This window comes from Bubalus kerabau, chromosome 4, assembly GCF_029407905.1.
Source record: "Bubalus kerabau isolate K-KA32 ecotype Philippines breed swamp buffalo chromosome 4, PCC_UOA_SB_1v2, whole genome shotgun sequence".
Taxonomy (NCBI): domain Eukaryota; kingdom Metazoa; phylum Chordata; class Mammalia; order Artiodactyla; family Bovidae; genus Bubalus; species Bubalus kerabau.
The window spans coordinates 28,080,555-28,198,715 of NC_073627.1; the positions used below are offsets into that span (position 1 = coordinate 28,080,555).

A 118,161-nucleotide genomic window follows, 5' to 3' on the forward strand; every position below is an offset into this window, starting at 1 on the left:
CACAGTTTGTTGTGATCCACACAGTCAAAGGCTTTGGCATAGTCAATAAAGCAGAAATAGATGTTTTTCTGGAACTCTCTTGCTTTTTCCATGATCCAGTGGATGTTGGCAATTTGATCTCTGGTTCCTCTGCCTTTTCTAAAACCAGCTTGAACATCTGGAAGTTCACGGTTCATGTATTGCTGAAGCCTGACTTGGAGAATTTTGAGCATTACTTTACTAGCGTGTGAGATGAGTGCAATTGTGCGGTAGTTTGAGCATTCTTTGGGATTGGAATGAAAACTGACCTTTTCCAGTCCTGTGACCAGACCTTGATTTAAGAACATGCATTAAGGTGAGGAAAGAAAAAAAGCATGTAAGGCAACTTTTTCCTTCTAAATACCTGAGGGAAAGCCTCTAATGTAGTTGGGCCATACTCCCTCCTACCCCTTCCAATATAATAAAGTTAATCACCAACTGCAATCTTTGGTTATGTTTCCCCACAATCTCTGAATTATAGCAAAAAGGCAAGCAAAACCTGTTTAGGGACCTGAGCCCTTTTGACTTCTAGGTTTCTCCTTGCTCTTGTTGCTAAGAAACTGGGAAATCTCCCAGACTCCCAGATGCCTCTCCACCATCAATTAAAGCTCAGCCTAGTATGGACAGCCCCTCCCTTGGTTTCTCCAGTGCAACTGTGAGGTCAGAATTTCCCAAAGACCTGAATCAACACTAATACAGAATAGCATTTAGATGAAACAGGAAGCAGAAAAACTGAGAGTCCAGGTTTCTTTTCCCTCCATAGCTCCCTCCTTCCTCTCCCAGCCTTGTACCTCCTACCCACCTGAGAACCTTGCTTCCCTCTGCCTGGGCTAGCTCCAGCTGAGGAGGTGTCACCTGACTTCCCTGTACAAGGGGGCTGGTCTCTAACCCTCTCACAGCTATCAGGACACGGGTGAAGTGCCAGCTGTGTGTTTTATCAGAAGCCCCCAATCAGCTTGGGTTTCTGGACCAAAGAACTGGAAATAGCTGGGCCTCCACAGGTTCAGTAGGAGACATACTTCAACCCCGTGGAAACCTCATTTCAGGTCCTGACATGACCCGCACAGGACTGTCCTTCCTGCGTGGTCTCCGCACCTTGTCTCTGCGTCTCCTGTCTTCCTGGCTAACCCTCACCGAATGAGTCTCTGAAGTGCTGCTCTCAGCAACTTGCTCTTCTGAACCAAACCTCCTCCTTGCTGACAGAGAACGGTCAGATGCTTCAGACTTAGTTTACAGAGGCGTGCTGCCCTGGTGTCCCTTTTATCCCCAATGTCACCCGCACCCCATCCCCAGGCCTTCTATGTCACCATGCCTCACATATGCCACCCTCAGCCCCCCCCTCCACCTTTGCTCTTAAGCAGAAATAGCTCTGCTGCTCTGCCTCTGCAAAGACTTCTGATCCTTCAAGGTCTAACTTCACCTGTGAAGCTGCCTCTGACCCCTGTAGCTGCTCTTCTGAAACTTTCCTTAGAGTCCTAACTTTACCCTCTACATCCACCTGTTCCTTCTTGGCTGCGTAACCAAAGCTATTGTTTGTCTCACCAATTTAGGCTCTTAATGTTGTGATTGGTGTGTGTTATTGTCTGCTGCTGCTTCCAGTTTCTCAAGAGAAGGAGCCATATCGTGACCATTTAATACCATCTTCTTTGTAATTTAGAGTACATAGAAGGTACTTGGTATATATGCATATTCTCTAGGGTGAATTGAAGTTTAAAATGTATACATGTAAATGTATATTTCTATGAATATTAACTAGAACACACCATTCCCTGACTGCAGTAGTGCAGCATATACTGTACTTCAAAAATCTTTAGCAATGTTGAAAGTTTATAAATTGGTACATGGTAGTTATAAACCCATCAGTAAAAAAAAGACACTTACTCCTTGGAAGGAAAGTTACGACCAACCTAGACAGCATATTAAAAAGCAGAGACATTACTTTGTCAACAAGGTCCGTCTAGTCAAGGCCATGGTTTTTCCAGTGTATGGATGTGAGAGTTGGACTATAAAGAAAGCTGAGCGCCAAAGAGCTGATGCTTTTGAACTGTGGTGTTGGAGAAGATTCTTGAGAGTCCCTTGGACTGCAAGGAGATCCAACCAGTCCATCCTAAAGGAAATTAGTCCTGAGTGTTCATTGGAAGGACTGATGTTGAAGCTGAAACTTCAATACTTTGGCCACCTGATGCGAAGAGTTGACTCATTGGAAAAGACCCTGATGCTGGGAAAGATTGAGGGCAGGAGGAGAAGGGGATGACAGAGGATGAGATGGCTGGATGGCATCACCGATTCAATGGAGATGGGTTTGGGTGGACTCTGGGAGTTGGTGATGGACAGGGAGGCCTGGCATGCTGTGGTTCATGGGGTTGCAAAGAGTTTGACACGACTGAGAAACTGAACTGAACTGAACAATAAGAAAAACACCTGTCTGGAGATGCTTAATCTCTTGAGAAGATGTAGAACTAGCCAGAGTGATAGAGGAAGCAAATTTTCTGGAGAATATAAATAATACCAAAATATCTATAAAAGCAGATCTTGAGCTGGTACCAATTCTCTTGGGCTATCACCAGTGCTTTGTGCAGAAGGGAGAGGTGAAGGAGAGATGGCACACTCCAGGCCTTCCTTCCACAGAGGTGGAAGGAGCTCCACATCTGCTGGGGGCGGGACCAGAACCCGCGGCCAAGCCGCTCAGCCCCTTGTGTGTCTGTGTGTGCAGGTCCATGTGGCTTGGCTGGTGGGTGCTCCTGAGTTTCTACTGACCCCATTGCTGCAGAGATGGACTCTGGCCAATATGCAAAGTTCAGAGTTATTAATATATTTCAATTGATTCTGGCTTGGGTTTTTATGGCCGCTGAGTATGTGGGCATTTTCTAAAAACTAGTTTGATTCTGGTAACCAAAACACCTACCTTGATGTTTTAATGACACTGCTTCTTAAAAATTAGAATACTATGAGAAACAGTGGACAAAACCAAGTTGTGTTTTAAAGTCCTTAAAGGCAGTGCTTTAGGTTTTTCTCTTGATTGTAGGGCCTTATTTCAAAACTTTCTGAACCAGATGGCAGCACACAAGAGGATACCAGCCAGAAAAAAGAGATGCATTTGAAACTGTTAAGCCACCTCTGTAGAAGGAAGGCAGGGAGTGTGTCCTCACTGAGGAGTAACTTGCTTCTGTGCCACGCATTCTCAGTCCTGTGCTCTGGCGCATGAGAGATACAGGCTCAGATCACTCCACTTTCTTCCTGGGCCATGAACTGTATCCTAATCACTTCACCTCTGCAGTAGACTCCTAAGTGATCTTGTGCTCATTCTTGTACCCACTAATCCATTCCTTGCCATCCTGTGGCCCACAAGGTACAAGCTGAAGCCCTTTACGTGGCTCACTAAGTTCTTCATGATATGGCTCCTACTTTTCTGTCCCAGTACTGCTTCCTACTTCCCACCTCACTGCATCTAGCTATTTAAAAACACATGCTTTGCATTTCAGACATGTGCTCTATCCTTTCTTGCCTCTAGGCCTCTAGGAGGAATTCCTATCCTCCACTTCCTTTCCCTTATCTCTCATCATCCTTCAGCTCCCAGTTAATTACCTCCTTAGGAAGCCCTCCATGACCACTCCACACACTGGATTGAGGCCCCCAGATGCTCCCACAGTCACCCTAGTTGAGTCTGTTTGACAGACATGCCTCCCATAGGCATGTGCTCTTTGAAGCTTAAGACTTTGCCTTATATCCCCAAAGCCTAGCACAGTGGCGGGCATATCAGTTCAGTTCAGTCGCTCAATCATGTCCTACTCTTTGTGACCCCATGGACTATAGTACGCCAGGCCTCCCTGTCCATCACCAGCTCCCAGAGCCTACTCAAACTCATGTCCATCGCGTCGGTGATGCCATGCAACCATCTCATCCTCTGTTGTCCCCTTTTCCTCCCGCCTTCAATCTTTCCTAGCATCAGGGTCTTTTCAAATAAGTCGGTTCTTCACATCAGGTGGCCAAAATATTGGAGCTTTAGTTTCAGCATCAGTCCTTCCAGTAAATATTCAGGACTGATTTCCTTTAGGATTGACTGGTTGGATCTCCTCACAGTCCAAGGGACTCTCAAAAGTCTCTCCAACACCACAGTTCAAAAGCATCACTTCTTCGGCACTCAGCTTTCTTTATAGTCCAACTCTCACATCCATACATGACTACTGGAAAAACCATAGCTTTGATGGATCTTTGTTGGTAAAGCAATGTCTCTGCTTTTTAATATGCTGTCTAGGTTGGTCATAGCTTTTCTTCCAAGGAGCAAGTGTCTTTTAATCACTCAGATGCAGTCAACATCTGCAGTGATTTTGGAGCCCCCAAAAATAAAGCCTCTGTTTCCATTGTTTCCCCATCTATTTGCCATGAAGTGATGGGACTGGATGCATGATCTTAGATTTCTGAATGTTGAATTTTAAGCCAACTTTTTCACTCTCCTCTTTCACTTTCATCAAGAAGCTCTTCAGTTCTTCTTCGCTTTCTGCCATAAGGGTGGTGTCATCTGCATATCTGAGGTTATTGATATTTCTCCCAGCAATCTTGATTCCAGCTTGTGCTTCAGCCTGGCATTTCACATGATGTACTCTGCATATAAGTTAAATAAGTAGGGTGACAATATACAGCCTTGACGTACTCCTTTCCCAATTTGGAACCAGTCTGTTGTTCCATGTCCAGTTCTAACTTGCTTCTTGACCTACCTACAGATTTCTCAGAAGGCAGGTCAGGTGCTCTGGTATTCCCATCTCTTTAAGAATTTTCCACAGTTTGTTGTGATCCACATAGTCAAAGGCTTTGGCGTAGTCAATAAAGCAAAAGTAGATTTTTTTCTGGAACTCTCTTGCATATAGAAGATGTTTAAACAGTATTTATTACATGGAAGAATGTGACATGAATGGCCAGTGGTGAATGTTCTGCTTTTCCCAGAGCATCCAAATTTTTATCAGTGTCTTAGGAAAGCTAGTGCCTTCACCCAGAAGAATGGACAGTACCATCACTGGAGGGAGGAGACTGAGAAAGTGTCTAGTTGTCCCAAAGCACTGCATCAGAGTCACCTAGGGAGTCAGGAGCCAGGAAGCTGTATTTGTAAAACTTCCCAAGAGATTCTGAGGTAGACATTTAACTAACATTTGGGAACCACTTATTTAGTTCAAGTTTCCTCTTTTTACAAAAGAAAACTGAGACCAAATGATGTACCCCAGGTTGTCCAGCTATAAGTAGCACAGCTTGATCTCAGTTTCAGCTACAAAGCCTCAGCCACTGTTTGGGGGGTGGGCATGCACCTACAAGAGAGAACTCCTGTCACCCCAGCAAAGTGCTGCCCAGGCCACCTTGGCAGCCTCTGCTGTCCATCCAGGTGTCCAGCTTTGCCCCCCCACCACCATGGAATATAAAAATATCTATTTTTAAACACTTGAACTATCTGCTCCTCTTCAGAAAAGAAGCGGGCAAAGGTACCTGAACAGCCCACACCCCCAATTCAGGAAGAACCTGAACCTGTTAGCAATGTGCTACAAGGAGATGACATTCTTGCCTTAGCCATTAAGAAGGAAGACTTGAGGAAGGTAAGGATAAAGTCCAGGGATCCTTTGCTACAGGAACCTCTCCTTGCCACCTGGGTGGTCTAGAACTTCAACCATGTGCATTGCCTGTCCCCTGCCTCCCTACTTAGAGGGAGTGCCTGATTCCATGGAAGAATCCATCAAACACGAATCTGTTCACTTTTGCATCCAATGGAATTTGCTATGTCCTATTAACATTTCTAAGATTCGTATAGAACCGCAGAGAAATGAAAGAATGAAGTCATGTGCTTCCCATAGAGGCGAGTGATACCATCCCCATTTCACAGAAGGGAAAATGAGTTACAGATATGGGTAACCCCCTCCTTTTCCTGGGAAAATGAGCCACTTCTCACCTGAACTATCTGGAGGCATGAGATGTTTTTATTTTTTCCCAGGATGTTAATAAGTCTCATAGCTGTTACAAAGGCATTTCCTCAACAGAACATATGGACAGATCTAGAGAAACAGATCTGTCTGCCTTCAGGAATTCCACCAAGAATTAGGATAGAGAAGGGTGGCTTTTTCCCTCCTTTTGATCTCATGTGAAATCTCTGTCTTATTTCTTTTTAGCAACATCTTCCTCGCCTTATTGAAACAGAAGATAAACATGTAATTACCCAGAGATTTATCATCCGTAAACCCAAACCCAAGGATCATAGGAAGGTCTCACACTTAGTAGCACATCCTGCTACTCCAGATGCAGCCACAAAGCCCCTGGACTACTCTGGTGTGCACTGGCATCAAAGTTCATGAGTCATCCTGGAGAGAATGTGGGGCCCTGTCAGAGTACCAGCTGGCTATAGCTTGCCTTCCTGCCTCTTCTTTTTGCTTCCAGGACCAGGTGACATCTTCCATGGCAGTGACCAGATCCTGCCCCACCACATCCTGGGGAGTCTCCAGGACTTTAAGAGAATTGCAGTTGCTCGAGGGAACACCCAGGTTCGTTTGTACAGAGCTGCCTGAAGGAGAGAAGTCACTGAGGTCATTGCAGTCTTACCACCTGGCAGAGTCCAGAGGACTGAGGTTACAGAATTTGAGGTGATAAGTGACCCTTCCCCCCAAATAGTGAAGCCTACGTAAGCTAGCTTCAGCAGAAGTCAGGAATTCACTCTAAGGAGACAAGAGCCTGGAGGACTCCAAAGGCAAGAGTGTGTCTGCCTCTCGTCAGACTGAGCCCACTCCCTCCGCCACTGCTGTCTGCACCCCAGCTTTATTTCCCCTCCTCCATCCACATGGTGGAGGAAGGTGGCTCCCCATAGCTCCCAGGGCCACATGGAGAGACTGTCTGTCTTCCCAACTTTCTCGTCATGCAGCGCTTCTGTCAGTTCCCTCAGTTTCCTGGGTCCAGGCAGAGGATCTCTCAGGTGTTAAAAGGCCTGGGGTCCAATAAAAATGGCGCCGTTATGCAGCAGGTGAGGGTGTCAACAGCAGCTGGGAGGAGGACAGACGCAGTGAAGGACGTTGGCCAGTCTTCCCATTCTGGGGGAGAGGGGACTGCCAGCGCCCCTGGTTCTGTGCTTTGCTTTCTGTCACTTGCTACCTTGTGGTCCTGGAGAGGAGGGACTCGGCAGAAAGGGAGGACAGCAGGGATTTAGGCCTGGAGAAGTCTGCTCAGCCCCACTGCCAGACCTTCCCTGGCCCTCCACACTCACATTGCTCTTTTCAGCTGGCTGAGCTGATACACACCCCACCCTGTCTGATGACTCTCATCTCAACTAAAGAAGAGCCAAAGCAGGAAGCCCCAAAAGAAGAGAAGGCACATCCTCCCTGGGTCCCGCCTCTGCAGCACAACTTTCTGAAAAACTGGCAGCGCAACATAGCCCTTCGGAAGAAGCAGCAGGAAGCTCTCAGTGGTGAGCAGAGCGGACAGGACGCCTGCTTGGCCTCGGCACTGAGGCTCTGCTGCTGTGTTTTTTCTCCCCCTTCACCTGCAGAGCCTGGATTCAGGCTGGTCGCTTTTGTGCTGAGTGCTCCCAAGTGCTTCTTGTACTTACTGGGTCATGAAGTCAGCCCAGTGACTGGAGCTGATCAGAGAGCTCGGGCCCCTACTTGTTCGGATTTGGTGGTGGGATTGCATTCTTGGTTCTCTTTAGAACGGCTGAAGAAGCCAGTCAGCGAGCTGCTGATGCACACAGGGGAGACCTACAGACAGATCCAGGAGGAGCGGGAGCTCCTTGACCGAATGCTGTCAACGCGGTCTGATGGGAAGGTAAGGACAGTACACCCTGTGGGAGGGGTCTGGACAGCTGGGGACAAAAAAATATCTATCTAGTACAAAGCTTTGTTAAACCCTCAAGGTCTTTACTAAATTCTATTACTGGTTCTATTACTTGTCATTCAGGGACTGGCCAGATAAATAATTTGGCCTGTGGTGGTCCCTGTTAGTTTGAGGAGAAAGATATCACAGGTACTACGTTATTAGAATAGTCTTTGTCTTGGTTCTGTCTCCTAAAACCTGAGGCTCCAGTTTTCAGTTGCCCCAGGGCACCATGATGTGCTCTGGTATCTCAGTGCCTGGAAGAACTTGCCCTCTCTGGGGCCAGGTAAACATATAATGTGGCAGCCTGCAAATAAGAGAGTTGTGCTTCTCCCCTGTTCTCAGGGCAGCATGGATCCCACAGAGGCATCTGTGGTCTGTAGAGCTCTTGTCTCCCAGGCCTCCCACCCGCCTCTCTCAAAGGTGCTCAGGTAGTCTGACACATCTATCCTCCATTGACAGGGCTGCGAGTTGACCAGTGGGTTCTGGAGTCGACTGGAATACGTGGGAGATGAAATGACGGGTCTGGTAATGACAAAGACAAAAACTCAGCATGGCCTCATGGAGCCAATCACTCAGATCAAGAAGCCCTGGTCCATCCAGGCAGAGATGGGTGAGGAGTGGGATGTAAAGGAGACTGGCCTTGGGGGTAAGAGATCAGGGTTCTGGTGTGGTGGTCCAGTCCCCTCCAGTAAGACCACGGAAGCAGTGGTGGGAGGGGCCCAGCTCTAGGGCGTCGCTGTCCGTAACTGCGCTGAGCCTCCTCCGCTGAGCGCCCGGGGTGCGGCTGGGCCTCCTCCGCTGAGCGCCCGGGGTGCGGCTGGGCCTCCTCCGCTGAGCGCCCGGGGTGCGGCTGGGCCTCCTCCGCTGAGCGCCCGGGGTGCGGCTGGGCCTCCTCCGCTGAGCGCCCGGGGTGCGGCTGGGCCTCCTCTGCTGAGCGCCCGGGATGCGGCTGAGCTGAGGTGTGCTGTAAGTGTGAACTACACACTGGGTTTTGAAGATCAGCTTGAAAAAATAGATTTTATTAATAATTTTCATATTGATTACATGTTCATATTGATTACATGTTGAAATGATAATATTTTTAATATACTGGGTTAAATATATTACTGTTTCTTTTTACCTGTTTAAATGTGGCATCTGGAAACTTTTGATTACATATTCATGGCTTGCATTTGTTGTTTGCATCATATTTTTAATGGGCAGCACTGCTTTAAAGGCTGCCAGACCGCCTGGGTTCAGGTCCCAGCTGTGCTGACTTTGTGAACACCAGTGAGTTATTTAACCTCTCTGGTCCTCAGCTTCCCATCTGTAATACTCATGGGGTTGTGAGACGGTTAAATGAGACATGGTGTGTTTTAAGAGGTTCTGACTCATTGTTAAACACAATAAAAGGTAGCTGCTATTGTTATTTTTATTATAATCCAAAAATTTGACAGTCTAGAAGCTGGTTTTGCCGGAGTCCTGTGAAGGGCTGCTGAGGCAGTAGGTGTGGGGCCTGGAGGAGGAAGCTGTGTTTTCAGCTCTCCCAGCAATGGTGCCGGAATGGGTACTCTGAGAGCCCTTGAACATGGGTAGGGAGGGGACATGGCAGCAGCCTGTGCTTAGGGTTCTTGGACCCTGCTCTAGGGTTGCCAGCCCAGAAGGACGCGTGGTACCGCTACACCTGGGATCGGAGTCTGTTTCTGACCTGCCGGCGCAAGGAGCTGCAGAGCATCATGGCAGAGCTGAATTTTAGCCAGCAGGTTGGTAAGGCCTCTGTGCCTAGTCTGAAGCCCCTAGGGTGGGGCCTGTCTTCAGTCAAATAACCTTTGCTTTCTCTGTCTCTCTGAGGACATTGATGGCCTGGAGGTGGTGGGCAAAGGGCGGCCTTTCTCCAGTGTTACGGTGGAAGACTATTCAGTGTTTGAAAGGAGCTTGGAAAGCTCCTCTGAGGACACAGTGCACTTGTGAGTTGGGCCCTGGGCCTGAGGGAGAGCGGTTGGAGAGTGTGGCTTCCCCAGCGCCTGCAAGTATCCTAGGGCAGGCTTCCCTCCCTGGACTCCAAGTGCCTCCACCCCAGCCTCTTGCTCGTGGCTGTCGCCCCCTCCTCTGCCCATTCGAAGGGGCGCCTGTGCTCACTGTGCCACTGCCATCTCTTCTCTTCCAGCAGCCAGCTCCCGAGGGGGTTTCCTGGACATCCCTTTGCTCATAAGTGGGGCCCCTCCAGACTCCCCTAATGCTGTGTGCCTCTGCATGAAGAGTCTCTTTTTATGTCCAAGAACCTCCCATTGCAGGAATGGAGCAGGATGGAGCTGATGATGCTCCACTGGAGGGCAGAGCCGGGCACATTGCCACATTTTCTGGCAGCCATCTCCATGGGCTCCATGTGGCAAGATTGGCAGGCTTAGGAAATATACATCACTGGATTGTCTTACAGAGACTTATTGGCCAATTACCCTGATGTGGTTCCTATGCCTGTTCTTGGCCCTTCTCTGCTGTTCTGTGGGAAGCCAGCCTGCTGGATCCGAGGCAGTAATTCAGAGGACAAGGTAAAACCGCCTCCACCCTCACCCACCTGCTGGAAGGCCTTCCTCGTGAGGCGGTCTCAGGGTGGCTGTGGCAGTCACAAGGAGCCTGAACATTCTCCTATTTGCGTTTTTATCTGATCTCACCTTCCGCATGTTTGAAAATGTTAACAGCAACATGAACTTGAGCCAGAATAAGGTCACAAGTCTGAAAAGAGAATGTCACAAGCCACCCAGTTTGTACCTAGTCCCCAAACATGTAAATAAGCAAACCTCCTCAGACAGGAATGGCTTTGTTATTACTAGTTGTTCAGTCACTAAGTTGTGTGCGACCCCATGGACTGCGGCACTCCAGGCTTCCCTGCCTGTCACTATCTCCTGGAGTTTGCTCAGGTTCATGTCCATTGAGTCGGTGATGCCATCCAACCATCTCATCCTCTGTCATCCCCTTCTCCTCCTGCCTTCAATATTTCCCAGCATCAGGGTCTTTTCCAATGAGTCAGCTCTTTGCATCAGGTGGCCAAAGTATTGGAGCTTCAGCTTCAACATCAGTCCTTCTAATGAATTTCAGGGTTGATTTCCTTTAGGATTGACTGGCTGGATGTCCTTGTAGTCCAAGGGACTCTCAAGAATCTTCTCCGGCACCACAGTTCGAAAGCATCAATTCTTTGATGCTCAGCCTTCTTTATGGTCCAACTCTCACATCCATACATGACTACTGTAAAAACAATACTATAAAAACCATAGATTTGACTAGACAGACCTTTGTCAGCAAAGTGATGTCTCTGCTTTTTAATACACTGTCTAGTTTTATCATAGCTTTTCTTCCCAGGAGCAAGTGTCTTAATTTCATGGCTGCAGTCACTGTCCACAGTGATTTTGGAGCCCAAGAAAATAAAATCTGTCACTGTTTCCACTTTTCCCCCTTCTATTTGCCATGAAGTGATGGAAACAGATGCCATGATCTCAGTTTTTTGAATGCTGAGTTTTGAGCCAGCTTTTTCACTCTCCTCTTTCACCCTCATCAAGAGACTCTTTAGTTCCTCTTCTGTTTCTGCCATTACAGTGGTATCTGCATATCTGAGGTTGTTGATATTTCTCCCAGGAATCTTGATTCCAGCTTGTGAGTCATCCAGCCCAGCATTTCACATGGTGTACTCTGCATAGAAGTCAAATAAGCAGGGTGACCATATATAGCCTTACCATACTCTTCACAATTTGGAACCAGTCTGGACTTCCCAGGTGGCACTAGTGTTAAAGAACCCACCTGCCAATGCAGGAGACATAAAAGACATGGGTTCAACCCCTGGGTTGGGAAGATCCTCTGGAGAAGGAAATGGCAACCCACTCCAGTATTCTTGCCCGGAAAATCCAGGGACAGAGGAATGTAGCAAACTACAGTCCATCGTGGTGTCCCACAGAGTTGTACACAACTCAAGTGACTTAACATCCACTATTGTTCCAGGTTCATTTCTAAATGTTGCTTCTTCACCTGCACACAGGTTTCTCAGGAGACAGGTAAGGTGGTCTGGTATTCCCATCTCTTTAAGAATTTTCCATAGTTTGTTGTGATCCACACAAAGGCTTTTGCGTAGTCAATGAGGCAGAAGTAGATGTTTTTCTGGAATTCCCTTACTTTCTCTGTGATCCAAAGAATGTTAGCAATTTGATCTGTGGTTCCTCTGCCTTTTCTAAACCCAACTTCTACATCTGAAAATTCTCATACTACTGAAGCCTAGCTTGAAGGATTTTGAGCATTACCTTGCTAGCATGTGAAATGAATGCAGTTGTACACTAGTTTGAACATTCTTTGGCATCGCCCTTCTTTGGGATTGGAATGAAAACACATATTCCAGTCCCATGGCCACTGCTGAGTTTTCCGAATTTGTTGGCATATCAAGTACAGCATTTAAGCAGCAGCATCTTTTAGGATTTGAAATAGCTCGGCTGGAATTCCATCACCTCCACTAGTGTAGTTCATAGCAATGTTTCCTAAGGCCCACTCAAACTATTCTTCAGATGTTAAGGAGTAGAGATGTTCATCAGATATAAAATCTGTTTTATCTCCTCTTCTTACTGTTGATGGCAGAGACAGCCGCTTTTGGTGTATGATGCCTATGTGTTTGAGAGTGGCCAGGCCCTGGAAGCCCAGGGCAGGAGACTTCAGTGCCAAACCCAGGAGAGTCCTGACAAACCAGGCTGAGTTGTTCACCCTAGGCCAGGATATCTCTCAGACCTCCTCTCTCCCCAGAGGCATGTTGGAATTGCTGTCCGCTTGACCTTTGAAACTCTAGAAGGGGAGAAAACATCTTCAGAACTGACCGTGGTCAATAATGGCACAGTGGCCATTTGGTACAACTGGCGGCGGCGGTCACAGTGGGACTCTTTCCAAGACCTGAAGAGGAATAGGATGCAGAGGTTCTACTTCAACAATCGGGAAGGTACCTGGGGGAAGCTGCCCACTCACCCCTCCTACAGCCCAAGTCTCGCTCATGCCCAGGCCCTGCAAGCATGAGCCCCTCTTCCCACCTGTCCACCCCATGTCTTCCATGAAGTGTGCCATCTCCTGTTCCCATCAGCTGGGGGAATGGCAGAACGCAGGAGTGAGCCACCAGGGGCAGAAACAGTTGCCCATATACCTGGGCCTGAGGCTAGAGTCCCTCATCCCAAGAACGCCCTCAGTTCTTCACAAGCCAGGACAGTTGGTCACCCTAACCAAGGCTTAGTTAACTTTCTACACACAGGCTTGGGGCTCAGCAGCTCCCACCTGGTGAAAAACCTCTGTCTCTGTCCCTCTCAGGTGTAATTCTGCCTGGAAAAACTAAAAACTTTACCTTTTTCTTCAAATCTTTGAATGCTGGGATCTTCAGGGAGTGTTGGAAATTTGGAACCCACCCTATCCTATTAGGAGGTGCTCTCCTGCAGGTCAACCTCCATGCAGTCTCCTTGGCCCAGGACATTTTTCGGGATGAGAGGAAGTTATTGGAGGTAAGGGACGCCAGATCTTAGCCCCTGTGGACACTCCGTAGGTTAACATAGTGTTCTTCCTGACACTGCCTGCAGGGATCTTGTTACTTCCAGCCCTAGAGGGGAACTTTTAAAAAACAGATACTCCTAAAAGACAAAACCACTCCTCGGGGGTTTGTGATGTAAAAGATAGGTGAGCAGGCAAGAGAAGAGGCAGCTTTGAGCTCCATCATGCCTGGCCCTCGGAGAAGGTAATGGCACCCCACTCCAGTACTCTTGCCTGGAAAACCCCATGGACGGAGGAGCCTGGTGGGCTGTAGTCCATGGGGTCGCTAAGAGTCAGACATGACTGAGCGACTTCACTTTCACTTTTCACTTTCATGCATTGGAGAAGGAAATGGCAACCCACTCCAGTGTTCTTGCCTGGAGAATCCCAGGGACGGGGGAGCCTGGTGGGCTGCCGTCTATGGGGTCGCACAGAGTCAGACACGACTGAATCGACTTAGCAGCAGCAGCAGCAGCAGCATGCATGACCCTACTTCATTAGAAAGAAATGAGACTGGCCCTTAAAATGCAGACTGAATGGAAGTACTTGCTTAAGTGTAAACACTTGTCTGGTACTACCCAGTGGAGGTGCATTTAACTGGCAAGACTTCAAAACCAGACAAAACCAGAGAGAACACTAATTAGTGGGCCAGGCACCAGGAGGGAGTGTGAGGTGGGAAGTGGGAATGTGCTGGTCCATCAGGCTTGCGGCCTGGCCATCTGGTGCTGTGCTCTGTGGGATTCTACAGAAAAGATGTGCTTTTTTAATTCATTTGTGGCCCCCAAACACAAGCCAGCTACTTCAGCTGGGCTCAACCCCTGGTGAACAAAGGTGATTTTTACAAATGTAATATCTGCTTCACTGCTGACTATAGGACCAGCCTCTCTCACGAGATGCCCCTCCACCATTTTCTGTAACAGTGACCATGTGGCTAAGTCATGCTCTCAACAAGGCGGTCCCTGAGCCTTGCCCTTCCTCCTTATCGGGGGAAATGCTGACTGTGTGGCCTCTTGGCCCTGTGAAGGAACAACTTCTCTGGGTCTGACCCTTCCTCCTTTCAGCCTCTTTCAGGAAACAAGGATCTTTGGGGAGAACCGAGGGGTTTGAGTCTGGTAACAGGAGAGTACGTGTGTGTGTGTGTGTGTGTGTCTGTGTGAGAGAGAGAGACAGACAGACAGACAATGGCAAGAATTCTGTCGACAGGAAGGCAGACAGTTCTGGGGCTCTGCCTCCCCTTGAGGATGCAACATGGGTTTTGAAAGCCTGAGCTGCTGCTTATGCCATGTTCCTTTCCCCAGAGCAAGCTGGCTGCCCATGAAGCAGTCACCATTGTGGAGAACGTGCTGCAGGAGCTCCTGAGGGGGATCCTGACGCCCGAGCGCACACAGTCACCTGTGGACGCCTCTGTCACTGAGGAGGACTTGTTCCACCATAGGAATCCTCAGGTACAGGCCCAGCGCTGGCCCCTGCCCATTTTTGTGCTTGCCCCGGGAGAAAGTAATAGCAAACCCTTTGTGTGCCAGGATCTGTTCCGAGAAACTTGAGTCACTCTGTTTCTCCACAGCAGTCCTATGAGATGGGTACTTTTTCTATCTTCATTTTACATGGAAGAAACTGAGGCCCAGGGAGGTTAAGTAATTTGCCCAAGAAAACTTAGCTACTGTAAGTGAATGCTAGGTGATAACAGAGCTTCAAAAACTTCTTATTTAAACTCAATCTTCCTCGGAATCCCAAATGCATAAGTCTTAAGTTGGAGGTGCTCAGGCTGAAAGGGGAGCGGGGAGCCCTGTGAGCCTAGCAGCTCCTGCCGGCTTCCTCCTACCTCCTCCATCAGCGCTCCTCGAGGGAACCAGAAGCTAGAGCAGGCTGGCACAGGCTCTGGGTGCCTCATGTCGCAGCCCCCCCCCACCCCAACACGCCTCCCCTTGCCTCCGCTGCAGCTGCATTACCAGCACCAGGTGGTGCAACATCTGCATAGTCTGTGGTGCCAGTACATGATCCTGCCCCTCAAGGCTGAGGAGGCCAGGCCCAGCGAGGAGGGGCACCTCAGCCCCAGGGCGCAGGCTGCTGCAACCCCGTCAGCCTACTCGGAGGAGACCTCAATGAAGATCGAGTCTTCTGCACACCTTAAGAGCCCAACGTTAGACCCTCAACTGCCCCGGCAGGAGAGCGAGGCCATCAAGGACTCCCAGGATCATGTTGGGTCCCAGAAGACCGGGCTAGGGGTCAGGCATTCTCAGCGGAAGAGCATCATGGAGGAGATCCTGGTGGAGGGGAGCCCAGATCTGGAGAGCATCAGGAGCCCCTGGGAACTGGATGGCCTTCCTCTGCCAGAGTGGAATCTCTGCCTGGAAGACTTCAGAAAGGTGCCTCCCAGCCCTGGCATAGCCAGGTGCCCATGCTTCTGCAGCCCCTTCCATCCCCATGGGCAGAGAAACAATCTTCTGAGGACCCAAATAAAGCAATATCTCGGTCATCTCTTTATCTTGGGTGCCTTGGCCACTGTGGTGCAGGAGGAGCTCCTTCTCTGACTCTTGGAAAGGGGTTCATGGGGTACAGATTTCCAAGGGAGGGCACAGGCTCCCACAGAAGGCACTCAGGCAGACTCTCCGTGGCTGCATCCCCTCCTGGCCCCCTGCCCTCACTATCCCACACCTGTTAGTAGAAGATGCGGGAACCCTTGGTATCCCAGGCAGAACGGTTGCCCATGGTACCTCTGACCTGCCAGGCAGTGATGGCACTCCCTGAGGAGAACCAGAGAGAAGACGCCCTAATCAGGCTCAACAAAGCGGCCCTGGAGCTGTGCCAGGAACCGCGGCCATTGCACCCTGACTTCCTGTACCAGATGTGGTAGGTACCCCCACCAGGAAAACTGCTTCCATCTCTTCCCCTTGCGGCATCTGGCCAGGGGTTCTGGGCAGGCAGTCCCAGGACTTAAGGGGGCTGAGCTCTCTTTGAGGTCAGGTTGCTGAAAAATTCTACAGACCCTTTATGCTCTGGCAGCTGCCACAGCATCCCTTAAGCTGCTCTCCCTATGCCAGCCACCCTCTGGGAAGGAGTCATATCAGAGTAAGCACCTTGATGTTTTTCCCCCTTCTTTTCTTGTTTCTTCTCGATGAGCAGATAAGTGACCAGATGAAATAGCTGAGGACAGTGAGAAGAGGGGCCTGTTCCATAAAAAGCCTTAGTTGGTTGCCAGCCTTCTCATCGCCTGTTTAGAACTTGCTTGGATAGGCTTGGGGGCCTTCTGCAAGGCCCTCAGAACACAGTTCCAGGAGCTTCATCCTGCAAATCTTATGCAGGTCTAGCCCCTCCAGTGGGAATGGATCCAAGCTGGAGTGGGAGTGGTTTCAAGCTGGAGTTAAGACTGACCTAACCTTATCCCCAGGCCACCTTTTCTTGGCTGCCACCAAGGAAAGCCCGATCCCTATCCCAGCACTTGCACAGGTGCCAGTGAAGATGCTGGCTGGACAGAGGCATGATATTTCCATAGCAGTTCCTGGTACCAGTGTCTTAGACGAAAAGGACCAAGCCTCTCAGATTCAAGAGCAAATGAGCGGTGATGGCTTTTTTCCAATATGTCTTGCTGTCTAGTTTGCAGCTTTGGCGAGATCTGATTGACAGCCTGGTAAGCCATTCCCTGTGGCTGAGGGCTCTGCTGGGCCTGCCTGAGAAGGAGACCATCTACCTGGACATGCCAGAAGAGCAAGGTCAGACACTGTGCACCTCTGCGTAGTCTTTCCCATCCCTCTGCCCAGGCGGCAGTGGTGCTTTCGCCATTTGTGTGCTTCTGGTGGAACCTCTGTGAGGTTGGTCCGTGGGGTAGGCCTCTTGCTTTTTATCTGCTGCCAGCAGTTGGGACCTAGAAGCAACATTAACAATCACCTTAGTTCAGCCCCCATGTTTTACAGGTGGAGTCCCAGAGAGGCGAGATGACTTGCCATCCTGTACATGGTGGAATGATGGAGCTGGGACTAGAGCCCGGGCCCCTCCCCCATGCCCTACAGTCATGAACTTGACCCAGAGCCTTGCTCCCGTTGGTGGGGATTCTCTCAAACAGCTTGAACATGGCTGCCCCAGGGCCCTTTGTTCTCCCAGCTCCTGCCTGTGGGGTCAGCTAGGCCACAGGCTATTTGTCTTCCATTCACTTCCCTTAGATCAAAAATCACCTCCTGTCACAGAAGTGAAGGTAACTTCTGGGAAAGTGGGAAAGGAGGACCGAAAAGGGGCATCCCAGGAAAAGAAACAGTTTGGAATCAGAGACAAAGAAGATAAAAAAGGACCCAGGCTGTCACCTGGGAAAGAGGCATGTAGCACGTTTTCTGGGCCTGGGGTTGGGGCTGGGGAAGGGATAGGAGGGGCTGCAGAAAGTGGGCAGTCACTCCAGCATGATGCCCCTGCTCCCCTCAGAGCTGCTCTTGAAAAGGTCCTGGACCTCCCTCGGGAGCTACTGAAGGCTGGGCATCTCTGTGTCTCTCCAAGCAGGACCGTTTAAATAGCAAGAAGCACAAAACAAAGGATGACAAGAAGCCTGTGAAATCTTTAAGTCGGGACGGGCTTTCCTTGGACGAGCCTGCCCCTGACAGCATCATCCCGTCTCAGGAACCCATAGATCCCCTGGTCATGGAGAAATACACCCACAGGCTGCACACTGAGGTGAGGGCAGGAACCTGGCACTCAGCCCTCCCGTCACTCATACCTGCCCTGCATACCGACCTCTGCTCCCTCACTCCCTGGCTCACTCTGTTTATCCCACAAACAGTAAGTGCCTACTGCATCTGTGATGGAAGCAAAGCTGCCCTTGTGAAGGGCATTCTAGTATTCAAGACAGACCTCATGAATAAGTAACAAATGTGGCATGTTAGGTGATGAGCACTATGGGGAAAAGAGAGCAACCAGGGCTAGGGGATAGGGAAAGCCCAGGTGGGGGCAGGTGGGCCTCACTGGAAGGTGACATTGAACAAAGACTTGAAGAGAAGTGAGGAGTGGCCATGTGGACATCTAGGAGAATGCCGTGGGTAGAAGAGGGAGTGGGCCAAGAAGAGGCAGAGAGGGCAGAGAGTCCACCAAGAGAGACTCCTGGGTCACTTGGGGCTTTGTAGGCCATTGTGAGGATACACTGTTTTGAATAGAGGAATATGGTCCGATTCATGCTTTAGATCATTCTGGCTGCTCTTTGGAAATAGATGCTGGGGGCGCAGAGCAAAAGCCTTTCCCTTCTGTTGCTCCCTCTTCTTCTCCATCTTTGGTGTGTCTTGAGAGATCTCTTCCTTGGGTGAGCACCACATAGAGGGAATTCCCAGCAGCTGTAAGGGTTTTGAAACACTGGAGAGAATTTATCATATAAAATATGTTCTTAAGCAGTAGGTCCTTAGGGATTCACCTAGATGTTGTGTTCCATTCTTTTTGTCACTGTTGTTGGTTTTGGAAGGGAGATCCACAAAGCCACGTTAGATATGTCAAGGAGTCTAATGGCAATGCTTTGTCTTCTTCTGGGGTGGACAGCTGAGTAACTGGGATTGCATTGTGCATTTGATCATATTTAATCAGAAGCTCCATTTGCTTCTGGCAACATCACTGAGATTTGTGAGGGTCCATGGGGTCTAGAAAGAAATCATAGGGCTCTGAGGACCCATGGAGTAGACTCTTACTTAGCTCTTTGGAATTAAGAATCAACTTGCTGAGGCTTGTATGGTACAGCCTCACTAGAGGGTACAGACTTGGAGACATTTCAGTACATGGATCTGTGATCTTACTGGAAGGAAGGTTGGTCTCCAGGCGGCCAGGGTAGAACTGGGCCACCCGGAGGGACTAAATGGGCACTGCTCCCTGGGCCTCCCTGGAGTCGCCCCTTTAACCTTATGTCCCCATATGTCCAAGGGGCAATACAGGATTCCACCCCAGGCTGTTTAAAAAAACAAAACTATTTGCAAAAACAAAAGTTGTACCGAAACTTTAGTTTTATCTCTACCATTTTAGTTCTCTCCCCTCTTCAGCTGCCCCTCGGGGTGGGGTGCTCCCCTGTGCAGGTGCTTTCCATAGAGCAAACCTTTGCCTACGATGTTCGGCCCATCATTCCAGGTCTATGGGCTGCTGGATGCCCTGGTGACCGACCTGCTGGCCCTGGCTGACGAACTCAACCCCCAAAAGAATGCTGAGGAGCCTTTGCGTCTCTGCCCCGACCCATGTGCCTGAGTTGCCTCCTGGGAAACTGCTTAACAAACAAATCAATAAAGAACCTTTATGTTCCTACCACTTCCCATATGCCTCTGTGTCTTGAATGTAAGATCTTGATGAAGTCAGCTTATGGTCCTCCTGTGTCCCACCTGCCCTCAGATCCCCCTCCTCAGTTCCTGGAGCCATCCAGCAGGAGGTGGGAAGGGGAGGTATGGGAGGAGCAGTGGAAGAGCAAGTTGGCAGCAGGACAAGGAATGAATCGAGGTGACAGGACAGAGAGCATCACCACTTGTGGCCCCTGCCTCCAGCCTTCGTTGGCTCACACTTCCGGGAGTGTGCTTCCTGGAGCCAGGTCTTCCCAAAATGTCATCACCATGTGTGACACAATGTGCAACTAGGAGGAGAATCAGACCCCACGGGACCTGGGTCCCTGAGGTCCTCACCTTTCTGCTGGGTCCAAAGGCCTCATCCCAAGCCCCGAGGATTGTGAGGATCATGCTGCACTCTTAAACCCTAAAAGCCAGATCCCTTTGTCATCAGCCAGAGGTTATTCTGGATTCTAGCCTGTTTATCCCCTCTTCATGTCAAACCACCTGGCCTCTTTGAGCTTTTTTCTTTTTTTCTGCTTTAAAAACAGTCTCTTAACTTTCTGCTCCCTCCCTTGCTCAGAGAAATATGAAGTGGATGAGAGATGACTCTTGCTAAGAAGCATGTTGTCAGCTCCAGCTCAGACTCAGCACCACAAATTCTTCTCTGTCAATAATAATCAATCTGAGCCAGGCTTCCTGTGCAGAGTGGGCTCCAGGCTCCCAGAGTTTGAAGAACAATTTTGCTAATGGTGGCCTCATGGACTTAAATGCTGATGCAGCACAGGGGACGGGGAGACACGAAGAGTGGCTACCGTCTCCTACCCACCTGGTTTTGCATTTGATGCTTCTGATGAGGACCTCATGGGCCTCAGGCGTCCTCCAGTCAAGATATGGCAGGTTTGGAGAGAGCAGGGCACTCTGAGCCTGATCCCATGTCAGAGATGCAGACAGGGCGCTGTGCCTAAAGTCCTGATGCCTCCTTCAGGGTGGCCGCAAGGACCAGACGGAAAACCAAACAAAGCAGTAGTCCACCAAAGGGCCAGCCCCAGGGGATGGTGGTCCTGGCCCAGAGGAGGAAGAGTGGGGGGCAGGGGGTGTTGGAGCCTCCCCTCCCCACCCCTAGTTTCCCCTGAGGAGGCAGAAGAAGGGTTAACTCACTGCAGAGTGGGGGTGAGTCCCCAGCATTGGCCCGGGATCTGTCCCTGGCAGGCAGTCTTCCCACCTCCGAAGGTGCTGCCTGCCTGGTCAGCAGGAAGGGGTTAACACGCCCTGCGCTTCCTCCTGTGTCCTGTTACTGCTGAGGCAGACCTGCCTGGCCAGCTGAGCAACTTTCCTCCTGAGTGCTGCCTGCCGGTTAGGCGTCCGGAAACAAGTAGGCGGGAGGCAGGGCAGTAGCCCCATCTGTGGACCCTGAGCCACCCGTCCGAGGGGTCTGCACCTCCTGGGAGACAGTTGGTCTTCAGGACGAGGGTCCGTGGTGGATGGCTCTGGGGATACTCCCAAGGCTGTGCCGTCCCTCTGCTGCGCAGGCTTGGAGGGTCACTGCAGAGAGTGCCTGTGGCCCAGGGGCTGGGGCCAAAGGAAGCTGCATTGGAGGTAAGCTCTGGTGGTGCCTGGTATGGAAAGCTGGGGGCTTAATCTCCCTTCCAGGTCTGAGGGAGAAGGATGAGGAGGGCAGGGTCACATTGGAATCTGGAGGCATTGCCCCCCACTCCCACCCCTTCCCAGGAAGGGGGCCTCCCAGGGCTGGCTCCCCATCCTGGGACCAGCATCTTTGGTGGCATTCCCCACAGACTCCTTCCACGCCTTCTTCTCAGCCTCTGTTGCAGCTCTAGCCTCAGGACCTCCCCCCAACCCCAACTCCAGTGCCCCCAAGACACATCTACCTTTGGGCTGACTTAAGCTTAGAGCTAGCACTCACCCGACTCACTGCAGCAAGGGTTAGGGCACTGCCACTCCCCGCCCTACTCAAGCGGGACCTGGTGGGAAGGGGCTGCCTCAGCAGAGGACGGGAGCGGGTGCTGGCCCATGGGGACACACACAGTCTTTGACAAACTCATGCACATGACTCAACATATCTGGGTTCTTTCCATCTCTCTGGATCCACTCTCTGGGAATGCCATCTGCTTCCTTAGTCCTGACAGATCCCCCACTGCTGTGGGGCCTGAGAAGAGCAGGCTCCTGTCTGCCTGTAAAGTTCTTGGTACCCCAGACACGGGAGAGAGCAGATGCTCTAGCCCCCGTGGCCTGCCCCGCCCCCTGCTGGCTCTTCTGTACCCTCCTGCCTCCCCCACCCTCCCCCATCTCTGAATTGGCCGCTCCTCTGGGCTTCTCAGTGCCCTTCCTTCCACCTGACAGGGTCTGGCTCAAGGTCACTGCGGTAATTCCATACTAGGCTGCCTGGCTGCTGCCGCTGCTACTGCCACCGCCTTATCAGCTGCTGGGTTTCTGTTTCACTCCCTTTTATTTCTGGGCATATTATGTTCGATAAAACCCTTTGCTTGTAACACTGCTGGCAGCCCTCCCAGCCACCCCCTCCTGAGGTCCTTCCTCTCCTTCTCCCTCCCCTTCTTGCTCCCTGGGCCTCACCCTGCCTTCTCTTCCTCCCTACCGCTTCCCCTCAAACTTCAGTGGGGGTGGAGCCTCCTGGTATTTCTGATTCCTCCCTTAGCCCCACTTGGGCAGAGATGTGCAGAGAAGGCTCCTCCATTCCCACCTCCTAGGAGGAAAGTTCAAGCAGACCCGCAGGGCCTACACAGAGGGTCCCCTCCCACTACCCCAGGCCAAACAGGAGGGCCAGGGCTCCTGGTGGAGTCAGGATGCCCGACTGGTTCTCCTGGTTTCAGTGGCCAGCCCTGGGAGAGGCTTGTACTCAGGCGGGCTCTAGGGCACAATTATTTCTCATCTTGACTCTTGCCACCTGTCAGCCCACAGGTTGGGGATGTAAAGATAGGTCTGAGTCACTAGTGACGGAGAGGGCAGGCATTAAACGAGCACTGGCCAGGGTATCCTCAAAGAAGGCCCGTCACTGGGACAGAAAGACAGCAGACTGAAGGTAAGCCCATCCTCAGCCAGTGCTCTCTGTCCTGCCTGTGCTTTGGGTCCTATGCTTTGGGCCCAGGCTCTCCTGAGCACAACTGGTCCTGATAAAAACTCCAAAGACTTTGAACGCTGCCCAGGTTGGCAAGGCTGGCTGGAGAGTTGAGGTTGGTTGGGGGGGGTGGTTTGAGGCTGGCTGGAGGGAGAGTTGTTTGTTGGGGGGTGGGGGTGGGTGTGGGGAGCAGGGGTTGAGAAGCTCCTTCCAACTCCTGCTGAGTCCCAGGGTAGAGTTGAGAAGCACAGTCTCCATGGGTGGTGCTGGAGGGTTTGGGTGGAGGCCAGGTCCAGCCATTGTGATTGTGTGTGTGTGTGCTCATTCCAGAGGAACAGTGGTGGCAAGGGGAGGGGATTTGGGTTTTGGTTTCTGGTAGGGTCCTAGAAGAAATTTTCTCTGTCTTGGGCCTGGTTCTGAGGTTGTGGGGAGTGCAGTGGGCTGGCCCTAATCTTTCCTCAGCTGGGAGATCAGAGGTCTGTCATGGGCCCAGGGCCTTGGGGGTTTGGAAAACCCAGACTGACCTTGCCCTCAGGTCATTTCATTTTGGCTGAGAAGGCAGGACTGAGACAATAAAGCAACCAGGTGAATTAATTACAAAACTGGTGATGCTGACAATAAGTAGTGCATTTGTCTTCTGATACGTACGTGTTAGCCAGCTAAGCCAGCCATGGTGACTGTGGGCATGCCATACCCCTCCCTGGCTTCAGTGTGTGCAGTGGGTCCTCTTTGGAGGCAGCCTCCCCCAGATGCGTCTTCCTTGCCTTGCTGCCTCATTCCTCCTCACTCTTCCCTTTGAATCTCAGATCTCAGCTCAGTCATCACCTTCTCTGGGAAAGCTCTCTTGGTTTTCCTAGCTTGAGTATCCCTGTGCTCCTCTGCACTCCCATGTTGGACTGTGATTGCCTGTACCCTCTCAACAGGACATGGGTGGGCCAAGACTTGTACTCTATGCTTGCCATAGTGCCTGGCTCAGAGAAGTCCCCAGGAAATGGGTGTTGAATGAATCAAGCTACAAAAATAAATGATATAAAAAGAGCAAAGTGAGGATGGAGAAGCTGGAAGGATCGGTCTTAAGCCCAATCCCAGCAGAAACAGGAGAGTCAGCGAGGTACAAGCAAAGCAAGCAGGCGTTCCTTGGGGCTTACTTTTGTGTCCCTGACTAAGGGCAAAGGCTGTGGAACATATCTGCCTGGGTTAATCCTGGCTCTGCATTCCCCAGCTCTGTGATCTTAGACAAGTCATTTAATTCTTCTCTGACTTGTTCCCCATCTTTGAATGAAAACAATAATATCTTTGTAGGTGTGATTGTGAAGATTAATGAGCACACAAAGATAAAAGTACTTCCTGAATAATAAGTAAAATAAGAAAAATAAGTGCCTGCCAAAGGCTGTTCCTGGCAGCAGGGACACCCAGGCCAGGCCTTTAGTCGTTGGCTGAGTGGGGCCAGTGAGGTGGGCCATTATCCCTGAGCTCCAGACCCTCTCTTCCTCAGACCCATGTGGAAGCCAAGGACACAGCTGCCCTGCTGAGAGCACAGTGGCGCACCCTTGGAGACCGTGACCTCACGACAGTGGCCCTTGGCCCTCCACCTCTGGCTGGGGCGGGGGCCGCCCATCTCCAAGCCCTCGGCCATGACGACGTCAGCGCTGCGGCGCCAGGTGAAGAACATTGTGCACAACTACTCAGAGGCAGAGATCAAGGTGCGTGAGGCCACCAGCAATGACCCCTGGGGTCCACCTAGCTCGCTCATGTCCGAGATTGCCGACCTGACCTTCAACACGGTGGCCTTTGCCGAGGTCATGGGCATGCTGTGGCGGCGGCTCAATGACAGTGGCAAAAACTGGCGGCACGTGTACAAGGCACTGACGCTGCTGGACTACCTGCTCAAGACAGGCTCTGAGCGGGTGGCCCAGCAGTGCCGGGAGAGCCTCTACACCATCCAGACACTCAAGGACTTCCAGTACGTCGACCGCGATGGCAAAGACCAGGGCGTGAACGTGCGTGAGAAGGTCAAGCAGGTGATGGCCCTGCTCAAGGACGAAGAGCGCCTTCGGCAGGAGCGCACCCACGCCCTCAAGACCAAGGAGCGCATGGCACTGGAGGGCACGGGCATCAGCAGCGGGCAACTTGGCCTCAGCCGCGCACGTGGTTCCCCATCCTCCTACAACTGTGAGTCCAGGGCATGGCTGGGGACAGGGAGGCCTCCCGAGTTCTGACTCTGGCTCTGTGACCCCCAGCTGTAGATAAGAATCCCCCACTTAGAGGTATGTCTGAAGATTCCCTGAGATAAAGAGGGTAACACGCCCCCACACAGTAGGTGCCCAACAAGTCAATGTGAACAATGATGTTATTTATTATAGGTTTGTTATTGTTAACTCCTGCCTGGTAGGGCGGTGGAGGCAGAAGCACAGGCTCAGTCCTTATTCTGCCCCTTCCAAGCCATGAGATCTCTGCCAACCAGCTCTCTGAACCTCAGTTTCCTCATCCTTAAAGTAGGGATAAACTAATCTGTCTCCATTGTCCAATTTGAGGATTAAATGAAACCAAGCCCAGGACTGCCCTCGACCCTGTGCTCAGATAGGCAGCACATGGTGCTGCAGAGCAGCATTCCTCTTGAACCCCCAGCTCAAGGGCACTGCTCTTGAAAATTGGGGCAACTGCATACGCCACTCTCCTCCCCGAGAAGAGGGGCACTTCCCTGATCTGAGGGCACTCAGAATGGCCTTCCTTAACAATGTGCTGAGGGCTTGGAGAGCTGTGACCTTGACTGAGTGCAACCTCTTGCCCTCCCACCACACTTGACCCTGAGCTGGATGGGGCACAGCTGGAAGAGTCCAGGAACTTGAATCAGGGGACCTGGGTTCAACTTGCTGCAGGACCTTGGCCAGGTACCCCTCGGAGCTATTGCATCTCTGTAAAGGAAGGATTGGAATCTTTTACTGGGGTGAAATGGAAGCCCTGCAGAAAGTGCCAAGCATAGTGCTTGACCCCTTGGGGCCCGAGACTGCCAGTTGCTCCTCTCCCCTTCAGTTTCCCTGTCTGAGCTTTAGCTTCCTGGTGAGGGGGGCGGCAGGGGAGCCCATGAGGACCTGCATGGTTACGGAAGCCATGATGGGTGGCTGGTCATTGCAGCCTCCTCCTCATCCCCCCGCTACACCTCAGACCTGGAGCAGGCCCGGCCCCAGACATCGGGAGAAGAGGAGCTGCAGCTACAGCTAGCCTTGGCCATGAGCCGAGAGGAGGCTGAGAAGGTGAGGCCCCTCCTGGGGCACCTGGGGGATGGGGCGAAGGGGACTGGAGGAGGGATGGGTGCCTGGATGCCTCACACCTTTGATTCTTGGGCTTCCCTACTCTGGCCCCCAAAGCCCTAGTCCTGCTCCCAAGGACAGCACAGGGCCTGTGTCCCTTGGGTTGGGTTACTGGGATTGGGGTCTGACTCCTCACCCTGGGAGTGGGGCCCTCTCTGACTGGGCCTGGTAGGGGTAGTGTGTGTGTGGTGGGTTGGGAGTACCTGTGTGTCACATGGGCTTGGTGTCACCTCATGGAGGGGAAGGGGTGAGTGTGATGGCAGACACCTTCCTAGGAGACACAGAAATATGCTGCCCCCATCAGCTATTCTTGTGGGGGTCCAGGGACAGCCTGCCTGACAGCCTCCTCTCTGCCATCGCCTCTGTGGATCCAGGCAGATCTGGCAGGGCTCACACAGCAGGGCCTGGGGAGCACTCAGGGTCCCAGAAGAGGATGATTCTTCTTTTTAAACTGCATCTCAGATCCAGATCCAGGCAGGGAGCAGACTACGCTCACACTGCTGTCTGGGGGCAGGCTGCCCACAGCCACTCAGGGTGGGCGTTTCTCTCACCTGCACAGGGTGATGTTGCCTTTTGGCCCAGATAGGAGCGCTGGGCCAAGTTCACCCCTCTCTTCCTCCCTCGCAGCCGGTTCCCCCAACCTCCCACAGGGACGAGGACTTGCAACTGCAGCTGGCTCTGCACCTGAGCCGGCAGGAGCAGGAGAAGGTAGTGGGCTAAGCCGCCCATGCCAGCGCTGGTGAGGTGCTGGTGGAGGTGCTGGCGGAGGTGCTGGTGAGGTGCTGGCGGAGGTGCTGGTGAGGTGCTGGCGGAGGTGCTGGTGAGGTGCTGGCGGAGGTGCTGGTGAGGTGCTATGCGGGTACTAACCAGGCTCTTCCATCTCCCTGCGGTGGACCAGGCTCTTCTACCTCCCTGCAGTGGTCCTGCTGCCCCTGACCTCAGGGCGCCTCCCAGCCTGCACTCTTCTCGACTCTAGCTCAGGTCCCCTCAAGTCTAGCACGGGCAGCTCATGCTTTCCTCACTCTGGTGCCTTCTGCAGGAGGTGAGGTCCTGGCAGGGAGATGACTCACCTGTGGCCAATGGTGCTGGAGCTGGAGCCCATCGTCGTTGGGACAGAGAGCCTGAAAGAGGAGAGAGAGAGGAGGAGGAGAAGCTGAAAACCAGCCAGGTAGAGTAGTCTTGGGGCCATGGGTTGGCAGAGCCTGGGAGATGAATTGGGTTAAATATTTATAAAGAGTGTAGAATAGTGCTTGGTATATAGTAAGCACCACTTAATGTTTATTCAGTGAAAATAAGGGTAGAGGGGATGTAGCAGACTGAGGTCCCATCCCGCATGGGCTGGTGACTGAGCTGGTGGCAAAGTGGGATGCAAAACATCCTGATGTGAGATGCCGGGTTTGGATTCTGTATTTGCTGCCATTTACTTTACAACTCAGGGCATGTCATTGTCTTAGCCTCAGTTTCCTCCATTCAAGTGTGCCGGTTGGACAGTTCCAACTCTGACATTCTAGGAGCATGTGATACGTGGATCAAGACTGAGAGTAGCCTCAGGTATATGGTACGGAAAACATCTTGGGCTCATGCACATAGTGTCCATGGTGGAAGAATGTATAGCTGCTGGTAGCAAGGCTACCCTCCAAAACTGCTCATGCTACCCTTGGGATGTCTCTGTACTCTTTCAGCCAATGTTTACGGTGGCAAATTTCTTTGGGACATGGACTAAGGGAAGTAGGCTTATCATAAAATGTGTCTTACCACTGACGGGCTGAGGGGCAGGACAGCCAAGGAAGGGGTCAGGCAGGCTTGCCTTCCATCCCAGCTCTCCCTCTCCCTGGCTGTGTGACTTTAGGCAATTGCCCTCTTAGCCCAAGCTAGCACATCTGTAAAATGGGCACCCCAACAACCTTCCCTAATCACAGCGCAGGTTGTTAGGAAAATCAGACACTAAACGGATGAGGAAACATTTTATAAACGGGAAAGCACTCTGCAGAGGCAAGGGATCATTAATAGATGTTTGTGGAGTGAGTAAAGGAGAATGAGCTGGAGTGAGGATGACAGGTCAGGGCCCGCCCTTCCTCTGGGCCCCGCCTTCTCTTGAGCATGGCTGCCTCTCCCCCCAACAGTCCTCCAGCCTCGACTTGGTGGACATCTTCGCATCAGCTTCAACCCTGCCCTCCACACACTGCTCTGCTGACCCATGGGACATCCCAGGTGGGCATGCAGGGCTGCAAAGGGCTCCCAGGCTGGCCCCCGAGAGCCCCTTCCCTCCCAGACACTTGCTGGCATTCCTTCCCACAGCTGAGGGCCACTAGGCACATCATTCACCTCTCTGAGCCTCGGCTTCTTCTGTGCCTTGCAGTTGGAGTGAGGGAGGGGACACCTCTAAGGAACTCAGATTTTGGGAAACTCAGAAATGTTCTCTTGTTGCTTCTGGTCACCCTGAGTTTCCTGGCCCAGCCTGTCCCTGACTGGGAACGCGGCCTGAGCTGCCCATGCCTGGAGGTCCAGAATCCTAGGATGAACTTGCTGAATATGGGCTTCAGCTAACTGGGTGGTCCTGAGTCTGCATCCCATGTGTGAAATGGGCCCTTGTCCTCCCAAATTGGTCTAGGTAACTGGGAAGGCCCTGGCCTGGGGGTCTGAGTGGCCTGGGGTCACATCTGTGCTATCCCCATTTCAGGTCTCAGGCCTAACACAGAGCCCAGTGGCTCATCATGGGGGCCTTCGGCAGACCCCTGGTCTCCAGTTCCCTCAGGAAGTATCATGTCCCAGAGCCAGCCCTGGGACTTGCCTCCTGTGCTCTCCTCCTCTGAGCCCTGGGGCCGGACCCCAGTGCTGCCTGCTGGACCACCCACCACAGACTTCTGGGCACAGAACTCCCCCCACCACAAACTCCCCAACAATGGAGCCAAACCCTGGGGGAACCTGGTAGAGACCTTCAACACACCTGGTAAGTAGAGGGTCAAAGGGTGTGGGTGAGGGGCTGGAGGACTTCTGGGCCCCCCTCCCTCCAGTGCCAAAGGGCAAGAGATCCTGTGCTAAGAGGGCAACTTGCCTGGAAAGGGGCCAGCCCAGTGCTTGCCCTTTCTGCCAGCCCATCTTATCTTCCTTTTTCTCCTTGGCTAGCGTTAGATGATTCTTCGACCTTTGACCCATTGGCCAAGCCTCCAGTATCCACAGAGACCAAGGAAGGGCTAGAATGCACCCAGGCTCTGCCCTCTGGGAAGCCCAGCAGTCCTGTGGGTAAGCAGGAGGCAGGGAATGACTGCAACCGTAGGGAAAGATGGGCCCCCAGCACTGGCCTCAGCCTTCTTCCTCTCACAGTGACCACTCACTCTCCCTACCAACAAGCCCTATCATTTCTATTCCAGAGCTGGACCTGTTTGGAGACCACACCCCCAGTGTAAAGCAAAATGGCACAAAGGAGCCAGATGCCTTTGACCTGGATGTACTAGGGGAAGCACTAGCCCAGTCCAGCAGGGACACCCCAGCACGCCGGACTCCTGAGTCCTTCCTGGGCCCCTCAGCCTCCTCCTTGGTCAACCTTGACTCATTAGTCAAGGTGCCCCAGGCTGTAAAGACCCGGAACCCCTTTCTAACAGGTAGGACACTCCCTTGTCCCTGCTGGGTCTCCACACTGGGGTCCCCTACTTTCTCTGTTTTCCCCTTCAGAACCCAACCCCTGCTTTAAAATCTTATTTTTTTTTTTTTTCCTATTTCTAAGACCCGAGATCTTGCTACCTTGCCCCCCTAGCCCCCTCCCCACTTAGGGCTATGTCCCCTTGGCCCGCTCCAAGTCCCCCAACCCACCCTCGTTCCGCAGGTCTCAGCACTCCATCCCCCACCAACCCGTTCGGCGGGGGCGAGCAAAGCAGGCAGACTCTGAACCAGATGCGCACAGGATCGCCAGCGTTGAGCCTGACGGCCGGTGGGCCGATCGGGGCGCCCTTTGGCTCCATGACCTACAGTGCCTCCCTGCCCCTCCCGCTCAGCAGCGTGCCGGCCGGCGTGTCCCTCCCTGCCTCGGTCAGCGTCTTCCCCCACGCCCGCGCCTTCACGCCGCCGCCCTCCGGGAGCCTGCCGCAACCTCTGCTGCCCACCTCGGGCTCCGCCGGACCGCTCAACCAGACCCCTCTGACGGATACCAACCCTTTCCTTTGAGCAACGGCCCCGCCCCCGGCCGCCGGCGCGTGCGCGCGATGCCCCGCCCCCGCCCTGCGCTGAAAACACTGGGCCCCGCCCCCTGGCGCGGGGCGGGGCGGAGCTTCCATGCCAGGACCCGCCCCGGGAAGGAAGAAGGAAGGCTGAGACTCCGCCCAGAGGCCGGTCTGGACTCTGCCCCCAGCTTCCGCAGACGCTTTGCAGCTCCCGGAGCTGTAGACTTCCCTGGGGTGGAGAGTACGCCCGGTAATAAAGACTGGAATCCATGTCCTCAGCTCTCACCAAGTGGACTTTTTGCCGGGCGTGGCGGCCAGGTCTGGACCACAGCTTGAATCACTGGCTACCCTGGAAACGACTGCTCCACAATGTGGGGCACAAAAATGCTCCCACTTCCCATACAGCCCCCTCAGCCTACCACCTTCGCTTGTCCATGCTCCTGAGACTCTCTCTCAGCCATTCGATCATTTCATCCATTTATCACACAGCGGCGCAGGGAATAATCTAAAAGTAAAGGACAATAGGCAATTGTTCCCTTGCACAATCATTATGTGCTAAGCACCTTAGACCGATTATTTCATTTACTCCTTGCATCAGTATTCTGAGGTAGATAATATTACTCCCATTCAGGACCAGCTACATAATTAGTGCAAAGTAAAAATGTGGGGCCCCTTGTTCAAAATTGAGTTAAGAATATCAAAATGGGAGCAGGAGAGCATTAGACCAAGGGCAAAGCCCTTGGCCCTGCTCCTTCTTCATAGGTGAGGTTCAGAGAGGTTAAGCAGCGTGCTTAAAGTCACAAAGCTGGCAGAGTAGGGCTGGGATTCCAAGTCAGGGGACCTGGCTCCTCTGCTCTGAGCTCCCATGCTGGGCCCCAGTATTCACAAATATTGACTGGCTGCTGTGGACAAAGCACTGGGCTCATCTCGGGAGGGACTCAAGATTTACTAAGTGCACAGTCTCCAGGAGCTCAGAACCCACACGGGCAAGCCTGGTCCAGGAGCCCCCAAATCCTTTGCTTTACTGACTTACCTTAAATCTGGTTCTTCTCTCCTCTCTTCACCAGGACTGGCAAAAAACTCAATTTCAAGCATGACCCCTCCTAGGGGGCTGGTGTAGATCAGAAACCTGGGGAGGAGCAGAGCCTATTCCCTCGTCCTGAGGGCCACCATAGTCACCCTTATTCCTTTTCTACTCAATGCTCCCCCCAACCACGGGCACTGGTGTGGTCTTCAGTGCTCAGGGGCTGGCCCTGCAGGACGCAGGCCTTTTGGGAGCCTGAGGTAAAATGTCCTTCCACAGGCCAGAAACAGCAAAGTTGAGGGGAGGACACAGTGCTGGTCTTCTTCCTAAGGTAGGGGTGGGGAGAGGAACTGCTTTGCTTTTCAGAGGGAGGCAGTCCCACCGTAGCTGTTACAGACAGGGTGGACGAGAGCATCTACTTAGGAGTAGGACTGACCGTTCAAAACTGCTCTAAGGTTTCCATTTAATCACTTATAAGTGGTTATGCTCTTTGACCTTGAGTAAATAACTTAACCTCTCTATGACTGTGCCTCCATTTCCTTATTTGTCAGATGAGGACAAGAGTTCCTTACTTATGAAGTGGTAGTGTGGTTCCTCCCAGGCCAGTGTCCAATTCAGCCCAGGGTCCACCCTGTTCAGAGACTAACCTTGAAGAATGAATCTGCTACACCCCTCATTCCTGGTTTTGCCAGGCAGTACCCAGACCCATCTGACTTCTGCACAAATCTGGGAGATCTCCATCCTTCATGGTCACTGACCCACCTTTCACCTTTCCTCAACCTGGGTCTCCTCTTGTTAACTGGCTCTCCCTGTGGACACCACTTACATGAGGACTCCCAAGGGGTGCTATTTTGCCTCCCACCATGAGGAAGTTGGTAATCTGGCTCCTTATCTTGCTCTGGACCATCTACTGCCTGGCAGACCCCTCCCCCCTTGAAGGTTAGAACCCCTGGGCATCCTGCCTCCTCCCACATGGGGCTGTGCTCCACCTCATTCTTGCCATGCTCCAGCCTTGGCTCATGGTCTTCTCACCCAAATCTTGCTCAATCTTGTATGACTCCACTATCCAAGACAATGACCTCACCTCACCACCCCTTGACCTCTCAGCTGCTCTCACATCTGGTCACATTTTGGGGCTTGTCATCATCCCAGATTCCTCCACATTAAAGGCAGACTTCCTGTTCTCTGATCTTAACCTCATTCCTTCCAGGAAGCATGCACACCAGGGTCTCCCACCTGCTGACACTTCCATCACCTCACTATCCCAGTTTCTCAGAGATCTCTCTCCTCCACATCATCAAATGCTTTCTCTCAACTGAATCCTTCTCCATGATAGTTGTCATAATTAATCCCATCCATCTTGAGAGTGTCTTTCCATCTTTCCCCTCACATCAAGTGCCCATCATCTCTATGTCCTCTTTCCCCTCCCTCCTCAGCCTGCTCCAATCAGCTTCTACTGTTTGCCTCACCTCCTGGAGCACATCTGCTATGTCCACCAATGGCCTCCACGTTGCCGAAGCTACTGGACCTTTTTTGGTCCTGTCCCAGTCGGCTTCTCTGAAGTCTGACTGTCCCTCCCTGCGACTCTGGCCCTTTTCCTTTAAGACAACATCCTCTCCTGGTTTTCCCATGATCCTCTGTGTCTTTCACTGGCACACTTCTGAGTTCGTCAAGGCCAAGTATGAGCCCGAGCCTCTTCCTGCAGTCACCCTAGGTGATCTCTTCTGTGCCCACACCGTCTCTGCACTGAACACCCACTCTGCTTCCTCTCTCCCACCAACCCCTCCTCTGCATTCCTGAGCCTGTCATCTTCACACATACATCTCAAGGTCATCTCAAACCAACACATCCAAACGGGACCTCTTGAGCCCCCAACCTGAGCCTCTCCCTGTGCCCCACTTCCTTCTCAGTACCAGCCCCTTTCTGCACTTCACTCTTGACACACCCTCCCCCTTATAGACAATCCTGATGATGTTTCCTTTTCTTCTGACCTCAAGTCCACCACCTTCTCTCCATCTCCACCTCTGCCTAGTGAAGGCCTCCCAGAGCTCTCCCCTGGGTCCTGCTATGGCCTTTGAACCCTTCTGCTTCCACTCTTGCCTCTTTACAGTCCATTCACCACCAGAAAGCTGGAGGGACCTTTCCAAAATGCAAGTTCACTCCCTCGCCTAAAGCTCTTCCACAGCTTTCTTCTGCTCTCATCAGTAACCAAACTCCTGCTCACAGTTCAAACCCCGGCCCCTGCCCTCATCCTCCTCCATGTCACCACCGTATCGCGCCTCTCTTCCTTGGGCTGTCTGCCCTACATCTGTGCTGGCTTCTGCAGCACCTCAGCCCTGACTCCCTGCTGTGCCGCAGGGCCTTTGCACATCTGTTCCTCCGGCTTCCCCAGCACTTCCCCCAAGCCCTTTCCAGATTGCATCCTCTTGTTCTTGGAAGGCTGCTACACAAATGTGATTTCCTTAGGAAGGCCTTCGCCCTCCTCTCTCCCACCAGACCAGTTTCCCTGTGATACCTAGTCACGGCATGTCTCGCAGTGGGTGGTTGTACATTAATTTGTATGGCTGTTGGATTAGTTTTTGCCTTGCTCATCAGACTGTGAGTAACACAAGGATGGGCTGGCCTGGTCATTCTGTGCCCACCGTCGTGCCTAGCAGAGTGTCTCATGGGCACTCAGTAAATGTTGACTAAGGGTAGCAAATGAGACTCATAGAATACCTAATAGCACCTGAAAGTTGGTTCATTGTTATTGTTCAGGGAAGGCTTCCCGAGGGGGTGGGGTTTGAGCATGACCTTCAGGTGAAGGGGCAGAGCAAAGGGGAAGCTCCCAGTTTGGATGGCCTGGAAAAGCCACGCCTTTGCCTCTCACCTCATTTCCCATTTGTAAAACGGGCAAAGTTGGACAAAATGACCGGAGGCTCTGGCTTTCCTCCATATTCTCCGTAAAAGTGTTACCTCCCCGCAGGCCCTGATTTACGTCCTATTAAGTCCACCCAGTTTTTTGCACAGACCTGTGTCCTCCTAAGCCCCGAGTATACGGTCTGCAGTCCCGTGGTCGGCCACCGAGCGGCGCTCAGAGACCAGCCTGCTTCCGGGATTATCGGCAAAGACACTCCTGCGGCCGGTTCGGTGCCTGGGCCTTCCCTCCCGCCCTCCCTTCCCGTCCGCAGCGTCCGGGCCGACCGCCACCAGCAGCCATGCTGGGCGCGCGGCCCTTACGGTGCCGCGGCTTCCTGCTGCCCGGGGCCGGGCAAGTCCTCGCCTTGAGCTACAGGTACGGGTGGGCGAGGGGCACGCTTCAGCACCCGGTGCCTGCGGAGCCCTGGGGTCATTTGTCCTGGCGCTGGGTCCCCTGTGCCTGCCCGGTCACCTCCCCATCCCATGCCTGCCTTCCCCCCAGACTAGGGCCAGCACCTCTGGCCGGGCTCAGACAGTAATCCTCTCCTCCCTCCCTCCCCTCCAGCTGCAGGGCTCGCTTGCTCCAGGAACTCTGTTCCAACACCATCTCCAGGAAGCCTTCCTTGAACCCCAATGCTGGGCCAAGGGTCCTTGTCCAACAGCACCCTGGGCTGGCCTGTTACAGCCCTTGATGCTGCAAGGGCTTGTCACTGCTGAGGCCTGCCCCACCCATGCTGCCCTCCCAGGCTGAGCTCCCTGAGATCAGAGCCAGTTACTGATTCTTTGAGGGTAATGGGGACCTGGCCCCCCAGAAGTGCCCAGTGGATGGATGTTGAGTGAGGGAGTCCCTGATGCCAAATGATCTCCTCGCCCCTCAGCTGGCCCAGTCCTACACACAGCTGCCAGCAGCCCTCCTGCCCGGATCATATACCCAGGCAGGCACGCCAGAGATAACGGCCAGCACAGTCAGCCTGGGTGGGGCCCGGTGAGGGGAGAGAATGGAGCCTGAGGGACCATTCCACCCCTTGTGACTCGCCCTGACTTCACAGTCATCATCGTTCCCAGCACCGGGTCGGAGAGGTTGGGGGAGACTAACCTGGCAGGGAGCCCCCAATGAGCCACCTTTCTTCACCCCCCCAAAAACACAAGGGGGAGCACAAAGCCCACAGTCTCCCCCGTGGTTCAGAAAGGTGGGTTGGGCTGGGAGCAGGGGGTTCCGGGAGAGGTACCACGGGGCATGGGGGGTAGCGGGGGTGGTCAGGTGGACCTCTGGGCTGGGTGTAGGTGGAAGCAGTGGAGACTCCTGGTCTGACCTGCCTCACCCACCTGCCCACGCCAGGGGTAGCTCCTCCCGGGACAAGGACCGAAGTGTGACGGTCAGTAGTTCAGTGTCCATGCCTGCTGGAGGGAAGGGGAGCCGGACTAACTGCTCTCAGTCCGCGCCCCAGAAGGTCCCCAACCGCCTGATCAATGAGAAGTCACCGTACCTCCTGCAACATGCCTACAACCCTGTGGACTGGTGAGTCCTCTCCTGATGCCCTTCTGGGGCAGCTAGATCCTCAATCTTCCTACTGCTCCCCTCCTGAGCTAGTGAGTGATGCCCCTACTCGGCTGGCCTTAGGTACCCCTGGGGACAGGAAGCCTTCGACAAGGCCAAGAAAGAAAACAAGCCAATTTTTCTTTCAGGTACTGCATCCACCATCCCTGGGATGGGCGCAGGGGAGTGCTGGTAGATAGGGGATGGGTCCTTTGGGCCTGGGGCCTTCCAGGAAGCTAGATGCTAGGGCATCAGAGGCCCAGCCGGAGTCCCTTGGCTGCCCCTCTCTGACCAGTCACGGGTCCTCCCTGGCCCCGTGGCCCTATTCCAGTGGGGTACTCCACCTGCCACTGGTGCCACATGATGGAGGAGGAGTCCTTCCAGAATGAGGAGATCGGCCGCCTGCTCAGCGAGGACTTTGTCAGCGTGAAGGTGGACCGGGAGGAGCGGCCTGACGTGGACAAGGTGTATATGACTTTTGTGCAGGTGAGTGGTCTTCCCTTGGATGGGTGGTTGCCCGTGGACATGGGGCTGCTCCCCTCACCCTTGCCCTCTCTCTGGCAGGCTACCAGCAGTGGTGGGGGCTGGCCCATGAGTGTGTGGCTGACTCCCGACCTACAGCCCTTTGTGGGCGGCACCTATTTTCCCCCTGAGGATGGCTTGACCCGAGTTGGCTTCCGCACGGTGTTGATGAGGATACGGGACCAGGTGGGTATGCACTGGGGGATAGAGGGCGCTGGGGGTCAAGGGTGAGGGAAGTGAGGGGCCCTCACCCCATGCTGACCTCCCGGTCTGCCCCTGCCTCCCACAGTGGAAACAGAACAAGAGTACCCTGCTAGAAAACAGTCAGCGGGTCACCACGGCTCTGCTGGCTCGGTCGGTGATCAGTATGGGTGACCGCCAGCTGCCACCTTCTGCTGCCACCATGAACAGCCGCTGCTTCCAGCAGCTGGATGAGGGCTATGATGAGGAGTATGGTGGCTTCGCCGAGGCCCCCAAGTTCCCCACACCAGGTCGATGCCCCCTGCCCCATGCCCACTGCAGCCCTGGCCTGGCCTTCCGAAGCCTACCCTAGTCAGTGATGTCTTCTGACTCCTGTCTTGGTTATTAACTTCCCACTCTCCTGTCTGGCTAGTGACCGCCTAACCCCATCCTGCCTGTCAGTAGCCATCTAGTGAAGCTCTGACTTTTGGTCTTAGCAGGGGCTCTCTCTGATGCTGACCTTGGTGATTATCACCTGTCCTCTGGGTTGACCTAGCCTATCCAGAGAGACTGCCTGTTGAGTAAACCCCTAACCCTGGCCACCCAGATCTCGGCCCCCTGCCCTTCCTGTTCTCTAACCTGTGTATTCTTGGTGTCCGCAGTGATCCTGAGTTTCCTGTTCTCCTACTGGCTCAGCCACCGGCTAACCCAGGATGGCTCTCGGGCCCAGCAGATGGCCTTGCATACCCTGAAGATGATGGCCAACGGGGGTATCCGAGACCACGTGGGGCAGGTGAGGGGGGCAGGCATTCCTTGGAGAGGGCAGCAGGCGGCAGCGGGGTGGGGGCAGTGGCTGGGGTCAGCCTCCAGCCCCATGTTCGTCCTGGCTCAGGGCTTCCACCGCTACTCCACGGACCGCCAGTGGCACGTTCCCCACTTTGAGAAGATGCTGTATGACCAGGCACAGCTCACAGTGGCCTATTCACAAGCTTTCCAGGTGACCCCTGACCCCAACCCTGAGCGGAGACCCAGCCTGTCCACCTACCCTTGGCTGCCCCTTCCAGGGCCTGCCTGGTGACCTATGGCTCCCCCTTAACTTCACCCCTAATTCAGTCTCACGTTCACTATCCAGCCTCCCTCCCTGCCCCCGTGGGAGAACGCTTGCTGCCCACCTCGTACCTAGAGACCTCTGCTTACAGCGTCCTCCCTCCCTACTCAGATCTCTGGTGACGAGTTCTACTCCGAAGTTGCCAAAGGTATCCTGCAGTACGTCGTTCGGAACCTGAGTCACCGGGTGTGTGTCCACTGAGGCAGGCGGGCCTGGCTGTGGGAGGGCTCAGGGCCTCCACTGTCCTGAAGGGAGGGGCCAGCAACTCTCCCCTCCCTATAGTCTGGAGGCTTCTATAGTGCAGAGGACGCGGACTCCCCACCGGAGCGGGGCATGCGGCCCAAAGAGGGCGCCTTCTACGTGTGGACTGTCAAGGAGGTCCAGCATCTCCTCCCTGAGCCTGTGCTGGGCGCCACCGAGCCTCTGACCTCAGGCCAGCTCCTCATGAAGCACTATGGGCTCACGGAGGCTGGCAACATCAGCCCCAGTCAGGTGAGGACTGCTGAGATCACAGGAGAGTCCACACAGGCCAGTGGACTCACTTGGACAAGAGCTGTCTTTCTCAGGACCCCAAGGGGGAGCTGCAGGGCCAGAATGTGCTGACCGTCCGATATTCGCTGGAGCTGACTGCCGCCCGCTTTGGCCTGGACGTGGAGGCCGTACGAACCTTACTCAATTCAGGTCTCGAGAAGCTCTTCCAGGCCCGGAAACATCGGCCGAAGCCGCACTTGGACAGCAAGATGCTGGCTGCCTGGAATGGTGAGGTGGTGTGTCTGAGGCCTGATCTGTATATTGAATTCCCCTTCGCAAGGGCCCTTATGTATGTCAGGTACCTGGTGAATATTAATTTTTTCTTTGTCAGGTTTACTCTCCTAAATTTACAAATGAGCCAATTGAAGCCTACAGTAATCCACCCAAGATCTCACAGAGACAGGAGCCCAGCCCTGCCTGGCTCTGGAGCTTAAACTCTTATACACTTGCCCTGTTGCTCCAGGGAGATGTCAGAGCTTGGGGGGGTTGAGATAGACATACTGGGAGGGCCCTGGCCGGGGTCACAACCACCTGTGTCTCCTACCTCCAGGACTGATGGTGTCTGGCTTTGCTGTGACTGGGGCTGTTCTGGGCCAAGAGAGGGTGATCAACTATGCCATCAATGGTGCCAAGTTCCTGAAGCGGCACATGTTTGACGTGGCCAGTGGCCGCCTGATGCGGACCTGCTATGCAGGCTCTGGTGGGGCTGTGGAACACAGGTAGGGTACCGGGCAGCCTGGGAAGGCTTGCCTCCCTAGGCATCCCAGGCTTCTCCCTGCCCCTCTCCTCCCCTCTGGGTAGGTGCTAGTCCTGGTTCTGCTTGCTGCCCACTGTGAGCTCTTACCCACCTTGAGACCATTTGCTCATCTGAGAAATGGGCTAACAGGACCTACCCAAGAGCTAGGTTTTGAGGGTTAGATAAAAGCATGTGAAAAGGGCCTCTTCTGTGAAAGTACCTTTCTTCCTGGCCTGTCCCCTCCCCAATGCCTGTCCCCCTAGCAACCCGCCCTGCTGGGGCTTCCTGGAGGACTATGCCTTCGTGGTGAGGGGCCTGCTGGACTTGTACGAGGCCTCACAGGAGAGTGCGTGGCTCGAGTGGGCTCTGCGGCTGCAGGACACACAGGACAGGCTCTTCTGGGACTCCCGGGGCGGCGGCTACTTCTGCAGTGAGGCCGAGCTGGGGGCTGGCCTGCCGCTGCGTCTGAAGGACGGTCAGTGAGGGTGTGGAGCTGGCCTGGGGTACTGGACCCCACCGGGCTTGGTTTTTCCTGGGGGAGGAGTAAGTGCGGTGTGGTGGTGAAGAGCTGGCAAGGGCAGGGCCCAGGCCCTCTTGGGCTTACATCTTTAGCACTGAGTGACTTTAAACTGGTCTCTTTACATTTCAAAGCCTCAGATTCTTAATATGCAAAATGGTGCTAATGGTGGCATTTCCTTACATGGTTGACATGAAGATTAATGTAGCTATTCTGTGAGCATGCTTAGTGACAGTAACTGACTTGCTTAGATAGACTAAACAAGGCCAACTTCATCCTAATTGTCATAAGGCGTCCTAGGTAGTAAGGGAGCCAATGCACAGACAGTACTATTTAAAGCAAAATTGCACACACAGATGCATAGTTAAAATCGTGGGTGCCATGGAGAAGTAGGAGCTGCCCACTGTGTACCCCGTTCCTGACTTTTCTCAGTGGCATTAGCAGCACCCGATGCATCTAGTCTGTTAACAGCACCCAGACTTAAGTGTCTTGGGGTCAGGATGTTGTCACTGCTGTATCCCCAGGATCTCCTGCACATCTGGTATGTAATTAGGTGCTCAATAAATGTTAACTGAATGACTGAAAGGTCCCTGACAAAACAATGGTAGGGCCCAACTCAGCGGGGAAGTCAAATTAAACCTGTACAGGTGTCATTTAACCAAGGACTGGAGGGCAAGACAGAGCCGTGTGGTCCTGCAGGAGCAGGAGAGGGATTTCAGGTGGAGGGAACAGCCCCTGAGAGGCTCTGAATGGGCAGCTTGTGTCCGGGAGGACAGAGGGGCAGAGGCCAGCATGAGGGGAGGATGCCCGGGGAGCTAGATCCCTGCAGGGTCTTACAAATGTGGCAAGGAGGAGAAGGCTCTGGTGAGTTTCAAGTTGGTTGTGATCTGCTCTGGTTTAGATCTCAGAGTGTCACTCTGACCGACGGTGGAGAAGGGGTGGGGAAACAAGGATGCTAGGTAGGAACCCGTTAGTGGTGCTCAGTCCAGGCAAGTGATGGCGAAGGTCCAGACAAGGCAGCAGTACAAGATGGGAGAAGTGGTCAGGTTGGATCCATTCTGGTCACAGACCCTGCAGATTCACAGTGGATTAGAAGTGGGAGGTGAAGAAGTCAGAAGGAAGGGCAGTTGGTGGCTGGGTGGAGGTTTCAGTTGGGAGATGCAGGACTCTGGGGAGCAACAGCTCAGTCTGGGCAGGTGCATGTGAGGGTGCCAGTTACTGCTGGGCCTGGCATTCACTCTCAGACCTGGGGCAGGAGCCGGTGGGCAGGGACTCCTCCACCCCAGCCCCCTGCCATCCTGGCAACAATCCTGGACTAGGGTCCTGGGACCCAGTGACCCTCCCTCCCTGTCCCCTGCAGACCAGGATGGCGCAGAGCCCAGTGCCAACTCCGTGTCGGCCCACAACCTGCTTCGGCTGCACGGTTTCACGGGCCACAAGGACTGGATGGACAAGTGTGTGTGCCTGTTGACCGCCTTCTCTGAGCGCATGCGCCGTGTGCCCGTGGCACTGCCTGAGATGGTCCGCGCCCTCTCAGCCCACCAGCAGACCCTCAAGCAGGTGGGGCCCTTGGGCTGAGACCCAGGGTGGAAGGGAAGCTGGGGTTGCAGTGGAGGCATGGAGTGCAGTTCCTGGGGCAGTCCCCAGAGCTCAGGTCCCTGAGTGTGTAGCCCTGTGTGAGTGTGTGTCTCCAAGGGAAGGTCTGTAAGGTTGCTTTTTCCAGGCAGAAGAGTCTGTACATGTCTGAGGCAGGTCTCCATCACGAGCAGGTGCCTTTGTGAGTTCCTATGCGTAGGGTTCTCAGAGGAGAGGGTTAAACATGGATCCCTGTGGTTGCTGAAATGTGTGTGTGTGTGCCTGTGTGTGTCGGTATAGTTGGGTCAGCGGTGTAGTGTGTGCAGGTATGTGCCTCTGGGTGTATGTCCCTGTGTGTGTTACTGCTGTGTGTGTGCATCTGGATTTGTATAACTCTGGAGGTGTGTGACTGCGTGCCTGCCTTTCAGTGTCTGCTGGGGTGAGTGTTCACCAGTACATGATCGCCCGGTTGTATGTGTGTGGCCCATGTCTAGGTTTGCCTGCTTACATTTGTATGTTGGCCTGTGTGTGTGTGTGTGTGTGTGTGTCTGGTGTCTGCCTCGCTGTGGGCATCTGCTCTGTGTGTATGTGATGACTCTGTCTCCCTGTGTGTGGCTCTCTGTGTGTTTGTGTGTCTTCCAGTGTATCAAGTCTTATGTGTGTGTGCTGATGTCTCTGCCCATGTGTGTATCTGCCCTGTGTGTCTCTATCGCTACAGATGACCCTGCCACCTAGTGTATTCTCATTTGTGTGTGTGTGTGTGTGTGTGTGTGTGTGTCTGTGCTCTCCCCTGCTGAGCAGTGAATCTGATGCAGCCTCCTGGCCGCTGATCTGGGGGATGCTGAGTCCCCATTTCTTCTTAGGCGTATAGGATGGGTGGCAGGAGGATGGGGAGGGCGTGTTAGGTCTGGATCCAGCCTCTTGGCATCAGTCACTGGAGTTAACCTTTCTGTTCTGGCTAGATTGTGATCTGTGGGGACCCCCAGGCCAAGGATACCAAGGCTCTGTTGCAGTGTGTCCACTCCATCTACATCCCTAACAAGGTTTGGTCTCTGAGCCCAGTCCCACTCTCAGCCTCCCCTGCCCGGGACCCCTCACTTCCTCAGCTCCCCAGTATCTCTGGCTCCACTGAAGGCTTGGAGAAGAAACCCACCAGTGGGTCCTGCTGGTGTCTGGGTGGCCCTGGGTGACTCTCTCTGTTGCTTTCCCAGGTGCTGATTCTGGCTGATGGGGACCCCTCGAGCTTCCTGTCCCGCCAGCTGCCCTTCCTGAATACCCTTCGGCGGCTAGAAGACCGGGCCACTGCCTATGTGTGCGAGAATCAGGCCTGCTCGATGCCCATCACCGAGCCCTGCGAACTACGGAAAGTGCTCCATCAGTGACTGCCTCCCCTACCTTGGGCTGGGGCAGAAGGTGGAGCTTCCCAACCAACCAGAGACTCAGGCCCTGCAGGGCCCTGCAGAACCTTTGGCCACCGCTGGGCACCGTGTCAACAGGTGGCCTCGGCCATCCCTGCTGCTCCCCCCTGAGCACCCACTCACCCTGGAATAAACCTAACAGCGTCCCGTGGTAACCTCTGGGCCTCAGCCTTGCTTGTGAAGGCGGGGCCTCAGCCTCCAGCATGGGAACCAGCAGCCCAGGGTCCCTTTTTCTGGGAGCCCCTAGATGATCCCCCTGTATCCTTGGATTCCTCTTTTACCTTCAAAGGACACCAAGCTGACTCTGCCCCTCTCCATGGTCATTACAACCTGAGTGAAGCTGAGGTCAGGGGACTGGTAATGGTCACCAGGGATGGGGGTGGGGTATGGACTTGCACAAGAGGAGAAAGGCCAGTCCTTGCCCTCAGACAGGGTTAAGAAAGGTCGCTGCTTCTGTTCGCATTGTTTCCTCCAGTTTTAAGCTGGGATGCTTCATACGAGCTTTTATTTTTCATGGAATTTGCATATTTTCTGGTCCTTCCCATTGTCTCCTCCAATTTTAAGCTGGGGAAGTGGGATGCTTCATATGAGCTTTCATTTTTCGTGGAATTTGTATATTTTCTGGTCCATTATAAGAGCTGCTCTTATCAGGACCAAGGACGTTTCTTTTGGGGTATCTATCCAGCTCCCAGCCTTCCCACAGGAAGTCATATTGTCCATCCCCCTGATTTCATATATGTCAGTCCAGGGAAAGAGTTGGGTTGGAAGTCCTTCTCCAAACCTGAGCGCTTCCTGTTGCAGGGACAATCTCTGCCTGCCTGTGATCTCCTTCTGTTCCCTCAGTGTTGGGAGATGCTCACAAGATTCATCCTTGGCACCCACATCTTCACAGGCCCTGGAAGCCCCATCTAGTTTTCCTCCAGGAAGAGGGGACTAGAAGCATTCTTTGGGAAGGGCAAGTACAGAGTAATGGGGCTGCACCTCAACCCTGAGCCCTTTGGGGGTCTGATGAGCCTAGGTACCCTTGTAGCCCCAGAGCCAAGGAGTAGAGAGCCGGGAGAGGCTGCTAGAGATAAGCTCTGAATGGGGCCACTGCTTGTGGGGATGTCAGCAGAGCGGAGGAGTGGAGCTGGAAGGGGCTGGGAGAATGAAGTAAACCACTTCGAGTTCTGCTGAGGACCATCGCCACCCCTTGCACACTGTTAATCACAGCCACCAATGGTCACTGGGACCTGGGTATGGGCAGATGGGCCGGTGGCTTGCCACCGGCCGATCTGGAGAGGATTAGGGCTCCAGCCAACAAGGTCAGCTAGCCCTTTCTGGCTGAAGCCTGTTTACCCTGGCCAGGAAGTCTGGATAAGCAGAACCTGATCTGGGGTGCAATGAGGAGGGAGGATGGTGGTTGGTGGTTTAGTTGCTAAGTCATGACTGACTCTTGCGACCCCATGGACAGAGGAGCCTGGCAGGCTACAGTCCATGGGATTCTTCAGGCAAGAATACTGGAGTGGGTTGCCATTTCCTTCTCCAGGGGATCTTCCTAACCCAGAAATCAAACCCGGGTCTCCTGTTTATAGGCGGATTCTTTACCAACTGAGTTACAAAGGAAGCTCGAGGAGGGAGGGTGGAGCATGGGAAAGCACAGGTGGCCTTTTTTTTCAGCCCCAGCCATGGCTTTGAAAATGTCCAGGCAGTTTGCAAAGCCCTCTTAACTCAGTTGTCCCACTGACCCTCATGAATGAGATGGCAAAGTAGGTACCTTCTGCTTCATACGAATAGATGTTCAAGACCCAGAGAGGGTAAGAAAACTGGTCTGAAAGCATCTGACACAACACATTCTTTCTGGGGTCTTTGGCATACAATAAAGACTACTAAGGCTTCCTCTTCCCCCAGGAAGTTCAGCTATGAAGGAAAATCATTTGGTGTTTTCTGCCCCTCCATCCAAACTTCTATAGTGGATAGGCAGTAGAGAATCCACCTGCAATGCAGGAGACTCAGGTTCGATCCCTGGGTTGGGAATATCCCCTGGAGAAGGAAATGGCAACCCATTCCAATATTCTTGCCTGGGAAATCCCGTGGACAGAGAAGCCTGGCTGGCTACAGTCCATAGGGTCCCTAAAGAGTTGAACACACCTGAGCAACTCGCTGCCGACATCAGTGCCGCCTCAGCCAGTCTTCTGTCTCCGTCTCACCTCTTTTCCTTGCCCTGGTATCAGGCATGCTGACAATGAAAGTGAATGTGAAAGCCGCTCAGTTCTGTTTGACTCTTTGTGACCCCATGCGTGGAATTCTCCAGGCCAGAATACTGGACTGGGTAGCCTTTCCCTTCTCCAGGGGATCTTCCCAAACCAGGGATCAAACCCAGGTCTCCTGCATTGCAGGTGGATTCTTTACCAGCTGAGCCACAAGGGAAGCCCAAGAATCCTGCAGTGGGTAGCCTATCCCTTCTCCAGCGGATCTTCCTGACCCAGGAATTGAACCAGGGTCTCCTGGGTTGCAGGCGGATTCTTTACCAACTGAGCCATCAGGGAATCCCACACCTGACAATGGGAGTTGGTAAATGAGTTCTGAGGAGAGTAAGGGCCTTAAAGGGTTAGTTCTCTTAGAAGTGCTTGCATTTCCTAAAGAGGGCACAGCTGAGCATAAGTCTTGCTCAAATGTGGGGTTTTAAGTCTTCAGCCTCTCTTTCCCTTTTCTGGTCCCTCTTGAGTATGCTCCTTGTTCTGCCAGTAGGACTATCCTAGAGGAGCTGTGGGCAAGGGCCGTTGGAGACAGGGCCTCGTAGTTTGGGCAGTCACTTAAGTAATTTCATCATTTCCTGGAGCCTCAGTTTCCTTATCTAAAAAATACCACCCAGCTCCCAGCACCCACCCAGTCACCAACTCCCAAGGCTGTGAGGTGACTAAACGGGACAGTGTATCATTGCTAAGCAGAGAACATCACCAATGGGAGGATTCTCTCAGTTCCTGAGGGAGCCATCCAGACTTAAGGGAGGTGTAAATGGGAGTGGACTGACAGGGCTGGTGGAGCAGGGTCTGTACGGGGCTTCTCCTCTAAAATCAGAGGAGGTTTTAGACACAGACCAGTTGAGACCCAGAGAAAGGAATTTCTTACCCCTCCCATTCCCCTTGTCTACCTGAGGTTACTTATTCATCTAACAGATTTATTAAGCACCTACTTCAGTTCAGTTCAGTTGCTCAGTCGTGTCTGACTCTGCGACCCCATGAATTGCAGCACGCCAGGCCTCCCTGTCCATCACCAACTCCCGGAGTTCACTCAAACTCACGTCCATCGAGTCGGTGATGCCATCCAGCTATCTCATCCTATGTCGTCCCCTTTTCCTACTGCCCCCAATCCCTCCCAGCATCAGAGTCTTTTCCAATGAGTCAACGCTTCGAATGAGGTGGCCAAAGGACTGGAGTTTCAACTTTAGCATCATTCCTTCCAAAGAACACCCAGGGCTGATCTCCTTTAGAATGGACTGGTTGGATCTCCTTGCAGTTCAAGGGACTCTCAAGAGTCTTCTCCAACACCACAGTTCAAAAGCATCAATTTTTTGGCACTCAGCTTTCTTCACAGTTCAACTCTTGCATCCATACATGACCACTGGAAAAACCATAGCCTTGACTAGACGGACCTTTGTTGGCAAAGTAATGTCTCTGCTTTTCAATATGCTATCTAGGTTGGTCATAGCTTTTCTTCCAAGGAGTAAGTGTCTTTTAATTTCATGGCTGCAATCACCATCTGCAGTGATTTTGGAGCCCCCCAAAATAAAGTCTGACACTGTTTCCACTGTTTCCCCATCTATTTCCCATGAAGTGATGGGACCAGGTGCCATGATATTAGTTTTCTGAATGTTGAGCTTTAAGCCACCTTTTTCACTCTCCACTTTTGCTTTCATCAAGAGGCTTTGTAGTTCCTCTTCACTTTCTGCCATACTTACTATGTGCCAAACTGATGAGCAAAATAGACATAGCCCCTGTCTTCAAGGAACATAGAGCCTAGAGGGGAATACAGCCATTTCATTGCCATAAATAGAAACATAAACCCAGGCTGGGCCAAGTCCTCTGAGATTACAGACTCTGGAGTGACCCAGTATGGTGTCCTCAGCACTTTGGCACTTAGTAGGTACTGTAATACTTACTAAATACTTGCTGAAAGAAGGCCACCCTGAGGAGGTAATGTCAGAGCTGAGGCTTGGAGTTAAAGATGATTTCATGGCTTCCTTTGCCTTCTTTGTGGGTCCTGCCTCCCTCTTTACCTCCTGCACTCAGACCAACAGTGAGCGTCTCTGATAGGGATGTCAGAGTCCCCTGGTGTCCTGCAGAGGAGTCTGGATGCCTTAGGTGGCCCCAAGTTCAGGGATGCTTTGCCCTGATGGTGCATATTATCTGCCCCCCCTTTATGGGTATGTTCTAGAACAAAGTTCAACTCAGAGATGGGGGTTAGAGGATGGTGCTGGATAAAGGTGTACGGTCTGCTGACCCTCAGGAAACCTGACCATTGGACAGGGCAAGCCTCTCTGGCTTCATTTTCTTTGTTAAGGGCGGGGCATGATTAGAGTGGGGCCTCTTTCCCTGATCTTGTCTGGGAAGGGCAAGCCAACTAGGCAAACTGCCGACTGCCCAGAGGGAAAAAGGTGTCAGACTCTGAGGGCTACTGTAATAAACAGTCCCCTCTCCCAGAAGACCACTGAGAGTTCAAGACTGGTGCTGGCGCAAGCCGGAATGAGAGCAGGACTCCCGCCAGGAGAGAAAGGCACTTCTTCAGGGATCTGCTCATTAGCATGAAATGCAAAAAGCCCGGCCTCATTTGCACAACTAGGAGCCAGATTCGGCGAAAGGGCAACCTAGGAGGTAGCAACTGCTCTGCCCTCTCCACTGCATTCCCTGAAACCCGCCCTGGAGGGAGCTGAGACACCCATCCAACTCGGCAGGAGGCGTGGGTGACGCAGCCTTGGGAGAGCGAAAAACGCCAGGGAGTCGGGGTGATGGCGGGTGTAGGAAGGTCATCCAGTCCATTCCTCTGCCTCTAGGCGTTGGCGCGTAAGCGGCCCTGAAGTCTCCAGAGAACTAACTGATCTGCTTGGTTGCGCAGTATCTACCTCCAGCAGAGGTGGGAAAGCGCTTCCCGACGTCTTAATCTTGGATGCCCTCTCTGCCCCACTTCACCCCAGAACCCCGATCCAGGGTACACACCACCTTTAGGGGTAGCGCTGCGGGCGAGAGGGACCTGAGGCCGACAGAGCCGGAGGATTCAGGAGGGAGAGGCGGGGTGAGGGCCGGGGTCTGCGCCCGTGTGCGCGAGCGTGGGTAGCAGCAAACCCTCGAGGACCTGCTCGGGGTAAGATGTAAATGTGCGAGGAGAGTAGCCCTGCCAACCTGCTTTCCTGCAGACAGGCATATTGGAACTCGGGAAGGAGAAACTGAGGCACTGAATGGGTGCTTAGTGAAACTGCAGGTTAAGAGTCGGCAAAGCCCAGTTCTATGCTTTCACCGCCTCCCACACACTGGAGACCCCTGCAATTCCCTTGGCAGGAACATCCCCTTTCTCTGCAGTTGCTCTTAGAGATCTGGGCTGAGTCCATTGTGACCTGTCTGGGGCCATGTGTTCAAGCACGAAGCCCTCTCCGGAAGCTTAGGAGTGTCAACATGAGATCAAGGTCAGCAGGTTAGTTAGGAGATTAGGGTCAAAGTAGCAAAAGTGGACCTGGGAGGACAAACAAGCCCAAGAAGTTGGTAGAGACCACGCCCAGACCTTGCCTGCTCCAACCTTTCCTTGGCTCCGCCCGTTTCCCTAAGACTAGCGCCCCCCAGCCTGAAGTGCTATCCCCCGGACTTCCCGCTCCGCTCGCCCCTCCTCAGTCCTGGTCCCAGGCTCAACTCCAGGATGAAAGATTAACCAAGGTTTTGCTCTAGGACCCTGGTCACACCCCTCACTCCGGGCCGTCTGCTTCCTTCTGCACCAGGCTCTCCCAGAGCTGAGCCCCGCCCCCCATTTGCGGCCCAATTCTGGGGTCTTGGACAAAGGATGCCCCGGGGCCCGCAACGATATCCCAGGACCCCACTCCAAATACTTTTGAGTCCCTGCTGCTCCCTCCAGAAGAGTCCCAGAGCCCTTAGCGGCCAATAGGAAAGTGGGTTCGGTCTGGGTAGCTGTCTAATTGGCTCCGGTCTTCTGGAGCTGACACCAGGGGCAAGAGGAGGGGAGAGAGGCGGTCCCGGGCTTTGGGGTGGGAACCGGATTCCAGCTGTGGCTCTCTCCCCGGCACCCCCGCCCTCACTGCCACGCCGACCAGCCAATGGACGTGCGGCTCGGGGCCGGCGGCGCGCGGTCATTGGCTGCGAGGCTGGCTGGGGAGAGGCGGGGCCGAGGCTTGAAGTTGGAGTGAGGGATCCAGCTGTGGTGTGCGCCCGGCTCCTCGCCGCCGCTTTCGCTTGCTCTCTCCGCGTCTCGGCCGGAGGAGGAGGCAGTGGCGCCGGCGACAGCTACGGCAGCAGCAGCCACCGCGGCGGCTGCGGCGGCGGCATCTCCGCCTCCACCCCCGCCTGGGACGGCCCCTCGTCACCTCCCCGCCCCTCCTGGACCGGGAGCCGGCGGCCGGGAGGAGGAAGGAGCCGCCCCCCACCCCCTCCAAACCCACCCCCAAAGAGATTCCTCCTCCCCTCCCCCGCCGCCGCTGGCGCGGAGCCGGGACGATGCTGACCCCTTAGATCCTGCTCCAGCTGCGCCGCGGGAAGAGGGGGCGCCCCTCCTCGGACCCCACCTCCAGCCCTCTTCTCTCTCTCCCTCTTGGGGCCGCTTCGCCGAAGGTAGCGCCGAATCTGGCGACCGGAGCCTGGGCACGAAGCGAAGAAGCCAGAACAAAGTGAGGGGGAGCCGGCCGGCTGGCCCGGGGGGCCCTAAAAGCACTGGGGAAGCGGGACTCGCGCCAGGCGGGGCTTCCCTTCGACCCGGCGCCCGGCGGGCAGCATGCCCCTGCGGGCAGGGGGATCTGGGCTGAACTGGCCCTCCCGGGGGCTCAGCCTGCGCCCTAGAGCCCCCCAGATGCGCCCCCGCCGGGGCCCCCCGCTTGCGTGAGGACACCTTTTCTGAGGGGCGCCGCTAGCCCCTCTCGAAACCTCCCGGGCCCCGGCTGGCCAGAGGATGGACGAGGAGGAGGATGGAGCGGGCGCCGAGGAGTCAGGACAGCCCCGGAGCTTCATGCGGCTCAACGACCTGTCGGGGGCCAGGGACCGGCCGGGGCTGGGGTCGGCGGAAAAGGACCCCGGCAGCGCGGACTCCGAGGCGGAGGGGCTGCCATACCCTGCACTGGCCCCGGTGGTTTTCTTCTACTTGAGCCAGGACAGCCGCCCGCGGAGCTGGTGTCTCCGCACGGTCTGTAACCCATATCCTCCGGGGCACGACGGCAGGGCTGGGGGGTCCGCAGGGGGGCGGGCCACCGCCTGAGGGAACCAAAAGCCAGGTGAGTCGGAGAAGTAAGCTTGAAAGATGGGCAGATGAGGGGGGGGGGGCTGCTAGGGAGGGGAGGGGGTGTCAGAGTGGGAGCGGAGACGGGAGCAGGTTTGGCTGATACCCCAGGCGAGCCCCACCTCCGTACACACACCTCAGTCCTCCTTGAGGGGCTGGGATCCAGGCCAGGAAAAGAGAGGCGACGTGCCCCCATTGGTTGGCAGCTGGATGCTCTCCAGATGTGGGCAAGGGAGGGTCGTCATCCTCCAGATGTGGGAAGCTTCGGGAGCCCGGGAGCTCTATTCCGCCCGCCGCCAGTTAGCGAGCTGGGTTTGGTTTCCGAGTTTGGAGGGTGGGGTGGGGAGGAAGCTGCAGGGACGGGGGAGGGGGTACCGCAATCTCCTGGGTTTCCCTCCTGCCCCAGCTCCAAAGTTTGCAGTGGATTCTAGGGTCTAATTTTTCCACCCCACCCCACCCCCTCCCCAACCTGGTCCTTGAGACTGACATTTTCACTGACCCTGAGGGAGATGCTGGGGGGGCGGGGACCAGGTCCTAACCCCCCCAACCCCCACCCCGCGGGTTGGAGGCACAACAAGGAGATTCCGGCGGCGGCTGATGTCAGGGGCGCAGAATGAGAACAAGATGTGGTGGAGGAGAGCTATCTGCCCCCAGAGTCGGAGTAAAGACCCTTGCAGTAGGAACCCAGTGCTCCGAGTGCCTCCCTTCTTCCCAGTTCTTTATTCAATGCTGGGTGCTTAAGGTTGGCTTGGGGAGTTTTGTGCTAGATTTTTTTCTTGTGGAGGGAAAGACTGTGGCAAGAGCTTGGCAAGTGGGGGATGGGCTTAAGCAGGTCCAAGTTACCCATCCCCTTTCTATAGGAGCGCTCCGGCCTGATTGCAGAGCAGGTATGGAGACCACAGCCTTCCGAGAAAGCAGTGGGGGGCACGGGGACAGTGAGGCTGTGAGCTGGTTCACTGAGGAAATCTTAGGTCCACCACCTCATGTCTACTCCTTGGATGGCTTTGTGAAAGGCAAGCCCCACATTACAGGAAGATAGATTTAGCATTGCCCTCTCTCCTGTGCCCTGTCTGGAATTGTGTGGGAGACACCAGCCCCCTTACCCCCATGGCTTCTCCCCCTTAGCCCCTAGTCTGCTTGACTAATGCCCAGCTCCTAGCTCCTGGGTGAGTCCCACCACTGCCAAAAGGAAAGGGGAGTGGGATGGGCTGCCATCCCTGGTCTTGACAGCTTCTCCTGGCTCTTTCTTCCCAGCTCAGAGGCCCTTTTGGACCCAGGGTGAGAGATGTCAGTTCTCCCCTGTAACCAGTTGAGAGCCCAACTGGGACTCTGCTTTGGGGAGGGGGAGAGCTTGGTGCCGCCCTCTCTCTGCAGCTCTGCTGCCTCTAGTGCGCAAAGCAGAGATGTGAGCTTGGGTCTCCCCCCAACCCCCATCCTGTGCACCCTGTGGGTCTTTAGGAAGCTCCCCTCATCATACCCTCTCTCCATCCCCTGCCCCTTCCTTTCTCTCTGAGCTGCAGGAAAAGGGGGTTGCCTCAAAGGTCTGTGGACCTGCTGAACTGGCACATTTGGGCTCCCCACCCCCCACCCCAGAGTCCTTTCTCAGTGGTAGAGATGGGGAACAAATGTCTGTAAAAAAGAACAGTCTCGGGGCATCCCTCCTCTCCACTCCTAATCACCCACCCTCTCCATGAATGTGAAAAAGCACTAGACCCAACTCCTCCTTCTCAGGAGCCCCCGGGGTGTGTGGTGGTGGTGGTTATGTGTGTAGAGAGAAATCTTCTCTTCTTTTTCCCTCCAAAAAGCCGCAGACCTCTTGGCCAGTATCTCCCCCATCCACCCTATCTTAGGTGCTAGTGGATGGTCTGGGATCAGGTTTCTTCCTTGAGGAGGTCTGGAAAATGGCAAGTGGAGAGGGCTGGAATGAGGAAAGAGAGGTGGAGGCCCAGTGCTCATCTTGGGAGTGGGGAGGGGGGGCAAGCTTACCTCTAGTGGTGGGAGTCTGGGGTGTGGGGCATCAGCTTTACTAGGTCTGGACAAGCCCCTAAGCCTGGATTGGCTGAGGATGGGTGGAGAACAATTTCTTGGCAAGGGAGCTGCTTCAGATGTGCCCTTACCATATTCATCACATCCTGTATCAAAAGAAACCTGTGTTTTCTCGTCAGAGGGGCTCTGGACTGACTCTTGGACCTCGATCTTTCTCTCAGTCCTTTTAGTGTTCTCGAGGCTTCCCTTGGCTGCACCTCTGGGCCTGGGGGACGGGACACCTCCCCTCAACAAACTGAAGCTCGCTAGGTTCTTCTTGGCATTCTTCTCAGCCTCTTTAAGAGACCGGGTTTCCTAGAGAGGGGATCTAGACCCAGGTGGGACGTGGTGTATGTGTGAATGTGTGTGTGCATGTGTGTGTGTGTGTCTTGGGGAGGTATGGGTGACAGCAAAGGAAGGAGGAGCTTGGAAGTGCATATTTTGGTATTGGGGAGACCAGGGCTTCATGGACAGTCAGAAAGGCCCCCTCCTCCCAGGCTATAGGGAAGGGAGTGTGTTGGACTTTGCAGTATATGTTTCTTCAAGTGTGAGGGAGTGCGTTTCCCCTCCTGGGAAGGAGATCCTGAGCATTCCCTCTCGGCTGTTGTGTCACATCTGGAAGTTTGTGTAGGAGTTTCTCCAAGCTCAGAGCCCAGCACAGCTTTTTCTCATTTGGAAATCACAGGCTGGCATTTGGGATGCCGAGAGGGGGAGTGGGAAGGGGGCCAGAGGGGGAGAAGGGAGCCTGCCAGGAGTGGGGGGAGGAGAAGGGGGAGGCCTGAGCAGCAGGAGCCCTAATGGCTTCCAGAAGTGAGTGTGAGTGTGTGATCTGCGTGTGTCTGCGAGTGTGTGTGTCTGGAGGGGAGGGGGCACAGGGAGTCTCTGGAGCTCTCCTTGCCACCATCCCAGTGTCCCAAGCTCCCCTGCTTCCCTTCCCTAGGGAGAAGTCTCCATTTTGGTCTTCAGAGAAAATGGAAGGGAGGTGTTCTTCGTATCTCCTCACCAGCTCCCCCCTCTCGTTTTTAACCCCAAGGCCCTCCAGAGAGGGTTCTGGGGAGAAGGGCTGGGGCTAGAGGACTGAACTAGGCTGAGATGGCCAGAGCACCCCCTTGCACTCTTTCTGTCCCAGGCCCACCTTTCTTCCCGGCTCCGCACACACTCTGCTCTTCTGAACTGTTGGGGGACTCCCCATCACCCAGAGTGCCAGTTGGAGCCATTCCTGGGATTATCCCGACCACATAGCCCCCCTTCACCCTTGCCTCCTCCCGCTCGAGCTCTCACCCCGCCCTGCCTGCCTCAGCCAGGATGGCGACAGACACAACTGCTCACACACACACACACACACACATGCACGCAGACACACACACACACAGAGTCACAGACATTTGAATCAGATTTCTGGCCTATTTTCCCTCCCAAAGATTCCAGCGGGCCGGCTCTCTTGTGTCCCCGTGTCTCACATCTCTGTCTCTGGGTGGGGCTGGCTGCCTTTCTCAGGGCTGCAGTTTTCAGTTTAGCTGGAAACCTCCCTCCCCACACACCCACACTCTGGAACAGGCAATGGGCAGACCACTGTGAAACAGGCTTGTGGTGGGGGGGGGGTTGGCTGGGGGAATCCCCTTTTCAGCCTCCCAACAGGAACCCTGCTCCTGAGCCCCTAGGTCTCACCCCACCTGGGGAATGCTGAGTCTCATAGACACCAGCCTCTCTGGAGGCAAATGAGACAAGCACCCCACCTTCCCAACGAGTACTAGGAGGCCAGGATTCCTGGGTCCAGGCCAGTTTCCTCTTTAGCTCTCCTTAGTCTCAGATTTGCAGGCTCCTAGCAGGGAATGGGACAGCTGGGGGGCTGCTTCCCTTCTCAAGCATGCCTTGTCCCAAGCTCCCATACCCCTGGAGGTGGTCCAGCTCTACCTTCCTCTCCCTTATAGCTGCCTAACTAGGCAAAGGCTCTAGATAAAGCCCCACAGAGAAGACTCAGTTGTGCAGATAACACGCTCTAGTTTTTTTCTTGTAGGGAGGAGAGGGGGAGGGATGCAAGTGGGGTTCCTCACCCTGCCATTTCCTTTTTCTCTGCTTTTGATGGTGGGTTGTTGGGAGAAGAAAGATCCTCCCTTCTCCTACCCACCTCCCCCTTTGGGATCCACTCCAGCCCGGACAGTCACCATAGCAACAGTAGACATGTGACTGCACAGGTCTCTCACAGTCACTATGGCAACCAGTGTCCCCCATTCCCCTGGTTACTATGGAGATTTGTCACATGGTTCCCCCTCCTGAAGCTGATAACCTGTGGGTCTCCCCACGTCCCCTTCCCTGCATGAGGATAAGACAGAAGCCTGGGCAAGGGGAGTTCATATGTGAGAGGGTCCTTTTTGTTACCATGGCAACAAATCCACACCACCTGGTGACACATCCTCCTGTTGTTATGGCAACAGAGGAACATCACACAGTGACATACGGCTATATTCTCAAGGAAATGAGCCCTACCCTGACAAGGGTGAAAAACCCCCCATCTCCATTAATTATTCCTCAGTTTAGATTGTCCCAAGTTAGCCTGTGCCCTGAGGTTTCCACTTTCCGTTTATGTTTATCTATAGGGAAGGGGGAGAGGTGAGAGTGGCAGGATGCACCTAGAAGTAAGGTGAATTGTCTATGGGGGCTTTTAAGAAGGGGCTTCCATTGTTAAGAGCTGGAGGTGGGGGTATTTGCGGGCAGACTCTGGCTCTAAGAAGCCTCAGCATGAGCGTGTGTAAGGTGTGGATAGAAAGATGGATAGCTCCTTTACAGTGTCGCTTCTCCCCACCCCACCCCCAGTTATCATTAATTTATCGCTGTTGAAGCAATTAAGGTAGGAAAACATGAATGGGAGATACATCTGGCTTCTAGGCATGGATATTGATTGATTGATCCATTCATTCATTCATTCATTCTTCCCATGTATTGATCATCTGCTACAGGGCAGGCACTACTCTAAGCTGTGTAGGGGCTTGGATGTATCAGAGTGCCCCTGCCTCAGCGAGGGAGATGAAACGAGGGCACAGATGATGTGATGGACTCACTGCCATTAGGGAGGTCCAAACAGGTGTCCCAGGAGCTCCTCTTTCCAGGAGAACTACCCACCTCCCCTCCATGTGGAGACATCTGCTCATATGGGTCCCTTCCAGAACCTCTTCCCTACAGAAGAGAGGAGGGGGCTATCTTGGGGAAAGCAGGCCAGTTCTTGAAGGTAATTGTGTCCTTCCTTTTCCAGATGATGGTCCCAAGGGAGCTCCTTCCCTGTCCCCTTTATTCCAGGGTGACCCCTGGCTGACCCTCATTCTGGGGAGAGATCCATTGGGCTCTAGCTCTACTCAGGAAAACAGCTCCATGGAAACAGAGTGCTCCTTTGATTTCCCCATTCCATCTACTTACCCCAAAAGCCTGGAAATTTTTTTAAACTCTTATTCATGTGAGGATGTGAGGTTAGGGAAATTGTAGTGCTTTGGGAAGTTTGGGTACCTGTCAGAGGAAAGGGATGTGAGTCAGGGAAAACGGCCTGGGTGATAGGAGAGGGTAGGAGGGCTTTGAGGAGGTTGAGTGTGGACTCCCAGAGGGGGAGACTGGTCTGAGGTTCAAGACAGAGATGGGGTATGGCTGGAACCAGCTTCAAGGAGAGTTCTTGGGTCCCTGGCCAAAGCCTTCTCAACTCTGAAAGTGGAGTTATGATGGGAAGATCCCATCTTCTCAGGGCCCTGACTGTTACACTGAGTCTGGCTTCTTCGGTCATGCTGTGGGCTGCCATGACCCCCTCTGCACCTTCCTCCTCAAGGCCTTCTCCTTCCTCAGGCCTCCCATTTCTGCTTGCTTCTAGCCTCTTTACTCTTTCCCATCCTTCTCATGTTTTCCTTGAGAAAATGGGATGCTCAATCATTTATATGTGAGCTCGATCCCCAGAACTTTCTAAGGTCTGGAAGCCATTTTGTACATTCTCCTGCTGAGGGCTAGAAGTGAATCCCTTAATGAAATCCACTATGTGGAGAGACTCAGGGTTTAAAAAGACCCCTCTCCCCCTTGCTGAAAAACAGAACTTTGCTGGAGACCCTAAGAAGGAGTGGTGGTGGCATGGTCTGTATACACGGTACTGTCTGCTCCACCCAGGCTTGTGTCCAGTACAGGGACTAGCATGTAGTGGGTCCTCATTACTTAAACGTGTGAATGTGTCTGGAGGCCATCTGAGGGCTTTGAGAGGCCAGGGGGCTGATGGGGAAGAGGCAGCCTGTGCCTGTGGTCCTGTAGCACTTGTCTGCCTCAGCCTGTCAGTTTGGTGCCAGTGTGGTCGTGACAGCCCCTTCCATGCAGCCTGAGCAGCTATGGAAGCTACCATCCCAGATCAGAAACTTAGAAACCTCTGTCTCATCTGGGTCTCTTCCATGACCTTCAGCACATGACTTTGTGTGGGCCTCAGTTTCCTTGAGTTCTGCAGAAGAAGGTGATCTGTTCTAGCTCAGATACTTCCTGAGGCTGTTGTGAGCATCCAGTGTGGCCTGCTGTGAAAGTGCTTGGTAAACTGTAAGGCAGGCATAATCCGACTTTAGGTTTGTGTCACACATTCACATACATTATCTCATTTGCTTCTCACATCTTCCCTGTGAGGTAGGGAGAATAGGATTCAGATTCAGCAGCAAACTCTTAGTGCCTGGCATTTCCAACAAGCACGATTGATTTTATCCCCTAAATGGCTTGTGCAAATAGTCAGGATATTTGTGGCTTTTCCTACTTTACAGAAGAGGAAGCTGGGTCCAGAGAGGTGAGATGACCAAGGTGGGTCTGGGCCTGGGGGGCCAGTATGATATGTAGGCCAGCATCCTCCCAGCACACCTGGCTACATCTCAGATGGGGTTGAGAGGTCAAGCAGCAGGAGGTGCTTGGACAAGATGGTGATCGGGTTTCACCTGGCCAGCTGTTTCCTTGACCACTCGGTACCTGGTTTGAGCGCATCAGTATGTTGGTCATCCTTCTCAACTGTGTGACCCTGGGCATGTTCCGGCCATGTGAAGATATCGCCTGTGACTCCCAGCGCTGCCGGATTCTGCAGGTGAGCACGTGTGTGGTGAGCGAGAGGGCAGTTCCTGACTCTGCAAGAGGCCCTGAGCCCAGAGGTGGGGGTGGGGATGGGGTGGGGGGGATTTGCCCACCCTTTCCTCAGTTTCAGCAGCCTTTTGTCTGCATATCAGGCCTTTGATGACTTCATCTTTGCCTTCTTCGCTGTGGAGATGGTGGTGAAGATGGTGGCCTTGGGCATCTTTGGGAAAAAATGTTACCTGGGAGACACTTGGAACCGGCTTGACTTTTTCATCGTCATTGCAGGGTGAGGGCCTGGAGTGGAAGAGTGATGGATCAGATAAGTCCCTTCCCCAGGTCCAGGGTTCTAGGCCTGGCTCCCAGCCCCTGCCCACTTACAGCGCTGCTTTCTCCCTGGCTGTCTACTGAGGGTCCAGGGCTGCCCTGCCTATCGTGCTCAAACCCATGCTTCTCTGAATTCCAGGGCTCCTCCATCCACACTCTTTTCTGTTCAGTCTCTGATAAGGAGTTCATCCTTGGATTGAGGGTGGCCTTGCCCCTAGGGAGAGAGCTGGCTTTTCAGGGTCCCTTGGTGGAAGGGGAGGATTCCTCATTGACCTCTTTTGACCCTCATGGTGGCCTCAGACTCAAAGGGCTTCCCTTTGGCCCCCTCCCTGCAGGATGCTGGAGTATTCGCTGGACCTGCAGAACGTCAGCTTCTCAGCTGTCAGGACAGTCCGTGTGCTGCGGCCCCTCAGGGCCATTAACCGGGTGCCCAGTGAGTGACCCCTCAGCCCTCGGCCCCTGAACGGGGAACCCGAAGGGGAAATATGGAAGTCTCAGATCCCACCCCTACCTCCTGGCCACTCACAGGCCTCATCAGGGTCTGGCACAATGAGGCAGACCGCTTCAGAGAAGGGCTCAGTGGAAATCTGGGTCACTGGAGCCAAAGGGAGCCCCCATACTGGCTGTGGCACTGTGAGATTTACCTGGAAAGGCTCTTCCCCCTCATTTCAGCCTGATTTTAGGTCCTAGTCTCAGGAGGTCTCAGATGACCTGTTCCCTTCAGCTACGCTACCCTCCCTCCAGTGGAAGAAGGGTGGGTGGGAGCAGGGTAGAGAGCTGGCAGGCCAGGAGAAATGGGTGCAAAGTGGGACGGCCTTTTCTAGCCAGAGCCACGTCTCATGCAGTCTGGTTCTCGTTGGAACCGCAGTGGCCACACCGAGCATGGCTTCTCCCAAGACAAGGCCGCTCCATGCCTCATCCTCCCGTCTATGTCCCTTTCCACCCCCTTCCAAGCCGCTGCAGCAACTGACTGCCGGGACCATTATCTAAATTAAACCGCATTGGTTTCTGAGCCAGCCAGGCTTTGGCAGCTCCAGCTCCCCCCACATCCCGCCCCCCACCCTTGCTCAGGCCCCCATCGCAACTCCCCAGCCTACACAAACTGCAGATGGTCTCTGCTGCTGTCCCAGTGGGGTGGGTGGGGGCATGTTTCTGGGGCCCTGTGTCTGTTGTAGCAGTAGCCCCCTTTGCTGCTTGTGCACACGTGCCTCTGTGTGGATGTGGATGTGTGTCAGGGTGGGCAGAGGTGCTTAGTGTGTCTTCCAGGCATTGAGGTGTGTTGGTGTTAATGCGATCTCCAGACAGAGGCATGCCTTCTCTTCTCTCGCACCCCAGGTGATGGCTGGCAGATTTATAGGCCTCTAACTACCAGTGTAATTCCCTTAATGCAAACCCTGAGGAACTGATCTCAGTTGGAGCACAGAGAAGCTGAAGGGAGCTGGGGTTGGGGGAGGGGAGAGTGACTGAGTGAGAAAACTGGGCTGGCTGGGTGGGAGGGGTGGGGCGGATGGGCTGGTGTAGTCATCAGGAGGATTAATTAGCAGCTGCTCAGAAGGGGGGGTCAGGGGGTAGCACTTTAGGGCACATGAGTGGCACTTTAGGGGTCAAAACTAGTCACTAGAGATCTGTGTGTTTGACAAGGGCTTGGTGGCCTAGGGGCTAGTTTGCTGTGTGTGCTCAGCTGCTCAGTCATGTCCGACTCCTTGCGACCCCATGGACAGCAGCCTGCCATGCTTGTCTGTCTGTGGGGATTCTCCAGGCCAGAATACTGGAGTGGATTGCCATGCTCTCCTCCAGGGGATCTTCCCAACCCAGGGATCGAACCCAGGTCTCCCACATTGCAGGTGGATTCTTTACCAGCTGAGCCACCAGGGAAGCCTATTAGCTAGTTTTGACATCCTAAATCTGGAGTAGGGAAGGTGGGCAGTGTCTAACAGCATCTTAGGGGGCAGGTTTGTGGAGGCTTTCCCTGTGAAAGAGGTTGTTAACAAATGGCCACCTGAGAAAATAGCCTCAGGCCTCTCAGGTCCTGATGTGAGAAACTGGACCAGGCAGAGACTAGACTCAGGAAGGGGGCTCAGAACCACGGTGAAGTGCAGGTCACCTTGATCCCTGCCGAGGGCTTCTTTCTCAAAGGGAAATTCCTCCCCGCTAACATCCCTGCTGGAGTTCTCTGCCTTGGTTTCCCCAGTGACTATGGGGTCAGGTGATTATGACTGATGGGAATGTGTGTTGTGTGTGTGTGTGTGTGTGTGTGTGTGCTGCGAAGTGGGATGCGGAAGCAGAGAACCTGGTTTTTAAGTCCTGGCACCTGTATTTGGCAGCTCTATGATATTGGACAAGTCATGCCAGTCCTCTGAGCCTTGACCCTCATCTGCAAATTGGGGATGATGGTATCGGCTCTGTGATGATGTTAGGAGAGTTAGGTAGGATGTGGTGCTGGAGACTGTTTGTGGCCACTCTGCCCTTCCTTGGTGGTACTGTGCTCTGACTGGTGTGGATGGGCCGAGGTAGAGTGGGTAGGGGTTAGGGGCTGTGAGGGCTGCCTACAGAGTTAGCAGTGTCTGTTGGTCTCCCTCCAGCTTGAGCCGGGCTGCCTCATCCTCAGAGGCCCCGGTGGGCCCTCTCTGGGAGTGCTGCCAGGCCTGTGGCAGCCAGCCTAGCCCAGCCAGCCTGGCACCCCCAGCGTGGCTTCTGCCCCCACAGGCATGCGCATCCTCGTCACGCTGCTGCTGGACACGCTGCCCATGCTGGGCAACGTCCTGCTGCTCTGCTTCTTCGTCTTCTTCATCTTCGGCATCGTTGGTGTCCAGCTGTGGGCAGGACTGCTTCGTAACCGATGCTTCCTGCCTGAGAATTTCAGCCTGTGAGTGGCACATGAGCGGGAGGTGACCTGGGAGTGACTGTGGGGCTGGGACCTCCCTCAGTCCCTGTTGCGGGTGACATACCTGTTCTGTTATTAATGATGTGTCTGGCCATCAAACTTGGCTACACACTGAAGTCACCTGGGGAGTTGAGACAACTGCTAAGGCCTGGGTTCCCCAGCTCCCCATTCTGATATCATTTGTATGGGGTTCAACCTGGGTGTGGGGATTTTTAAAAGCTCCTCAGTGAGGCTAAAGTGCAGCCACATTGGGAACCACTGCCCTAGAATGGAGCCTTCCCATTTCCCAACTCTGGAGTTTCACCCTCGATCCGCGTGCTCCTGACACCCCCTCATGCGCACCCACAGACCCCTGCCCCTGCCTAGTACCTGCCCTGTGTGCCTCAGTGCATCCACCCAGCTCTCCCTTCCTGGGCCCTGTCCCCTGAAAACCCTGGTTTCAGCCTCATTCCTGTCTGCTCCTCAGCCCCCTGAGCGTGGACTTGGAGCGCTACTACCAGACTGAGAACGAGGATGAGAACCCATTCATCTGCTCCCAGCCTCGTGAAAACGGCATGCGCTCCTGCAGGAGTGTGCCCACGCTGCGCGGGGACGGGGGTGGCGGCCCGCCCTGCGGCCTGGACTACGAGGCCTACAACAGCTCCAGCAATACCACCTGCGTGAACTGGAACCAGTACTACACCAACTGCTCCGCGGGGGAGCACAACCCGTTCAAGGGTGCCATCAACTTCGACAACATTGGCTATGCCTGGATCGCCATCTTCCAGGTAGGGTAGCCTGGGCACTGGGAGAGTTCCCAGAGCCCAAGTGCTAGGACACAGTCCCAGCTTGGAGTAGTCATCCTCAGGCTTGAGTTGGGATCAGGGCCTCTAGAGGAGACTGCAGGAAACTCTAGGGGGCCCAGAAATAACCTGCCCCTTTGCAACCTCCCTAGGTCATCACGCTGGAGGGCTGGGTCGACATCATGTACTTTGTGATGGATGCTCACTCCTTCTACAACTTCATCTACTTCATCCTTCTCATCATTGTGAGTGATTCCTCAAGCTCTTGTGGGAGTGGAGGATACTGGGGAAATGGATAGGGGGAGTCCAGAGAGGGGACTTGCTTGGTCTGAAGTTCCAGCTCTCAGTGCAAGTCTCATAGAGATGCAGGCAGAGGGCGCCTGTTATGAGAAGTTAGGAGGAAATCCAAAGTCAAGACCTGTCACTCATCACCACTTAAAATCGTGAGCAAGTCATTCCCCATGAGGCCCCCAGCCCTACCCTGGGCATTTGTTTCTTCATCAGTAAAATGGGTGGTTCTCAACCCAGGGTGATGCCACCTCTCCTAGGGGGCACTTGGAAATGCAAAGGGTGGTTCTGCTTTTTATGAGGACTAGGGGAGCACTTTTGGCATTTTGCTAGCAGGCAGGGGGTAAGTAATAGACACCTTGAAATGGCAGTCCTGCAAACAAGGAATTGTTCCACTCCAAATTCCCATCATTTGGTGTTGAGAAACACTGTGTGATCTGTTATTCCAGCTCAGAAGTTCCAAGACTTTATGAGGACAGAAGACAGAGGCAAAAGTAGCAATATTTATTTAGTAGTTTTAATCACTACCATGATTAATCATTTAATTGCTACCATTTATAGCTAATATTTATTGAGCACTTACTATGTGCCAGTCCCTGCTTGGAGTGCTTTTTTATGTGCTGGTGTGTTTAATCCTAACTAAGATCCTGGTATTATCTCCATTTTACAGATGAGGAAACCGATGTTTCCTCATTCATCTGGCCCAATCATGCGCTTTGACTGTGCTCTGGCTTGGTCTCGCTGGGCTGAGTGCTGCCGCTGAAGCGTGCTGCAACATCTGCTGCCCGCTTCGCCCTCAGATTCCCTGTGAGGCAGCAGGTGCAGGGACTGTGGGCCTCATCTTCTAAACAAGAACTCTGAGCTCCAGAGGGCAGGCTTGCTGGAGCTGAGCATTCAGCCCCAGGCTATTGCCTCCAAATCCAACCCTTTTCCCACTTCACCAAGAGGCCAGTGACATAGCCAGACAGAAAGACAGATAAGAGAAAGATGAGAGAAAGAGATGAAGATCTACTCAGGATTTAGGCTCCAGAGAGAGGTGGAGACAGAATAAAGACCTGTTGGTGAGTGAGAGGGGTCCCTGAGAAAGAATAGCCCCCCGCCCCGAGTCGTCCCTGATGGGGAAAAGTAGCCAGGCTTGGGGCCTGTTCTCTTCTCCCCACCGTCACCCGGGTGGCAACGTTAGCACCTCTGGGAAGTGATCTGTGATCTTTCTCCCCATTCGGCTCTCTCTGAGGCTGGGGAGTGGGAGGAAGCAGACAGAGAGGTAAGGGACCTTGTTTCCACCCTCCCACACACCCCATGAAAAATCTTTCCAAACAGCTCTCCGGAATCACACTAGTGAAGCTAATTATCATAATTACTAGGACACAATCTAGAAAAAAAATTTTGCCTTTCACCATAAATATTCATTACTTTCATTCTGGATCATTGTCCAAGCAATTGCCATCCCAGAGGCCCGGGGTGGGGGTGGGGGGTGGGGACTGAGGTATGGAAGTGGAGACGTGACAGTGTGGTCAAGGCAGAGTCTGCAGGGCTCAGAGTCAGCCTGTCACCCAGCTAGGGGAGAGGAGAGACATGGTTTGGAAAAGGGATACAGGCAAGGCCAATGGTCATGAGGATACTGAGGCCCCAGGGTTAAAGGTCTTACTCAAGGTCACACAGCAGGACTTGGGACTAGAAGCAAGAGTTTTGTAAATGGTGTTTTTGCCAGAATCTCAAAAGCTCAATCCAATGTGAAAACCCATGTCCCCCAAATAGCATTCATTTCCATAGCCTTCTCTACTCCTAATGGAAAGTGAGAAGGGGGATGCTCACGATCTCGGACAATGGGATTGTTTAGGGGCAGGGAATTTGGGAGATATCCTTGCCAATAACCTAATGATCAATAGCAATTCCTTGGAATTCCACAGAGGATGGTTCAGCTCTTAGCCTTGCTGTGCTGAATGATCATGGGGAAATTCCTCAACATCTCTGAACCTGTTTCCTCACTTGTCAGAAGGAGATAATTAAAGTGTCACCTTTAAAAAAAAAATAAAGTGTCACCTCTTCAGACTGTCATGAGAATGAAACAGGATGATGCTTGGACAATTACTGAGCCTAGTATCTGGCACACAGGAAGTGCTCGGTACTCGGCAGCATGCACTGTGATTCCCTTTCCTTCAGGCTGTCTCCTCTTTTTGTCCCCACCCCAATAGGTGGGCTCTTTCTTTATGATCAACCTGTGCCTGGTGGTGATTGCCACGCAGTTCTCAGAGACCAAGCAGCGGGAAAGCCAGCTGATGCGAGAGCAGCGCGTGAGATTCCTTTCCAACGCCAGCACCCTGGCCAGCTTCTCCGAGCCCGGCAGCTGCTACGAGGAGCTGCTCAAGTACCTCGTGTATATCCTCCGGAAAGCAGCCCGAAGGCTGGCCCGGGTCTCCCGGGCAGCGGGCGTGCGGGTTGGCCTGCTGAGCAGCCCAGCGCCCCGTGGGGGCCAGGAGCCCCAGCCCAGCGGCAGCTGCTCTCGCCCCCACCGCCGTCCGTCCGTCCACCATCTGGTGCACCACCACCACCACCACCACCACCACTACCACCTGGGCAATGGGACTCTGCGGGCTCCCCGGCCCAGCCCACAGATCCAGGACAGAGATGCCAGTGGGTCCCGCCGGCTCATGCTGCCACCACCCTCAACTCCTGCCCTTTCCAGGGGCCCTCCAGGGGGTGCAGAGGCTGTGCACAGCTTCTACCATGCTGATTGCCACTTGGAGCCAGTCCGCTGCCAGGCACTCCCTCCCAGGTCACCATCGGAGGCATCGGGCAGGACCGTGGACAGTGGGAAGGTGTACCCCACTGTGCACACCAGCCCTCCACCTGAGATGCTCAAAGAGAAGGCGCTAATGGAGGTGGCGCCCGCCTCTGGACCCACCACCCTCACCAGCCTCAACATCCCGCCCAGGCCCTACAGCTCTATGCACAAGCTGCTGGAGACCCAGAGCACAGGTGAGAACTCTGGGTGGAGGCATGTTGGTGGCCCGCACCCGGGGACCAGGTGACGTCCTATCCCAGGGAGGACTGAGGGGATCTGGAGTCAGAAGGATACGGCCTGGGTTCCCATTCTGCCTCTCTCGGCCTTGGGACCTTCAACCAGTCACATCACTTCTTTGAGCCCTAATTTTCTCATCTATTAAAATGGGAGTCATAATTCCTACATTGTAATGATAACAATAGTCATCTGTAGCAAGCACCTATGCTCTGCTCTATGCCGTTGGCAATTGTTGACGATTGCTATGTGCCTGTCGCATGCTTCACAGGCAAAACCGCGTTGGGTCCTCTTATCAGTTTAAGTGATAAACTTTCCTTGTCTTACTGATGAGGAGGAGGAGCTTGGAGAGGTTGTGTGACTTGCCCCAGGCGCTGTCATTGGTGAGGGGTGGAGTCAGGGCCCTCTGACTCTGAGGTCCATGCGCTAGAGTGCCTGTTGCAGGTTCAGAGGGGGAAATGGTGTATGAGCATGGTGAGCCCTGTGCCCCACGCTAAGGGGACTCATGTAGATACAAATGTCACTCTGTCCCCGTAGGGAGACCTGGGGCTTGGTGCAGCAAGTCCTCAGAGGCCTCTAGACTGATGGATAGAATACCCAGTGTTGTGGAGAAGGGAAGTGCTTGTGCCTTGGGGCGTCCCCCAGTCAGGCAGGGGTGACGAGCCCTCCTCTACAGACTCACTGCAGCCGAAGCCCAGGGCCTGTGCTTCAGGAAGAATGTGGCACGTGGGAGAAGTGGAATATTTGTGGGCTGTTATGTGGGAATGTGGGCTGGACAGGAAGGTGCCATCACAGAACACATGGGAAGGGTTCTTCTGCCAGCTCCTCTATTACCCTGCCAAGGGGCGCCAGCCAGCCACACACACGTATGGTTCTGTTTCCCTCCGTGTAAGAGGGGGGCCAAGACCATCACAGCTGTGAGTGGTGCTTACTGATGTCCTCCTGCATGCAGGCGGAAGGGCTGGGCCCCAGGCCAGGCGTCTTCACATCCGTGCTTTACCTGGGTGGTCTCTGAGGTTCCTCGCAGCTCTCAGACTATGATCAAAGCTGGATCTAGCGGACGTCCGTGTTTTGGGATAGGTCACTGTGTACGTGCACGTGTGCTGTCTGGTGTGTGTGTGTGTGTGTGCATAAAGGTGACCACTGTGTGTCTGTGCCATCTACACATGTCTGCTGTTCATGTATGCATGTGTCCACATGTCTGCTGTGTGTAGGTACGTGTGTGCACCCACAGGGTGGTGCTCCTGTTCAGTGCATACACACGCCCACGTGTGTGCATGCCTGGCATACATGTACTGTGTGATGTGTATGGATCTGTGTACACCTGTGTTTGGCTCTGCATGTACATATGACTTGTAAATGGTATGTGTATGTACACAGTACATGTGTGTGTACAAGTATGTATCTAGTGCACAAGTGCAAGTGTCTGGCGTGAAAACATACATGAATATCTAAGGCTGTCCAAACCAGAGGACAACCAGCAGTGACTGTCAGTGGGATGCTATTGGCGTTTGGGGGCGTTCTATTGCTCAGGATCACCCACATTGCAGGTCACTCAGTACCCTTGCCCACCAAGTGCCTATTACCACCATTGAAAGAACTCCAAACTCCCCCACTCATTTTATATACATGCTGAGGGAAGGTCACCCCAAGTAGGAAAGCCTGGAGCCTCTAACCTCTACCTTCCTGTCCCAGGCGCCTGCCAAAGCTCTTGCAAGATCTCCAGCCCTTGCTTGAGGGCAGCCAGCGGAGCCTGTGGCCCAGACAGCTGTCCCTACTGTGCCCGGACCGGGGCAGGGGAGGTGGGGCTCACTGGCCACGAGATGCCTGACTCAGACAGTGAGGCGGTTTATGAGTTCACACAAGATGCTCAGCGTGGCGACCTCCGGGATCCCCAGAGTCGGCGTCGACGGAGCCTGGGGCTGGATGTGGAGCCCAACTCTGTGCTGGCCTTCTGGAGGCTGATCTGTGACACCTTCCGGAAGATTGTGGACAGCAAGTACTTTGGTCGGGGAATCATGATTGCTATTCTGGTCAACACGCTCAGCATGGGCATCGAATACCACGAGCAGGTAGGGGCATGGGCAAGGCATGGTTCTCGGGCTGGGGATCCTCTATCTTCCTCTCCTCCCACCCCGAGTTCAGTTTCCTCTCTGTGCTGTCAGCCTGCATGGCCAGGAGGAGGACAAAAGGGAGCTGCACCGATGCGTGGGAACTCTTTGGAGGATGAAAGCCCGTGAATGTCATGCAGTCTCGGAGTGTGGAGGTTGCCCAGGGGCAGGGTCTGAGCTGGGTGTGTTTTATCAAAAGGGTTCTGAGAAGAGGTGGGCATTAAAGGATATAAATGAGTGGTGAGCATCAGATGTGGGCAAGACCTTTTTGGAGGGACAAGTCATAGATAGGGGGTGGGTGGGGCCCTCTGGCATTCACCTGACTCAGTAATTAGGGGTGTGATTGACTGGTGGCAGGAGAGGGCTGTGCAGGTAGAGGTGAGGAGTAGACGCCTGGAGCCGGCACCTGGGGAGGGTAGAGAGGGTGGCCATCTGCTTCAGACCTCTGTTCTGGGAGCCGTGCTGCAAGCGAGGAGGGCGCTGCTGGGTAGAGGAGAGCTCTCAGCATGGTGAGGGGACTTGAAACTTTTGCGTTTGAGGAATCGTTCTAAGAACCAGGATGTTTAGTCAGGAGAAAAGGAGGCTCAGCAGGGACAGGCGAGCTGTCTTCAGATATTTGAAGGGCTGTCATGTGGAAGAGGGAGCAGGCTTATTTTGTGGGGTCAATAGCTGCAAGCAATGTGATTTGGGCTGAAGCATTGAAGAGGCTGTTTTCTCTCTCAGAGCTGTGCAGAAACAGAAGGGGTGGCCTGGGGAACTCCACTGACCCCCGACTCCCACACTGGAGATGGGAGCAGGTATCATAGGGCCTCACAAATGGCTGTGGCTGCACCCCCCACAGGATCTCTCAGAAGTCAGCCCTTCCCCCAGATGGCCTTCGAGGTCACCCCCTTGGTGGATTCTTGAGGAAGGAGGGAGGCCAGCAGGCAGGCACTGTGGTTCCCAGGTTCTCTGTGCTCTTCTCCTCTCTCTGTTCTCACTGTCCTGGGGGAGAGTCAGGGCTGCTAGAGCCCGCTGTAGACGGGAGCCAGGCACTGCCCCAACCCCTCAACTCGTGGGCAGAAGCATGTGGGAGCCAGAGGTGTGGAGTGGGCGCACACGTGTGTGCATGTGTGCACGGTGTGGCAGGGGCGGGGTAGCCACGGGGAGGCGTGCCCACTGAGGAGTGCAGGGAATGCACTCAGTCTCAGTTGAGGTGGGGTATCCTAGGTCCAAACCCGGGCTGGAACAAACGTGTGATGTTCACTTTTTAGGGGGTTCTGAATCCCCTTACCATCCACCCCACTCAGTTCCTACCCCAATTGCCCTGTCCAGCCGAGTGCACCCCAGCCCCAGCCCTTTCCCCATCATCATCATACCGTATTGACACCCCTTCCTTTTGTGTCGTGACCCCCACCCAACTGGCTATACCCTGTTCCTTTCTTGGCGTGGGGAAAGCAGAGAGTGTGGACAACTTGGGTCCCACCTTGGGTAAGGTGGGGGGAAGTGGAGGTGGGGCAGGACGCTGGCTGCAGGGTCAGCAGTGGCATTTTTATGGGTGTGTTGTGTCTGGCTGCATGGAGCGTGTGTATGTGTGCTCACGCCTGCTCAGCCAACCTCTGGGGAAGGGGTCCTCTGCTCTGCCAGGCTGCTAGGGCATGATCCAGGTAATGGCAATTCTTAATCTCCCATTATGCCGGCTCCCAAGCCTGAACCTCAGCCTCCTTTCCCTCACCCCAGTTCTGGCCATGGTCAGATGCCCCTTCCCCAGGGGGTGCCTCCTCCGCTGCTGATGGAGGATTTGACTAGGCTGGAAAGAAGCTGAGTCACAGAGACAGAGGCCAGATGAAGCTGCAGCAAGAGGGCTTTCAGTTAGACATCAAGAAAGACACCCCCTTGGGGAAGAAATAACAGCAATAAGTCAGGGAAGATTGCAGCATCTCCTTACCCAAGTTCCCGAGGAGAGCGGGGGACAGCCTCTGAAGCCTTCAGCAGCAGGGAGTCCTACTCAGTGGTGGCACAGTGTGTGCTCCAGGGAAGAGTTTGTCCCAGTACCTGGTTGCTAAGGCCCCCATGGGGTGAGTGGGAGTCCCCAGCAGGCCAGGCAGATGACTGACTGCGGCCCAGCAGGCTCAGGGGCTGGGGGTGGGAGGAAATCCCAGAAGCAGCCATGGCCCTGTGCTTATAGGCACTATGGCGTGAATGTCCCGCCATCTGGGTCCTGGAGCCTGAGCAGGCTTGGGGGTTGGGGGCAGGGAAAAGCGCAAGGAGACATGGAGGCCAAAAGACACAGAGGGAGACAGAAAGAGAAAGGGAGAGACAGAGATGGGGAGATGAGGGCAGAGAGAGTGGGATGGAGACCTGGGCAGGGGGCGAGGGGGTGGGGGACACAGAGATGAGATGGTCAGAGATATAGAGAGGGAGGTGGAGACTCGGGGGAGGAGACAGAGACAAGCGGAGGCACAGAGATGTAGGGGCGACAGAGACAGTTATGGAGAGGAAGCCAAAGACAGACTGAGATCTGGATGCAAACAGGAACAGCCCGGGCAGTGACCGGAGACAGAGGCTCTGATGGAGCCTCAAATGGAGGAGAGGAGGAGCCAGCTGAGCAAGAGAGCTGAGAGACACAGCAAGGAAGAGCATCTGCAGATGCTGACAGAGGTGAGGCCAGAGGCTCAGGGTTTCCCCACGGCGCTCGTAATGAGGCAGTTGTGTCCATCGATTCTGGTATTGATCAGACTGAGGGGCACTGGAGAGGGTATTGCTGGTGCTTCCCTGGAGGAGGAGCCCAACCCTCTTTCCAACCCTGTCCTCTCCCACCGTCACCAACCTTACCCTTCATTCAGTTTTCCTGTCAAGAACAGAGATACTCCAGCTGCACTCTACCAAGCTCTTGACTGAGGAAGCACTCTTGTCATACCCCACCCTACCCAAGGCGAACCCTATGTTGTTCACACCGTCCTGCTTTCCCCACCCCTTAACCCACTAGCTGGTGGCAAAGTGGCAGGGCTGGTACGTTCAGAGAGACTGGTGAGGAGGACAAAGACCCAGGACTCTGAGAAGGGAGCAGGGCTATGACTTGAGGTCAGAAGTATAATCATGTGTGTGCCCTACCCACTAGGGGCAGAACGCGGAACAGGGAAGCTGTGAACCACCCATCTGTCCATCCATCCATTCCACACACGTTTTCTGGGCATCAGAGTTGGGCCTAAGCAGTGGCATGCTAGTAAATGTTTAATAACCAGCCCTTTAAAAAGAAAAAAGGTCCTGATTTGTGGTATTTGCAGTGTTCACCATTTTCCATGGTGCAAATGCTCCCACTGTGGCTGGCTTCAAACTCCCAATGTGATGTCACTGCATGCGGAGTTGGGAAGAGACGTGCATAACCAGACGTTCCAGTACAACACTGGGCCAAGGCACTCTGTCCTTCCTCTCAAAGACCCCACAACAAATAAGCAGTCACACTTACTTGATGTAGTGCCTGCTTGGAAGGGATGCTCAGAGGAGTCACCCGTGACCCAGACTGGGGAAAGGATTCACGAAGGGCTTCCATAGGTTATGATCTGTGAGCTGAGTTTGAATGGAAAGTGGGATGTAGCTAGCAAAGGGTGGAGGGTAGGGCACAGCATAGGGGAGGACCGGAAGCACCAGACCCCAAAACAGAGAGATTTATAAGGAGTTCAGAGTGAATTGGCACTGGGTTGGGGCTGGGATGGCAAACAACAAGAGATGAGATTGGAAAAAGCTCAGAGCCAGGTCCTGAGAGGAATAGGATAGAGTTTGGATTTTATCCTGAAGGTGATAGGGTGCCAACAAAGGTTTTAAGCAAGTCCATGGTATGTGTTTGTATTGTATCAAAAGTCTTCCAGAAGCCATGTGGGGAGCAGAAGGGAGTGACAGACGGGAGGCAGGGAGGCCAAGGAGAGAGCTACTGCCATAATCCAGCCAGTTCATATACCTTGTCCCTGGAGACAGAGAGAAGCATGCTGGGAAGAGCTGGCAGTGGCTGAATCTGTAGAACTCAACTCCAGTTGGATATTTGTGAGGTGGCAGCAAGGATGACACCCAGGTTTCTGCTTCTGGGAGGAGCACTGGGGCCTGTGCATATTTGGGCTGGAGGGCATTGCTTGCAAACTGCCTGTGGGATGCCCAGGGTGTCTTTGGAGTGCAGAAGAGAGGTGTCTCCTGGAACCTGTCTGGCTGGGTATGCATGGGGGCAAGGCCTTCCAGGAGGATGAGGTCTTCAGGACACAGGAACTTCGTAATCACCTTCCTTCCTAGTTCTGGATTGCTGAGAGTTGGAGCCAACCTCATGCTCTAGAAGAGAGCCAACAGCAGCGGGGGGTGGAGGGCATACAGCCCACTGGTATCCTGGGCTGCAGAGAAGAGAGAGGGAGGGTCCAGAATAGACAGTCTTTCAGGCCCGAGAGGACAGGGCAGGTGATTCTCCTGCTCGTTTCTCAGACTCTGGGCCCACCCTGTTGCTCTAGATACATGTTCAGGGAGGGTTTCTATTTATAAGTGAGTGAGGTCAGCTGTTCAAGGCAAGGGAGGCTGGGGTGGGGTAGGGTGAGGAAGAGACCATATGTGGTAGGTCTTAACTTTGAGGGGATTCACAAACTCCTTTTGGATTCTGTTTAAAGCTAGGGCCATCTCTCTAAAAGATAGACATACGCATGGATACCCCAGTGCGGACTTCGAGGATGGGAGTTTACAGACACCTGACCTATTCCTTGGGCCTCCCAGGAGTCCTTGGCCTGCAGACAGAAGAGCTGGGACTACAGGCCACATAAGACTTTGGAGGACAATCTCTTACAGTTGCCCTGGGCCCAGACTTTCAAAGGTTCTCCACGTGTGGGAGGGAGAAGGGTGCTTTTCTAGAGATGGCCTGCTAAAGGGGACATCCTCTGGCTCTACGGCTCTCCCAATTCATCAAACATGGGGGGTGCCTCCTGTGCACAGCACATTTGAAGAGAATAATAGACTGGGGGTATGGGAAGTGCCAGGAGCTCCAAAGAAACAGGTTCCAGCAGAAAAGTCATTCTGCTTGATTATGCCAAATGCCGTAAAGGAGATTTCTGGGGACAGAAGAGAGCTCACACCCGGGTCAAGGATTTTGGAGGGCTTCCTGAAGGAGGTGTCTTGTGAGAGTGGCCTTGAAAGAAAAGTGTTACTGACAGCTGAGGCCAGGAGCAGAGGGGTCTGGTGGAGGGATTGGGGAGAATTCTGGCAGCCTGGCCTGGGAATGCACACAGAGGCATGGGATGCTCTGAAGGACCATCATATAGCCTCCCCCACTCCACCCCAAGTTATCTGAGCAGGGGCTCTTGAAGTGAATCCAGCAGTGCTCTTGAATCTGGAGCTTCCAGGAGGTGTGGGCTGGCTTGGGGGTGGGACCCAGAGACTATTTCTATCGTCCAGATCAGAGGCAAGGAGGGCCCCCAGGATGTGAAGGGGAAATAGAACTAGTGGGTGGGGCACAGCCATTCCATTGGCAAGGTCTGCGGGCCCAGGCACCTGCTGCCAGAGGGATGACGGGCAGGCGTAAGTCCTAGACAACTCCTGGTTGCAAGATGGAATCCTGGAGAGGGAAGTCCATGGAACCAGGAAGCTGGGGAAGGAACAGGTTTGGGAGAGGAGGTGAGAGGGTTTGTTTTGGATGTGCTGCATTTGAGCTGGCTGTGGGCCATCCTGGGAAGGCTATCAGGCAGGTTGGCTCTCTGGGTGAAGAGCCAAGGCTTGGAGGGAGATTGTTTTGTGTCGTCCACACCCTGGTGACAGCCGGAAAGGTGGGAGTGCAGGAGACGGAGCAGGAGAGCCCAGGGAAGGAAGTGGGCTCTACTGAACTCTGAGGAATGTTGGCCTGAGGGAAGAAAGGCAGGGGAGAGGGAGAAGAGGGCAGGAAATGGCCAGCAGAGAGTCAGGGAAGTAGAGGGAGGTGGCCACAGGCAGGGAGGCTGGTGCAGGCCCAGGTATTGTTCAGGCATCCAGAAGTTGAAGACTGGGAAGAGGGTCCTTGGAGAGAGCTGGGGTGGTGGGGCCCAGGGTTCAGGGGTGAACAGGCCTGGATCCATGTGAAGGTTTCAGCTTTTAGGCAGGGGAAGGGATATTGCAGACGTGAGGAAACAGGGACAGCTGATGAGATGGAGCCCAGGGGAGCCAGGGTGTGGGTGAAGGTCCAGGTGGAGGAGGCCCTGGCTCCTTTCCAGGTGGGAAGAGAGACGAGTAGGTTGCAGGATGCAGAGCTGTCTGGGGGAGGGAAGTGAAGCCCCAGGAAGCAAGAGGCCAGGTTGGAAGTGGGATGGAGGCCTAGGGGAGGAAGTTCTGAAGCAGCTCTTGGGCTGAAAGACGGAGACCCAACAATGAGGACCACGCGTACAGGCACAGAGCAACCCTGGGGCCCCAGTAGGGTATTTCCCTGTCCAGTCAGCACGGGTTCGTAAATAGCAAAGCTCAGCAATTTGACAGTTGCAGCAAAGAGGCGGGCTTGGGGGAGGGGGGACTAACCTGGACTGGACAGGAACCCTCTGAGACCTGTGGCCTGAGGGCAGCCTTTAGATGGTCCACCACAACTGGATAGAGAGGTTGTACAGGCGAATGAGGGGCAGGGGCCATAGCTTCAGAAGTTGAAGTCACAGAAGCTTGGGCTGACTCTCAGGCTGAGCGAGCACTGCGGTGGTGTCCTGTGCCTACTTAGCTTGCGTGTCCCCCGGGGTGGCTCTGGGGAGCTGGCAGGAGACCATGCAGAGACACTAAAGTCATCCCTGGTTATGAGGTACTGAAGCACAATGACCCCTAACAAGGGGGCCTAGAGGGGCTAGAAAACATGCTGGGAGGCCCCTCCAGGGGGACGGCGAGGAGCAAGGCCGTGGTCTGTGTGATGAGGCCTGTGAGGTCTCCCAGAAACCTCCTGCTGCCCAGGCGTCCCTGACTTCCCACACCTCCTTGGAGGAGGAAAAGGGCTGAGGTCCCGCTGACCCAGTGGCCATTGCCCCATCACTGTGGCCCACCTGTGCCACCTCTTTTGAGTGTGAAAGTGGCACAGAATTGTCAAAAATAGAGGTGAGGCGAGCCGAGGAGCCAGAACTGGGGAGCAGAGGTTCCAGGGTCCCAGGGACAGGTGGCCTCAGAGGAGGTAGGGAATGAGGATGGCATCTGGCAGGGCCAGGGTGACCCCCCTCAGTTCTGGTCGGGCTTGTCCCCACCTGCACTCTCCCTGCAAAAGGCATATCCCTGTCTGTCAGAGCCGGCTCTCAGGCCTCCCGCCTGGACCACTGCAGTATCCCCTAGTCGCTCGCAGTCTCTTCGTCTCTCCAAGCCATCCGCAGGCTGCCACCACTGCAGTGGATTAATCTTCTTAATATACCATTTTGCACACCTCCTCCCTCCCCCGAGAAGATCATGGGCAGAGGCAAGTCCAGCCTGAGGCAAGCCATGGAGCAGAGTCAAGGCCATTCTGGCTGGCCCTGCCCACCTGGCAGCCTTGATGCCCAGAGGCCCCTCCCACCCTCTGACCAGGGCAGACACTTGATCCTCGGTCCTGGAGGATTCCCTGCACATTCCTCCCTCTGCTCCTTTGCTCACGCCCCCTGGCCAGCCAGGGATACCTTCCACGGCGGTTCTCCTCCCCCTGCCTTCTCCCCACTGGCCCACTGACCTCAGCTGGTTTGAGTTCCTGGGGCCCTTCTGGTGTCTGCCTCCACATGGTGCTTCGCTTCAGACTGCAGGCACTCTGTTCTACCACATGTGAGGACCGCTGCCGCTGTCAGTGCCCACGGGGCCACTGGAGCAGGACTCTGGCCTGGGTGTTTCCACAGGGCGGAGCAGCCTGGCCACAAAGGGGTGTTACCCTGTTTAATAGAAGAGACCACTGGGAACCAGCAAGGTTAAGGACTTGCCTAGGTCACCCAGGTGGAAAGTCTCCGAGTTGGCAGGCCTCTTGCACTCAGGTTGAGCCCCACCTCTTAGCAGGGTTGCACACACCATGGGCACTTTAAGGGTTAGTGGATAAAGGTGCTCTGGGTTTCAGGGGAGTCCTGGTGCTGGGAAGTATTGAGCAGCTTACCTGGGGCCCAGTTACTCCAGGCTGACAGGCTGAGGGGAGGGGAAGCACTGGGAGATGGGAGATATACAGTTAGCGTCACATAGAGAAGAGCCTGGGGCCTCTGGGTGAGACCCTCAAGCTGCCTGGCCTCCACGCGCAGAAACGCCCACTGGGTCTTGACCTCCTTGAACAGGAGGGAGGATGCAGTCTAGACCAGAAAAAGGACTTCCTGGCAGCCTGAGGGGCTTGTATGAGTTTGTGCCGGCGGTCTGGGTGTGTGCATGGAGAGATGTGGAGGCAGTGCAGGTGGGCCTTTCTAAGCAAGCGATATGACCTCCATCAAGTCACCACATCTCGGAACCTCAGTCTCCTTGCCGTCAAGGAAGCCTACGTCCCTCCCTTATCTGGTGTGAGCAGGGAGGAAACTTCTGGGAGGAAGGGCTTGGCGGTGCAGGGCCTGTGGGCGGCACTAGTCAGAGTTGGCATCCCCTCTGCCCCTTTGCAGCTGCAGTGACTGATCACGGCTCTGGTCCCTGGGGCAACGGTGTTGCTAAGATTGTGTCTCTGCGTCCTCGTCCTGCATTTGCAGAACATTCCCAGCTTCCGATTTAGTAACTTGGGCAGACCTGGCTGTCTGAGAAAAGAGCGCTTTTTTCCCATGGATCACAGGCAATTCGGGGCCCTGGAAGGGAACAGGCGTTGCCCATAAGTTTGTAGAGCAAGCGAAGGCCGGGGGAGAGTGCCAGCCAGGCCCTCCTTCCTACCTGCTCCTTCAGTCCTGGCGCCTCCTGGCTGGGCAGGCTGGAGCCCCGGCCTTTGCCGCCACCCCTCGAGGAGAGCAGTGACACAGGCCTTCGGGGAGCCTGCACCATCCTTCTGATGAGGCTGTAGGTTGGGGTGCTGGCGGGAGTGTGTGTGTCTGTGTGTATCTATGAGCCCTCAGGTACAGACTGCCACCAGCCGTGTAGACAACATCAGGAAGCAGTGAGAACACCCCTCTCCCTACACGCCTGGTTGTACTTCACGGATTCACTAATGAAGTAAATACATGATACCAAAAGCTATCGTGTTTTCACCATTTTATTAAGTTTTGTCTTTGGTGGCTTTTTTTGATGGTTAATTTATGTGCTCTAAACTATACCCATGATATGTGTATGCCTCAGTTATACTTTCAGACTTGTTCTTTATTAATGCCTCTGCATTCATGTGAAATATAATTTATATACCTAAGAAGACACTTTACATATTCAGTCCATCCATGTATCTGGATTCATGGGCCCCTCACTGTCACCTTTGGATCCTGTCTGCCTAGTCTTCTTGGAGTCAGAGTAAGGTGGGATTGGGTCCCACTCCCTGGCTCTCCCCATCCTGTGACTTTGTACTGGCCGTGCATCATCTTTTGGCCTCTTGTGCTTATCTGCAAGATGTGGAAGGGGAATGTTGTTGTGTGGATGATACGAGGTGAGACCCACAGAGTGTCATACCCATGTGGCCTGCGCTTACCATCTTTATCAAATCCAAGAATGGACAACTGGGTAGATGGCAGAGTGACAGAGAGGCAGGTTCACTGACCACAGCCTTCTGACAGACTAGACTTGGGAGTAGAAGGTGGGAGATCCACTTAGTCACGGAGGGGCCTGAGCCCTGGGCTTTAGCTGTCCTGACTGTGGCCCCTTCCCCTGCGCTGTGGTCCTCTGTGACCCCACTTGCCAAGTCAGGTGGCACTGCCCCCACTCACAGTCTGGGGGGCAAACTCTCACTTGAGATCTGCTGGAGCAACATGGCAGTTACTCAGTCTCTGGACAGGTGGCTCTCGGCCCTGCCAGCTGACCCTGGCTCAGCTCCCCAGACCCGTCTCTGGAGAGAATCCATGCGTGGGCTGAAAACTTCTCTCCTTCTGAGAAGCCATTGACCCCTCAAATGCCCCTCACCTGCCAGTCAGAAGGCCCAGCCTACCACCTCTCCCACTTCTCACCCAGGCTGGCCGCATAGATGGGGCCTATTAAGATATATTTGGTGGTACCCAGGGCCTGACTCCATGCTTGGGTGACCTACCTGGGTAGCTGGCCAGATGAGGCAGCTGGGTAAACAGAGGGAAGTGTCTGATGGACTAAGGACTTCACTGGTTATTTATTCAAACTTCTAGAGTAGCTAGTATGCACCTTAGGCTTTGGGGGTGATCAAAACACCTCATCAGGTGGGCAGTAGGCTCCATCGAGCCAATCATATTTCACTCTGCAGCTTCGGTCATCAACCAGGTTGGGCCTCCCTTTCTCCCCTGACATGGCTCATTCCCTGTGCTCAGCCCTGTGATGCCTTCCGCTCCTCTCTGCTTGGAGAGACCCCATTCAGCCTCAGAGTTCATTTCAAGTGCTGTCTCCCAACCAAGGCTTTCCCAGTGTGTTCCTCACTTACCTTCTCTCCTCTGAACTCCTGGATTTACTATCTGGATAATTTATTTTGGCACCAAAACATCTAAGGCCTCTTGTGGTTATTCAACTGTTTCGTGTGTGTATGATTTGTTTCCAGCTAGACTCTGAACTCCTAGGAGGCAGGGAGCATTGCTGGCATGTTTTTGCCTGCCTGGTGGATTATATGGTAGGGACTTAATATTAAGAGGGATGCTCAGTCACTCAGTCATGTCCGATTCTTTGTGACCCCATGGACTATAGCCTGCCAGGGTCCTCTGCCCATGGGATTATCTCAGCAGCAATACTGGAGTGGGTTGCCATTTCCTCCTCCAGGGGATCTTCCCAACCCAGGGATTGAACCTGCATCTCCCGGGGCACCCACATTGGCAGGCAGATTCTTTGCCACTGAGCCACCATATTAAGAGGGAGGAGGTACTTAATATTCTGTGCTAGAATAGCAAATGAAGTAGAGTTTGTCATTAAATCTGATGACCTCTCTAGTACGTGTTCGCTGTCCTAATCTCAGACCCTGGGTAGGAGTATTAACTACTTCTAGTGTTTTACATTTGACCAGAGAGATGAAGGATCTTGCTAAAGGTCACACAGTGATTTGACAGGATAGGCTGAGAATTGAGCCCGGTGTCCCAGTCTCAGGGAGCAGCTCCAGGTGCCACCTCATGTGTGACATCTTTCTTGGGGATCTCCCGTCTGCTCATGGGTGTGTTTGTATGTACATGCTTGTTTGTGTGTTTGTGTACACGTGTGTGTGTGCATGTATGTGTTTGTGTGTACGTGTGTGCAGTGCGTGTGTGTCTGGAAGGAAATAATGTTGCCAACAGTTGTCCAAGAGAATGCTGCCAAGTCCACAGAGTAATTGTGGAGAACATGTGACTTCGTGTGTGGCTGTGTGTATGAGGCCTTGGCAATCACCCTCTGGTGTCCACCAGCATCAGTGCGCTGCTGGCCTGGGCCTGCTGAGCTGACATGACAGCGCAGGACGGGCTGGGTCTCGGAGCACCCAGTAGGAAGTGGGTGGAACCCACAGCATAGGCCTCCAGCGAGCCTGTGGCCCCAGGATCTGAGACTCAGCTGAAAATAACCAGAGGCTGGGGGCTTTGTGCACTGGCCACCCCTGAGTGCATTGTCTTATGGACGCTTCTGGGGAGCGTCCTCCCCATTAGCCTGAGCATTCAGCACCCCTACCACCCTCTCCCAACCCCCACCCCACCCCCTGGCTTGCTGTTCCTGCTCCTGGATGTGTAGGAAGGCCAGGTGTTTTTGAGCACTGGGATGAGGGGCTCAGGGACAAGCCTCTGCTACTTCATGGTCCACTCTGTCTTCTAGCCTGAGGAGCTCACCAATGCCCTGGAAATCAGCAACATCGTCTTCACCAGCCTCTTTGCCCTGGAGATGCTGCTGAAGCTGCTAGTGTATGGCCCCTTTGGCTACATTAAGAACCCCTACAACATCTTTGATGGCGTCATTGTCGTCATCAGGTATGACTGCCCCTCTGCTGCCTCTTGCCTGAGGAATGCCCTTGGGGTAGCTTGGGGTGAGGAGCCACACACCCTGCCCCTCTGGGCCTGGAATCAGGCCCCACTGACCCAGAGGCCCCCTGCTCCCCTAGCTGGGGGTTCTCTGTGCCCCTCGCAGCGCATACCACACTCTCTCTCGCCCTCCCTTGCTCACACAGAACATGGTCTTCCATCTGCTTTGGCCAGGCTCCTCTGAAATCTCTGCTCTCATTTCCACTCCTTGTCCTTGACCCCATGCAGGTCTGGGGTGGGCAAAGACCAGGGAGTTGGCTTTGGCGAAGAGTTGGAGGAGGTGTAAGGCCCAGCCAGCTGTCCCTGCTTACAAAGTGCTTGGAGACTGTCACGCTCGCTGGCAACTTGCTTTAGGGTTTCCAAGACCTTGGGAAAGTGTTCCACTGTTCCCCCCGCCACTGCCTCAGGCCCTGGGCCAGAAGAGCTGCTTTATTGCTTTTTGGAATTGGCTTTAGATTTCATTAGAAGAGAACAAAGCAAACATTCCATAACTTGAGGCTGTTGCTTTGGCTGATGGAGGGAGAGGACTGGCCCGGAGGGGAGAGCGGGGAGGGAGGGAGCTGTCACCCTGACCCTTGCCTCTTGGAGCTCCTGCCTAGAGACCCAAGTTTCCCTCAGAGCCCACTTTCTCAGTTCTGGCCAGGCCAGACCCTCAGGTGCTGCTGAGCCCTCCCAGTGGGTGGTGTGGGGGGAAAGTGAGCATGCAGAGGCCTCAGGCTCAGGCTCTGGCTCCGCCCCCACCCCCCGCCCCCTGCAGCGTGTGGGAGATCGTGGGCCAGCAGGGGGGCGGCCTGTCGGTGCTGCGGACCTTCCGCCTGATGCGGGTGCTGAAGCTGGTGCGCTTCTTGCCGGCGCTGCAGCGGCAGCTTGTGGTGCTCATGAAGACCATGGACAACGTGGCCACCTTCTGCATGCTGCTCATGCTCTTCATCTTCATCTTCAGGTGAGGGCAGGCGCGGCATCCATGCCAGCGGGATGAGGGCCTGAGGGGCAGGGGTTTCTGGGGCCCTGACCCCCGTCTCGCGGCTCCTGTGTCTTCAGCATCCTGGGTATGCATCTCTTCGGCTGCAAATTTGCATCTGAGCGGGATGGGGACACGCTGCCAGACCGGAAGAATTTTGACTCCCTGCTCTGGGCCATCGTCACGGTCTTTCAGGTGCAAGGGCAACAGGAGAGGGTGGGCAGGGTGGTGGGGGTGCCCTGGTAAAGGCCCTGACTCCCTTCCTCGGTCCACAGATCCTGACTCAGGAGGACTGGAACAAGGTGCTCTACAACGGAATGGCCTCCACATCATCCTGGGCTGCCCTTTACTTCATCGCCCTCATGACCTTCGGCAACTATGTGCTCTTCAACCTGCTCGTTGCCATTCTAGTGGAGGGCTTCCAAACGGAGGTAACCCCCTCCCTGCAGCAGTCCACTTCCAGGAGGAATTGGCTGAATTGCTGGAGTGGTGGTGTCCTGGGAGGTTCTGCCCCAAGTGCCCTTCAGACAAGGCTGGGGGACTAGGACTGGGAGGTTCTGAGTTTCGGGCAGCCCCTTGGCACTCGAGAGACAGGGTGGTTGTTGAGGGGAGTATCCCTGGATCCAAGGTGAGCTACTGAGTGGGCTTCCCCGACAAAGTCGGCTAGACTCTACCCCGGGGAGCTGGACAAGATGAGTGTTGGCATGTGGACAGCTGGATCCCTGAGCACAGGTGTGCCTGGGGACATCTGGAAGGAACCCATCTGAGTTGAGGGGTGGGGGAAGTTTGCATGCAAATCATCTGGGCTTTGGCTGAGTTGGTGGAGATGGCACCAGCGCCCAGGCAGAACTGAGCTGCCCTGGTTGAGAAATGAGCCCAATTAGCTGCGGGCATGGCAGAGATGAGCGTCCTATTTCCAGCCCAGGCTCCATCACTTTCGTCATAGGCAGCATCATCAATTAATATTGATTTACATTGATCCCACCCTCGCCCTGCCAGGACGCAGTCTCTGCCTGAAGGGCTGCATACCATTCTGCTCCCTCAGCTCAGCCGCTCTTCCTACCGGAGCCCCAGGCCCAGCCCAGCTTCCCAGCACCTAGCACAGGGCAGGTCGACTCAACCTAGAAATGCTCCAGGTTGGGTGTGGAGAAGCTCTTGGTCCATTTCTCTCCGGGTGACCCGGATGGAAGCTCCCGCTGCGGCCTGGTCTATAAATATCCAGCACACGGTGGAAAAACAAAAGTCTATTTTCTGACTCCTTCCCAGGCTTGCGAGGGAGGGCTGTTCCCTGTGGGCTGGGCTGGATGGTAGGTGCGGGTCTGCCTCTCCCACGCCGGCCTCCTCCCATTGAAGTTCCATAGTTAACCATTGTTGCATTTCCTCCCCACCTTTGGTGATGCCTGGGCCTCTTGATGGGAGGGAGGGACATTGGTACTCTCCCTTGGATGGGCCCTTTATTAACCCTCTGTGACCTAGAGGGTTAAGGAGGTCAGTGTGTTCCATGAGTCAAGAGACTCATGGAGACCCACCGCTTGGCCATTGCTTTTGGCCTGTGGGTGGAGGAGCTGAGTGGGGACAGTGGTCCTTCAGCCTCTTCCAAACCACAGCTCCTGACAGCTAAGATTCCCGCAGAAAAATTCCCGCGGAACTCTGTGGAAATGGAAAACATCCCAAGCCTATTTCCCTCCTTCAAGTGGCCGTTCAGTCGGCTTGGCAGTCCTGGAGATGCCTGGTACAGGCACCCCTCCCCATCCCTAGTCCTTCCAGCAGACACCTTGTTAAACTGAGAGCTGCTGAACTGGCCTGGTTGCTAGGCAGCAACAAAGTCTGCGTGTGGGAATGGAGGGCAGTCTGGCCTTTGGGCCTGGCCTAGTCACTCTGGCCCTCCTGGGGGCTTGTGTCTGTCCCAGCGTGAGGGTTTCCCCAGGGTCTGGGGCTGTACCCTCCTCAACAAGTGCCTAGGAGAGGGTCTCACTCAGGGTGTGATGCTTTGGGTCTGGGGTGGGATGGAGAAAGGATTTCAAGATCAACCTCTTCGTGGGGGTGGGCAGCAGCATGGCCCTGAAATGCCCATGTGAGGAGCTAGATCAGCTACTCACTATCTATCCTATAAACCCCTGGGTCAGTGCAGAGGTTGGTCACTCAATGCCAGTGACCTGGACACCTGCAGAGGCACCTGCCCTCAACTGCATGGAATTTTCAGAGGCACACTTGTGGCTCTGAGGGAGCCCCCAAATCTGGCAGAATAGGTTGGCTTTTGCTATTGCGATGACCTGCTTTTTTACAAACGAGGCAACCTACCTCAGTGGAAGCAGTGGCCACCCCCATTTTGTTGGCTGTCATCAACGAGAGACCTCAAGGGTCACTCCTTGTTGGGCTGGTCACCCTGCCAAGACGTAGGAGAAAGTAGCCTAGGAGTCTGGGCCAGCTGGGTTGTTGACTTCCCAACTTGCAGGGGGCAGTGCCCTGAATCCCTGAGCATTTATCGTCTGCACACTTAATTGAATGAACAGACAGCAGGCCCTGTGTGAGGCCATTAATTGATACCAAACAACCTCGTAGTCATCACCCTAGTGCTATTTGTCACATCCCATCCCAGTAGGAGCATGCTGATGTGGAAGGCAGAGTTAGGAATTAGGAGGCCTGTTCTTGTGCCTGGTCTTTGGTCTCCTCCCCACCCCGTGACTTCCATCCACTCCTCCTTCCCACCCTCCATGCCTGCTGCTTCAGAGCCAGTGAGAGGTGAGCTAGAGACCCAGGTACGAGGCCCAGATGCATCTCTTATTCTCTGTATCACTTGGGGCAGTGTTTTTTGACTTCTCCAAAGCTCAGATGCTTCCTATAAGATGGTGCTAGCTGTGCCTCCTTCTCACCTGGGTAAGCTAGTGTTAATGAAGCAGTTTCGTGATGCCTGGCACACCCCCAGTGAATGGTAGCTGTTATTATTAGGATTACTGGGGGCTCAGTCTCCTTCCCTTTCCCTGTTCCCATCTCTGTGGCCTCTGCCCTCACCCTTCAGATTCATCCTGGCTCCAGGGCCTGAGGTTGACTTCTGGAAGGCCCGTCTGCCCCCTTTCTTCTCCTCTCTCGCCCCGTGTCTCATTTTCCCCACTGCTGGGTTTGCAGGCCCTTCTGCCCCCTTTCTTCTCCTCTCTCGTCCCGTGTCTCATTTCCCCCACTGCTGGGTTTGCATGGCCCGTCTGCCCCCTTTCTTCTCCTCTCTCGCCCCGTGTCTCATTTCCCCCACTGCTGGGTTTGCAGGCCCGTCTGCCCCCTTTCTTTTCCTCTCTCGCCCCGTGTCTCATTTCCCCCACTGCTGGGTTTGCACGGCCCGTCTGCCCCCTTTCTTCTCCTCTCTCGCCCCGTGTCTCATTTCCCCCACTGCTGGGTTTGCACGGCCCTTCTGCCCCCTTTCTTCTCCTCTCTCGCCCCGTGTCTCATTTCCCCCACTGCTGGGTTTGCACGGCCCTTCTGCCCCCTTTCTTCTCCTCTCTTGCCCCGTGTCTCATTTCCCCCACTGCTGGGTTTGCAGGCCCGTCTGCCCCCTTTCTTCTCCTCTCTCGCCCCGTGTCTCATTTCCCCCACTGCTGGGTTTGCACGGCCCTTCTGCCCCCTTTCTTCTCCTCTCTCGCCCCGTGTCTCATTTCCCCCACTGCTGGGTTTGCATGGCCCTTCTGTCCCCTTTCTTCTCCTCTCTCGCCCCGTGTCTCATTTCCCCCACTGCTGGGTTTGCGCCCATCTGTTTCTTCCTCCTCTTTCAACATTGCTGCTGTTTGAGAGCCGGGCGCCTGTGACCAGTGCCCATCCCCTGCCTCCCCTCTCCCTGTAGGAAATCAGCAAACGGGAAGATGCGAGTGGACAGTTAAGCTGTATTCAGCTGCCTGTCGACTCTCAGGGGGTAGGTATGCAATCATGAGTCAGCATGCCCCGGTGCCCCGTGCCCCTACTCTGCCTCTGTGTCTGTGCTTGTGTTCACGCTCAGCTGCTGTGCAACCTGTGGTGGCTGTGGTGGTCCTTGGTGTTGTGAGGTTTGCTTTGATTTTAAGTCCCTTCCCCCTTGAGGACACTGAGGGGAGGGCCTCCTTGCCTCTGCCCTGTTCACCAGCAAAGGGCACAGTCCATCCCGTCAGACCAGGGGATGGCAAGAGAAGGAAGGGACTTAGAATCCTCTGTGTGCACGTGTGTGGTGCACCGCGTGTGGCGCCTCTGCTGCGGTCCCCGAAGAGTCTGAGTCGTCGGGCCTCGGTGGGGTCGGGATCTCTGCCATAGACCGAGCGCCCCCATCTCTCTCCTCCTCCTTGCCTTAAGCTCCTGTTGGAGACCCCACAAGTTGCCTCATCTTAGGAGAAGTCTTTGGAGGATGTGGGGGTGGGCGTGCCTCTTGCCAGAATGTACCAGAATTTTCAATCGACTTCTGTGTCTCTGGCCCCTTGGCCACACAGGAGGTCCAGCAGGTGCTCAGGGGCACACTCCTCCTCTGGCCCCACACTGAGCCTGTGCCCTGTTGTCTCCTGCACTGGCACCAGAATTTGGGGCAAAGCCAGGGTTCCCATGGGACTCCACGGTACTGTGCATGCTGAGCAGCCCCCTGGAGATCCCACTTGATAATTAAAGGCCTCGTTAGGGATGTAAACTGAGTTAATGAAAATGATCCCCTGAGATGCCAATTACGCAATATTTATGTCCTTATCAAAAGTAGCAATCAAGTATTTCTTAATAACTTCTTAAGGAGAAGTGTGTAATTACTGGGGAACCTACTGACCTGCTAAGGAGGAAGAAAAAAACTGTCCCAGAGACAGGGAGAGAGGTAAAAATGGGGCCAGGGTAGGAGGTGGGTCTTTGGGAAGAGGGAGGAAAGAAGTAGAGACCATCCCTTGGGCTGAACGGCTCTGTCTGGAGTCCTTTGATTTCTCTCTGGGGTCCTCAGGTCTGAGGCTCAGGAGAGGGCAGTCATGGAGGGAAATCAGAGGGCACAAGTGGCCTTTGGAATTGAGGCTCTCGTGACCACTTCACTCAGGCCCCCAGCTCCCTCTGACCTGTGCCACCCACCCGCTGGACTATCCCCTGTCCCCTCAGCCCTTCTTGAGCCAGTCCGAGCCAGGAAAGTTGTGCTGTGGGTTCTGGAGATAGTCCCACCTTCTCTGAGGTGACAGAGGCCCTTGGGAGGCCTAGGCCCCAAGCCTGGGGGGTCTGGTCTGAGCCAGTGCATGCCTCGTGCCGTGGTGGCTGGTTCCTTGTGGCCTCTATGTGGTGTGTGTGTGAAGACAGGGAGACTTTGGTCCCTCCCACTAACCCCTGCCGGGCCAGGTTCCTAATAGCCCGCTGTTCTCCCACCCCAGGGAGATGCCACCAAGTCGGAGTCAGAGCCTGATTTCTTCTCGCCCAGCCTGGATGGTGATGGGGACAGGAAGAAGCGCTTGGCCTGTGAGTATCTCTCTGTAGGTACAGGCCCTGGTTCTTGGCCACCCTTGAGTGGACTCAGGGTCTCGCCCTCTCTCCCCTGCAGTGGTGTCTCTGGGAGAGCACCCGGAGCTGCGGAGGAGCTTGTTACCACCGCTCATCATCCACACGGCTGCCACTCCCATGTCATTGCCCAAAAGCTCCAGCAGCGGCCTGGCCGAGGTTCTGGGCCCCCCCTCCCGCCGCACCAGCAGCAGTGGGTCGGCTGAGCCAGGAGCACCCCACGAGATGAAGTCACCGGTAGGGGGTGCAATGGGAGTTGTACAGGGGTCAGGAGGGAAAAGAGGTGCAACTGGCGGGCCCAAGGGGACAGCCTCTGAACCACGGGCTAGACAAGGCCCGGGGTGTTAATAGGGCTGGTCATCTAGGCAGACACCAGAGCCCTGACCTTGAGGACCAAAGAGCAGTGTTCTAGTTCTACTTCTTCTGTTCCCCAAGTGTCCTTGGGGATAAGACTCAATCTCTGAGACTCCTCTGTAAAACGAGAGGTCCTTACCTCTCTAAGTCCATAGGGTCACAAAGAGCCGGACACGATTGAAGCAACTTAGCATAGCGTAGCATAGCATACCTCCTTAAGACCTTGTCTTAATCACCGCAGACCCCATCCGGATACTGATTCTGTGCCAGACACGTTGTAGACATTGCTTATAAGTGTTCTATTAATAAAAGCATGTAATCCTCACAGCAACCCTCTGGTGGGTACCAATATTATCCCCATTTTACAGATGGGGACCTGAGTCTCAGATTACCAGGGTGAGCTGTGGCAAGCTCCACGCTGAGCAGGTGACGGAGCCAGCATTTTAGTCCAGGCGGTTGGTGCCAGGGCCCATGGTGTCACCGTGATTTTATCCTGCCATTCAACCAAACGAGGAATAGGTGCTAAGGTCATATCTCTTTTACAGGTGAGCGACTGAGGCACAGAGACGTTTAGTGACTTGCCTAAGGTCACACAGCTGGTGTGAATCCCGGCATCCAGGTCTAGGGCCCCTGCTCACACTTCTATAGTGATGTGATGCCAAGAGACTCACGGGAGCCAGGGTGAATGTGAGGGGGTGCGGGGCCATGAAGCTGTGGCTCAGACCAATCTCTCCTCTGTTCACTCCTCAGCCAAGTGTCCGCAGTTCCCCACACAGCCCCTGGAGTGCAGCAAGCAGCTGGACGAGCAGGCGCTCCAGCAGGAACAGCCTGGGCCGTGCCCCCAGCCTGAAGCGAAGGAGCCCAAGTGGGGAGCGGAGGTCCTTGTTGTCGGGTGAGGGCCGGGAGAGCCAGGATGAGGAGGAGAGCTCGGAAGAGGAGCGCACTAGCCCAGCGGGCAGTGACCGCCGCCACAGGGGCTCCCTGGAGAGGGAAGCTAAGAGCTCCTTTGACCTACCAGACACACTGCAGGTTCCCGGGCTGTACCGCACAGCCAGCGGCCGCAGCTCAGCCTCTGAGCACCAGGACTGCAACGGCAATTCGGCCGTGGGACGCCTGAGTCAGGCTGTGCGGCCCGATGACCCCCCGCTGGACGGAGACGATGGTGATGACGAGGGCAACTTGGTGAGGCCCGTGTGGGCACAGTGACCTCTCACCCCTGACTTTGAGTGAGGGGAGCTGTGCCTGACCTGGTGCAGGACTGGACAGCTGCCTCCCAGTTGTTTGGAATTCAGGCAGTTACCATCAAGCTCAAGGGATCCCAAGGGGTATCAGCCCTGAAGCCAAGGTCCAAACAGCCCCTTTGTCCCTCTGCCTACCCCCACCAAGCCCCAGATCCTCATCATGCCTGGGGCTGCAGCTCTGCGTCCTTGTTGGATAAGAATGACTTCAGGCAGATGTGTATGAATCTTTCATGGCCCTCCCCCGTGACTCAGAAAGACCCATCACTCATCTCTCCAAACTGATGCCCTCCTCTGTCCCCCTCTCTTGTATCAACCTCATCACAAGCTTTGATTTCACGCCACTTTTACCCATTCACCTTTCCCCAGCCCTCTCACCACCACCTTTAACCCTGGGGACGGGGCTCAGGGACCTGGGACCTCAGGGTTAGCACATGAGAAGGGGTGGGTGTCTCCTCATCCCAGGTGTGTCTTTGAACAGACAGCTGTGAAGGGGACAGTGTTTGATCATTCCAAGCCCAGTGGGGAGGGAAGGACGGAATGCAGGCAGGGGGCCGGGCTGGAGTGGAGAGAGTAGACTAGGAGTGAGGGCCATGGAGCTACTGAGGAGTGAGGGGTCAGGACCTGGGAGACCTGGCCCCGCTCACTCCCCGGCCATCCTTCTACAGAGCAAAGCAGAACGGCTGAGGGCGTGGATCCGAACCCGGCTCCCTGTCTGCTGCCTGGAGCGAGACTCTTGGTCTGCCTACATCTTCCCTCCTCAGTCAAGGTCAGCACCCCGACCTCTCCTTCTCATGGGTAATTCTCCTGTGACTCCATCCCAGGGATGCTAGAAGTGTCCCTTGACATGGGGGTGGGTGAGAGCAGGGCCTCGGGCCGGGAGGGCCCAGGATAGGTAGGGGCTGGGCAGTGCCGCTCACCGCCATCCCGCCTTACCCCCACTCAGCCTTTGCCTCTGTCTTGGAGCAGGTTCCGCCTCCTGTGTCACCGAATCATCACCCACAAGATGTTTGACCACGTGGTCCTCGTCATCATCTTCCTGAACTGTATCACCATCGCCATGGAGCGCCCCAAGATCGACCCCCACAGCGCTGTGAGTCACTGGGGCTGGCGGCAGTTTCTGAGTGCCTGCTTGGTGCCCTGCCCTCCCGGGTTGGAGGATTTGTACCCATGCAGCGAGCCAGGCAGGCAGGGAGGCCCAGAGAGACGCGGAAGCAAGGAGCCAGGAATCTCCCCGATTCTGACCCTTGCAACTGGCACCCCGGGATGCTTCCTGTATCCTCACCTGTTTCCCTTCTGTGAAAAAGCAGCCGGCTGCGGGGCTTGCTCCTAGCCTGGGCAAAAGCAAGCTTTGTTGCCCCTGGCAGTTTGCAGTGGTGCCTTCGTGTGTGCCGGGGCTTGTGAGGCCTGTACGTGAGTCAGTGAGTATTGCAGGGATGCCAACAGTGAGCCTGGCCCTAGCTGGTCTGAGTGGTCAAGGGTCTCCTTCTCACCAGGACCTGTGCACTGATGGGGAGGCACCCTGCCCAGCCCACCCCATGGGTGATGCCCCAGAGGGGAGGGAAGCTGTCCTTTGCTTCTCTGGGTCTTGCCAGGTTACAAACAAGTAGCATTTTAGGGGCCTTCAGGGGAGCATTGGTCACTTATGCTTGGCTTTGAACCTGCCATCCTCCTCAGGAGAGGAGAGGCCACGGGTCAAGGTGTGTGGATGCACTCCTTCAGGCCTGGCTTCTTTGGGATGGGCCTGGCCAGTCCTGGGAGCTCTCTCCCCAGGCTGGCATCACAACCTGTCCCCTCCAGCAATGATCTGAGGCCTAGAAAGGTGGGGGGCTCTGTTTCCCACCCATGACATCTTGCACCACCAACTTGGAGGTAGACCCTGTTCTCGTTGCTGCCTCCCACAGCATTGTTCAGATTTCAACGTTATAGAGCTTCTATTTCCCATTAGGGTGGGCTCCAGCCAGGTCGGTGGGAAGGGGTGGTGGTGGCGGAGGGAAATGGGCAGCGGAGGGGCCAGCCTGGGAACAGGTGAGAGCCTGTATGCGTGCAGTAAGGGTGGCCAGTCACACCAGCGCCCTCGTCCGCCTCCTGCCTCAGAGCTCGCCGTGGCCAGGTCTCTCCCTCACCCTCCCTCTCAGCCCCTCCATCTCCAGCTCTATCACGTGCTTCTCCCTCTCCCCCCTTTCCCTGTTTCTCACTCCCTCTGACACACTTTACCCGCTGCCTCTCCAGCTGTCTACACCCCTCTCTTGGCCATACAATGATGGAATCAGCTCACAGATATCAGGGGATTGGGCCGCCTTCTTTCCTGCCCAGCCTCACGCTATGCTTGGCATAAATATGGTGCCTGGGGATGCACAGCCTGTACTCAGGCCCCCATCTTGCCCTGCGGCTCGATTTCTGGGGCACACAGCAGGAGAGCAAGTACGTGGAGCAGGGACGAGTAGGATGGAGCATCGAGAGATCAAGCTAAATGCTGCTCCAGTTTTAAGAAAGGAATCAGTGAATAGGGCCTGAGCTCTGGGGCTCAGATGGCAGCACTGTGGTGGGAATCACTTTCCCTCGAGGCAGTTCCAGGAGGTAGGGGCAGGACTGGGACTGTGCTCAGAGCTCTGAGCGAGTCAAGGGGCTTGACGCTGGCTCCGTGTGTGTGTGTGTGTGTGTGTGTGTGTGTGTGTTTGAGGGACCATGGGAAAGCAGGGAGGAGATTGCATGTTGAGGAGAGTGGGTGGTTGTTCCTAGTTAAACACTGAAGGTAGTTCCTGGCTTCTGCGCGCAAAGCAGACCTGGCCCACGGAGGGGGTCCCGGTGGCAATACCTGCCTGCTCTCTTTTACAGGAACGAATTTTCCTGACCCTCTCCAATTACATCTTCACCGCAGTCTTTCTGGCTGAGATGACAGTGAAGGTGATGAGGAGGGGACGGTCAGCATTGGACGGGAGCCATCTGGTTCCCGGCTGTGGTGGGGAGGGCAGGGGAGAGGCTGGGCCACAGAGGGGGCAGGGCTGGGGACTGGCTGCAGGGAGGAGGCAGTGTTGGTGACGCAGGGGCATCCCCAGGTGGTGGCGCTGGGCTGGTGCTTTGGGGAGCAGGCCTACCTGCGTAGCAGCTGGAACGTGCTGGACGGGCTGCTGGTGCTCATCTCCATCATCGACATCCTGGTGTCCATGGTCTCCGACAGCGGCACCAAGATCCTGGGCATGCTGAGGGTGCTGCGGCTGCTGCGGACCCTGCGCCCGCTCAGGTGCAGGCACACCCTGATGGCCAACACCCCATCTGCCCCTGCCTCTGGCCTGTGACTCCACCGGGAACCCTGCCTCCCACTCCTGGCATCACTTCTCACTTTGTTTAGCTATGGCCCCGGTGGTCTCCCTCCACAGGCACCCCCCTCAGGGACGCCCTCACGTGACACACTCTAACAGGGCACACCGTACAAGGGCCCATACGGCATGAGGGCCGTACAGGGCCCTCATGCCCTTCAGCTGCAGCTCTCCCTGTGTGGAACCCTCAGGGGCAAAACTTGAGTCTCCCTGTGAAGTGACAGACTATTTCCTGCTTCCCCGCTTTCTCCCCCATCCCAGGGACTACCCACCAGGAAACGCTTCTAGCAATGGATCTGCACTGTTAGGAGACCCTCCCCAATCAGACAGTCACCCTGAACCCCAACTGAGAGTCAGAAATTTCCATGGGTGGGGACATGGATGAGGCAGATATTGACTGACCGGTGAGGTTTTCCTGGCTGTGATAATCCATCTCCCTGCCTGCCCTCTACATGCTCCACACAATTCTGCATCCCTGGGTTGAGTCACCACCCAAACCCCATCCTAGAGGTCTAGGTGTGGGGGTGGGTGGGGGTCTCTGCACAGTGAGCCCAGAAAGCTAATCTCTTCCCTCCACTAGAGCCCGGGATGGGGACCAGTGAGCCAAGATGGGAGGGGGTGGCAAGCAGGGCAAGGGAATGTCTGAGCCGGGAACCCCTCTTACCCACCTCCCTTTCTCCCCAGGGTAATCAGCCGGGCACAGGGGCTGAAGCTGGTGGTGGAAACGCTGATGTCCTCGCTGAAGCCCATTGGCAACATTGTGGTCATCTGTTGTGCCTTCTTCATCATATTTGGCATCCTAGGGGTGCAGGTTTGTGGGGGTCCAGGGCCAGCTGTCCGCAGAAACCCGAGGAGTGGCCTTTCTCTTGGCCTGGATGCTGTGGCTCCAGGAGCTGCTGCCAACTTTACCCTAGAAAAGCCTTGAAGCCAAAGGCCCTCAGGCTCCTTCACCTCCTGGGCATTTTGCAGAAAACTGGGAGCCTGGCAGAGGCCCGCAAGGGTCGAGAGGGCCTCGAGGGGCTTCTGACCAGTGCCGCATAGGCTGCCGTTCTGCCCCCTCATGCACTGCTCTGAGTGCAGACGCTGGCCTTGGCCTGCAGTCTTCTCAGGGGTCCCCTCCCTTCCTTCCCTACTGGAGCCAGTGGGCTGCAGGCCAGGCCTGGGGATCCAGGGCCCAGACAGCTGGGCCAGGTTAGCAGTGAGCTGGCAGGCAGGCGGGTGCAGACCCCAGACGACGCAGTAAGTGGGGGCTGCTGGGGAAACTTGGCCTCTGGCCCAGGGAGGGAACTTGGCTTTAGAGGAAAAAGAAAGGGAGCTGCCTGCAGGATTTAGCAGGCACCTCCGGGAGCCAGGGGAGCCCGTTCATCTCTCTCCTCCAGAGTACCCCTCCTTGCTCCAGGCTCCAGACATTTCAGCTATAGCATAGACGGCTGGCTGTTGGGCCAGAGGGAGCTTCTGGTTGGCTGCCCCCCTCCCTGTCCCCTCCTTTGGCTTCCTGGGGTCTCCATTCTGCCTTGGGCGGGGGAGATCTTCTTGGGTTTCCTCAAATTCTCTGGCTCCAGAGACCAGGCCAGAATACATTTGCTAAGACTATGTGGTGCCTCTCTGCACACGCGGTGCCCCTTCCACTTCTTACTTCTGGCCTACTTAGGCCCCCTGGTCCTCCTGTCCCTCAGTCCCTTCCCCACAGTCATAGCCTGGTCCATTCTAGGGTGAGGGTGAGCTTTCCAGTCAGAGGACCTGAGTTTGAGCCCCCTTTTCGCCAACTTCTGGTTGTATAAACTTAGTGAGTGAATTTGCATCTCTGAGCCTCAGTTTTCCTCATCTCTTGAGTGGAATCCATATTCCTTGCTCGCCCCCACCATTAAACCAGATCTCTTGGCCCTCCTGCAGTGTGTCTGATTCAGTGGGTCTGGGGTGGTCCTGAGAATTTGTATTTCCAGCACATTCCTGGATGATGCTGATGCTGCTGTCCAGGGACCCCACTTGGAGAATCACTGGCCTCCCCCTTCGTAGGAAATGAATGACTGTCCCCCTCCTTTCACCCTTTCCCAGTCCCCTTGCCTAGGACCTTTCCTTCCTCTCCAGGGACTCTGCTCCGAGGAGCCTGGAGGAAGGGGTGCCTACAGGAGAGTTCACTGTCAGTATGCCTCTGACTAGACCGAGCACCTGGCCCTCACTTAGGGTGTACCTGGAGCTCTTAGGCCCCAGGGCTGGTCTGGGCTTCCTGTGCTCACAGCTCACTTCTTTCTGTGTCTCTGGTTATGTGCGTGTTCAGCTCTTCAAAGGGAAGTTCTTTGTGTGCCAGGGCGAGGACACCAGGAACATCACTAACAAGTCTGACTGTGCCGAGGCCAGTTACCGGTGGGTCCGGCATAAATACAACTTTGACAACCTCGGCCAGGTGAGTCCCAGGCTCTAAGGTGGAGGTGGGAGAGGTGGCAGGAGTCTGGGGAGGATGCAAGTCCGTGCTTAATGATACATGCTGGGCAGTTGGCTCACCTGCTTCATCATGAGTGAATGGGTCCTAGTGGGACCTCCGTGCAGCAAGATGATATATTTCTTTAGCACGGTACAAGATGCAGGTGTATTGTCAAGATGATTCTTTTTCTCATTCCACATTCATAGAAACAGAAACGTAGAAAATGAAATAGCTCACTCAGTTTTGCTGGTTTATTTCCCTGCCCCACTCTGGTTTGGTTTCTGGATTTCCAGAACTCTGGGGCCCGTTGCTCTACCTAGCTGAGGTCATCTCCCATGGCTCTTCCGGCTTCATAGCAGCCATGGAGCATTGGGACAGAGAACTCTCATGGAGCCTGGAGTGTGACTCCAGGCTAACCTCTGAAGGCCTAGGGTCTCCAAGCTATTGCCAGGAGGTGCTTTGGGGGTCACTGGTGGGTGTCTTGGCTATACACCCTAGGTTTCAAATGGTCCTTTCCTCCCCTTCCCCCCCAGGCCCTAATGTCCCTGTTCGTGCTGGCCTCTAAGGATGGCTGGGTGGATATCATGTATGATGGGCTGGATGCTGTCGGTGTGGACCAGCAGGTAGGGCTGAGGTGGGCAGTTTCCATCTTTGGACTCAGGTCACTCATGATGGGCCAGCTCCAGGTGTGATGCGTGCAGGCAGCGGTTAGAAAGACAGCAAAGCAGGTTGGCAAAATGCCATCCAAGAGGTATTACATCTTAATATCAGAGGCTGTAACTGGTGGCCTGAGGACAAATGTGGGCTTGCTTTATTGGCTTGCAACATATTTAAAATTTTAAATTAGTGATAAACAATTAAACAGATTCCCTGGTAGCTTCTATGGTGAAGGATCTGCCTGCCATGCGGGAGACCCAGGTTCAATCCCTAGGCTGGGAAGATCCCCTGGAGAAGGGCATGGCAACCTACTCCAATATTCTTGTCTGGAGAATTCCATGGACAGAGGAACCTGGCAGGCTACAGTCCATGAAGTCAAAACAGTCGGACATGGCTGAGTGACTAACACTACCATTAAACAATTAAAAATTGACAAGTTTCATATGAAAAATCCAAATTTGGGTCTGCTCAAGTCCAAAGATCTGGAAACACTGGATTTGCATTCCCTAAGGGCAGGAGTCGACTGAAACAAAGAAGCAACTCCCCCCTTTTTGGATAAAACATCCACTCTCTACTTGGCCACAGTCCCCAAACCTCTCTACCGGCTAACACCAAATGCATACCATTCATTGGCATCACCTGATGGATCTGTGTATAACTGAGCATGCAGGCCCTGTCTTAAGGAACCCAGGCTGGGGGGCGGCACCTGTGACCGTTACCCTCAGGCTAATATCTTCGCTTGTCCTTCCTGCTCCCCACCAGCCCATCATGAACCACAACCCCTGGATGCTGCTGTACTTCATCTCGTTCCTGCTCATCGTGGCCTTTTTTGTCCTGAACATGTTCGTTGGTGTGGTGGTGGAGAACTTCCACAAGTGTCGGCAACACCAGGAGGAAGAGGAGGCCCGGCGGCGGGAGGAGAAGCGTCTACGGAGACTGGAGAAAAAGAGAAGGAGTAAGGAGAAGCAGATGGCTGGTCGGTAGTCTTTCCACATCTCTCTGAGTCATACTTGACCTTGGCCTTGCGACTGTAGGGGGCCAGGGGCTGGGGCTGGGGCAGGGAGAAGATGCTCCCACCCCCTCCCCACCTCCTTCCCCTCGAGAGCATGTCAGCCTTTAGAGCCTGCATGAAGCAGACCAGTTCAGCCCTGTGGGGTAGGGGAGCTCCCCTCTGCGGGCCTCCCAGTCTCAGCATCATGCTCCCCAGATGATGCCAGTGGGAGCTGATGCACAGTCCCTCCCAGCCTGACTCCGAGAGGAGCCTCATGGGGTGAAAACCCCGCTTCATTGCCCTGTGCCCGTATCCAGGGACCCTGACCTTGGCACTTGGCACCTTACCCACCCCACGGTTGGTGAGCAAACATCTTCAACCTGTGGCTGCCCTGTGTCTGTAGCTGATGGGCAAGGCCTTGGCAGACCGTGCAGATGGACCGTGGTGTGCAAACCCCAGACCGCTCCTTTCTCCCTGTTACCAGTAAAACTCCCTGGCTTCCCGACTGTCATTTTTTTTTTTTTTTTTTTGCTAAGCTGTTCAAAAATACCCACCCAGCTCAGGGAGGGCCTGAGGTCACAGGAACTCTAAACTCATGACGCTCTGGCCTTAGACCCTTTAGCCCTTCATCTACGACCTCCAACACCTCTTGCCATTGACCGGGTGAGGCCCCTACCCCAGGCCTCCTCACACTCCTACTATGGGTGGCCAAGACTAAGCGAAAGACTGCAGATTCCCGGACGCAAGGCGTGAGTGCGGGTCCTGTTGTGTCCCCATGTGTCTCCAGGTGTGTCTGCACTCGAGTCACCTCCCAATCTCAGGGCTCCTGCCTGTCTGTCTGGTACTCAGCAATCAATCAGCGTAACTCTCTTTCAGTCGCCCACGTCTCTCCAAGTGTCTTTACGTGTGGGTTTTTCTAAGCTTTTGTGTGTCTGTCTCTGTTTCGTCTGCGGGTTTTCCCTCTTCTCTCCACCCTTTCACAAGCCATCTTCCTTACGCTGATAAGATGTACGTGGTGCTCTGCGTTTTCGCTTTGGTTTGTTACAATGTGAGCACTATCAAGCAGGTGGAGGGCTGTGGTGCCCCAGCCCCTGGCTCTAGGGCATCTGGAGCCAGGGGAGGGCTGTTGGGGGCTGTGAAATGGAAGCGGGCGGGACAGAGCTGATGCACCCTGTGAGAGGGGCTGCTCCAGGGTGAGGACACTGACCTCTAGGCAGCAGCTCTGGGATAGGGGTCCCATCTTTGTTCCTGGTGGACGACTGAGGCTGAGCAGGCGTACTGCCCCCAGCAGCCATGCTCCCACCCCTGCCCCGTCTGCCCCTCCTTGCAGTCTGTCTTCTCGGCAGGACATCTGCAGATGGAACTCTTTTGGCAGGAGGTACCTGTGGCCCTGCCTGACCAGCTGGCTCCCCTTCTGGGGTCTGCAGCCTTCTCGGGTGCAGCTGAGGCCACAGCACAGGGAGTGGACATCTGTTCCGAGGACAGGCTTCCTCCTCTCCTCGTGCCTCCGACTCCCTGCCCCTGTGACCCTGATGAGCTGGCCAAATTGCTCAGCTTCCTCAAGTGCCCTGTGTCTAAGCTTGGGGCTGGTACTTAGGACCCGCCACCCTTGCTCAGCATGCCCTATTCATAGGCAGAGTGAGGGTCACAGCCCAGGGGAAGCGAGCTGCTGAGGGGGCCCTGCCCAGCCCACCTGGTCCGGCCAGTGACCGATGTCGTGTTTCATTCTTTTAGATCTAATGCTGGACGATGTAATTGCTTCCGGCAGCTCAGCCAGCGCGGCGCCAGGTACTGCGTCTGGGGTTGTGGGTTCCAGGGTATGGCCCCGGGCGGTCAGGCCCACGTTATGTGTGCGGGCATCCTCTTTGCTCCCTCTCCATGGCTCACTGATTCTGTCTTCTCAGGGTGAGGGGTTCTGGGTTCTGTGGTGTCCCGTAGGCCTGTGCTAGCCGGACAGGAGTTGAGGGCCTTATCACTCCCCTCCAGCCAACTTCTCTTGGTGGACCCTCCTTGTCTGGCCAGCTTTTGAGGCCCTGCTCCCGGCCCTCTGCCACCTCTTCCCATTCCTGTCCCTCCTCCTGGGTCACACAGTTCGATTATTAGAGCTGCAAATCTCTCCCGCCTCCTTTTGTCTGAACGGGAGACTTTGATCCAAGCAAGCAGGATGAGAGGAGCAGAGAGGGAAAGGATTTGTTTCAAAAATGTAACAATGAATAATTGAACAGACTCATTAATAGTTAAGTAATCACAGGGGCCACATCATTGCTACAAACAGCAGGAATTGGGACTGGAAGATCTGAGTTAGCCACAAGCTTCTCCCCCAAAAGCCAAAGATTTGGGAGTGAGTTGGGTCATTTTCTTTGAGAGCTGTGTCTCTGGGAGGGCCCTCCTGGTTTTGCCTGCACCCTCCCCCACCACCCCCCACTAGTCCTCTGGCCCCTGCTCTCCTAACACGGCCCCCAGACAGCGGTTCAGAGGTTTTGAGAATCTGTGAAGTGTTGTGGGGCTGCATTACAGCCTCCGATGTCTCCACCCCATGGTTCCCAACCTGATTGTCCCTAAGGGCCCCCCTTGTCATCTTTTACAACAGACCCCACAATGTAAAAGACCTTCCCTGAAGTTGAGAGCATGTCAGTAATGACTTTGTTTCACTGGTTTTCCTAATCAAAGACGCATCTAATTGCTAATCAGGACTTATGAGCTGCAGAAGCTTTCACGTTGAACGATGGTAAAGACCATTTTGCCGTTAAATTAGTCTGTGGGGTCTTAGCACAGGCGTGTGTATGATTGCATTTAAGCTTTTTAAAATATTGAAAATAACCTCAGGAGCCCCATGTGACTGCCTCCTCAGGCTGTTGAGGGCTTGGGACTCCAGACTGGGAACCATGGGCTGTACCTTTCTCTACTTTTCCAAATTCTCTCAGAAGCCAGGCTCCTGCAGACACTACCCTGTGGGTGCTGGGCTGCCTGATCAAAGGGGAACCCCTGAGCTGCCATTTGAGAGGTCATGCCTGGGGCCCTCGGTGGGATGATGATGTTTGACATTGGGAGACCACCCGGGGGCTCAGGAGGCTCCAGCCGCGTTTTATCTGGGTTGCCTGGGCCCACATCTCTGAATTGGGCTGTACTGTGAGTTCCTGATGTTAAGGAATGAGAGGAGGGTGAGGGGACGTGGCCTTCAGCTCCTCCCTTATGGGTTCACCTGGTCTGCACGCTGATGTGTCCACACAAACACACTCGCACCAGAACACCATGGGTCTGGCCTCAGAGGCTTCTCCCCCAAGAGTCAACCCATGCGGATTTCCATGGCCCCTGAGACCATCTTCTGACACACCCACTTAATGATAAGCACTGTCTTGACTCTCATACTGCACCCCCTTCTGGGGACATTCTGCCGTGGTCCTGTGGCACAGGCAGGTATATACACTGGTTAACATAGTGTCTCACCTTTCCCGCTGGTGATGAAGACTCAGAGACCCCAGACAAGGGCTCAGACCACCCCTATCCCTCTTACCTAAACCTGTTGTTCTGCGTGGTCTATACTAGAGTTTTCCAAACTTTCCTGTGCCTAAGAATCCCCCAGAGGACATAACCGAGCCCCCCCTTAGAAACTCTCACAGTGGTCCAGGGTAGGACGTGAGCGTCTGCATCTCCAGTCAGCTTACAAGGCGTGGCAACGCTGATGCATCAGGGTACCCAGTGGTGTGATGGGGATGAAGCCACACCCACTAGTCTGGAGTTGCTGGAATCAAATGTGTGCACCATACTTCCCTGCCAGCACCTCTGCCACCTGTGCTGCCCCCAGCAGGAGCAGAATAGCCAGATCCCAGGGAAGGGCTGAAGGGAAGAGTCTGCTTATCAGGAAAAGGACCTGATGAGACACCTCGGTCCAGCCCAGCTTCCAGGTGGAGGGAGAAAACGGGGCTGCCTCCAGCACCAGATCGACTCCCCTCGGCCTCCTGTGGCACCTGCCTCCAACTTGCCCTCTCTCCTTTTACCAGGACCCACTGATCAGGCCTGGCTACAGCAGCTGAAGTTGGCCTCTGTCTTGGGGACCGGTGTCCCTAGGAGTGACCCCCGCCTTCCTCCTATTCCACCACTCCCCTTTGCAAACCTCTGCCCTGGCTGTGCCTCGGGCTCCCGTGACCCCTACTAACTCACTGTGCCTATGGCTCTCACTCACAGCCTTGCGCCCCCTCCTGCGCCTCTCCTCTACTCCCGCCCCTGACTGGGGGCTGGGCAGTCCTGGGGGGTGCTCTTCTCCTCACTGTCTGACTCTGGTATTTTCTCTGCCTAAGGTAACTCATACAGGTAGGAGGCAGGGAGACAGGGCCAGGGTAGCCGAGGTGCCAGTGACCACTGGTCAAGACCCCCTCCTGGGCTACCGCTGGAGCTGGTAGAGCAGCAGGCCCAGCCAAGGCTCTGCCCAGGGGGTCTCAGCTTCTTCTCTGAGCCCGGGTTCTTGCCTGCAGAACCGAGGGCCAGGGACAAAACAGGTGACATCATCCGGAGCGCAATAGTGAGAGCCTTTGGACAAACTTCGAGGGCACCCTCTGGGCCAAAGCCCCAAGGCTTTGTGTCTAAACCCACCTGGCAGCTGGTGAGGGGCTCTTCAGGTACTGGCTTGGTCGCCTCCTTACAATGTGTACATAACTAACTTTTTGATGGGCCTCCTCTCTCTCTCTGTAAAACAAAGGGATTGGCCAAGGAGATGCTTATCAGGTTGGCCCTGGTGCACTTTGGACCTGGGCTCTAATGGAGGGATTTCTGGCAGCCTGGGCACCTGCTGCTCTGGGGTCAGGGCTGAGGGTAGAGGGGTTCTGTACACACCTCAAGGGCCTGGGACTGGTCTATGTGAACAGATGCCCTGCCTCAGTCGTCCTACCCCACCTTCCCTCTGGGCCTCCACCTGCTCCTTGGGCTCCTAGAGCAAGACCAGGAGGAGGCAGCAGCAGCTCCATCTGGCCTGGGGCTGCCTACACGGACAGCCTGGGGTGACAGGGGAGGGGGGACTCTCTAACCTGTCCTCTGCATCGTCTCAGCTAATAACAGGGCTAATAAGGAGCCGCTTTTTCTAACCTAATTGTATTCAAACATTTTAGTTAATTCTCCATTCATATTTTAGCATAATGGGATCGAGTGCTCTCGGCACTTATGGAGATTAATGCAGAGAAAGAGTTCCAGCTGCTAAGGCAACGCTGGGCGACTAGCGCCCTCTTGTTCTGTGGGTACTGAAGGAAGGAAGGAAGAGGCTGGCTCACCAGGTCTACCTGCCGTGATCGCATCGTTGTGTGGATGACCTGTGGCCTTATGTTGTCCCCTGTCCCCGGCCTCTCCACCCCCATCTCCCTGGGGGCCCAAAGGGCCGCCTGAGCAAACAAAGTCATGGTTGGCTGGCCCATCTCTGGAAACAAAAATATGGCCTAAAGCATCGAACGGTGCACCAGAACACTGGGACTTTCTGCCTCTCGGTTATCCACACCTCAAGGCTGATGCTGGAGCGCGGCAGCTGGTGAGGCTGAATGGGAGCTCTTGGGCACTCTTCTTCCTTCGGCCTTTGGTGGGGGTCCACCCAGGCCACTCCTTGCCTCAGTTTACCTCTCTGTTTAATAGTCCTGCATGGGAAAGAACAGTTATAACCAAGCTGGTCTGAGCCAAAGCTTCCTGCCGCCCTGGCACAGTCCTCAGAGGCTACAGCCCTGGCTGGCTTCCGCCGTAGACTTCCTGAGGGGGAAGAGCTGTCTGGGACCTGAGGTTGCCCCAAGGCCCCCATGCGGTGCCTCTTCTTTCTTTGTGGCTGCCTCTGATGACATGTATCCCCAACTTGGTGTGGCCTTTCCTCACACCTGGAGGAGGGGCCCCCTGTAATCTCCTGCCCCCAGATTTGTTCTGCCTGCTTAGTAGGTCAACCTGGTATGATAATTTTTATAACTAAGTGGTTCACTAATTACAAGAGAAATACGATGCCTCTGACAGATCTCAGACAGTGCTTCCTGCTTCCAGCCCAGCCTGCAGGGGAAGCTGCCCTGGTCCCCAGGAGCAGACTGGGCACTGCCTCATTAGAAACTGGGTGAGCCCTGTGGCCTCCCCTCTGCCCTCTCCCGAATGAGGGTTCAGGAGTCCCAGGCCCTGCCCCCACCGCGGGAGGCCCTCTGAGTGGGTCGGTGCAGTCAGCCAAGAAGACGTCCAATTTCCAATCTCCAGTTTTATCTCCAAATCCCAGCTCTGTTGTAATCTCCTCTGCTCCCCTCAAGAGTCTAAGCACAGTAAAGGAGTAAGAGCCTTCACCTCTCCATTGATGGAGCTTCCTCTGAAGCCAATAAGATCAGTTGTTTTTCGTCTATTGATCAGACCTTACTGCAGAACACCAAGTCGAGGGTGTTATGAGGGGCTGCTGGATTTTGGAGGCTGCCTCGGGGAGGGGGCTCACCCGGTGTCTACTGTGGGTGGGGAGCTCCGCATGTCCTGACCCCTTCTGTGCCCAACCACAGCCAGTAAAACAAATGCTTGAAGGGGAAACACCAAGAGAGGGGCTCCTGCCCAAAAAGAGCAGTGCGTGGAGCGCGAGGATGCTGATGACGCTGGAATGTTTCAGCTCTGGCATTAGAGGCTGGTGGCTGTCAGGGACTGTGGGTGGAGGGGGCACAGTGGACAGGGCCCAATGGCTGCTCTGTTCTCCCTGCTGCCCCACCAGAAGCCCAGTGCAAACCCTACTACTCAGACTACTCCCGCTTCCGGCTCCTCGTCCACCACCTGTGTACCAGCCACTACCTGGATCTCTTCATCACGGGTGTCATTGGGCTGAACGTGGTCACTATGGCCATGGAGCACTACCAGCAGCCCCAGGTAGGACTGAGTGACTGGCCCTTTGGGCCCCACCTCATCATGAGCCTGTGGGTGAAGCTAACCCAGCCCGAGTCAGGGCACCTCGGGCCAGTGCTTGGCCCCCTACAGGGGATCCTCTGGCACCACTTGCAGGGACTTGTGAAGGTCAGTCTTGTCTTGGTTTTACAGGTGAGGACAGTGAGGCTCAGAGAGGTTAGTTGACTTGAGCAACTAACTGGGAAGTGAAGGACCTGGATTCTTCACCCAGCAGATATTTGTTACCTTAAATAAATAAAGATGTTGAGTGTTCTTGACCTGTGAGGATGAAGAAGGCAGATCTGTGCCTACTCTTTTGGAATTTAGATTCTAGTCAGTATCCAGCTCCAGACCTCACCTGTGCTCTTGCTACTTCTGAAATCAGCTCCATCATCTGCCTTACACATCTTAGTTCTCCCATCTGTAAATAGGGACACTGAATTGACAACGCAAAGACCCCTTTCACTTCTAGCATTCCGTGCCTTCCAGCACATTCTCATGTGATCTCCTCACCATCCCTCAAGGAGAGAGATCTTTCAACACAGAGTTTGGATCATACCTGTGAATGAGAAACCTCCTCTATCCTAGAGTGATGGCCAATGATCAGCCATCATGGTGAGAAGGGAGCAAAGTTCCCCTTAGACTCACCCTGTCTCCCAGATCTGGGAGGAATGATGGAAGGATCAGGACGGGCATCTTCCCTGGGCCTTAAGAGATCTTGCATCTTGCCCCCATCCCTGCCAGATCCTGGATGAGGCTCTGAAGATCTGCAACTATATCTTCACTGTCATCTTTGTCTTGGAGTCAGTTTTCAAACTGGTGGCCTTTGGCTTTCGACGGTTCTTCCAGGACAGGTAAAGGGGAGTGGGGGGGTGAGGGATGGAGGAGTTGGGCACATGTTTCCCAGGGAGATGCCCCAGAGGATCTAGTGCCTAAAGACCTTTCTTGACTCTTGGGGTTCAGACTCCACTCCAGGACCTATGCAGGGCTGATGGTGCAGTGTGGGTGGGGGGATATCCAGGGCCTGGGAAATGGGAGGGGAGAGAGGGAGCCTGCCAAGAAAGGGCCTGGGAACAGCAAAAATCAGTGTGGCCTAGACTGGAGCCAGACTGCCTGGACCAGATCTGAATCCTGGCTCTACCATTTAGACGCTGGTAACTTTGGGTAAGTTACTTAATCTCTCTCAGTTTCTTCAGCCATAGAATGGGATATAATAACTGTATCTACATCACAGAGTTGTGAAGATTTTGAGTTCCTATTTGTAAAGTCTATCAAATAGCACTTGACACAGAGCAAATACCATAAAAGTACTCGATAAAAAAGCAAATGAATGAAGATGAAAAGCAGAGGGGCTAGAACTAAAGTCCTAACCCTACCTGTGGTACCACATGGCTGTGTGACCGTAGCTAAACCACACCTTCTCTGCAGGATGGACAGGCTGGACAGGCTGACCTCCACTCTCCTTTCTGTGGCTGAGAATGTGCCACTCACGTTGCCACAACTACCCCCTCCTCTGCAGTGCCCCCTTCAGGGAGCTGTGTCCTGGGCTTTCAGGTGGAACCAGCTGGACCTGGCCATTGTGCTGCTGTCCATCATGGGCATCACACTGGAGGAGATTGAGGTCAATGCCTCGCTGCCCATCAACCCCACCATCATCCGCATCATGAGGGTGCTGCGTATTGCCCGAGGTCAGTGCCAGCTGCCTGCCCACCATGGCCACTCTTCCAGAGTGACCTGCTCAAGGGGAGACAGCAGAGGTCAGCTCTGACTGGCTAGGGAGGAGGAGGGTGTGGGCTCCATGAGCCTTTCTTCTAGCCTCTGCCAAAGGGGAAGGGTGGGGGTGAAGCCACGGCAGCCTGGCTGGCTGGGGCTGGCTCTCCCACCAGCCCCAGCCCCGGCCCTGGCCCTGGCTCCACCAGCTGTGTGGCCTGGGACCTAGAGGGGCTAGCTCATGACATTGCCCTGTTCTGCAGTGCTAAAGCTACTGAAGATGGCTGTGGGCATGCGGGCACTCCTGGACACAGTGATGCAGGCCCTGCCCCAGGTAGCTGGGAGGTGGGAGTGGGTGGGAAGGGTCCTCTCGGGAAGGAGAGGGTGCTCGCCAAAGGGCTGGGGGGAGCTGGCTCGGAGATCCAGCGGCACCTTTTCCATCGCTTTTCCTCTCTTCCAGGTGGGGAACCTGGGACTGCTCTTCATGTTGTTGTTTTTCATCTTTGCAGCTCTGGGCGTGGAGCTCTTTGGAGATCTGGGTGAGTTGGGGTAGGGAGGGCAGAGGAGCCAGGGCTGGAGACTCAGGGACTCCTGGGCTAACTAAGCCTCTCTCCCTTCCCTCCTCTTCAGAGTGTGATGAGACGCACCCCTGCGAGGGCCTGGGCCGGCATGCCACCTTTCGGAACTTTGGCATGGCCTTCTTGACCCTCTTCCGAGTCTCCACAGGTGACAACTGGAATGGCATCATGAAGGTGAGAGCCCCCCACAGCAAGGCCCCTCCCAGGGCTGGCTCTGGCCTCAAGGAGATGGCCCCACTTCTTGGCTCAGGTTGAACTCGATGTGAATAAAAGCATGTAACCTTCCACCCTCCATGCTGGAACACTCCGGGACTCCCTCTCCCCAAGACATTCTCTAACTCACACCTCCCAGGACAGTGGCTCATGCTCTTTTGCCCCTCGGACACCATCACGCCCTCCTCCTGCCCTTCCTTGTTCCCCTGCAAAGCTCTGTGACACTGGAGACCTGACTTCCTGTGAAAGCTCTGTCCACTGCCCTCCCAACCTCACTCCTCTAACCTGCCTCCCCAGGACACCCTCCGGGACTGTGACCAGGAGTCCACCTGCTACAACACGGTCATCTCCCCCATCTACTTCGTGTCCTTCGTGCTGACAGCTCAGTTTGTGCTGGTCAACGTGGTCATTGCCGTGCTGATGAAGCATCTGGAGGAGAGCAACAAGGAGGCCAAGGAGGAGGCCGAGCTGGAGGCTGAACTGGAGCTAGAGATGAAGACGCTCAGCCCACAAGCCCCCTCACCACTGGGCAGCCCCTTCCTCTGGCCTGGGGTCGAGGGCCCCGACAGCCCTGGCAGCCCCAAACCTGGGGCCCCACATGCCACACCCCACACTGGAACAGCCTCCCACTTCTCCCTGGAGCACCCCATGGTGAGCAGAGACCCCCGCTCCGCCTCTAGGGAATTGGAACAGAGATGGGTGGTGTGGGTGCTCAGTGGCTTGTTGGTGGGTGGCGTACAGGGAGCGGGCAGCAAGCAGACCCTAGGGCTCCTCCTGAATCACCTGACCCTCCTGCCTCGATGTGGAGAGGTAAGCAGGCCCTTGGCTGTCCCCAGAGATGGCTGCCCACACTTGCAGCGTGGGGCCACCCCAGCAAGCCACTGGCGCACCTGCTGGCTCATCTGTCCCGGTGCCTCCAGCTTGGCTGGGACTTCCCTTCGTGGCTTCTAGGGTCAAGGTTATTTTCTGTTTCCTACCTGTTTCCCTCTTACCCTTGCCCTCATTTTGCCAAACGTCTTTCCTCCCCCACCCTCAACCTGCCTGATGCCATATCTCTCAATCTTTCTTCCTGATCTTTTCTTTCTTTCCCCTTCTCTCCCTCTGGACTCCCCTGTTTTCCATCTCCTATCTCTCCTTCCTCCTCCCACACCTCTGTCTTGCCCACCTTCCCCACTGCCCCCTTTCTCTCTCTGCTGTTATTGTTATGTGTGTGTGCGCATGTGTGTACATATATGTGACTTCCTCTTTTTCTCTGTCTCTTCTCAATCCCTGCCACGACACTTCCATCACTGCTCCTCTGACCCTCACTCCCCTGACTCTTTGGCTCCCCTTATGGGCTGGTCCTCCCCAGGACAGACAGCTGTTTGACACCATATCCCTGCTGATCCAGGGCTCCCTGGATGGGGAGCTGAAGCTGATGGACGAGCTGGCAGGCCCAGGGGGCCAGCCCTCTGCCTTCCCTCCTGCCCGCAGCCCAGGCGGCTCCGACCCACAGGTTACTGTGTCCCTGTGCTGTGCCCCTTCCCCTGACTGTGCTGGGCTGTGCCATGCTGTGCCATGCTTCTGGGGAGGTGGGGCTGTTTCCTGCCCACTGGGTGTTTGGGGAAAAAACAGCTTTACCTCAGTTGAACTGGGCCTGGCGGGAGGTGGCCAGGGGTTCTTCGGGCTGAGATCCACCTCTGGAACACATAGCTGGAAGGTAGGGATGCTGAGATAACACTTCTGAGGGAGAAGAATAGATGGAGGAGGGGTTTGGAGAGGGTAATCGTCAGAAAGAACCCAGAAGAAAAGAGGAGCAGAAGACGAGTTGGCAGTGGGTTAGCAGATGGTCAGTGACGAACATGATCTAGGAGAGAGGTGCTTTGGGGGTGAGTGCAGGTGGCCAGGGGACCCACTGAGGGACATGTCTTCGGCCACAGTCTGCTTCTTCTCTGGATCCACTGCCCTCCCCACTAGTTCTGTTTGGTGGCCTTTTAAGCTATGGAAACCGCTGGGCACGGTGGATGCTATCTGTAGCCAGTGGCTTCTGACCTGGCCCTGAGAGGGGATGGAAGGCTCCGGTCAGGAGTGGGTTCAAGGACCTTGTTTGAAATAGGACTTGGCTTCTTCCCCAAGCCTTGCATCTTCCCACAGCAGCACATGCTTTTCTCCTCCAATCCCATCTCAGTGCAGTCTTCTGCTTCCTGGGGTCCTCTTCCTTCTCCTCCTGGGACTTGTCTCGCCACCTTTGACCCCCTCCACTTGGAGGTGCACCCCAAAACCCTCCTCCTAAGTCAGGGACTGCAGGAAAGCCCCTGGTAGACCCGAAGTGGAAGCAAGGAGACAAGTTTCAGCTGTAGATAGAAAGCCTAGTGTTCCATGGGCCATGATGGATGATGGGGTGGGCAAGCAGGTTCCCAGTACCTGGGACACCTGTTAGCCTGATCAAAGAAATGGATGGTGATCCTTAAATAGGAAGGGACCTTGCTCTAGGGTTCCTGACCTCTTGTTGGATTCAGGCTCAGATAGACTATAGGGTCCTGAACCTGGCAGTGACCTAGAATGGTCCCTGAGAGATCAAGTCCATTCCTGAGTCCTCTCATCCTGAAGGAAGGTCATGGGGAAAGGTGCTAGGGAGAAGAAGATGTTGAGAAGGTGACCAGGCAGTCAGCTCATCTGGGAGGCATGGCCCCACTCTCCCCCAGGGTCCTGCAGGCACTGAAGCCCAGCTGCAGATCCCAGGTGAGCCAGCCAGATGGGGTACTAGCCCAACTGAGTGTGCCCAATTCAGGCCAACAATAGGAGAGCCCTCCCAGAACCCAGGCTGGAGAGGGCAGGTGGAGGAGGGCCCAGGAGGGGAGATGCCAGAATTTGGGGGCAGGCCAAGTCCTGCCAGGCTTTTGGAAGCAGAGGGAATAGGCAGAAAGCGGTCGTCAGGCTGGCAGCTTTGTCCCCAGCACCCCCTACGCTGCTCTGTCTTGCTGGGAGCAGAGAGGCGCTTTGCGGGCCTTTCTTCTTCTTTTTTTTTTTTTTTTTTTTCTGGTTTCTTCTTTATAAGAGTCAGAAGCCCTCCCAGCTCCCTGCTCCCTCCCTGGATGGTGGTAATGTGGGAGGGGCTGTTAAGATTCCTGCAGCATCTTTAGAACATGTTTCCATGTGTCCTCGCTTTGTCAGTGTTTGCTCCAGCTCTCTGGTGCCTGTGCAGCCTCTCTGATCAGAGCAGGGGTTTGAAGTGGGGGCAGGGGAGGTGCTCTCAGTTTACTTGGGAAAGGGGTGGGAAGAGAGAAAGGAGGGACTTTCTCCTTATGCTCTGTGAACAATGGGAAAAGAGGGGCTCTGTGTGTGTGCATGTGTGTGTGTGCACATGTGAGAGCACGCACTGTCCTGGTTTCTTATGCCTGATCATCTCTCTCCCTGTCTAGATCCCTCTAGCTGAGATGGAGGCTCTGTCTTTGACGTCAGAGATTGTGTCTGAACTGTCCTGCTCTCTAGCTCTGACGGATGACTGTTTGCCTGATGACACTCACACACTCTTACTTAGTGCCCTGGCGAGCAATGTACATACACACAGCCCCCCACTGCTCCCCAGCCCCCCAGGGGCAGGCTGACTGCAGGGGCTCCGGATCCCTCCCCCTCACTCTGCCGCCAGCCCTACCCAGAGGCAGCACTTAGTGTCCCAGGCTTTACTAAGGTACCCACTGTGGACAAAGAAATAAGATTTAACTGGGGCCTTGCCCAGAGGGCCCAGGGGCAGCAGTTGTGAAAGGGTTAATCCGGATACCCAAGAGTGACCGAGCTCAAAACAGAGGTGTTATCAGACAGCTGACCAGCATGCCTGTCTGGCCACAGAGTTGGTTTTTGTATTTGGAGCCCCATGCAGGCCAGCCCTCCCCCTCCCTGCACCCCTCCTTCCCACCTCCCCTTCCCACCTCCCCCCAACATAAGCCATTCACCAGCACACAGTGGGTGAGAGGCACATCCCTGCTGCTACCACCATGCCCTTCACCCGGGGCGGGGGGTGGGGGGGGTCGTTCCTGTCTCCCCTGTCCCTGTCCCTGGGTGTTCTCACATCCGGAGGGGCTTCTTTGTGTTCTGACAGCTTCTCCACTTTTACCCGGCTCTCCCATCCACATCTAACAGTGAGCAGCCCCCTCCTCCCTACCTTCCCCTCCTCTTGGCACTAAAGGAGGGACAGGGGCCCATTTCTCACAGCAGGGCTCTGTTGACCATAGACTCGGGGTCCCTGGGGGTCTTGGGAGTGGTTGGCAGAAGGGGAGCCTGGGGCTGAGAAAGGAAGCAGAGGATCCAGACTGTTTTCTGACAGTCATTCTCAGGCCTGCTGGGACTACTTACCTGGCTGAGTCTGCAAGGGGACAGGAATCTACGGCCTCTCTGAGAACTAGGAATGGACATGAGAAATAGGAATGAGAACTAGAGATGGAGAAATCTCCTGGGAACAAATCTTGTTTCCCTCCAACTGGGGTCAAAAGCTGATGACTGCCTTTCTTTGAAATACGATTTTAAAAAATCCACTCTCATTTCTAGTCTGTCCACTAAGGGAGGGCCTGAGACCATGGTATCCAGGCCTTGCTCACCACCCACCACCTGCCAGAGTCATTGTTTAATTAAAGAGAGGTGGGGCAGTGGGTAAACCAGCTGTGAACCATCCCCTTAGTGTTCAACCGTCACTCAGCTCATATTAACCCAGCCCTTGTCTAGTGCTGGGTGCTGCAGCTGCATTAAGAACTGGATGATGAAACAGCCTCTGTTCTGCAGGGAGTCTTTGGCTGCCTCCTCTTCTACTCATTGGGAAGGTCCCCCCTGACTCATCAGTCCCCCCACAGCCCCAGCGCAGTAATTGAGATAGGGAGTATGTGCGTGTTAAGTCGCTTCAGTCGTGTCCGACTCTTTGTGACCCTATGGACTGTAGCCTGCCAGGCTCCTCTGTCCACAGGATTCTCCAGGCAATCTCCAGGTGGGATGCTGAGGGCGGCTGGTGCTATTAGCTTTTAACTCTCCACTGTGCAGCTTCAGAGCCTCTCAGTGAGGCCTTGAGTGTAAGCTCTTGGGCTGCCTGCAGGGCTGGGGGCTGGGGGCTGCTCTCCCTCCTCACCTCTCCATCATCCCTGGTGGGAAGCTCCAAGATGTAGTATGAATAGTTTTCTGGGGGCAGGGCATCCTCCTACCCACTTCCTCTCTGTATTTGGAAGGCTCATCCATGTGTCTGGTCCTTCTCCCCAACCACATTCATCCCATCACCACCTTGTCTAGGGAGGGGATGGGGGCCAGGGTCTGGATGGGGTGGTGGACTTCTGAGTCCTATCACCTAGCTCTGCCTCAGTTACCCAATCTGATGCCCCTCTTCCTCCTATTCCCCCCCCCCCCATGCCCCTCACTGTTCCTTTTGCAGATGGAGTCCCACCCTGAGGAGGTGCCGGTCATGCTAGGACCAGATCTGCTGACTGTGCGGAAGTCTGGGGTCAGCCGAACGCACTCTCTGCCCAATGACAGCTACATGTGCCGGGATGGGAGCACTGCCGAGGGGTCCCTGGGACACAGGGGCTGGGGGCTCCCCAGAGCTCAGTCAGGTACCAAGGCTGGGGGCAGGCCCGCTTGGCTCATACTGGGAGATCCATCCTTGCCTAAGCTCAGTCCTGCCTTCTGGAAGTAGGGGTACTGAGGCAGCCAAAGAGGCCTCTCCTACCTCTGAGGATCCCCCAGGCTGAAGGGGTCAGCTGCCCCTGCCTGGGGGAGCCCCCAGCCTGAGGGGAGCGGCTTTCAATCCAGGGTGGGGATGGGGTGGTTAAAGCAGAGGCCCCAGTTGGGGGATAGTGGACAGTTGATGGGAGGGACTCAGGTGGGGGCCAGCACATTGACTGTCCAGGTCTTCTCTCTCCCCGCCACCTCCCCTCACAGGCTCCATCTTGTCCGTCCACTCCCAGCCAGCAGACACCAGCTACATCCCGCAGCTTCCCAAAGATGCACCCCATCTGCTCCAGCCCCATGGTGCTCCCACCTGGGGCACCATCCCCAAATTGCCCCCACCAGGCCGCTCCCCTTTGGCTCAGAGGCCACTCAGGCGCCAGGTGAGCTGATATAGTGTGTGGGCACGGGCCGGGGCTGGCCTCTCTGCTGGGAATCCTAGGCTGCTGGTGATGATGAGGCTTACCACTTCCATTCTCCCAGCGAATATTTATTGTGTGCCAATGGTGTGCCAGACTGAGTTCTAGATGCTGGGGACACAATTCTAGGCAAAGCAAAGTGGTCTGTGTCCCCTTGGGGGCACAGAAGAGGCCAGAGAGCAGAGGGGGTCACGGTTGTCCAGGGACACATGTCAGGTTGGAGATAGAACCTGGGTCTCTGGATTCCCTTTCCATGGGCAGAGCTGCCCCACAAGTCTCTGTACTTGTAGACCTAGCCAAGGGGCACAAGGCCTGTTCTGGGTGTCTCCACTTTTGGTGACTCCCAGGGCCCAGCTTCCAGATCCCACACTCAAGGAGCACAGAACAAAGCCTCGGGTAGCCAGGTGAGGCCTGTCTGCCCCCCTGTGACAAGGCCACTGCTCATGCTGTGTGTGTCCCAGGTGTGAGGATAGCTACCTGAGCATCTGCTTTAATCCATCACCTTTGGGAGCAGCCACAGTCCTCAGCTGCTTCTCAAATATTCACTGAGCAGCCTCCATGTCTGGGCACTGGGGACCGGGACAAATGAGACAGCGCCTGCCCTCTGGAGCCCACGGTATAATAGCAGAGACAAGCACCCCATCAGGTCGCTGCAGCAACAGGCTGCTCACGTGTGTGGTGCAGCAGAGAGCACAAGAGGAAGGAGTCAGTTTTACTTTGGGGTAAAGATGGTCGGGTATTACATCACAGAGTACTTGAGCCCATAAAGTCAAAGGGCTTTGGGAAGGGTATGTAAGGCCAAAGAAATAGCCTGTGCAGAGGCTAGGAGGCGTGAAGGAGATGGCTGGGGAGCAGGGCTGGCCCAGTGCTTTCTGGGATCACGTGGGTTGGGAGCTGCATGGAGCAATTCCTGCAGGCCTGGGGTGGGGATACAATGGACAACAGACAGCAAATAGTGCATGACCCCCATCTCCCAGTAAGAGCAGACACTGAGAATCCCTGCTTAGGGTGGTCCTGCAGCGCCATGGAGGGGAAGGAGGAGTTGTCTGACCTGCCAGGTGGGACAGTTCATGGGGGAGAGGAAGCCTGCGGGCTGAGCCCTCCCCTTACCCCATACAGGCAGCAATACGGACGGATTCCCTGGACATTCAGGGCCTGGGCAGCAGGGAAGACCTGCTGTCAGAGGTGAGTGGGCCCTCCCCGCCGCTGGCCCGGGCCTCCTCCTTTTGGGGCCGCTCCAGCACCCAGGCTCAGCAGCATTCCCGCAGCCAGAGCAAGATCTTGAAGCACATGCCCCCGTCAGCCCCCTGCCCAGGCCCAGAACCCAAGTGGGCCAAGGGCCCACCAGAGACCAGAAGCAGCTTAGAGCTGGACACGGAGCTGAGCTGGATTTCAGGAGACCTCCTGCCCATGGACAGTCAGGAGGAAGCCCCGTCTGCACGGGACCTGAAGAAGTGCTACAGCGTGGAGGCGCAGAGCTGCCCGCGCCGGCCGGCATCCTGGCTGGATGAACAGAGGAGGCACTCCATCGCGGTCAGCTGCCTGGACAGTGGCTCCCAACCCGCCCTGGGCCCTGAACCCTCGAGCCTTGGAGGTCAGCCTCTAGGGGGAGCTGGGAGCCGGCCCAAGAAGAAACTCAGCCCACCCAGCATCTCCATAGACCCCCCAGAGAGCCAGAGCCAGGGCCCTCGGCCCCCACCCAGTCCTGGTGTCTGCCTCCGCCGGAGGGCTCCGTCCAGTGACTCCAAGGATCCCTTGGCCTCTGGCCCTCCCGACAGCATGGCTGCCTCGCCCTCCCCAAAGAAAGACGTGCTGAGTCTCTCTGGTTTATCCTCTGACCCAGCAGACCTGGACCCCTGAGTCCTGCCCCACTCTCCCACTCACCTCTCTCCACTGGGTGCCAAATCCTAGCTCCTCCTCCTGGGCTGTATTCCTGAAAGGTTCCAAATGGGCACCGAGGAGGTGCTCCTCCTTGCCTCAGTGGCGCTGGGCACCGGCAAGCAGAATTTCCAGAGTTAACAGCAGCAGCCCCAGCTCTGGACAGCCCTGGCCACCTTGGCTCCAAGCGGAGAGAGAGGCCCAGCAGAGCTGAGGTTCCCGACACCAGGAGCTGTTGGGAGAAAGCAATACGTTTGTGCAGAATCTCTATGTATATTCTATTTTATTAAATTAATTGAATCTAGTATTTGCGGGATGTACGACATTTTGTGACTGAAGAGATTTGTTTCCTTCTGCTTTTATGTGTCTCAGAATATTTTTGAGGCGAAGGCGTCTGTCTCTTGGCTATTTTAACCTAAAATAACTAGTCTAGTTATGTTCCCTCTTCTTGCAAAGCACAAGCTGGGATCGAGAGTGCATTGCAGCCTTGACGGGGGCCCATCTTCAGTGGAGAGCAAGAACCATTTTGGAAACTGTAATGTAACTTATTTTTTTCCTTTAATCTTGTCATCATTTTCTGCAGGGAAAAAAAAGAAAAAGATTTTACAAATGAAATGGAACCTTTTTATATATACATACATACATATCTATATCTATAATAAAGTAATTTTCCAAAATAAAAAGTTAATCACGGTCCAGAATAAAAGCCAAAGAGACAGAGTTAGGTATTTCCAGATGGCACTGGACAAAGATTCCTGGAGATGGGGAGTGGGTAGTGGGGAGGGAAGGGGTCAGAGCTGTCTGTGTGTGTGTGTGTGTGTGTGTGTGTGTACGCCTGTGTGTGTGTGTACGCCTGTGTGTGTGTGTGTGTGTGTGTGTGTGTGTGTGTGCGTGCGCATGCGCGCGCGCACAGTACCCAGAGAGAGAGAGGGGGTATATAGCCTGGCCGCCCAGGGGTGAGGGAAGAGAAAAGCCCCTCTGTTGGTGGCAGGCTGGACAAGCAGGGTATACTGCTTCTATCAAAGCTTTATCGCTTCCTTTTAGCCAGGCAGCTCTGTGAATGTGAGTGATGCCAGATTAACTCTTATTTCTGCTGACAGCTATCAGCCCCACACTGAAAGCTGGAAATTGGCATAATGAAGCTGTTTTGGTTTAATGAGGCTGACTGAGGCTGGGGGAGGTGTCTCAGCTGCTGTAATGGGGATTTGAGGGGTGTTTGTTGCGGGGAGGCAAGTGCTTCTGCGTTTTCCTTCCTCAGGCTTCAGCCAGGGTGACCTGAGTGGTCTGGGTTTCAGCCTGTTGCCCTGGGGGGGTTGGGGGGGCACCAACAGGGCCCTGGCACGGCAGGCACTGCCCCATCAGGGCTGGCAATGGGATTAAGCTATATAAACAGTGAGCTGCTCCCTCCTAAGATGAGGGGGCCAGGGCTGGGACCTCTCCGTGGAGTTGATAGGGAGATGGCCCCCTGGGGGGTGATAAATGAGCATCATCAAGGTGTTTACACTGGCTGCTGCTGCCTGCCCAGTGGGAACGCGCTGGGCAGGGGGTGGGGGGGGAGTAGGGGGTGGGGGGGGGAGTAAAGGCAGCCAGGCAGTCCGAGGGGAGGAGGTGGGGAGGAGGAGGCGCCAGCAGCATAGCCCAGAACCTCCTTTCTGGTACTACCATAGGCAATATTCTTTTGTCTGAAACAAAATAATGTCATCGTGCCAAGGGCACTAACCACAGGCTCACCCAGTCTGTCCCTGCCAGCCACCCCCGAACATCTGCCCCAACCCCAAACCCTTGAATACCCCTATCCCCTTACCCCTAGCACCTTCAAACCCCAGGACTCTTGAAAGCTGAAAGGCAGCTCGGGCTTGGCGGCTCTCACCCACATCCCCCATTGGAACCTGGGATCCCGGTGACGTGGGGGAGGCTGCTGGGTGGTTGGACCTGGAAGTTTTGTCCAACCCAGTATTTTCTAAGCTGGTGAAAGTTTTTCTAACTGCTCTTTTGGACAGAAATAATACCACTCCTTAACACAAACACCTGGTTTCATCCTCTTAGGGTGTGCAGTAGTATGAAACTCTTTTTCCTCTGGGCTCTTTGGGTAGGGAGAGGGGGGTTGCATGTAGGGACTGCCTTTAAAAAAAAAAAAAAGCAAATCTACACAAAATTCCTAGAGTTTTGTCACCTAGGTCTGTAGATTAAGCTTTTATATTTTGGTAGCATTCTGTAGCTGTCTATTCCTTAATGAAGGTAGGAGATTTGGGGAGGATATTCTGGGGTCTTTTTTTTATTCTAATGGTTATTGGAATCTGGGTCAAGGTGAAGCCAGAGAATTGGGCTGCTTCTCCCTCCCCTCAATCCCAGATTTCCCAACCATCCCCTGCCCCCAGGACCCCTCAGAGTTAGAGTGAATATTTCAGGGGAGAGAATTGTGGCCTCTCTGCCAAAAATATAAAATCTTTATCAATGATGAAAGCTGTTGTGTCTCATTAAAAGGGTTCTGAAGTAGAAATAATGACACTGCTGAATCTTATTAACAGTATGTTATTAACAATCTTAACAACAAGGAAGCTAATCTCATGATGCTTGTCTGGATGGTTATTTGATTCTGCTCTAGGATACATCGGGGGTGGGGAGTGGAGGAGTCTGAAGGAGGCTAGGATGAGGGGCTGGTGGAGGCAGCAGGTCCTGGACTAGGGCCTCCAGGACAGGGTTGGAATGGCCAGGAGCTTTGGGGCTGTGAGGGCTTTGGGAGGTAAGAAATCTGCTTCTGGCACTTCTACTTTCAGCCTTCTCCTTGTGATTTCAGAGGAAATTGTGTCAACAGCTACAGGCCCCCATCTCAGGTTTGGCTGCCTCTTTTTCCTCCACCTCAAGGTCCAGGAAAAGGTCTATCTAGGGGTGGGAGGACGAGGAAGAGAGAGCGGAGCGAGCGCTAAAAACGAATCCGAGACTCATCTGCAGCCTCTCACCTACTTCTCACAACACCCTAGCAAGCAAAGGACCACTGCTATCGTTTTCCCACGAGGCAATGGGTTCAGAAAGGTTTCAGTGACTTGCCCAAGATTACGAAGCCAGGGGATGGCAGAGCTGAGGTCTTAATCTTGATCTAGCCAACCTCTAGACCACTGACTTCACACTACCCCAGCCTCTGTCCCATTGCGGAAGGTATGGGACATGGTGTGAGATGTCCTAATCAAAAAATGACTTGCCAGGGAGGACTTTCCCAAAGCAGTCACATTTGTGTTCATGAAAATGTACTCCTGCACTCCCAGTTTGGTGTCCTCAGAGGCTTAGAGAAGCCCATAGCCCTCCACCTTGTGTGGAGAGAGGCTTAATCACAAGGGAACTTATCCCTCAGCTCCAGGTGCCTGGCCAAGAGCTGGCCAAGGCTGACTCTGCAATTTCCCAGTTTCCCAAGCGCTGCCTTTCCCTAGTGTAATGTTTCTCTTGAAGCTCAAGGCGCCTGCTCCCCTCCTCCTCCTCCCACCCTCTCCTTTGTCTCTTCCTGCCCTCTCCCCTGCCCCACCCAGACCTCTCCCACTTTCCAAACATTGTCACCACGTCACCCTTAATCCCCACCCATCAGAGCCCAGTGTCCATGACCTCCTCTCACCTTTCCGGGGAGGGGGGGGGAGGTGGGTGAAGGGCTGCGCAGCAGTGCAGTGAGCACGTTCGCCTTGTGGCACCTTGGTGCCCCTTCTGTAGAGGCACCTAGCCAGGAAGAGGACACCAACACTGATCGTCACCTTCTACAAACAGGGGCTGTGTACACCCCCCATGGGAGGAAACAGGCTTGCAGGGCCAATGAAGGACTCATCTGTGCCTGGAGAATCGCAGCCATTGGAGTGCTGAGCCAATGGTGCCCTGTGATCCCAGCCCACAGCCAGTGGACCCAGGACTAATCCAAGACAGTGGTTTCCAGGAGGAGAATTAATTCTCAAAGGCGAGTTTAGGTGTCAACGGGTGCCCTGCTCTGAGGACACAGCAAGGAAGATCAGGGGGTGGTGGCTCCAGTGAGAACCCAGGAGGGGATTCTGCTAAGAAATGTTGGAATTCTGTGTGTCTTAGCCCTGGTCCAGGTGTGGAAGCTGCTGACTCTGGCTCACCGAGCTAATTAATTCTTCTTGCTTTGAAAACTCCTGAAGCGGGCACAGCAGCCAGGGCTCACACACCTGCCAAATAGATCAAAGTGCAGACTGGGAGCAGGAGGCCTCCTTGCAGACTCCACAAGTAGGGCCAATGTAGGCCCCACCAGGCTGGGGTCTGGAGGAATGAGGCCCCACCCCACCACACAGGGAAAGAGAGCTAAAGTTTGAGAGCTAGAGGTTGGTTTGGGGTTTGGGGGTGCTCCAAGCCTTCAAGAAGTCATGGGGGGTAAAAGAAAATAAGCAGTGAGTGGAGGGGAGAACTGGCAGCCTTTCTGTTCTAATACCTTCCCCCTGTCCCATCAGTTCCGACCGACTCTCCCTGTTTGCAGGATTTCCTGTCTCTGGGTCTCCCTGACACCCACTTTCTCTGCTGTCACTGCTGCTCAAAGCTGTACCTTGCAATTATCTTATCTTTCCATCTTTCTGCCAGGAAATTCCCGATGCTGAGTTCCCCTGGGATGCTCGCTGGCAAGGGAGACGCAGCACACTCTCTGTGCATCCTGCGTGGAGCTGCGGTCACCTGGGGAGAGGGGATGGGGCTGGAGCCATTAGAGCTGGGGGAGGTTCAGTCCCTCTCTATGCTGCCACCCACCCACAGGTCTTTACTGCTGCTCTCAGAAGCCTCAAGCTGGAAACATCTTGGGTCTGAAAACTCCGAAGAAGAGTAGACAGTGCTCACTGCTGGGACTGTACCTAATGCTACAGCGGCCTTGCTACTTATGACCTCTTCCAAGGATACAGGATTACTGTTTAGTCAGCCGACAAGCATTTCCTAAAGACCAACTTTGCCAGGCACTATCCTGGGTGCTGAGGGTACAGTGATAAATTATCCTTGGGAAGTCCTTGGCAATCCAATGGTTAGGACTCCACACTTCCACTGTAGGGGGCACGGTGTTTGATCCCTGGCCGGGGAACTAAGACCCTGCACGCCATGTGGCCAAAAACAAACAAAAAACAAACAATATTATCTTTAAGATGTTCACAGTCTTTGGGGGGAGATAAGCAAGACAATCAGTGATGGAGTACAGGGAGGGAGGGCTGTGCAGAGAAAGGATCCCTACTCAGGTTTGGGGTGGGGGAGGTTCAAGGAAGGCATGAGGGAGAAGGGCTTGAGTAAAATCTTCAGGGATGAGTAGAGTTTGTCAGGTGCAGAAAGGGAAGTGAGGCATAGGAAGGAGAGTATGCTAAGCAGTCTTGAGGGGGACACAACAGCGAAGGACACAGGAAATTTATCCTGCTCAGAGGATGCATGGAAATAGCCCTGCATTCAGAAGACATGGAGCTCATCCTAACTCTGCAGGACAAAAGGAGGGCCTCACTTTTCTTGCTTTCATGAGAATGACCAGCAGCTTAATGTCTAGGAATATTGTAGCTGTTATTCAATGGTTTTGTGAAAGGAGCCACATTCCATGAGAGGCCAGGGAGGGCAAACTCCCAATGAATGTCTCAAGAGAGAGGGGAGGAAACAAGGATTGCTAGATGTCCCACTATGATCTCAATCTTGGAGGCTCCTACTCAATGCCACAGGCTAGGGAAAGGCTCTCCAGTAGCAAAATGGGAAGGCTGGGGCCGAAAGGGATGGTGCTGCAGCCACAATGCTGAAAGCAGAACCCAAGCGTCCCAGTCCTAAACTAGAGGAAGGGTTGGCGGAGGATTCCCAGCTGCTCCACATAGAAGCCTAGATCAGCAGGATGGAAAGAGACCCTAGGTGGCATCTTGTCCAAGTTGCTCAAGAAACTGAGTCCCAGGGATATCAAGGGGCTTGTCACACAGTATACTGAAGATTTTGCCCAAGGTGCGGCAGGGGGTGGAGGTGATTCCGTTGATCTCTGCCCTCGGGCACCTCTCAGACTGGCAAAGAAGACTGATTCTTCACAACTAAATATAACCCGAGACAGACTGTGACAGGAGTGTGAAAACTCTGCAGAGACCGGCTCAGAGATGGAGGGGGCTGGGAGACTGGGTGAGTTGGGGGCGGGGGGCAGACAAAGGGCTAAGAGGACTTGCCCAGTGGCAGGGGAGAGGCCCCAGTCTCCTGCCTGGGGAAGGGGGAGTCTTGTCCATCCTGCCCCCACCTCCACCCCTCTCATGCTGGCTCAGATCTCTGTTCTGATAGCCCATGGGTGAAAAGACTTCCTTCTCTAACTTCCTGCCTGCCCAGAGGGATAGGAGGTGGCTGTGGCTTCTGTGCTATCTTGCTGGCACCCACCTACACCTGCTGGTGAGCAGCCAAGCAAGAAAACATTTTCTTTCAAGAATAAGTTCAGGGAAGGGATCACCTGGGCAGATCCTACAGACAGGAACAAGATTGGGAGGCAAGAGCAGGGAAGAGGTGCTAGGGGAACGGGAGATTCTTTCTCAACCCCAAGAGGGGTGATGAACTGGCTTCTGGGGTCACATTAGGGAAGAGAGGATGACTGGGGGAGTGAGAAATGGAGGGAGGGAGGGGTCCAGTATGGCCAAGCTGTGGAAAGCAGGAGAAGGCGGCCATTGACCCTCCCCCCGCCCCCCTGCAACACATTTTACAGATGGGGAATGTGATGACTTGGTTTTAGGAGGGATGTGCTAATGTGGGGCCCTTCCTGGAGCCTCACCTGCCCATCTCCTACCCTTACCAGCCTGAAGTGGAGCCTACTAATGTGCCAGGAGATATGCTTGATGCTTTACATACCTTTCACATTTAATCCTCAGAGTAATCCTGTGACATAAGTACCTGGATTATCCTTGTTTTACAGAAATAAAACTGGAGGCTGAAGCAGCTGGTGCAAAATCAGGGAGGGACAGAACCTCAGGTGGGCAGCTGTTCAAGATAACCACGGGAAGCCACCATCTGGACGATCCTGGGACCCTCGCCCATTCTCTCTCCTTGGGTGTACACACATGCACGTGCGCGCGCGCGCACACACACACACACACACACACACGCACACACGCACACACGTGCACACTGTGTTGGTCTCTGCCAGTTCCCAGATAACTCACAAGTTCTTCCCATTTCACAGATGAGGAGACTGACATTCAGAGATGAACGTGACAGGGGTTTATTCCCGGAGAGAGTCTTGTTAAATTCCTTTCCACGGTCCTTGACTCC

The 118,161-nt window shown here is 54.7% G+C and overlaps 4 protein-coding genes across 32 annotated transcripts in view; all 4 read left to right on the plus strand.

Annotated features, from left to right (window-relative positions):
* MYCBPAP (MYCBP associated protein) overlaps window positions 1-19,626 on the plus strand; it is a 23,327-nt gene extending 3,701 nt beyond the window's left edge. For 2 of the 3 annotated variants that reach the window (XM_055576200.1, XM_055576202.1), the window contains exons 2-19: window positions 5,470-5,597; window positions 6,165-6,321; window positions 6,430-6,533; window positions 7,261-7,447; window positions 7,688-7,803; window positions 8,314-8,464; window positions 9,481-9,596; window positions 9,685-9,800; window positions 10,271-10,382; window positions 12,610-12,799; window positions 13,159-13,346; window positions 14,670-14,816; window positions 15,312-15,737; window positions 16,100-16,221; window positions 16,966-17,081; window positions 17,529-17,677; window positions 17,857-18,027; window positions 19,453-19,626. In XM_055576200.1, coding sequence (XP_055432175.1) covers window positions 5,470-5,597; window positions 6,165-6,321; window positions 6,430-6,533; window positions 7,261-7,447; window positions 7,688-7,803; window positions 8,314-8,464; window positions 9,481-9,596; window positions 9,685-9,800; window positions 10,271-10,382; window positions 12,610-12,799; window positions 13,159-13,346; window positions 14,670-14,816; window positions 15,312-15,737; window positions 16,100-16,221; window positions 16,966-17,081; window positions 17,529-17,677; window positions 17,857-18,027; window positions 19,453-19,566 — 2,810 coding nt within the window. In that variant the 3' untranslated portion in view covers window positions 19,567-19,626. The remainder of the gene's footprint in view (window positions 1-5,469; window positions 5,598-6,164; window positions 6,322-6,429; window positions 6,534-7,260; window positions 7,448-7,687; window positions 7,804-8,313; window positions 8,465-9,480; window positions 9,597-9,684; window positions 9,801-10,270; window positions 10,383-12,609; window positions 12,800-13,158; window positions 13,347-14,669; window positions 14,817-15,311; window positions 15,738-16,099; window positions 16,222-16,965; window positions 17,082-17,528; window positions 17,678-17,856; window positions 18,028-19,452) is intronic. The other variant, XM_055576201.1, reaches the window with a different exon arrangement.
* A 4,736-nt stretch (window positions 19,627-24,362) lies between these two features.
* On the plus strand, window positions 24,363-30,177 carry EPN3 (epsin 3). Its single transcript, XM_055576203.1, is given in 10 exon segments — window positions 24,363-24,900; window positions 25,864-25,982; window positions 26,667-26,747; window positions 27,079-27,207; window positions 28,163-28,250; window positions 28,720-28,989; window positions 29,172-29,282; window positions 29,411-29,641; window positions 29,863-30,074; window positions 30,076-30,177. Coding segments are annotated over 10 exon segments (1,881 nt in total).
* A 4,219-nt stretch (window positions 30,178-34,396) lies between these two features.
* Window positions 34,397-44,397, plus strand: SPATA20 (spermatogenesis associated 20). Its single transcript, XM_055579999.1, has 16 exons — window positions 34,397-34,494; window positions 35,458-35,637; window positions 35,740-35,804; window positions 35,987-36,141; window positions 36,220-36,363; window positions 36,467-36,668; window positions 37,020-37,150; window positions 37,250-37,354; window positions 37,577-37,651; window positions 37,748-37,957; window positions 38,032-38,224; window positions 38,547-38,715; window positions 38,996-39,207; window positions 40,610-40,809; window positions 41,787-41,867; window positions 42,036-44,397. Exons 1-16 carry the CDS (start codon window positions 34,418-34,420, stop codon window positions 42,204-42,206), a joined length of 2,370 nt encoding a protein of 789 aa, XP_055435974.1. The 5' UTR covers window positions 34,397-34,417; the 3' UTR covers window positions 42,207-44,397.
* Window positions 44,398-49,305: 4,908 nt separating this feature from the next.
* CACNA1G (calcium voltage-gated channel subunit alpha1 G) lies at window positions 49,306-111,565 on the plus strand. 27 transcript variants are annotated; one of them, XM_055580000.1, is made up of 38 exons: window positions 49,306-49,627; window positions 56,697-56,808; window positions 56,948-57,081; window positions 57,455-57,552; window positions 59,826-59,985; window positions 60,470-60,770; window positions 60,938-61,030; window positions 63,269-64,052; window positions 65,788-66,164; window positions 77,982-78,133; window positions 78,942-79,127; window positions 79,226-79,340; window positions 79,421-79,576; window positions 82,975-83,043; window positions 84,485-84,569; window positions 84,652-84,845; window positions 85,713-86,144; window positions 86,869-86,969; window positions 87,170-87,293; window positions 89,039-89,107; window positions 89,260-89,444; window positions 90,205-90,331; window positions 91,799-91,924; window positions 92,476-92,565; window positions 93,362-93,554; window positions 95,325-95,378; window positions 100,285-100,436; window positions 101,196-101,305; window positions 102,006-102,139; window positions 102,425-102,495; window positions 102,622-102,700; window positions 102,792-102,913; window positions 103,250-103,603; window positions 104,304-104,447; window positions 106,354-106,488; window positions 108,342-108,519; window positions 108,848-109,017; window positions 110,173-111,565. In XM_055580000.1, the coding sequence occupies exons 1-38, from the start codon at window positions 49,386-49,388 to the stop codon at window positions 110,911-110,913; spliced, it is 7,149 nt and encodes a 2,382-aa protein (XP_055435975.1). In that variant the 5' UTR covers window positions 49,306-49,385; the 3' UTR covers window positions 110,914-111,565. The 27 variants fall into 27 exon arrangements, with proteins under 27 accessions (XP_055435975.1, XP_055435977.1, XP_055435979.1 ...); XM_055580002.1 differs by lacking the exon at window positions 95,325-95,378 and having other exon boundaries at window positions 93,362-93,575; XM_055580004.1 differs by lacking the exon at window positions 106,354-106,488.
* Window positions 111,566-118,161: the final 6,596 nt, after the last annotated feature.

Excerpts from the sequence above, each read along its gene's own strand:
- SPATA20 (XM_055579999.1), top strand. The coding sequence starts at position 34,418 with ATGCTGGGCGCGCGGCCCTTACGGTGCCGCGGCTTCCTGCTGCCCGGG. Across the intron at positions 35,805-35,986 it reads CAAGCCAATTTTTCTTTCAG|TGGGGTACTCCACCTGCCAC; the intron begins GTACTGCATCCA and ends GCCCTATTCCAG. Across the intron at positions 37,958-38,031 it reads GCAACATCAGCCCCAGTCAG|GACCCCAAGGGGGAGCTGCA; the intron begins GTGAGGACTGCT and ends TGTCTTTCTCAG.
- CACNA1G (XM_055580000.1), top strand. The coding sequence starts at position 49,386 with ATGGACGAGGAGGAGGATGGAGCGGGCGCCGAGGAGTCAGGACAGCCC. Across the intron at positions 89,108-89,259 it reads TGGCTGAGATGACAGTGAAG|GTGGTGGCGCTGGGCTGGTG; the intron begins GTGATGAGGAGG and ends GGGCATCCCCAG. Across the intron at positions 106,489-108,341 it reads TTAGTGCCCTGGCGAGCAAT|ATGGAGTCCCACCCTGAGGA; the intron begins GTACATACACAC and ends TTCCTTTTGCAG.